Source organism: Haemaphysalis longicornis, unplaced genomic scaffold (genome assembly GCF_048455015.1).
Source record: "Haemaphysalis longicornis isolate Haplotype H1 unplaced genomic scaffold, Haemaphysalis longicornis Haplotype H1 scaffold_4, whole genome shotgun sequence".
In the NCBI taxonomy this organism is placed as follows: domain Eukaryota; kingdom Metazoa; phylum Arthropoda; class Arachnida; order Ixodida; family Ixodidae; genus Haemaphysalis; species Haemaphysalis longicornis.
The window spans coordinates 185,114,762-185,258,940 of NW_027526361.1; the positions used below are offsets into that span (position 1 = coordinate 185,114,762).

The 144,179-nt window shown below is 47.2% G+C and overlaps 1 protein-coding gene across 1 annotated transcript; it reads left to right on the plus strand.

Moving 5' to 3' along the window:
- The first annotated feature begins 16,331 nt into the window (after nt 1-16,331).
- Nucleotides 16,332-94,700, plus strand: LOC144179567 (glycerophosphocholine cholinephosphodiesterase ENPP6-like). Its single transcript, XM_077707970.1, has 8 exons — nt 16,332-17,094; nt 68,953-69,140; nt 75,479-75,647; nt 76,729-76,838; nt 77,707-77,868; nt 85,354-85,497; nt 90,871-90,985; nt 93,643-94,700. The coding sequence occupies exons 1-8, from the start codon at nt 16,815-16,817 to the stop codon at nt 93,861-93,863; spliced, it is 1,389 nt and encodes a 462-aa protein (XP_077564096.1). The 5' UTR covers nt 16,332-16,814; the 3' UTR covers nt 93,864-94,700.
- Nucleotides 94,701-144,179: the final 49,479 nt, after the last annotated feature.

A 144,179-nucleotide genomic window follows, 5' to 3' on the forward strand; every position in this document is an offset into this window, starting at 1 on the left:
ATAAAACCGGGAGTATTTGATTGCCGTTTCTAAAGGTTAGTATTTCGTAGGCATCCGTGGTCGTAGTAGAGTTACAAATGCGCTCACGTTTTTATCGTTCCTAGCATACATTCCAACCCCACCACCACGTTTACTTAATCGACGCATAAAAAAAAGACTAAAATAGTCAATGTCCACCAAGGTATAGTTTTCCTGGTACCTTGTTTCAGACACGAATATAAAACTAATCTTGAAAGAAAATTCGCTCAAGAAACAGGGAATTAAATCACTTTTTCTGACCGCAGAGCGTGCATTAAAATGAAGAAAAGAAAGATTCGATTTGTTAGGGAGGCTTACGTTATTTGGCAATACGAACTCAGCATAAAGCATGTTCGAGAACCGGGAACGCGAAGCTTAGCGGTGTAGTTTTTCTTCAACACATTTTTGCAAGATCACCGTCGTGTTCAATTAGAATGCTGAGCTCACCATCCGAACTTGTAGCACAAATGTTTTCTTTGAAACACCACACCAACGTCCAGTGACATTAGCGCTTCCTGCTGATTGCTTTGCCCAGAAACTGCGTTAGTGCAGGGCAAATGTGCTCGTTTATACAGATCAGCGCAGGGTCGTCAATTACGATATCAGTGTTGCACAGTCGCACTTTCTTTACCATTTTCAGCGTGACATCATGCTTCAATCGGGATTTGAACTGGATAACAGTATTGCTTTTGTGTGCATCTCGCGTCGGTACACGGTGGCAAGACTGGATGTCAGTACTGGAAATACTTTCTAGAATTCTAGAATGACCGAGTCAATCTTGCCACTGACGCCAACACCGCGTTCTCATCAGGCTGCTGAAAAATACTGCGAATGCGAAATTCATGTTACAAGAATACTGTTCTGAGCGCGTAAGTCTGACTTCAAGCTCAACATTCCTCTTTTTCCAGTCCCTGGCGTTTTACTACAAGGGCAACATTGTCCCTTGCAAGCTTTTTGTTCGCCGTACTTCACTTTTCAGCGCTTCTTTGAGTTGCTTTATGTGTACGTGAGCAAACTCGATGCTCTTTGCAGGGTTTTGTTGCTCTACTTTGAGATCCCGAGTTTGGTTCTGTCAGTCACGTTCTATGCCTTCCCAATGCGGCTTCATCTCCTGCTTGAGGTCTTCCTTCGACTTAGCAATTTCAGCCTCCATCTCCTCCTTAACCTTCTCGACATCCTTACCCATGCCTAAAGTAAAGAACAAAGGCAGGCTATGCAGACAAACGTAAGACAAGAAAAATGAACTTGCAGCAGCGACGACTACTAGAAAAAAATTGGCGCTCGCCAAGACACTGACCTGCAGTGAAATGGCAGAAAAAATACGTTCAGTCGTTTTGAGCGCCTGCTGTCGCCGCTGCCAAGTGACCCTGGCGGTGAAAGGGATTGTCCTTTTACAGTCACAACCACGTGTCGCAGGTCGAGCTGATGGCTGCGAAATGACGATTACGCCGCCTGGTGTCTTCTGACTGTCATCCGCTTTCGCTCGGGTTGAAGCGGGCAGATTCCACTCGACGATCGCGGTATCTTATCGCTGCAGTGAAAGAACAGAAAAAATACGTTCAGTCGTGTTGAACGCCTGTCGCCGCCGCTGCCAAGTCCTTCGGTGCTGAGTCCCTCTCAATCCTTCGGTTCACACTATATAAAAATCTTTCGCAAACCAGCATTTCCTTCCACTAATGACGTCAATTGCCACAATGACGTCCATAGCGACTGCGAAAAAAAAAACGCTCAGAATGCAAAACACCGTAGCTGGCGACACTGGACATTTTTATGAGTTTTTGCCAACAACAGCCGCCCAACTGAGGCAAGTTCACGCACAAAACAGCAGAGAAGAAGCGATGTTGTCGAAGTCACTGGTGCTGCCCAATATTCAGGGGAGCTTCGGCGCGGGCCTAAATGTACTAAGGACGCCAGAACTCTCACATCTGTTGTAACAATGCGGTAAAACCACGCGGTAAGATCGCGTTGTGTGAGTTCTCACAGTGAGCTTACACAGACGACGTTGCTTTACGCGCATGCCGCTGGTGCATTCGAACAACTTTGCTCCGGACAGTCATTGGTGAAGCCGCGTGAAGTCTACGACCCTGCGAAGTTACGAGTTCTGCCAGCAGTTTGCCTATATGTGATTTGTTCCCTTTAGGTCCTTGTGCAAATGCGCCACCTGCAACTTACCGCAAAACTTTGCAAGTAGAGTTTATACCTAAAGGAAGGGTATACTGACCATACTGGGCCTGACATACTGGGAAAAGTGTACGCATTAGTTTAAGTTTTTCTCATGACATTTACCATTTCAATGTTAGGGAAGAAAGAGGAGAAAATGCGCCTGAGTAGAGGCCAAGCCCCCGTTCGCAGATTACGTGTCCTATTCCCTACCGATAAGGCTATCTACGTGATGGTGTTTTTCGCTACTTGATGTGGTATTTCATGTAATATAACGGTGTTTCATGCTTCAAAGCGATAGCTAGTGCTGCTTCAACAACTCAAGCCGAAGGAGTCCTTCTTCCTAAACCCAAGGCTGTGACTCGTGTGTGTACAGCATGTGAAGGGTAGTGGGCTGATGGGGAAACCCTGTATGGTACGTTTGCTATCGAGACTGCCAGTACATGGGCCCTCGTTATGCCAGTAGCTTAACATTATTTAGAACGAGAGGCTGCTTGATTGCATATAAAAAGGACAGCTAGTAATCCTGAACACTGTTTTACTTTTCCTTTGGAATTAGGTGGTTTGCCACTTTTTAATGCCAAGAAAGAAATTTGAGCAAGAGACGCACGTGCGCAGACTGGGGACACATTGCTCTTAAATTTCAGGGGTCCGCAAAGCTCACCCTACAACTCGCATCACCCTCCTCCTGCCCTACATTCATTTATCTCTTGCCTTTTTGCCAAATCTTGCTGGTAACGCAAATAGGTGGCTTCACCGCACGACTATTACGTTTAATTTCTTCATTTTCTCTGTGAGACATGTCATAAAGGGGGCTTTTTGCACAACACGCTGGTTAGTTGGGAAAGCCAGACACACACACACAAGGAAGCACACAAGTGTTTCAGTTAGTGTGAGCTGCAAGGGCAAATTGTGTGACGGTATGACACGCATCAGTAAAAAAGTCAGGCATGAAGGCGAAAATTGAAGAAGGACCACTATATCTGCAACTGCTGCTTGTTTCACGTTATCACACGGATCAACACTGTTTATTTGGGCCCCGTCACTTTTGCAAGCCCGAAGGCGGTCCCCGGCACACTCATTGTTGAGAACCACGGCTGTAGACAATCGAGGCACGGCACAGGTGACTACAAAATAATTAGGATTTCTTCACCCCAGGTTGTCAAAGGCTGCCACTGTCAAGCGTGAAATACATATATATGTTGAATTCAGTACCCCGGGAAGTCGCCGGTAACCCAGTTGTCCAGCATAATAGTCGGTCCTCGGATGCGGAGTCCAAAAACGTGGGTTGTTTTCCCCAATTTCGTTCCTTCCAGTAACCAGTGGTGAACTGCCATCGTAAACTGCTAAACTGCTGTCTTTTCTTTCTGTATTCATCCATCAAACCCCCTCATATCAAGTGTTATTTAGCGATGTGTATATGTCCTAGGTGACATATACACGGTGGCTCGAATGAACAAGTCCAAGTATGCGAACATATCTATTGCAGCTGGAAGAAAGCAATCAGAAGAACCCGAGAAGCGTGCACAGATTCCAGACGCAAACCAAATCCGACAGAAGGGAGGACAATTGCGCGTGCTAAATTACACGCTGTCTTTTAATAATCACAAATCTTTATCGCTTTTCGTTGCCCTAGCAGGTCTTGTTTACAGCCGCGGGCGAAGTAGGGGGAAGTTGAGCCGTGGGTCGGGTGAAGTTGATTTCCAGAACAATGCTGGAATAAGGACAGGGCACTTTTTAGAGATTGTAGAAGTGTACCTCAAGTCCACCATCATGTGTTTTAGATATACGTTCTACGTCCAAAACGATGGTATTTGCATTGGTTCTCCCGGTTTTGTGTGATATCTACCTTGCATACGTTGACAAGAGCACTGACGCAAAAATCGCCAATTTTAATGTGGTTAGAATCTTTAGATATGTTGAAGACTACCTTGTGCTTTAAAATTTGACTGATTCTAACCTTGACGTTGCAGGGGCAGATGTGACTAACACCTTTTAATCTGAATCTGGCGGACTAGACTTCACCTGGGTGGTGCCTTAGGGAAATACGATTCAATTTTGGACCTCAAACTCAGCTTCGCAAAGGACCACACGTGTTAGACCATAGCCTCCTTTATAACGGCTTGTTCCTGCTCAGTGACAGACATTACGCCGTTCTCTCTGGTGGCGCCCTAATCCCAGTGTCTCCTGTGTTGGCGAGGGCATGGTCAACATTTGTCTTCACACCTGGCAACAATGAGTGGTTTAAAAAAAAGTTGTCAAGGCCCTTTGCAAGCAAAAAATATATGTTGTATACAGGCGACTCTGGCTCAAGCACTGACGGGCAACTCCTGTTTGAACAAAAAGGTATAGAAATTCACGAGGCCATAAATAAAATCATCTAGCTACGGTGACGCTAGAACTTAACAGTGCAATTATAAAAGGAATGGTCTTTTTCGGGCTACCTTGTTCGTTCGTAAATAATTTAACACAAAGGATTTTTTTCTGTGTTTCCATCGTTTCCGCCAGAAATGTTACGGATGAGTTTACTAGTGGGTTTGTGACCCACTAGTGGGAATTCATCGGGTATTCGGTATGTGATTGGTGAGGGAAGAATGAATGTACCGGGGAGAAGTAGCGAGAGAAACAAGCTAACTGCATACTGAATGTTTATCCTAAGCGTATATAGGGGTTCTCAAAAACTGAGCATCGCCTTGAGCTACAGCTCGAAGTCGTCATTCTTTGCGCAGCAGCCAGGCATTGCCGACTACCGCGTCGCCAATATATCTACTACATGCGCTATGGAAACAGTTCGTGGAGCAGCGGCGACAGAAAAATAGGGAAGGAATGGAGGACGATGGGCGCGTACCCTTTCGGGGACCGTAAAAAATATTAGCCGCGGAACAACACCTAATGGACTCGCAAGTAAAAAGAGGGGAGCTCAACTGCCTGGACTTCTTGAAACAAAATTTAATTAGTATTACTCAATTACCACTGAAAACCAAATCAAGAACCTATATTTCTGACTTAGCAACTTATCAACTTTTCACTTTGCAGCGGGAGAAAAGTTAAATGGCTCTTATCGGAGTGAAACTGCCGTAGCGAACCCACAAGACCGAGCGTGCAGGCGGAAACAGTACACTGAACGCAGTTTAGTAGTTCTGCGACGCACGTGGAGGAAGCAGCCCTACTCGTCACGGCACACATACTCGACGCCGCCGAAAAGTCCATGCCCCAGGCCTCCAGTGCGTCCCGCAACCCAAGGAGGCCCTGGTGGAACGAGGACTGTAGGCGGGCGCGAGAGGCCCAGAACAAGGCGTGGGGTGTCCTTCGCCGGTACCCCACGCCAGATAATGTCATTTTTGTTAAACGGGCAAAGGCGCTTGGGAAGCGTGTGCGTCGTGAGGCGAAAAGGGAGAGTTGGCGCACCTTCCTCACTTCCATCAACTCATACACCGACACTCACAAAGTCTGGACACGAATACGTAACCTTAAAGGAGGACAGACACACAGCCTGCCCCTGGTCAGTACAACAGGGGACACACTAGAAGACCAGGCTAACACACTTGCACAACACTTTCAACACGTTTCCAGCTCGGCACACTACACAAACACTTTCCTAAAACATAAAAATACTTGTGAAAAGAAGTCCCTACATGACACTAACAGGTCAAAATCTGGTTACAATTCTGAATTTACACTCTATGAGTTGAGGGTTGCCCTGAGCACATGTAAACCTTCAGCTCCAGGGGCAGATAAGATTACATACACCATGATACAACACCTACACCCAGACACTCTTGAAACACTCCTACACCTATACAATAAAATATGGCTTTCGGGGCAGATTCCACACTCTTGGAGGGAGGCCATAGTAGTGGCGTTCCTGAAGGAAGGGAAGGACCCTTCCTCTCCCTCCAGTTATCGTACCATCGCCCTGACAAGCTGCCTGTGCAAGCTGCTCGAGAAGATGATAAATCGCAGGCTCGTGTACTTCCTTGAGTACAACGGTCTTCTCGAGAGCTGCCAGGCAGGCTTTAGGGTGGGGCGATCCACGAACGATCATCTTGTTGCGTTGGAATCCTTCATAAAAGATGCATTTGCTCATAAGCAGTTCTGCCTTACGGTATTCTTTGATCTTGAAAAGGCTTACGACACAGCCTGGCGATACGGCATCCTTAGTGACCTGAAGTCCTTTGGTGTGTCAGGTAACATGTTAAATACCATTTCTAGCTACATGTCCACGAGGACATTTCGTGTTAAGGTTGGGTCATCCCTGTCCGGGATACATGTGCAGGAAAATGGTGTGCCGCAAGGTGGAGTTTTAAGCTGCACATTGTTTATAGTTAAGATGAACTCCCTCCGAAAGGCATTGCCACCAACCATTTCTTGTTCCATCTATGTAGACGATGTTCAAATATCTTTTAAATCCTGTAACCTGTCAATTTGCGAACGTCAAGTACAGCTCGGTGTTAAGAAGCTTGCTGGATGGGCGGACCTTAACGGTTTTAAACTGAACCCGGGCAAAAGTACTTGTGTTCTGTTCTCCCGCAAGCGCGGGCTTAGTGCGGACCCTGAGATTGCTCTTGGCCGTGCATCTATTCCTGTTAAAAGGGAGCACAAGTTTTTAGGTGTCATATTTGATAACAAGCTCACGTTCATACCTCACGTCAAAGAACTGAAACATAAATGCCTAAAAACACTAAACATTCTCAAGGTGCTTTCCCACCAATCCTATGGTGCAGACTAGGAGCTACTTCTCCGGCTCTTTACCGCCTTAGTCGGGTCCCGGTTAGACTACGGCAGCGTCGTGTATGGGTCGGCATCAAAAACCGCACTAAAAATGCTTGACCCAGTACTCCACTTGGGCCTCCGCCTTGCGTCGGGTGCGTTCCGCACTAGCCCGGCAAAGAGTCTATACGTTGAATGTAACAAATGGTGCCTTGAGGACCAACGAACGTACATGGACTTGCTCTACGCTTTCAAAATTTCATCGATGAATAACCATCCTCTTAAACCTGTTTTTAATGATGCATCCACATCACTAGTGTTTGTAAATCGCCCGTCCGTTCCTTTGCCATTCTCACTTAGAGTGAGACAGGAAGCTTCGGATTTCAACATCTCCTTTTCAGACATTTACACATCTTCCTTTACTGATGTTTTACCACCCTGGCAGCTTCAACCTGTGTGTTGTGACTTGTCTTTCATAAATATTGATAAAACCAAGGTACCACAAACTGCAATTTTGCAGCACTTCTTTTCCCTGCAGTACAAGTATCAATGTGCAGAGTTTTATAGTGACGCATCAAAAACTGGAACCATAGTGTCTTGCGCTGCTCATGGACCAAACTTTGATGCATGCAGAACCATGAGCACATACCCCACAATTTACTCAGCTGAAGCATATGGCATCTTATACCCCTGTCACACGGCAGATCTAATGACATTTACAGCAAATGTCATTCGCTCTAAATGTCATTAATTCGGCGCTACACGAGAATACCGAATGACATTCAAGGCGAATGACATTTACCGGCTAACTGAGGTCCCGGACCTCAGTTACACCTCAGTTGGCGGCTGAATGAGTAGCCTCGACAGCAGTAGCGCGTCCCTAGACAGGAAAATTCAGTAACAAACCAAAGAATACTGTTTCTAAAAACTGTCAGTAAACTTATATTTTCTTATTTGTGTTGTTGTTCTAATAAAGAAAGACCAGCAAGTTCTAACAAAAAAGAAAATCTCGTCCCCAGTGCGCGCGCTACCGGCGCTACCCTAATCCGGATTTTTTGCAGACTTGTCTCAGCGTGTGATGTCTACTGATGTCACCTAAATCGGTGGTTTTCATGTTTTTATTTAAAAATATTTCTTTGTTACGTTTTTCTTAAAAAATAGTACGCGTGAAAACATTCCAGATGCACTTGAAATGTAATTTTGCGGTTTTGCGAGCTCGCTCATCGTCACCGCTATCACAATCAAATGACATTTGTTCCGCCGTGTAGACCCGCACGGCCGAGCCGAATGTAATTTACAGCTAATGTTATTCAGTTTGAATGACATTGGGTTTGCCGTGTGACAGGGGTATTACTCATTGCACAACACATTCTTGAACACAAAATCTCTAAGTCCATCATATATACAGATTCCTTGAGCGTTGTGCGCGCATTGGCGTCATACAAGCCATGCAAAAACAGAATTGTCCATATGGTTTTCAACACTATCATGTCTATATATGCCCAAAAACTTGTTCTGGTGTTGTGCTGGGTTCCAGGCCATGCTGGAATTGCTGGCAATGAGGTTGCGGATCAGAAGGCCGCATTTGCTGCACTCAGGAACACAGTAGATATAACCATACTACCACAGAGTGACCTTAAGCCACAAATTCGACAATACCTTCGTAGGAAATGGCAAACACACTGGGACGAACAGACAGACAACAAACTACATGTAATAAAGCCACACTTGGGACGGTACACATCTGACTCACACAACAGACACACGGAAGTCGCCTTGGGTAGGCTGCGGATAGGGCACACCCATGCGACGCACTCGTATCTGCTGACGGGGTCTTCTAGACCCCAGTGCAGCAGGTGCGGAGAGGCCCTATCCGTAGTGCACATACTAATCACATGCAATGCACTTCACACAACGCGACACAAACACTTCAGAGAACTCTACAGACAACATATTCCGCTACATCCATTGTTTTTTCTAGGTGACGAAGCCATTGTTTCCGTGAAACGTGTGTTTGAGTATTTGTCAGAAGTCAAGTTTTTAAACCTCATTTCTTATCACGCATTATGAAATCTCGCCCTATACACCAGCCATGCTCATTGTCGTTTTGTGATTTTACTTTTGTTTTTGATGATTTTACTTAGTGTTTAAGGTATCACCTCTCATATATGACTATTGTTTTGGCGCTCTTTGCCCCAGTTGGCCTTGCGCCATAAACATCAAACCATCATCATCAGTTCTGCGACGCCACGCATAAAGCTTCTGTCTTTAATACTGGCTCATGAAGTTCAAGCTTGCCGCTTTGTGGACTTTTGTAGCTGGAAGACACCTTCGTGTAGCAAACGACGCCGAGGTGCGTTTCAGTTCACTTCCGCCTGAAACAGCAGTTCGCATCGGCATGGCCATCGAAATACTTGGGAACTTGGCGCCCCCACGGTGAACGGGCTGCTCCAATGGGTTTCGGGGCAATACAGCAGGCACAGTATGTTATATAGGAGGCTATGGTTAGACGTACAGCCCAAGAACAAAAAAACAAAAAATGCCTCCTTCCGTATGACAGTTCGCATTCCAAGCTGATAAAGAGGGGAATAGCCACCACATGCCTTAATTCGGCATTAACGAAATCCTGCGAGCACAATTTGATTGCAAGTTTTAGCATTCACATTAGCCGCTTGCTAGCCGCCCGATTTCCTCGCACCGTTATCACAAGTATGTGCAAAAGCACATACTTGAAACACGGTAAAAGAGTGCAAGAGACGAAAGAACAAAAATGACAACGCATGTAATACTGTACATCCACAGGCTTTCGCACAATGTCAAGAAGGTCGCAGCCAGGTACAGTCGGCCGGAAAAGTAACCGGACCACCGCTCACGCAGCCGGAGCGGCTGCTGCGGCGCACCGCGGCGCTGTTATCTCGCTGTGCTCGCTTACGACGAGAGTGGCACGCTTGACGCCAAACTTCCCCTCGCCCTCGTGCGGGTGCTTGCCACGCTTGATAAACTTCTAGTGCAGCGTTCGCCTTTAATCCAGCACATGGCGCAGTCGCGCTGCAGCGCACGGCCGCAGGGCCACAAACCGCGGCGCTAGGAAGGAATGAAAACCCGCTCTGCTTTTTGTACGCGGTTTATGTTCGCCTCATGCTGCCTATCAGTGCCTGTAGGATGCGTCCACCGCCGCTGGATTTTGGATAAGACGGCACAATGCACCGTACCGAAGGCTACCGTGACGTTCGTTTTTCCACGCCGGAGCGATGTTATAGTGTCGAAATTGCCTTTTCGGCATCATGTCCGGACGTGGGTTTATTACTACTTACAGGGAGACCTCTGAAGACCGATTTAATTAGCTTGTAGGATATTCTTTCGGTGACGAATTTTCTTTACAGGCGTACCGCCAGGATGAATGATTTCGAAGACGAATCGCAAAACATCAGATATTCCTGAAACTTTATTCATGAAATCTGACAGTACTGGCATTCAGCGGTCCTCAGTGGGGCGAAAAGTTGCCGGCTACAGCGACGACTTGGCCAACTCGCCTGGGCATGGAGTCGTACAGTGCCGCCACAATCTCGGGACGCCCGCGCAGCGCTTCCCACTCTTCCTTCACGGCGAGCCACAGCTGCTCCGCTGTGCCACCGCAAAGGCGTCGTGAGGCAAGCGTCTTCTTCAGCAGTCCCCATATGTTTTCGATGGGGTTGAGAGCAGCCCCGTTAGGGGGCCATGGCAGCTGAGGCACGCCACAGCGCTCCAGGAGTGCGCTCACACTGCGTGCTTTGTGCACGGGGCTCCTATCATGCTGGAGCAGGTAGCAGCCATCCTGGAACGGCCCGTCCAGGACGCACGGGATCAGGTGCTCGGTGAAGACTTCACAGTACCTCGCCCCGGTGAAGGAGCCCTCGATCCGCACGAGTGGGCCCAGGCCGTCCCGACTGATGGCACCCCAGACACTGACCTAGCAGCGGCCGCTGCTGAGCACGCTGTGGGTGTAGGCGGGGTTATACCTGAGAGTATGGGAGAGCAAGCATTAACATCTGTCGGGTCCAAAAGCGTGGAGCGTCCTCATTCCGTTGCGGAAATGAAATAAAGATGGAGGCTTAAATTACACAAAATTTAACATTTTACCCACACTGATATGGAATACGCGCGAATGAAACACTTAAATGGTAGTCAATGCTGTACCCATGTCAAGTCAGGTGGTAAGGGGAAAATGAGGTTGCATTCTCCAGACTACGACGCGTTGCAAACCATCCATATAGGTTATTGACAGGTTAATCTAACTTAACCCGCGATTCCTGTGAGCCGCAAGGGTGCCAGTTCATACCTGCTGTTCAACGGACGCCACACACGCTGCTGTTGGTCCCAGCGTGTGCAGAAGGTAGACTCGTCCGTTAAAATCACCTCCCGCCACTCCTCTGCCGACCACTGCTCGAAAGCTCGGGCGAAGTTCAGTCGCTCCTCCCGCTGCTTCGTTGACAGGTGCGGTTTCTGAGCGGCAATGCAGTTCACGAGACCCGCCTCTCGCAATCTGCTCCTGATTGTGTCGCAGCAGCAACTGAGATCCAGAGCATCGCGGATCTCCCTGGAGTTGAGAAATGGGTCGACAACAGCGGCAGCAACAATCCATTCATCCTCTGCCAACGTGGTCACCCTCGGCCGCCCACTGCGCTGAGCATCACAAATTCTCCCATCTTCATCTCTATACGCTGTAAGAATGCGGCTCACCGATGTTCGGCTCCTACCGGTGCGGCGGCAGATTTCACGCTGAGGGACACCTTCGTGGTGAAGCCGGACGATCAGCCTTCTCTCCTCTATCGGCACTCGGGGTGGCATTCTGGCGAAGTAAAAAGCCCGATGCGACCGTTCGAGCTTTTAAAGGTTTTTTACACTGCAACTGGCCAATGAGCAGTCCTGGTTCAATTTTTACATTTTATTTATTAGAATGGTGTAGGCCAGGCGCTTTACGGTGGGTTCTGCTTTAAAGATATGGGTGCGCTCTGCTACACAGATATGGTGATGTCCTTCCATTGGCCATATCAGTGTGGGTAAAATGTTAAATTTTGTGTAATTTAAGCCTCCATCTTTATTTCATTTCCGCAACGGAATGAGGACGCTCCACGCTTTTGGACCCGACAGATGTTAATGCTTGCTCTCCCATACTCTCAGGTATAACCCCGCCTACACCCACAGCGTGCTCAGCAGCGGCCGCTGCTCGGTCAGTGTCTGGGGTGCCATCAGTTGGGACGGCCTGGGCCCACTCGTGCGGATCGAGGGCTCCTTCACCGGGGCGAGGTACTGTGAAGTCCTCACCGAGCACCTGATCCCGTACGTCCTGGACGGGCCGTTCCAGGATGGCTGCTACCTGCTCCAGCATGATAGGAGCCCCGTGCACAAAGCACGCAGTGTGAGCGCACTCCTGGAGCGCTGTGGCGTGCCTCAGCTGCCATGGCCCCCTAACGGGGCTGATCTCAACCCCATCGAAAACATATGGGGACTGCTGAAGAAGACGCTTGCCTCACGACGCCTTTGCGGTGGCACAGCGGAGCAGCTGTGGCTCGCCGTGAAGGAAGAGTGGGAAGCGCTGCGCGGGCGTCCCGAGATAGTGGCGGCGCTGTACGACTCCATGCCCAGGCGAGTCGGCCAAGTCGTCGCTGTAGCCGGCAACTTTTCGCCCCACTGAGGACCGCTGAATGCCAGTACTGTCAGATTTCATGAATAAAGTTTCAGGAATATCTGATGTTTTGCGATTCGTCTTCGAAATCATTCATCCTGGCGGTACGCCTGTAAAGAAAATTCGTCACCGAAAGAATATCCTACTAGCTAATTAAATCGGTCTTCAGAGGTCTCCCTGTAAGCAGTATTAAACCCACGTCCGGACATGATGCCGAAAAGGCATTTTCGACACTATAACATCGCTCCGGCGTGGAAAAACGAACGTCACGGTAGCCTTCGGTACGGTGCATTGTGCCGTCTTATCCAAAATCCAGCGGCGGTGGACGCATCCTACAGGCACTGATAGGCAGCATGAGGCGAACATAAACCGCGTACAAAAAGCAGAGCGGGTTTTCGTTCCTTCCTAGCGCCGCGGTTTGTGGCCCTGCGGCCGTGCGGTGCAGCGCGACTGCGCCATGTGCTGGATTAAAGGCGAACGCTGCACTAGAAGTTTATCAAGCGTGGCAAGCACCCACACGAGGGCGAGGGGAAGTTTGGCGTCAAGCGTGCCACTCTCGTCGTAAGCGAGCACAGCGAGATAACAGCGCCGCGGTGCGCCGCAGCAGCCGCTCCGGCTGCGTGAGCGGTGGCCCGGTTACTTTTCCGGCCGACTGTACAATGTGCGTATTGAGTGTTCCGCCCCGTGCAAGCTGGATAAAGTTTGCCCTCTAATGGCTAATAAGCTACCGGAGACATTCTCAAAGAAGCACGCTACACTCTACACTGAGTGGGTTAAAAACGTCATTTACAGTATACCCTTAAAGTGAAAGCGCGTGTATATCGGTCAAACTGGACGTTGCTTCACCCGCCGTGGTGGCTCAGTGGCTAAGGCGGTGCGCTGCGGAGCACGAGGTCGCGGGTTCGATTCCCGGCCGCGGCGGCCGCTTTTCTGATGGAGGCGAAAAGCAAAAACGCCTGTGTGTACGAGATTTCGGCGCACGATAAAGATCCCCAGGTGGTCAAAATTAATCCGGAGCCCTCCACTACGGCGCGCCTCATCGCCTGCGTTGCGTCGGCGCGTTAAACCCTACAATCATCATCATGAACGTTGCTTCAAAAACGTGCTAGAGAGCACCGTTTGGCAGCCAGCAGCAACATGGGCGGGCTCCTAGGAGACCACCGCAAGTGCTGTGGGCATAAGCAAACTTCTGGATGAGCCGACGTTTGTGAGGAGAGCAAAAAACAAACCGAAAAGGGAGATAATTGAGGCCGTTTTTAGAAAGAGCAGGCGACACGTGCGTCAGCACGCCGTCCCTAGCGTTAAGTGATAAAGAATTGTCATTCTTAAAAGAAAGCGTGTATAGCACGTGCAGCTGTCCTCCCCTTTTTAAGTGCAATGCACTTCTTAAGCGACCCTGAACCTGCGTTCACCGGCGATGTCCGCGCACGTGGAGATGGGCGCGCGCAGCCTGGCCGCTGACATGGCACATACCCACGTGGGGGATTGGCCAGGAATCTCCTTGTCTCACTTGGCAACGGGGGTAGATGGGCGCGCGCTGCCTGGCCGCTGACAGGGCACATACCCACGGGGGAGGTTGGCCAAGAATCGGGCGTGAGAAGGGCTAATGCACCTGCTTAAAGGAGTACTAACTCGAAATTTTAAAGCTGAGATCCGCTCTAGCAATCAAGTACAACGACAACACAAATAGGTGTCTGTGAATAAATGCATCTTCCTTTCTTTGTAGTTGTGTGTGTGTGTGGGATCTCTGTTTCGCGAACATTACCGAACCGCGCAAATTCAACTCGTGCATTCGCACTTTCACATTCTTCCCCTCGGGGAAATGCGGAGAATTTTTTGGGTTTGGTTAGCGCCTGGAATGCGGGCACGCTTCTTAGGACAACCGTGATTGCTCTCTTCAGGCCCGAGTAGATATGTTGTCATACCATCAGCAGTGTTGTACTTGCTATTAAAGCCATCGTCCGCCCCCTATACACTTGTCAGCACGATTATACCTTGGTTGTTTAAAGACGATAGTCCTTCTTGGGCTACTTAAACCCAGAACTTTTGGTCTGTCTGTATGTCTGTCTGTCTGTGACTCGATTCAGCCACCCGGCCAAAGTAAATTGTCTTATATAGTCACAGCTAACTCTACCCGTCTAAGCCCGGTGTAATGTTCATACTTGTCAACATTGCTAAAGAAGAACAAGACATTACGCAAATATGAGACAACAAATTAATACAGAAGTAATATTTGCAGTGTTACCTTATAAAAAGTCATACATGCTTGATTTTTGCGAAATTAAATACTTCATCCACTGCACACAAAAAAATTCACTCCGCCTTCACCTGCTGTCACCCGCGCCACAATAGCTTCTGGCGCCAGTTTAGGAAATCAACCGGCAACAGTTATGAAAGTTTCCACTAGGTAAGCGACGCGTTCTGCTTGGAACGCACGTGTAGTATGGCAACGTGGTTCTATCAACGTTGAAGTATGGCGCCTCGATTCACGCGCGTGTCCGCCGTACGGCAGCTTTGGCATCGAGACACCCGGCTTGGAGCAGTGGAACGCGGTAAATTTAAAATGATTTAAGCAAACCTTTGGCGTCTTTACCTTGGGGGGAGTGCGACGCAAGAGGAACAACATGAGAGGTGAGCGGGAAAGCGAAGGGAGGCATTTACTTGGCAAAAGTCGATAAAGACTATCGTCGTTTGTCGACATTTGCAACGAAAGCAGCAGATACTTGGCCATTTTTTTCCGTTCTTTTGTTGTTGTTGTTTCTGTACAGATAAGTCATATATAAATTAGTGTGGTTAACTTTGAATAAACAGTTGGAAGTTGGTGCCTGTATGTGTTATATCTTCTCTTCTTTGTCCTAGTCTAGTTTGCGCCACGTTTTCGTCTTTATTGAAGTGTTCCAGTACGTGAAGAAGTTAGCCTGGGAAAACGTTCGTTTTAGTTTCGGTTCTGAAATATTTACCTTTTAGGCAATCACCTAGAGGCCATTACAGCTGCCACTGCAGGAATAAATCCACGCATGTTTTAATCATTAAGAGCAGTTTTTTCTTTTGTGAACACTTTTTTTTAGCACTTGTGCCGCGTTCCCAAAAATGCCAGTTCGTTGCATAATTGTGGTTATAATACCAAGTTAGCCTTCCTTAGCTCTTATAAATAAATAAGAATACTGAAGTGGCACTTTTATTACTTCAAAAATAAAAAAGAATGGTATTGTAAAGCCAAGAAATAACTTTTGCACCTAACCTCGGAATTATCGCTTTAGTCGTGTGTGACTTGAGTGCCTACTTTCCACCTAAATCCACCTCAACGGGATGTTTCCAACGCTTCTTGATAACTGGGCAGTTGTAAATTCTCCTTGATAATGAACCTGTATAGAAGGTATGGTATCCTTTAACAGGTAGAGTCTATTAAGGAGGTCAAACGTGATGTGCGATCAGTTTCGCATGACCGGCTTCTAATCTGGTATTGTACTACGCAGATGACTTCTCTTATCTTGTCTGAAACAAGAGTAGTACAGGATACGACACGATTCGAAGAGCATACGACACAGCACTTCACCGATTCTGTGTTCCAAGGCCCAGAGGCTCCGCCTCGGAGCCTCTTGTGGGACTAAATAACACACGCGCCGCTTCACCGGTTCGAGCGGCGGCACGTCGTCAAGCCGGATGAGGCAGCCGCGTTGCCCGTCAGGCAAGGTTGTTACGGAGCGACCAGGCAAGCAGCAAAAATGCAGCGGATGCCGCCGCGTGGCACACGCCGGCACAGGCCACGAAGCAACTGCCGCTGCTGCTGCCGGCAGACCCGTCTAGTCTCAGCGGGCGGCGTTATTAGAGAACTCGCTGGCGCAGCAACTAAGTCAGATAGCGTCAGGGAGGTACTGTTGACTCGCTGCGTGAACGACGGAACGACTGCCTGGGTGATACGTGCCACTACTAGTGCTGTCAGGAGGCGTAATCGTAAGTGGCCAGGAGTGGCTTCCCCTCTCCGCTCCAGGCGTGTGCCCTTCTCGCGTTCCCTCCCCTCTTTCTTCACTCTCTCCACGTGCGAACTCACCTGGCTGCGCGGAACGCAACAGGCGACGCATTTAAGCGCACATCACCTGCGAAGCCCGTTGTCATCTGCGGTCGCTTTCCGGCACTCTCGTTTACCGCCTGCCATACAGTCGTCCTCCGACTGCACGCCGCTGGCTCTTGCCACAAAGCTGTTCGCTGCGGCCTCCTCTGCAGCTGCCTAGTGCGTGCGGTTGTGTCTAGGATAGCAGAAATGAAACCCCGGGTCGGGTCATCGTCCGGCCGCACGTGGTTCGGGTGTGCTAAGTGGACGCTGCTGTTTGCATTCGCCTTGCGCGGATCTCTGGGGGCGACCTTGGCTCCGGCTTCACCAAAAGTGGTGCTCATCCTCGTCGATGGGGTGCGATGGGACTACCTGTCCGAGCAAAACCTTCCGGGCTTCTCGGAGTTGGCGAGCACGGGAGTGAAGGCAGAGTACGTGGTGCCCATCATGCCGGCAAACTCCTACCCCAACTGGTACAGCATCGTCACTGGTAAGAAAGGTTCATTTCTTGCGCTCGAATCAGGGGCACGTAGTGGGTATAATTACGGACACATCAAATGAGAACGTTAAAGCATGAAGCGCAAAACACTAATAGCTCATTGTTTTTCATGAATGTATCTTGCCACATAATGCCACAACAGTAACAAAGTTTGTAAATGTGACTTTCAAAATTTCTAATATACCACAACCGTGTCATTATATCACATGAGCACACCATGCTCTTTGATTTGCATATTCCGGTTCATATTTTTCTGGTCAAATTCCATTTGCCTATGACTGTGCGTGGGATTTTTACCAGACGCAGGCTCACATTTCCTAGTAGAGAAACGTTGTCTATAAGCATGCAAAACTTCCGTAGCGCAAAGTCATTACAAGGCCGAGGTATTTCCGTCTAAACGGAGGTATTGTGTGCTTACGGCTCAGCTTAATGACTGCTTTGACTTTTTACTGTACTTATCGAACGCTCAATGAAACAAAGCCACTTCATTTGAACCATAACTTTTTAAAAAATTTTTTTTCGTGGTCTTCCAAGGACGGCTTCCTTTTGAGCGTGAGCAAAGTGAGTTGAAGGAGCACAGACGACTGCGTCATTTTTTAGGTCCGCGCGCCACCAGTTCAGCCGTGCTGCGAATCTGAGATCACCGCGCTGTGGCTGCCTCTTTCGCTTTGTTCCTCGCAGAGACTTCCGGGACCCGCACGGGGTTCCACATTGCGTGCGCGCAAGCTTGGTTGTATGCCACTCTGTAGTGAAATTCCATGCCTCCATGCTTCTTCCCTAGTCTGACGGCTGCGACACCGCTTCATTTTGAAACCGCTCCCGTTCTACGAAAACATCCGCTTAGGCGCTTGGTAAAAGTAATCTTATTTTTGTTTCCTATTATTATATTTCATTGACAATACCAAGCATGCCTTTGCGCCTAAATAACTCCTTTCGAAAGCGCCCTACGTTAATTGGGCGGCACACGCTTTCCATGAATCGTTTTTATTTTGTAGCGACAGTTTTCAAGGAGCGACGAAGACAAATAGAAGTTTGGTTCGTCGAAAAGACTGATTAGGCCCGATAACAATGGTATCAGTTTTATCGCAAACTTCTAAGAAATAATAGAAATATTGAATAAATCACGTGCAACAGTGGGCTGCATCCTTAAAAACAAACGTGTTGTAAATTTAGCCGCTATCCCTTTGGCATTACGTCCTATATACTGTAGCTTACACCGCTTTTAGCACTTTCTGTACCAGATACGCTATCAATCCCGTTTAAGTAGCTCTATTATGCGTACCTTTCTACAGTAGGTGGACCTGCTTCTAAAAAGCTCTCCACTTTCGCACCCAGACCAACCTATAACCAATAATAGCGTCTATCCTGCTAACACATTACACTTTACGGCTGGGGGCTAGAGGGATTTCATGTGAAAATATTACCTGAACAGTATTTATTGCAGTTGTAGCTCAAACCGAACGGTATAGAACAAGTATGAAAATTTCGGCATTGATGTCATAAATATGCTACAACAAAGCCGAACCTGCCGTCTTGTGTGCTTGTGCACACAAGACGGCAACCGTCTCCAGCTTGTGCTGGAGACTGTTCTTTTCTGCCCGGTGAAATGCAGGGTGTTGTGTGGCACAGAACAGCTATCAGTGTTAGTGCGCCTGCCTGAATGTGGGCGCATGTTTTGTTATTTGTCAAGGCTTGATCCTGCTTTCTAACCTCTGGATAAAATTAGGGGATGCACCTTGAGAAACAAGCGCAGCTGACGCGGCGCTTGCGTGCTTGCATAAAAGGTTCCGTGTCAGCTGTGCCTGTGTTTGGGGTTGTAGCAAATAAATACTCCCGGGGATCCAGGACGGCCAATACACACATACCGCATGGTTTTGTGATGTTTGAAACCACGATTGAGGGGAAGTATTTTATATGAACGCAGGGTCCTGCACATGCGCTGCTCTGTGCCACAAAACATCGGCTTAACCTGTAAACGTTCATGCATGGTGAACCTTCAGAAAGCGCAACACTGAAAACTTAAAACAGCCAGAAGAGCGCTTAGTTGTGGTCGTCCTGTTCTCTCTGTCTACGTTTTTCAGCGTTGCACTTTTTGAAGGTTCATCACGCATTTAAACCAACTAGTTCAGCTCGCCCTTGTGGTGAAACGTCCATGCACCGCACACGTTCCGAAGTTTTTGGGCGATAGCATACAACGGAAACGGCATCGTAGAAAAGGGGGAGGGGCAGATAGGTTGACGGATGTTACCGCACAGGTATCCGCTCCCTAGATAACAGAAACACGCGTTCCTGAGAATATGATGAATGGTTCAAGTTCCCGTGGCAGCTATTGTGGTCCCACGGGCACGTGTTGTAATGTGGGTTTTACGGGTACTCATGTCCCAGGCTTTCCAACAAATCTCGGCCATCGCTAATGGCGATATGGCGCTCTGTCCGTGATGACGTCGTTTGACGCCGTCAGGTGTGATCTCGCGGACGGGGGAAAAATCGCTGAAGAATGGACAAAAATTGCAGGTCTCAACCTTTACAATGTTATCAGAGCATTACACACCCGAGCTCCGTTTTTCTTGTTCCTAGAGACGGGAGATGCGCAGTGCGACTCTAAGTACTTTTCGTGAAAAGACGGGTGCAGAGGCGAGTTTTAAGTAGCAACATGTGTGTCAGTGACAATCAGGCAAATCGTGCTGCTCCCGTGTTGTGCGCGTGTTTTGCTGATGACTCTGGCCCGTTACTTCGAGTTTGTGAAGCTTATGCATCCATGCGAATTACTGTACCATTTAGTCGAGGCGAATAGTAACCATAGCGAATACTATTTGCTTTATAATTCCTTGCAATTTGTTGAATTGGGTTAGTGTTATTGCTGAATATTTTTTTTCTATCGACTTATTACACCAGCTTTTTAATTTTAATAGCAAAACCACTAAGATAACATTACTTCTCAACTTTCTGGAACGCGCGATAAGAGGAGGACAAACATTTTATTGAGCCTTTAAAGGCCCCTTAGGGATGCGTGGTGACCGGCGTCCCGGTGACCGCAGCAGCCCTCGCCGTGACCACCTGTTGGGTAGACAGGTCGGAGCTGCCCAGCGCTTCAGCCCAGTGACCACCGTCTGGTAAGAGGGGATAAGGGGTTGTGGGGACAGTTCCAAAGGAGATGGTCCAGGGTTTCCACTGCTCCGCAGGCCGGGCAGTTGGGGGAGGGGTATACGGAAAGATAAATACGGTGCAGGTGTTAGCGTTAGGGGAGGGTATGGGTTTTTACCAGTCGCCATAGCCGTTCTTCCCTGTTGGATAAATCCGGGTGCGCGGGAGTTGCTGGAGTTCCGAAGTAAGTATAGTACTAATCATTATTTCCAAGCAAAACTAACAACTGCAGCTCCCTGAGCACTGTGAAAGCATTCGAGCCATGCGAATTGGGACAGGAAAAACACGTGCTTCGCAGGGTCAAACATAACGTGTCGTTGACCGGAAAATAACGAAATAATCGATGTCGATCAGCGCTGCCGAGTGTTCATCACAAAACAGCTCTGCGCCCTGCACGTTTCCGCCGCTCCTCTTGCGTGAGCTGCCAATGGCGCAGCCTTCTGACCGCGCGAGGGCTCCAAGAAAAGTGCCCTGCGACCACTATTAAAAATCACCCGCATAGCTAATTGTTTTCCTTCTCTTAAAGATTCCCAAGCGGCACTGCTGCCCGCCCCGTGACGCAAATGGGCCGGCCAACAAACCGCGCTACCTATCCAATGCTTCCGTCGTCAGTGGCGGCTCCGAGAACACCTGCTTGAAGCCCCCCGCAAACAAAAAAGGAAGAAAAACTGCAAAGAAAAGCAAAAAGAATTCTCCCGGCAGCAGTACGCAAAAGCATATAGGACATCTCGTTCTACTATTTCTCGTTTAATTACTGTTCGTTTTACGACTTTACAGTCCAGGTCTTCTCGTAGTTCGAGTTTTCGGTGCACGGATTTATGCGCTTGCTTGTCTGAAACTATTCGTACATTTCGACTTTTTCGAATCGAAACGTAGGTTATCGACAGGTATTTACTGCAGTAATTCAAGGTACCCTTAAAGGCCCTCACGCAGGCGGGAATTACATATGGGGCGGTCAATACAGCAAACCAAACACACAAATATATACACTGGTACAAATAGAACACGAAAAGAACAGCGCATGCACGAACACAAATACCACAAGGTAATATTAGCTCCAAATAATGAGTAAAAATAAACATAGCCGAAGCAACAACAAACACATCTCTGTAGAAGCTAAACAATAAAAAAGCAATAGTTTTGTTTTCAATTCACATATTCCGTATTAGTTTATTAAATTTTACAGCATTACTGACCGTGGCTATGTGTGATGGCAATGCGTTCGAGTCAACGATTGCACTTTCAACAAATGACTGAATAGTTCATTGTAATGCATGCTAAACGCTTCACTTTGAAAGAATGGTGGCAGGATGGCAGCTGGTGAAGAACAAAAATCGTCATGAAGCAATGGGCAATGACAAAGTTTGTGGAAAAGTGATAACCTTGAAGCTGTGCGTCGTTGCGACAGGTAGATCAGTTCTGAACAAATTTTCAAGGTTGTGACACTGGAATGAAGGGAGTAGTCGGAAAAGACGAAGCGAACTGCACGGTTCTGAAGTGATCCGATGTTGTTGATTATGTAAGCTTGGTAAGGGTCCCAAATGGCTGGTGCACATTCGATTTTTGGCGTTTACGTAGGTTCGATGGGACATGCTTCAAGTTATGTTTTAAGACATAGTGAGCGGTTAGCCGATGCAAGTACAACGTTAACGTGATGATTCAACGATAAGTCCGGACTAAAAAAAACACCAAGGTACTTGCAAGTAGAACAAAGCTCACCTGCACTATTTTTTAACATTAAAGTGTTTTGCCGGGGTACACAAACCTCACCGACGCCATATCCGTCACGGAAATGACATCACCAGAAAAAGTTCCCCTGACGTGGCGGCGCTAGGATTTGAGCCCATGATCATTCTGGCCGCAACGGGAGGTGTAAAACGCTCTGCCTACTGGGCCATGAAGCTGGACCCGCATGGCTGTACGAACGCGCCTTATGCCCTTCCCTCTAATTTCTCCATTCATATGCTGCTGCCGTCTAGGACAGGAGACGTGAAGTATTCCGTCATGACGCCAATGAGCGCCGATAGTTGGCGCCTCGATAGGGCAGCATGTAGCAGTGCCCACGCCACCCGCCAGCAGGCCGTCGCTCGCCAAACACACCCACAAGACTGCTGCCGACCCGCAAATCTTGCTCCTTTCGCTGTGCGGCCCGTGACTTCACTAAACTATCCGCTCACAACCCGTTCGGGTCGTTAGCCTGGTTTGCAAGCTCAAGGGGGTTCAATCAGATTTACGCAATGCTCCGGCGCATGTAATCCAGTGTCTAATCTTGATGCGTCTAACTGTGCCATACCGAAGAAACATAAATAGCGATGTGCAAGTTCATATCGATGCACAATAAACATTCAACAGCTTCTGTGAAAGCACATTTCACTTTCCTGTTTTACCGATTCCTATGAAAGAAGGATCAACCACAATTTTTTAAAGAGTACGATGTTGAAAGGCGAGATGTGCGTTTAGTAAAGGACATAAGCGTTGTTTTAGAATTATTAAGGCACATTCACAATTTAGAACACCCGGAGGTTATACAGTCCAGGTGAGGGGAGTTGGGGACTGTTCGTCATCGTTGCACAAAACTTTGCGATAGATCAAGCAAACGTCCGCGAAGAGCCTGATTTGAGATGAAACCGTGTTAGGCAAATAACTAATCAAAATTAAGAAAAGCAAGGGGCCTAGCACGCTGCCCTGGGAAATGCCTGATTACACTTCCCCAAAATAATATAAATGGTTATCGATGGATGTGAACTGAAGTCTTCGTGCAAGAACATCTTAACATCCACTCGCTTGTACTCGCATAGATTAACTATGTGTTAATTTGATTAGAAACCTGTGATGAGAGACCCGGTCAAATCCTTTAAAAAATAAAAAAAAACTGTGTCAGTTCGTATACCAGTGTCAATATAAGAATGTAAATCGTGAATGAACCCGGCAAGTTGAAAGTCGCATGAGTAAGCCTTTCGAAAGGCGTGCGGGTACTTGAAAATGATGTTAAGCTCTTCTAGGTAGTTAATTACCTGCGAGTTAATGACATGTTCGAGAAGTTTGCAAGCGGTGCTCATTAACGATATTGGTCTATAATAAAGTCGGTATGAGCGATCGCCAGATTTAAGGATGGGTATTACTTTAGCAATTCGCCAGTCCTCGGAGCCTAAACCAGATGACAAGCTTAAAAGATCTTGCTGGGATAATTGGTGAATAGCGCCGGTCTCGTCTACTCTGTTTCATCGTCCGTTTTTTTTTGTGGCGCTTCAAATCATGACAGATGACAACCATTGAATGAAAAGGCTGATAAGATACGATGAATGCCTTGAGAAACATTTTTTAGTATCTTGTTATTGAATCCAAGGTGATCAGATTCTGAAGTAGTTTGAAGTTTACTGTGTAAAGAAAGTATACCGGCCTCGTTAATGACTATTTGGGCATTGAACTAACGGAAGAAGCGTTAACTGCTGGTGATGATGTGACGTCCTCTCGGGTAAACACGAAAGAAAAGATATTATACTGCGTGCATTCGTCATTGGGAATTGCATCACTGGCAGCATTTGAAAGGGTGATGTCGGGATGATTACAAAGGCTTTTTTATTGCGCGCCAGAACGTTTGTGGGCTGTCGGTTAACATTGACGGCAGATCGCGGGCGAAAAAATACGGCGGGTTGATTTTTGCAGAGATTGGTATTGACGGTCACATAATTTTGATTCTTTACGCTTATTAGCTTGCCTGTAAAGGCGTTTCTTTTCGTTATTTAGTCGCCGGAGCTGATTATTAAACCGAAGCACTGTGTCAGTGGAAGAAATTGTTATGACTGATACATATTTATTTATGAGCTAGGAAATAGGAATTGAGATCGGAATACTGATCGGGTTGAAAAATCGTCGAGAAACGGCTCTGCGAAGGTAGACAATTCCTCGTTAATACGATTAAATTTTGCTCTACCGTAACACATTATTTGCTTTTTAGTGGCGTTCTTTTTAATTGGTGAACATTTCATGTTTCCCGTAATAATTTAGTGATATTTCCGACGGTTATTTTCGTCTTTCCGAAGTTCAGCTCAGAACTTTGGTAATTTTAGTGCGTGTGTGTTCAGATAATACCTGTTCACCTTGTTCAGATAATACCTGTTATTTTTTTGGCCACCTGATTTGCTTTCTGTGAGTCTGTTCTTCAATCACTTTGGGCAGGGAAAAGAGCTTATTCCAGATTCGCTATTCTTTGTGAATTTGGGTAAAAGAGAAAGGGGGAAAGGCTTATAAAACGCTAAAAATAGCGGCTTCTTGTCGCGTTGTGTGAAGCACAATGATTACTCGACAAAGGTACCGTGAAACTCTACTCTCGTGAGGGTGGCATTTCCAGCGCCACATTAGCATAAATGCAGAGAGAGAGAGAGAGAGAGAGAGAGAGAGAGAGAGAGAGAGAGAGAGAGAGAGAGAGAGAGAGAGAGAGAGAGAGAGAGAGAGAGAGACCTTTATATATATTTTTTAGGATCGCTGTAGTGGAGGTGGCAGCTGCTGAAGTGCGGGCGAGTGAGAGTGCATGCGCACAGGCGTTCATGGCTTTGCAAAGCATGCTTTTTCGATAATCAAGAGAGACTGTGCATAATCGGGTGCTTATACAGGGCACAGACCAGAATAAATGACTCGGGGGTACCACAAAATTTTCGAAAAAGATTTATTCAATGCATGTTATATACTCATATAAGCAGACTTATAATACAATTTATACTGCCTCTGTACGTACAATAGAATCTTGTACCGTCAGCACTGCTTAAATATAGAAAGCGGGCAACAAAAGCTAAACAAATATGGTTTCCCCAATAACTCACACGTGTGCTCGCGTTGCCCGTCATCGTATATAATCACTGGCTAAGCACTGTACTTTAGAGCACGAGGCTAAGCGTTCATTTACAGGCGGTCGCGACCTTTCATTTTGCATGGAAGTCGGGAATAAACACGGTGATGCTTACGAAGCTCACATCATCAAAATCAATCGAATCAGTTTATTCGCAACAACGTTCGGGTCCCTCAGACTAAAAGCAGGTAGGGCCCATGCTCCCTGGTGAGTGTTAATTGATCAGCCGTGTTTTACGACACCATTGGTCATACGAATAATTGAACACCGACTTTCTTCTCTTTGGATAGGCCGCCAATGTGCAAACTTGGTAAGAGTCAGGTGATGTCCTTATCGAACGGACGTCTACGAGACGTTCATGTCCCTGTAATGCTTGTAGTTCGAAGCGCGAAACACATAACCTCCATCAAAAGAATGCAGATAACCTGCCACGTATCACAAGTAGCTCGGAGGTACTTGAGTTGGGGCCGCCACGCCTTGTGCAGGCGCTTTGATAGCGCGAAAGTGCTAGCGCAAGGGCCGTTCCTGCGCCACGTAAAATTTCACTTTGGAATGGTCGTATGGGGCAGGTAAATTTTGTCTAGTCGGCTATCCAAAAAGCTAAAATGAAAATGTGGTCTCGGAAGAGCAAACACATTGTCCCCCCCCCCGTGCGGAGGTATGGGCATGCAGACGTTTTTGTTTGAGGAGGCCGTGTGATAGATAAAGATATAAAAAAAATTCCGACAAGTGGAGTGGCCTGTTGCGGCAATTCAACAATGGTGACAGCTGCAGTGCCCATCTGGGCAACGTATTCAAACCGAATCGGAGACCTGTGGCGTGCGTTGGAGTCTGCCGTTGACATATGGAGCCCGCCGGTTGCTATGGAGGATCCTATGGCAACTCGTATGTATGCAAGCCCCCCCGTCAGCAGTACTGACAATGTGTGATTTTAGTAAAGGCGTCTTTCTCTCTCTCTCTCTATGTATATATATATATATATATATATAATTCAGAATAGGAAATGAGGGGCTCTTTGAAATATGACAGAAATAGGGGTTAGCACTCAAGAAAACCTCGGAAAGCAAAGGGGAGGATGTGGTAGGTCATTGAAACAGATAAAGAATTTGAAAGAAAGTGGAGAAAAAATGGAGAAAAAATTCCCGCCGGATGGGTGGGACCCCGGGTGGGTGGATCCTACCCGGCGGGTATTTTTTCCCATTTTTCCCGGCGGGTATTTTTTCCCATGCGCCCATTTAGAGTATCTTGTTGGACACTGCAAATGACGCGCTATGCCCCGAGTGGGTATGCTTTGAGCGCTACTATCCAACGATTACAAACGTGTGTAACAGGGTTCGTTGGATAGTAGCGCTCAAAGCATACCCACTCGGGGCATAGCGCGTCATTCGCAGTGTCCAACAAGATACCCTAAATGGGCGCATATTTCGCACTGCAATTACCACCCGCGGACAAAAGGAGTCATCCTGGCGACCTAAGGGCGAGGTAAAACCATCGGTTCGTAGTAAGCCTTGAGGCAGTCAGCGTGCACAGTTTCGCGACCGCGACAACGAAAGTCCTTGGACAGCATGAGCGGCTCAACTGCGTAGTTCAGTGGGGACGTATGCTTGATTTCTTGGTAAGGACTTCATACTTGGTAACTATTGAACAAGCCGAGGAAGGGTTGAGGGTATCGACAGCCACGCAAGGGAACCGGCAGCGAACACAACTGGTGGTGTTCCAGCGTCGCGACGCTGTAGCTGGCGTGATTGTTCCTCGGAAATCAGGGCACGGGAGAGCTGGCGACACTTTTCGGCGTGCCGAGATGCCTACGACACGGGGGTACATTCAGATGTATCTGTTCGGTAATGCAGGATGGTGTGGGGCCGACATGATGGCTCGACGAAGTGTACGGGGTGTACGGCGTGCCGTACGCACCGTATTCGCTTAAGGAGGGTGTTGTACGCGCATGTAACGTACGGAATAATCTGGTCCCAGTCGGTGTGGTCCGCCGAAACTTAAGTTGCCAACATGTCGGCCAGTTTCCAGTTAAATCGTCCCATAAGTCAATCGGTCTGTGGATGGCAAGAAGTATTGGGCGGCGAATAACGTTGCATTTTGCGAGCAAGGGCCCTATTCTCGACTGCAAAAATTGCCGGCATTTCGCCCATGTTTTTTTGCGTAAACACGACGTAAGCAATTAGTGACGTGCTGCACCTATAGCTATGACGACATCCAGTGTAATTTGACGAGTCACTCATAAAGAACTCGACCAAGGTATCAAATATTGTGCAAAAAAGATATAAAAACACTTGGCATGTACTATAAAAATTAAGAGGGTAGCTGAGGCTGACAAGAAAAACACATTTCTGGAGGTCAGAATTGGCGTCAACGCCACAAGGCGATCGAGTAACGTTGATCCAAAATCGAGCGAAAGGCGGATGTCGAGCTAAAGAACATCACACAATTTTTTTACCGTATCTATTTATTTATTTCAATCGCTTTTAGTAACATAGCTGGGCTCTCTGCTTCAATGCAAGCTTTGTTGCGTTATCACCTTCCCTGCCGCCACCGCCGCCACGCCATCGTCTGCTGCTATGTTACATTTTCATGGCGTGATCACAGAAAAAGACGGCCGCGACCATCGCTTCTATGACACATAAGAGCAGCGAAGCGCTACGCCTGATAACCGCGGAGCGCACCGATGTCGCCGATTCACTCATTCGTCAAGCTCGACTCCAATCAGCGCTGTAATGAACCAAATTGTCACTTTTCTTCGTTATTTTTCTCTTGAGTTCGATCATGTGACCCAACAGCTTACTAGGACAAGTATGGACAAATGCCAAGCATTGGGTTCTTTTTGTCATGGAGAGGCTTATACTGCCTTCCCTCTTATGTTGCGGTTGCGCCAAACAAATAATTTTTATTTTATTGCCAAACATAAAAGTAAAATACTGCATGTTATTTGTATGTTCCATGATCGCTGACTTGGAAGCAGTTGAAACTGTAATTTGTTACGGTAGGAAACATGCTTTAAACAGCGCGCATGCTAAACCGCGCCTGCTGCAAATTGCCGCACATTTCGTGGCGCCGTAAGCCGGGGCAATTTTTTGCCCTATTTTGCTTGTATTTTGCGACAAAAACAGGCGCCATTTTTAAGCTGTTACGTACAATTACGTCACTTTCACGCAAGCTGAAGTTGCCAATGCGTGACGTAATCGTTCCCGCCAACTGTTTAAATTACGTCACGCCTTCTCAGCCAATCACAGACGGGGTGTGTATTACAAGCAGTATTGTTGTTGAATAGCAAAGACAGGCTTACGTTGTCATGTCCGCTGCATTTAGTCTCGTTTTTCATTGCCGGCCAAGAATTATGCGCCTTTAGTAACGAGAAATAAGGCAAACTTCAGAACTGGTGTCCGTAAATGACATGAAACGTCAAAATGACGACAGCACACACAACCGCTTTGTCGACCAGAAGCACGTGACCAAAATTGAAAGCCAATCAGAAAAGACTTCCGGAAAATTGCCTGAATTGCCGGCAATTTGTGCAGTCGAGAATAGGGCCGCAAGGCTACATTACTTCAGAAAGAAACACACACCCTCTGTCGCTGAACAACTATCTAGGAGCACCGTGACGAAGTATAAAACGTCGTACAGTCAAATCCCGTTATTGCGAACCTCAGATTAACGATTTTTTGAGATTAACGAACATTCTGAAAATCCCCTACCAAATCCCCATTTATTTATTTATTTATTTATTTATTTATTTATTTATTTATTTATTTATTTATTTATTTATTTATTTATTTATTTATTTATTTATTTATTTATTTATTTATTTATTTATTTATTGATTTATTTATTTATTTATTTATTTATTTATTTATTTATTTATTTATTTATTTATTTATTTATTTATTTATTTATTATCATACTCTCAAGGCCCGGAGGCATTACAGAGAGGAGTGGGTATTGTTACAAACAAATCCATTGACAACATTTTTAAAGTTAGTGGCGTCGGTGATAGCAGCGATGGAGGCAGGGAGATGGTTCCAGTTATTCGTTGTTCGTGGTAAAAACGAATCAAAATGAACATTGGTGCGAGAGGCAGGAACTTCAACATTGAAACGATTATCTGTACGCGATGAAATGTATGATGGCGGGGACATTGGCTCGTTCCCGAGGGTCTCATTTCAATGTAAAAAGATTTTCGTACTGCGAATTTCAGAACACCGATTATTTCCGAATAACGTATCGAATTTTATCATTGTCATATAAAACAACACTTTACATTAACGAATTCCGAGTGTACGAAATTCCTTGTGTTGGTGTGAACGAAGACTAATGGTGGGCATGTACAACTATCATCATCAACATACTAAATGCGGGTTAGCTCTATCGCCATCACCTACGTTTGGGGTGTCTCGCTTCCTGACACAACCATGCATTTTAAGGGAAGCAGCTGCAAAGCGGCAAGAAGCGAAAGTCCGAGTTTCTGTGCTGCTGTGCTGGAAAGCCACAGGCACTAAAAAGCTCACGCCTTGGTCATCGGAAAATACAAGAAGCCTCGCTGCATGAAAAATTTGGTCTCGTTGCCGGGAGATTAATGAGCGAATTCGCGCCTGTAAATGACGCGAGAGCTGTTTTCCGAATGGCTGCTCAAGGAGGACAATGAGATGAGGAGGGCGCGCAGAAGATCCTCATTATCGTGGCGCAGAGACAGGGCCCGCAAGCCAAGGCGAAGAAGCCATGTCCAACGCCGATGTTTTGCAGTGCGTAGCAAGAACGCCCACTTTTCTTAGCAGGTGCACCAATGCCACCGAGGCAGTGCACAAGAATCGTTCGTCTTGCAGCAGTTGAGTGGTACACGTCAGGCAAAGATCACCGATTTCTTAAAATAAACGTGCATCCCGACCCGCGTTAGAGGCTAACGTGATTGTGCACGTGTTGCGAGTAAAGCTAGGTGGATGCTTTTCCTACGTTCACAATTTTTACCGCGCATTTTTATTTCTTCACTATAACGATTATTCAAAATAACGAACTATTTTTAGCGGTCCCTTGAAATTCGTTGTATCGAGATTTGACTAGGAGAAACGAGGCGACCTCACAGGCGTTGGCGGCTGGTGGTGCGGCGGTTTCAGCGTATCTGGTTAGATGGTATGCCTTGACGACGGCCTAACGTTTTCCAGAAGCCGTGTAGGGGAGCAGCCCATACAAATCTATTCCTACGCGGTCGAAAGATCGTGCTGGACATGGCAGAAACTACAATGGAGCCGCCGGTTTGTTTGGCGGGGACTTGTGGCGTTGACATTTTTCGCAGGAACGGACAAACTTGGTGATAAAAGTGTACGTGCCACGCCATTAGTATCGCATACGGCGTCGTCGGTATGTCTTCAGTACACAGCATGACCACACGGCGCATTCGAAATATACACAAAAGCCTGAACGTAGATGGCAGGGAATGACGAGAAGCCATTGCCGGCCGTCTGCGGTGTAATTTAGGCGGAAGCTCGTTGCGAATAGAGAAGTGCGGTGCTTGTCGTCGCATAGCTGGAAGGGCGTATAACGTAGCAGTGTTTGTAAGAAAGTCGAAAGGAGAAGGGAGCCAGGGATTCATGCGCTGCTCGCGAGGCATGTCGTCAAGGGTCAGGGATGCGAAAGCTCCGTCTATGCGTGACAAAAGGGCGCTGTCGGCGGTCACAGGCGAGCCTGAAAATGTATCGGCGTCGCTGTGTTTGCGGCCACATCGGTAGAACACCCGAATATTGTACTCTTGTAAGCGAAGGGGCCTTCGGATCCTTCAAAGAAGATAGCCGGCAAAGAGTGGGGTGGTCGGTAGCTATGCCGAAGGACCTGCCATACAAGTAGGAACGAAATTTGCTTATGGCCCACACAATAGCCAGATACTCCTTCTGCGTGACAAAGGACTTTTCCTTCGCTTTAGTGAGGGTCTGGCTCCCATAGGCGACTATCAGTCGAAGCCAGATTTTCGTTGGGTAGCACAGCGCCGAGGACAACACCACTGGCGTCAATATGAAGCTCGGTAGGGGCCGACGGGTCAAAATGGCGAAGGATCGGTGGACATGTGGGCACAGAACGGAGATTTTTGAAAGCCTGGTCGTACTTTAAAGACCAACCAGAGGTGTCATTGGATCCGTTCATAACCTTCGTTAAAGGTGCAGTTATCGACGCAAAGTTCCGCACCAATCGTCAGATGTACGAACAGAGCCCGATGAAACTTCGGAATTGCTCGTGATTGTGGGCTTAGGAGACTCGGCGACAACACGAAGTTTGGCAGGATCAGGACTGACGCCATCTTTGGATACAGCGTGACTTAAAATGGTGGGTTGGCAGACTGGAAGCTGCACTTCCTGAAGTGAAGCTGGAGTCTGGCATCAGTGAGATAGTTCTACGACGTGTATAATCGAAACTAAGCCGCAGTTATTGTACCCGTTGCAAGCCAAAACCAACCTCTTCACTGTCCCACAATCACGTCTGAACGAGGCGACAATATAGAGTTCATTTGTGCCAGACGTGTCTGGAGGGGACAGTGGTGATATGCTGCTGCCGTCACTGACGCCCGTAAGTGACTGTCAATAAGCTCTCGGAGACTGATTGATTGATTGATTGTGGGGTTTAACGCGCCGACGCAACGCAGGCGATGAGGCGCGCCGTAGTGGAGGGCTCCGGATTAATTTAGACCACCTGGGGATCTTTAACGTGCGCCGAAATCTCGCACACACGGGCGTTTTTGCTTTTCGCCTCCATCAGAAAAGCGGCCGCCGCGGCCGGGAATCGAACCCGCGACCTCGTGCTCAGCAGCGCAACGCCTTGGCCACTGAGCCACCGCGGCGGGTAAGCTCTCGGAGCCACGCACTCGGATAGCTTTTGTTGGCCTTCGAGCACTCTACCATGCCGCAGCTGTATTGAGAAGTGCTCCAAATGTACTATTTGCTTACAGACGTCACCATAACAAGTTGTTAAGGGAGCGGAAAGGCAAACTTAAGCAAAAGAGAACTGAAACACTGCATGAGTTCCTATCAGCCACGCAACGCTCATCCCGTGGAAACCTCGGAGATAGCGGTGGCCGGTGGCGCAGCGCAGCCATCGCGAAGCTCGAGGCGTATCGTCTTCGGACGAAATTTGAAGCGGGAGGAAACGATACGCGGCCAGTTTTGCAGGACGCATGGAGAGGGGAAGCTCGCATTTTTGGAGTATGCAATAAACGCGGGTTTGTCTATTCTGTTGTCTTAGTGGCAGCGCTCGACTGCTACGCCGGACGGCGATCCGTGTTGCACTCCGTGTTCAGCTGAGCCACCTTGGCGGCTTTAGTCTCGAGTGCAACTAAGTCGTCGGAAGACCACCCGAACCCCAGAACCTTCCCCTTGCCTAATGGCACAAATGTAGGTCGTCTTGCAGGCACTTGAAGTGTCTTAACGCTGCACAATACTCGCTGAATGCAACTTATTAAAGATATGCATGCGTAAAAAATTAAACAACAGCGTGCCTCTAGTACACCGTGGATTTCATTAGAATGTGCTAAATACGGGTCCCAGTTGCCGAAAAGTGCGCTTCAGAATTCGTCTCGATACAAGCGGTTGCCACTGATGTTGCCTGTATTCTGGTACGACGGGATAGTCATTTGTAGCATTTTCCAACCAGTTCTGGGTTAAACGACGGTAGTTTGCCGACGGAAGCAAGCAGAAGAGATCACTCCGCAGGGAGCGCCTGGAGAACTCTGCTGTGTAGTAAAGTGTGTGCCTGCTTGGAGCTATTTTACGTTCTTTGCCGCTTTATTTGCCGGTTTTCAAAACTCTTGCCTAGCCCTACAGGCCGCAAAAGCAGTGACCAGGCCGTTTGTCAATTTATGGAGCTGTTCCTATTGTAGCAACCAATCACGCAGGTAGACGGGATGTGGCTGCCTCAGGCGGTCTCGTAAAATACGCATCCAGGAGTTCATCGCATCCCCCGCACGGGGCACCTTGAGCAATCTTGGTGACGGTACTGGCGACACCGCGGACCCCGAGCCCCCAACATAAACTGTAACCTACCGTGGTGATGTATTTAAAGGTGAAGGGTAGAAGCCTCAAACGGTGGCCGTCGGAGCCCAGGTCAAGCTCCGGCGGATGGGCTCCCTGTCTGTCTACCAGGCAGGGAGCTCCGGGACCTCTCAGGCTATCAGGGTAAGGTTTGAGAAGAAAGTACCCCCGTCCCCTGTTTCTATTACATGCCATATGGTAATCGTAAACCCCCCCCCCCCCCCCCAAACATGATCGGACCTTGAAAAGAGTCCGCACCGAAGAATCTTTTCCACCTCTTCCTGCCATCAACTCACCGAAACCTGACAACTACCCACGTTTTTTGATAGTTGAATCGGTTGACAAATCCAAGCCTCTTTCCTCACAATCTGTATTCCTTGTATCCAAGTTTCTTGAATCTATCCTTGGCAACACATACAATGCTAAAAAACTAAGAACTGGCGAGGTCCTAGTTGAGGTTAACTCACAGAAGCAAGCCACAACTCTCATGAGCCAAACCCGCATGGCAGACCTGGATATCAGAGTCACACCCCAACGCAGCCTCAACAGCTCCCAGGGTGTGATATCTGAGCCAGACCTCCTAACCGAGACAGAGACCGATCTGCTCGAAGGCCTAAAAGATCAAGGCGTGACAGCAGTAAGGCGCATCGTCATTAGGAGAGATAACAAAGAAATAGCCACCAAACATCTGATTCTGACTTTTGACCGCTGCACGCGGCCCGAGCATATCAACGCAGGTTTCATCCGTTGTTCTGTCCGGCCATACATCCCGAACCCGCGGCGCTGTTTCAAGTGCCAGAGGTTCGGGCATGGTACCAACTGCTGTCGTGGCAGAACAACATGTGCCAAATGTGGCCAGCATGATCATCTATCCGACAACTGCACTGCAACCAACCTTACCCGCCCGAATTGCCAGGGTCCACATGCAGCATACTCTCGCGCCTGTGAAAAGTTTCAACCAGAGAAAAAAATCATTAACATAAAGGTAACAGAAAACATCACCTTCCCCGAGGCGCGAAAGAGGTTCGCCTCTTTTCCCCTGGGGAGGTACGCCGACGCAGCTCGCCGGGGGGCGGAGCGGCGTCTGGTTTCAGCGGGGACCCAGTACCGCGAGTCGGACTTGGTCCAGCCCCCGCCCCCCCCAGGGTGGCCTCTGGCAGCCCAACCCGCCTCGGCACCGTTCGCTGAGCCAGCAGCGGCTGTGGTGGCATCCACGTCTGGTGGGGATGCTGCTGCACCCACCGTTTCCCCCTCTCCACCGGCCCGAAGCACACGCGAGGGCCCGGACGAGATGGAGACGGAGGCAGTCGCAGTGACCCCCTCCCCCGCCTTACTGCCAGTGCCATCTGTGGTGCTCCCCAAGCCTTCGGCACTGGCAGCGCAGGCAAAGAACACCCGAAAGGGTACCACGTCAAGGGGGCCCAGTCCGCTGGGCACCCCCTTGCCTTCAGATGACGACATGGACGTCGAGCCCTTCCGGCTTTCATCGCAGCGGAAGGAACGGGCTGCGACGTCCAGGTCAGTAGAGAAGGCCAGAAAACCCCTCCCAAGAGTGCAAGCCCCGAAAGACCCTACATAAATAGTCACACTCCAGTAGCTCTGAACACATAATAATGGGAAGAGAAAATATTGTTCAATGGAACTGCAGAGGCCTTCTGAATAATCTTGACGACGTGTATGAGATTCTGCATGCCAATCAGCCAAGTATAATGTGTGTCCAGGAAACACATCTGAATTCCAAACACACAAATTTCTTGAATAGTTACCTGGTATACAGGAAAGACAGGGATGGCTGCACACACTCTTCTGGCGGTGTTGCCATAATCGCCCGCAAATCCTTAGCATGCCACCCTGTCACCTTGAACACCGTCCTTGAGACTGTAGCCGTTCGCTAAATAATATTTAATAGGTTGATAACGGTATGCTCCATATACATTCCTCCTGATGTTGCGCTTATGAGCTCCGACTTCGAGGCGCTGGTTGACCAGCTGCCTGAACCATACATCCTTACAGGCGACCTTAATGCTCACAACTCTCTTTGGGGCTCTACCAGAACGGATGCCCGAGGTCGCCTGATAGCGAAATTCGTGACATCTTCTGGAGCATGCCTTTTCAACAATAAACAGCCTACATATCATAACATAGGACACAACACATACTCATGTCTTGACTTGGCTATTGCCTCCGCAGTTCTCTTTCCTCTTCTGGAGTGGGGTGTGGGAACTGACCCATATGGTAGTGACCACTTCCCCACCTCACTTAGATAATAGGTAAAGGCCCAAGCAGTTCATCTTCCCATAATAGGTTCAATGAAGCACGAGCTAACTGGAACACATTTACAGAGACATCGAAACTACACCACACATCCATAGCACACTTACACGTAGATGAAGCCGCACAACTCCTCACGGCGCACATCCTCGACGCCGCCGAAAAGTCCATTCCCCACGCCTCTGGTGCCCCGCGCAACCAGCGGAGGCCGTGGTGGAATGAGGACTGTAGGAGGGCGCGAGAGGCACAGAACAAGGCGTGGGGTGTCCTTCGTCGGTACCCCACGTCGGGTAACCTCATTTTGTTCAAACGGGCCAAGGCGTTAGGAAAACGTGTGCGTCGTGAGGCAAAACGAGAGAGTTGGCGTTCCTTCATAACATCAATAAACTCCTACACAGACACACTCAAGGTATGGACACGTATACGCAAACTCAAAGGACAACATACACACAGCCTGCCCCTGGTCAGTACAACAGGGGACACACTGGAAGACCAGGCTGACACACTCGCCCAACACTTCCAACACGTGTCCAGTTCAGCACGCTACACGAACACTTTCCTGAAGTATAAAGCCTCTTGTGAAAAGAAGTCCCTACACGACAACAACAAATCACAGAATTCTTACAACTCCCTGTTTTCACTACATGAGCTGAGGGCTGCTCTGAGCACGTGTAAACCCTCAGCTCCAGGCCCAGACAACATTACATACACAATGATACAACACCTACACGCAGACACACTTGAAGCACTTCTGCATCTATATAATAAAATATGGCTTTCGGGGCACATTCCACACTCTTGGAGGGAGGCCATTGTAGTGGCTTTCTTGAAGGAGGGAAAGGACCCGTCGTCCCCCTCAAGTTACCGTCCAATAGCCCTGACGAGCTGCCTGTGCAAGCTCTTCGAGAAGATGATCAATCGGAGGCTCGTGTACTTCCTCGAGTACAATGGTCTTCTCGCGAGCTGCCAGGCAGGCTTTAGGGTGGGGCGATCGACGAACGATCAACTGGTTGCACTTGACTCATACATCAAGGATGCCTTCGTGCATACGCAGTACTGCTTAACTGTATTTTTCGACCTCGAGAAGGCCTACGACACCGCTTGGCGTTATGGGATCCTTAGTGACCTCAGGTCATTCGGTGTTTCGGGTAATATGTTGAACACCCTTGTTAGTTATTTGTCGGAGAGAGCGTTCAGAGTAAGAGTTGGTTGTGCACTTTCAAAGGTTCACGTCCAAGAAAATGGCGTGCCGCAAGGTGGCGTGTTGAGTTGCACTCTCTTTATCGTAAAGATGAACTCTCTTGGAAAGGCACTGCCACCAACAATCTCTTATTCTATGTATGTAGACGACGTGCAAATATCTTTTAAATCATGTAATATGTCAATATGCGAACGTCAAGTCCAGCTTGGTGTCAAGAAGCTTGCCGGCTGAGCAGACAAGAATGGGTTTAAATTGAATCCTGCAAAAAGCTCCTGCGTTGTGTTCTCCAGGAAGCGCGGGGTCCATCCGGACCCAGACATTACTCTGAATGGCGTGTCGCTTCCTGTGAACAAGGAGCACAAGTTCTTAGGTGTTGTGTTTGACCAGAAACTCACATTCATTCCACACATCAAGAAACTTAAACATAAATGTCTGAAAACAATGAATATACTTAAGGTTCTCTCCCATCAATCGTATGGTTCCGACAAAGAACTCCTACTACGGCTCTATACTGCTTTGGTTGGGTCTCGTTTAGACTATGGCAGTGTGGTATATGGGTCGGCGAGTAAAACAGCGTTGCGAATGCTTGACCCAGTGCTACACTTGGGGCTACGGCTTGCGTCGGGTGCTTTTCGCACTAGCCCTGTCGAGAGTCTGTATGCCGAGTGTAATAAGTGGAGCCTTGAGAACCAACGGACATACATGGACTTACTTTATGCTTTTAAAATTTCATCGCTGAATAACCATCCTTTTTATCCTGTCTTTAACGACACATCCACATCTGTGCTTTTTGTAAATCGCCCATCCGTTCCTCTGCCCTTTTCACTTAGAGTGAGAGAGCGAGCCTCGGATCTGAGCGCTTCGTTTTTAGATGTGTACAGATCATCCTTTTCAGACATTTTACCTCCTTGGAAAGTTCGTCCTGTGTCCTCCGACCTTTCTTTTATGAAACTTGACAAAAATCGGGTACCGCGAGCTGCAATACTGCAGCACTTTCTGTCTCTGCAGTTTAAATACCCACTTGCAGAATTTTACAGTGACGCGTCTAAAACCTCCACTATGGTCTCCTGCGCTGCTCATGGTCCGAATTTCAGTGCAGCCAGAACCATGAGCGTCCATACGACAATTTTTTCAGCAGAAGCGTATGGGATTTTGCTGATTGTACGTCACATACTTGAAAATCAAATTCCGAATTCTATCATCTACACAGATTCCTTGAATGTTGTTCACGCACTGCCATCGCATACACCCCCCAAAAACCACATAGTTAATCTTGTATTCAACACTATCATGTCTGTGCATGCAAAGAAGCATCAGCTGCTCCTCTGTTGGGTTCCAAGACACGCTGGGATCGCTGGGAATGAGTTGGCAGACGAGAGGGCTGCTGCTGCTGCACTCAGGAACACTGTAGACATAACAACCGTACCCTACACAGACCTCAAGCCACACATAAAACAACACCTGCGCAGAACATGGCAAACACACTGGGACGAACAGACAGACAACAAACTACATGTAATAAAGCCACACTTGGGACGGTACACAGCTGACTCACGCAACAGACACACGGAAGTCGCCTTGGGTAGGCTGCGGATAGGGCACACCCATGCGACGCACTCGTATCTGCTGACGGGATCTTCTAGACCCCAGTGCAGCAGGTGCGGAGAGGCCCTATCCGTAGTGCACATACTAATCACATGCAAGGCACTTCACACAACACGACACAAACACTTCAGAGAACTCTACAGACAACATATTCCCCTACATCCATTGTTTTTTCTAGGTGACGATGCCATTGTTTCTGTGAAACGTGTGTTTGAGTATTTGTCAGAGGTCAAGTTTTTTAACCTCATTTCCTATCACGCATCATGAAATCTGGCCCTATACACCAGCCATGCTCATTGTCGTCTTGTGATTTTACTTTGTTTTTGCTGACTTAGTTATTGTTTAAGGTTTCACCCCTCATATATGACTATTGTTTTGGCGCTCTTTGCCCCAGTTGGCCTTGCGCCATAAACATCCAACCATCATCATCATCAGTTCATCGCATCATTAAGGGTAGGAGGTTTCATGCCATGCTTGATACTTATATTTACCGCTGCCATACCTATCTGCTAATCAAACGGAGACAGGTACGACATGTACTCGTGAAGTAGGTGGAACCGTTTCTGGGAATAGTGTCCAGCAATACAGATCTCTCCCTTTTTGGCCTCAAAAAGCAAAAACAACACGCTGAAATTTCCACATTCATCATCCAAATTTAGTTACAAAGCTCGTCAAAAAATTGATAAATGCTAAACCAGCTCTTTGCAAAATTACTTGTCTGTTTTCGAAGAAAAACGAACAGTAACACCCGTAAAAAAATTTACGCATCTCCACAAAGTGAATCATGACGAGTGGGCGGAGCACTGGGATTGTTCTTACCGTACATCACCCGTGACATCGCCCACTCGCGCATGTAAATAAGTGACAACGCGTGTGTACAGTATATACTCCGGGGTAGCTTATCCGCGTTGCAGTTGAGCCGCTTCTTCCCGAGCACTGAACTCCGGGTCCGCATTGCGTGTTTGCCGTTTTGCCGCCGCTTCCAGAGCTCTTGCATCCGGGATAGCTTGTTGTCTGCGTAGACGTTGAGCCGCCGCATGCCGCGCCTTACGTTTGTTTTCCTGCATGGCAGAAAGAGAATGTGTGGTCTGGAACGCGATTATGTTCACAGGTTTTTCGATTTACACGATGCTGTGCGTCTCTCCCTCCCTCCCTCCCTCCCTCCCTCCCTCCCTCCCTCCCTCCCTCCCTCCCTCCCTCCCTGCCTCTCTCTCTCTCTCTCCGCTGTCTTTCACTCTCTTGCACTCTCTCTCTCTCTCTGTCTCTCTCTCCCTCTAACCTTTTGGGAACCTTTTATTTTGTTCTTGTTAACCTTTTGTGAACCTTTTGTTCACACATGTTTCGATTTACGCGGTTCTGTGCCGTGAGCACGGACGTCGGACAAGCCTCGGCCTTAAAGGGGCCCTGAAAGGCATTTTGAGCACACTAAATGAACTAGCGCAATCGCTAGATTGGGTCGCCAACGTCACCTGTGCCAAGTATTACTCTTTTACGCGCAGCGGAAAGCTCACACTTTTGTTGCAAAGTTTGTCGCTTTTTTCTCACCCTTTCCTTCGTGTTTTTGGACGCCGCCATCTTCACATGTCTACATCATCGATTCCCAGATGTTCGTCATGAGCTAGACATCCTGCTATTGGGCGGCTTTTTCACGCACTTCCGGCAAAGAGATGAGTCGTCTGCTCAGCGTCGGCTCGCCCGCTGATCTGCCAGCGGAGTGCCGGAGTGCTTTGACATTTTACGACAAACGAAACAAGTGTAAACAAACGCTTAACCGTTTGTATTGAATGCAACACGGCCATAACACGACGTGGATTTTATCTTACGTGAGTACGTACCATAAAGAAAGTCCCGTGGCACTTCTTTGGTGCAATCGCAGAGAACGCCCTGAGCCGAATGCCCGGGTTTGACGCGTACATTTTATTCAACTTCAAAACAATCCAGAGATGCGTTTCGAACGAACGCAACGTCACAACATGCGTTGCAAGTCTGAACCGCGATTGACAGACGATGAGTTGCCTCCTCCTGCCCGTCGTAAATACGGCACTCACCTCACACCCGGTTTGCGGGGACGAGCAGCAAGTCACAACTCTGGCGCGCAAGCGAGAAGGCTTTTAGCCAGGCACACTGCACATACCCCATGCGAGGTTGAGTGGTACGTCGTTCGAGAAAGATAATCCAGACCATGGGAAGCACTATCCACCCGCAGAAGTACAATGTCGCATTTCATCGCGAAACGAACGCGTCCACAACACACAGGAGGCGATGCACACACACACACACACAGCTTCGGTCGCTGCATTGGCTTAGCTGCAAGCTTCGTTCGGACAATCAGCGATGCTACGACGATACAGAGCTGCGTGAGGACGACGTGCTAACCACTTCACGTATTTAAAAACACAGGGGCAAAGAACTAGGTTCATCGGAAGCAAAAAATCTTTCCTCCATTACAGTGCCTGAAATATACTGGCTAGTGTGCCGAGGGGCTCCAGGCGGGCGCCGGGAGCGATGTACGCGGCCGTCTGCCGCTTGGGGCGCTGCCGTGCGGGAGTGTGCGCGTTCATCCGGCCCGAGCAGATCGCGCGGTTACCTCCGAGCTGCGTAGCAGACGGCAGCGGCAGAACTTTCCATTCCCGCTTGCGACGAAAGCGAGCGAAAGCGACGGGAATTCTGTCGCGCAACCAAAATTTGTCCCGACCATTCGACAAAAACGATCGTCGCGCGACAAAGCGACGGAATTCCTGCCGCTCTCACTCGCTTTCGTCGCAAGTGCGAACGAGCCTTTATGCGCAATCTCCGCCCCACATAAAACAAGCTCTTGCTTGTCGCCTGAGCATACGGCTGATATCTGACTACGTTACACTGTGCTTGCCAGTGTATTTAAACGATGTCACTAGGTTTGAAACGTACGCGCTCGGCGTGCAGCTTTGTAAACGCAAGCGGTTTCACATACGCACGCTATTTTGCTGCTAATAGAGTTTTAGTACAGCGTTTGTGGCCTTTGCATACGCTAAACGCTAAATTTTTGCGTCCCGCTACGTGACACCGCGATGGGAGTTTTAGTAGAGTGTCTCATCAGTTTTGCGTAGCGACACACTAATGCATACGGCGCCATCTGTCAAATATTTTCCGAAATGTCTCGCCGCGGGGCAGATCTGCTAGCGGAGTGCCGGAGTGTTTGGACATTTTACGACTATCCAAACAAGTGCAAACAAACGCTTTCCCGTTAGTGTTGAATGCAACACATGGGTGCAGCTTGTCAGAACACGGGTTCTCGCTGATCGAGTGCAGCGTTGGTTTGCTCTTCGCCTTCACGTTCATCGCCGCTGATAAAGCGATCCGATCCGGCGCGTTTTGTGCACGGGTTCTGTGTCGGTTGAAAATGTCTTTTTCACATGCCGCCGGTAGTAGGAATTACAACCACCGCAAAATAACACCCGGCACCAGCGGGGCCACATCTGAGACCGCGCTTTTTGGATAAACAGTGCTCGGTGCACCAAAGGGAACGAGCGGACGATTCTCCCCACGCGGCTGCGAGTTCGCCGCCGATACCAACTGCAGCCCTGCAGCTACGTGCACCGCGAAAGGGCAAGGCCAGGCCGCACACATGCGGCCAGGTCATTCGTTCGCTTTTCCAGCCTGTGTCCATGGTGTCTACAGAGATGAAAAAGCCGAAAGAGCTGGCCCGTAGCAGACGGCAGTCTGTGGGAGCGCAATAGCGGAAGTACGTCACCGCTGAGGAGCGGAGCACCATGGGAGGGGAGGCCAACAGCGAAGAAACAGTTGAAAGGAGGAGGAAATACGGCGCGACGATAATTCGCAGTTTTTGATTTACGATTTCTCAGCTAATACTCATCGCTTTAACAAAATTCTTGCAGGAGGAGATTGCTAATACATTGCTTTATTTGGTTAGATGTACATCCATGCATCGGCGGAAGGCATTTCAGGACCCCTTTAAGGTGCTTCGCCCCTTAAAGCTACATTTGACGACTAGTGACGTTTTAATATTCCCGCGCATTTGAATCAAAGGACGTGTATCTTTCTCAAGCCTGCTTCATGCACGTCGTCGTTCCATTTCACCCTCCGAAGCGGCTCAGTAGCCAGGGTTCTTGTCCCTAAGCCGAGGAGGCGAACGCAAGTAACATCCGCTAATGCTCTGTTTTCCGGTGAGAGGGAAACGGCCATGTGCACACGATTTTGAGGCCTGTTAAGGATCACCACGTCGTCTAAATGACTGCGCAGCCTTGATCTGTGGTATATATTATGCTCCAGGTTCAGCGTAAGGCGTACTAAATACTGATTTATTAGGGCGTACCGGGTTTTCACGCGTTCAGCTCACTTCGATGGCGCCACCTGTGAATGCTTGAAAGCTTGAATGCTGGCGTTAGTGCGCTGATGCTATATTGGAACGAATCGATATCCAGAAAGGCTAGGAAGTCAGTCTTCTCGAAAAAAGATCTACAGCTTGCGGACAAGCTGTTCTTTCCTTGCGAAGGGGAACCAGCTGTGGAGGTGCCGTGTAAAAGCAGTCCTCATGGTTCCGCGCTCTAGGGTCGGGAAGCAGCGATTGTAAGCAGCACGCGGCGTTAATTCGGTGATTGATCAACGTCCTACGGTCTTTTAAGTGCAGATAACTTCAGGCGCTCACCTTGTCGTCCTAGCTCAGTCGCTCGACCCAAGTATATAGAGCACCAAGGTGGCGCCCCGGGGCCCGGTAACGCTGTTGTTCGCGGCGTACCCCAGATGTTTCGAAAGCCAAGCGGTTTATATAGTCATAAGCGTTCATAACTCGTGAAACACTAGCGCTTGTCATACATCTTCTCGTTGTTAGGTTAGGTACATTTCAGAAAAAAATATACGTAATTAACCGGCAGCGCGCGCGTTCCTTTAGTTAAGGGCGCCCGTTGGTTTGGTTTTTTAAACGCGAAATCTAGCAGTGCAACGCCGGCACTGCAGGGAGAAAAGCACAAAAGCACAAAAAAAACACAACTCCGGCTGGCGCAGTTTCAGGCAGGGGGCGCGTGAGCACTGCGAAGGTGGGAAATTTGGATTGCATGGGATGGTAGCAGTAAGCGGATAATGGCGGTACAGCCCACTATGGCGAATCACTGCTCTGCACTTCCGGCAGCTTTCACATTGAGTGGAACGGCTTTAATTTTTTGTTGCCGAGCACTACTGCGCGTGTGGGAACTTGTTCCTCACGTCCCCGCGCCACTCGTGTTTTTGTGCCGATTGCTTGTTCTTGTCTACGAACGATTCCATTGAGACCTCAATCTCTTTAGATAAAGCTGTTGAAGGGCGCACTCCAAATGTAGAGGCCTTTCACAATTACACTGTGCCGATAAGCGATCACCAACCAACGCAATATTCGCCTCGCTTCAGGAAAGGTCCGGGTGCAATAACTATCATGCATGTGCCACGTGGCCAATCCTTGCCGCTGTGGCGATAACAGGGTCCGCGGTGAACGAATCAGGAGGCTTACTTTGTGAATACCGTGGTTAGTGCATGCTTCTCAACAATAGGTGATTCTTTTGATCCAAAACAGGTTTTCACAGAGACATAGAGAGAGAATATACTTTATCGAGTTTGCCAACTGTGATGCTAGTCAGTCCGCCGCGAGTCCTTGGGCCCTGGCAACGCCCTCAACAACAAAAAGAATGGTCGCCATTCCACCCTGCATAAGTGGATGCCCACCAAAGGTGGTGTAAACTACAGCAAATGCTGATGATAAACTATCACGATCCCGCTTACCAAATAGTTTCTAAACATACCATATGATGGTTAGCTACTGGTAGTAACGTCTTTGCCAGAAGTATAATGGACAATCATGGAGGTTCAGGGAATCGAACCTGGGACTTACGCCGTGGAACCGGCCACCTATTCACTGGGCCACACCAAAGGCCCGAGAGGCACGGGGTTAGTAGCGGCTGAGAAGAATAACACATGCAGCCAGTTGGAAAGAAAAAAAATTGCCCGCGTATCTGCACCTTTCGTTGCAAATGTCGTCAAGAGACTACAGTATTTGTCGACATTTGCCAAGTAAATGCCTTCCTTCACTTTCCCGCTCACCTCTCTTGTTGCTCTTGCTTCGCGCTCCTCCCAAGGGAAACACGCTAAAGGTTTGCTCAAGCCTATTTAAATTTACCGCGTTCCACTGTTCCAGGCCGGGTGTCTCGATGCCAACGCTGCCGTACGGCGGAGACGCGCGTGAATTGTGGCGCCCTAATTCAAAGTTTATAGTACCGCGTTTCCTTAGTCCACGTGCGTTCCAAGCAGAACGTGGAACCTATCTAGTGGAACCTTTCGTAACTGTTGCCACTTCATTTCTTAAAATGCCGCCAGAAGCTATAGTGGCGCGGGCGACAGCAGGCGACGGTGGAGTGAAGTTTTTTTCTGCAGTTAATGAAGTATTTAATCTCGCACAAATCAAACGTATAATTTTTTATAAAGGAACGCTGCAAATATCACTTCGGTATTAATTTGTTTTCTTATGTTTGCGGAATGTCTTGTTGTTTTTCAACAATATTGACAAGGATGAACATTACACCGGACCTAGACGGGCACATTTTGCTGTGACTATATAAGACTATTGCGCGGGTCTTCTTTCACTTTGGCCGGGTGGTTGAATCGAGTCACAGACAGACAGATAGACACACATACATAGAGACAGATCAAAATTTCTAGGTTTACGTAGCCCAAGAAAGACTATCGTTTTTTAAAAAAAACATCGCTGGTCATATCCACTATTGTTAAACCTGGGGAGGGGCGACGCATGCAGTGTATAAGTGTATTCTTCGCGCCTTGGTGTTTTTGCCCATGGAGATGAAACCGGTGGGGTATAGGGGTATACAGCTATAGTCTAAAAGTCTCTTGTCTATGAAGCACAAAGCTCTCTAGCGCAAGGCGTAAACGAGTGTCCCGGTGCTTTTAAAGATGGTAGTCTTTTTTTTGGCTACTTAACCACAGAAATTTTCGTCTGTCTGTCTGTCTGTCTGTCTGTCTGTCTGTCTGTCTGTCTGTCTGTCTGTCTGTCTGTCTGTCTGTCTGTCTGTCTGGGGCTCGATCCGGCCACCCGGCTGAAGTGAAACAAGGTCTACGCAATCTATACCTATAAAGAGAAGTGCCCGACTGACTGACTGACTGACAACGCCCAGCCAAAACTGTTAGACCTAGAGACTTGAAATTTCACGAGCTTATTTGCGTCATTGAATAGGTGCTCACTAAGGCGGGTTTTTCAGATATTGCCTTCCTAACCGAAGAAAAGGGCGGAATTGTGTTTTCGCGAATTCGCGATTTTCTCGGTCACCCATTCACATATCAAAGCGCTTTTTTCTGATATAAGTAGCCCTTAAGAATACCTAAAAAGTAGTTTTTGGATTTCACCCTAACCTACACCAGCGAGGTGATTCCGCATTCCGGAACTAAAACGGTGTTCCTAAAGATTCAGTAATCCAACTGATTTTTGCTAGAATATGTTATACAAACACACAGAACCGTTTTGAAGGATGTCGCTCTGCGACGCCGCTAAAAGGGTGAAATTGTTTTTTACAAATGACACGGCTGATGAGCCAAAAAGGCCTGACAGGTTATGTACACGTCTAGCCAAACTGCTCTTTCAAACGGCTACACATTGCAAGGGTACATTCTGATTACGGTGTTGGAGGTCAACATTTCTTAAATTTTTAAAAATTCCACCATGGAGAGAGTGAAAAGCGGTAAAATAGTTTTTCAGATATTAATTTTTTTACCGCCCGCCATCTAGATATCGAACTGATTTTTGTTGGGATAGGCAACTTACTCACGTATCTCAACAATGTTATACAAGACTTTTCAATGACACCTTCCCAATAGAGGCAAGCGGGATTTCGGGAAAACACTGTGTTTTTACACTTTCGTAAATAACCACCCAGCCAGATGATATCTCCCATTCGTTTTTTCTTTAGAATGCTTCCCATTTAATTGTCCAAAAACCACTTTCAGGATTTTGTCCTAACATGCGGATAAGAAGGCCAGCGAGATTTTTTAATCTGCATTCTTTTGGACGTAAAATTCAGTTGAGGTTTCCCGCGTTCGCTTTGCAGTCGCCATCTGTTGACACTTTCAGCAACTATGCGACTCCCGTAGGAGCAGGTGTCATCTATACCTATAAAGAGAAGTGCCCGACTGACTGACTGACTGACTCATCAACGCCCAGCCAAAACTGTTAGACCTAGAGACTTGAAATTTCACGAGTTTATTTGCGCCATTGAATAGGTGCTCACTAAGGCGGGTTTTTCAGAAATTGCCTTCCTAACCGAAGAAAAGGGCGGAATTGTGGTTCCGCGAATTCGCGATTTTCTCGGTCACCCATTCACATATCAAAGCGCTTTTTGCTGATATAAGTAGCCCTAAAGAATACCTAAAAAGTAGTTTTTGGATTTCACCCTAACCTACACCAGCGAGGTGATTCCGCATTCCGGAACTAAAACGGTGTTCCTAAAGATTCACAAATAAATTTTTCACCGATTCATTAATCCAACTGATTTTTGCTAGAATATGTTACTCATACAAATACACAGAACCGTTTTTAAGGATGTCGCTCGGCGACGCCGCTAAAAGGGTGAAATTGTTTTTTACAAAGATACGGCTGATGAGCCAAAAAGGCCTGACAGGTTATGTACACGTCTAGCCAAACTGCTCTTTCAAACGGCTACACATTGCAAGGGCACATTCTGATTGCGGTGTTGGAGGTCAACATTTCTTAAATTTTTAAAAATTCCACCATGGAGAGAGTGAAGAGCGGTAAAATAGTTTTTCAGATATTAATTTTTTTACCACCCGCCATCTGAGATATCGAACTGATTTTTGTTGGGATAGGCAACTTACTCACGTATCTCAACAATGTTATACAAGACTTTTCAATGACACCCTCCCAATAGAGGCCAGCGGGATTTCGGGAAAACACTGTGTTTTTACACTTTCGTAAATAACCACCCAGCCAGATGATATCTCCCATTCGTTTTTTCTTTAAAATGCTTCCCATTTAATTGTCCCAAAACCACTTTCAGGATTTTGTCCTAACATGCGGATAAGAAGGCCAGCGAGATTTTTTAATCTGCATTCTTTTGGACGTAGAATTCAGTTGAGGTTTCCCGCGTTCGCTTAGCAGCCGCCATCTGTTGACACTTTCAGCAACTATGCGACTCCCGTAGGAGCAGGTGTCATCTATACCTATAAAGAGAAGTGCCCGACTGACTGACTGACCGACTCATCAACGCCCAGCCAAAACTGTTAGACCTAGAGACTTGAAATTTCACGAGCTTATTTGCGTCATTGAATAGGTGCTCACTAAGGCGGGTTTTTCAGATATTGCCTTCCTAACAGAAGAAAAGGGCGGAATTGTGTTTTCGCGAATTCGCGATTTTCTCGGTCACCCATTCACATATCAAAGCGCTTTTTGCTGATATAAGTAGCCCTTAAGAATACCTAAAAAGTAGTTTTTGGATTTCACCCTAACCTACACCAGCGAGGTGATTCCGCATTCCGGAACTAAAACGGTGTTCCTAAAGATTCAGTAATCCAACTGATTTTTGCTAGAATATGTTATACAAACACACAGAACCGTTTTGAAGGATGTCGCTCTGCGACGCCGCTAAAAGGGTGAAATTGTTTTTTACAAATGACACGGCTGATGAGCCAAAAAGGCCTGACAGGTTATGTACACGTCTAGCCAAACTGCTCTTTCAAACGGCTACACATTGCAAGGGCACATTCTGATTGCGGTGTTGGAGGTCAACATTTCTTAAATTTTTAAAAATTCCACCATGGAGAGAGTGAAAAGCGGTAAAATAGTTTTTCAGATATTAATTTTTTTACCGCCCGCCATCTAGATATCGAACTGATTTTTGTTGGGATAGGCAACTTACTCACGTATCTCAACAATGTTATACAAGACTTTTCAATGACACCCTCCCAATAGAGGCAAGCGGGATTTCGGAAAAACACTGTGTTTTTACACTTTCGTAAATAACCACCCAGCCAGATGATATCTCCCATTCGTTTTTTCTTTAGAATGCTTCCCATTTAATTGTCCAAAAACCACTTTCAGGATTTTGTCCTAACATGCGGATAAGAAGGCCAGCGAGATTTTTTAATCTGCATTCTTTTGGACGTAAAATTCAGTTGAGGTTTCCCGCGTTCGCTTAGCAGTCGCCATCTGTTGACACTTTCAGCAACTATGCGACTCCCGTAGGAGCAGGTGTCATATATCATAAATGTAAAAGAGAAGATGTACCAGTAAAAAGCGAGAGGTTAGCCCTCGGCATCTGCTGGGACTTCCTGCAACCTCGCGCCTCCCGTAGGGAGCCCATGTTACTTATGATAAAACTGTACCGATGAGCATAATTCATATCTTCTGAGATAGCACTTCCTACGAGGAAGAATACCCCTCACCCAGCCGGCCTCCATCATGTGTTCCCAGCGCAGTCTCCTTCGGAATTAAAGTTGTGGTGGCAACCTGGCAATCTTCTTCATATCTTATTAAGAGTGCAAGCAAACCAAGCTCCTCCTTCTTCCGTCCACTTTTCCAAACCTTGAGCTGTGGGAGAACCTGGTGACTAACAGCGATCTGGATGCCCAGACTATACTTCCTCCAGAGCGAAGGCTGCCCACTCATCACATGGCTTTCTGAAATTGGGAACCACTCCCACTTCGCCGACTCAATAAAACCTTTTTCACTCACTGACTCGTTCGCTAAAAAGCGCCATCTTGGTGCAGTTTGTTTAGCGAGAGTGGGAGTAAAACACGAGCACCAGTCGTTTCACATTACCACGTCGCGCCTTCAGTGCGAGTCCATGTACTGACAGCAGGCAGGCACTCCCGAGTGTTTACCACTTCCCAATGAAGTAGCCTGATATGGCGACTAACAAATGCCAATTGCTGTCCTTTATATAATGGCCCACCCGGGCACCGCCGGGTACTACCGCTAGTAGTCTTATATACTCACAGCCACAACGTTTAAGGCCGGTTTATATGTTCATACTTATCAACATTGTTGAACAAGAACTCACGCAAACATAAGACAAAAATTAATACCCGGGGGATATTAACAGTGTTCCTGTGTTGAAAAATTCATAGTTTCTTGATTTTTGCGAAATGCAATGCTACATCTACGGAATGAATGAATGACTTTTTTCAGGGAGGAGGCTATAAAGCCCTGTGGGTAGGGAATGGAAAATAGGATTGGGAAAGTTGTAGTACGACTAAGTAATGTTCAAGCTTCACTGTAGCGGTCACTGTAGCTGTCTCTCGAGGTTCCGTTGGAGCGACACACACACACTGGCCTTCCCCTGAGGGGAGGCGGTGTCCGGCATAGTTATTGATGGCACATTACGGTTGGTGGGGCAAGACGGATGCGCACCGGTGTTCATTTGTGACTGGTGAACTTGAACAGGTAGTCGGTCAGCCATTAAACGAAAAAAAATTAACACTGTCACCCGCACCACTAAAGCTTCTGCTGGCATTTTAAGAAATCAAGCGGCAAAAGCTACGAAAGGTTCCACTATGTAGTTTCCACGTTCTGCTTGGAAAACACGTGGACTAGTGCAACGTGTTTCCGTAAACATTGAAGTAGAATGCCTCGATTCACGCGCGTCTCCGCCGTACGGCAGCGCTGGCATCGAGGCACCAGCATGAAGCAGTGGAACACGGTAAATTTAAATCAACTTGAGCAATCCCTTACTTAGCGTGTTTACCTTTGGAGGAGCGCGACGCAAGAGGAACAACATAAGGGGTGAGCGGGAAAACGAAGGGAGGCATTTACTTGGCAAAAGTCGGCAAAGGCTGTCGTTTTTTGCCGGCATTCGCAGCGAAAGAAGCAGATACGCGGCCAATTTTTTATTACGCGTTACGAAGCGCTCCAGCGCGAGGCGTAACAAGTGTACCGGTGTTTTTTACCGTGCGTTACGTTCAAGCGCGAGGCGTAAACGAGTTTCCCGGTGATTTACCACCGTGACTGCATGAAACGACGATTATGACGGCGACAGGAGACGCCAACAGCCTCATCCCCTAAACAGCTTCGCCCATAAAAAATTACATTCACGATGTTCTCAAGAACGAAGAACAAAATCGACGCACACATTACGCGGGCTTACAAACAAACTATCGGGATCCCGCTTACCGCATCGACCGAACTCTTCGAGGAAAATACCCAAAGCGAACTCATAGAAGCTCAACGCTTAGCTCAACGAAGACGATTAACCTAAAGCAATCTCCCTTTGCACACCCCATCCGCCTCAACCAAACTAACTTGCACTACCTCAAGACACAAGAGAAAGCATACACATTCCACCTATCCCACAAAACATGCCACCCGTGTGAAATCCAGAACGAAGAGAGGCGCTGGTCAAAGCCCTACACAAAAAGTACAAAAAATCGTAGAACGTGGTATATGTGGACGCAGCGGATTACAAGGGCCGCTACGCAATGGCGTTTGTTGTAGCCGATAGACAGGGAAATTCCATGGCTTCCGGTTGGATTCGCACGAACGAACCGGATGTGTGTGAAGCGGCGGCCATGGATAGCAGTGGACATGACGGCATCCGCAATAATAGTAGTCAGCGATTGAAAACCTGGCACTATAAATTTTTCGAGAGGGCAAATCTCACCAGAAGAATCTGCAATCCTTAAACCCGGCATCGCGGGCAAAATCTTCCTGATATAGGCACCTGCCCACTCCTGCCTGGGCGGGAATGAGAGCGCGCACTATATTGCTCGAGGATTCAGCGACCGAGCAGACATCTCCCCTAACACCACAGTCGCTGATATTCGCCCATTCACTCCGATGGTCGGGCACTGATCGGCTTGTGTCCCGCAGGGACGTTACATATCACTACCGTCTAGAACAGACTCCTCCTCACCGCCCCCCCCCCCCCCCTTCATCCGCCACTCAATAAGAAGCAAAGCGCCGTATGGCGACTTGTTCCGACGAATTCGTATCCAAACCAGGTTACGAACAGCTACTGCTACCCAGGGCAATATTCACAGCGATTTAGCAAATCGTTAGAGTTTCGTGTCCTCAGGTAAAAATACCAAGAAAATTCCGGGCGAATTTTAACGCGTGCATCGCGGCGACCGCCCGGCAGATAAAAAAACAAATGCCGAGCGTTCGTTTGTTTGTGGATCCCTGCGGCTGCCGAGCGTCCTCGGCGCATGTTTTTCAAGCCAAGCTTACCAACTTGGGGACATTAGCCAAGATTGTCTAAAAAAATTCCAGTGTTCGCCGTAATTGTGGCAACACTTGCTCGGAACGAGAAAGACACGTCATGGCGTACGGCCCTGCAAGGTGCTGTCCGATTATTATCACTTTCAAAAGTGCGAAGGAAGCTCACACTTATGGCAATACTGGTGAAGTAAACATCGTTGCGGTAGGGAACAAGAAGCAAATCGGCTGCAATCGGGGACGTAAACCGTCGTGATGGTCGTGAAGGTTGCGTACAGCTTCGCTACCTTCAAGTCTCACGCGATAGTGTGAGCCTCCTTCATTTTTTTCTAACAAAGGCCACAAATGTGAGGACAGGGCAGATGCCCATAGGCGGCTACGCCCGCGCGCAGAATCACTCAGGCGGAGTGATGGAAGTTCATGTTGCTCAGCTCAGACCTTGCGGATCAAGTCTTGGCGATGGAGCTGGCCGAGGACGCTGCTAGAACCCAAGGATTTTCGGCCGACGCCTAGGTTCACCCCCTTCCCCAATATAGTTATTTCCCTCCCTTCCTCCCTCCCTCCCTCCATCTCTCTCTCTCTCTCTCTCGCTCTCTCTGTGAGGTTTGTTAAAAAACAAGGTGTAGGCACGTTGCACCGCACAGAGGCCGCTGTGAGCGCAGCACTTTTCCTACTAAAATTATCTGCAGCGCAAGCTATAGGGCATCGATAAAGGAGCGTCAATTTCTCGGTCAGTAATCACCCACTGCCTGCACCATGCCGTGCCAACGATCTATGGGGTTGGCAATGAGACACGGTGTAAAGAAAGACGGCCTTGATGAGTGCAACGCTTCCTCCCAGCCATTTGTATTATCTGCAGTCTGAGTTGTCGTCTACAATAGCAGCGACTTACGTATTTCCGCCTGCGACACTTAAGATGTTCGTTCTTCTCAGCGTTGTTATCACGACGTTACCCTAGATTCCTTCTTTGTGTGGGCTCTCGTGCTTGCTTGACTAGTGATAATCCCGACTGTTGGTGTCTTGGACAGAGAGCCTATACTTACGTAATATGAATGCTACGAAGCAAGCCCGTGATGCGCGTGGCATCTTTCCTACAAGAAATCACCCCCCGAACTACCAGGATACAGCAAACGCGCTGCTGCTTGCAAAGCAAGCATCAGCGCAACGTGCTTATACTACGCATTCGTTTTCTCGGTCGGGTAAGAGTGCTTTGTGGTGTGCCGACGTCCGTGATATACCGTTCCTATGTGTTGTTCAAAATAAAGTAATACTTCACAGTTCATCTCGGAGAAGAACCGCTGCAGCAGCTCTAGGAGACGCAGTTTTATTACTCCGTCATGAAGATTTATCTCACATCTGGTTTAATGAACGTTCGTTTACTTTTACTGTGCGCTTATTTTTCGCATTAAACACGCATAATTTCCCCTTCGCGATAAAAAAAATGATGGCGTGTCCGATGTATTTTTGTGATGCGGGTGTGTCAGGGCAGTTCTTTAAAGCTATTTCACTCTTCTTATCTTCAGACACAGTGGTCGTTGAGACTTTTGCAGTCGCATTGCTGCCTAAAGTCGCAGTAAGCTTGAAGATAACCACAGTAGCACTTAGGCGATAGAGAATCTACCTAAATGTGTTGTAGGCGTTGTTCTGTGGGCGTTGTTCTGGTACTCTTTGTCGTTTATAACTTTTCTCGGGAGCGAAAGTTTTAGACCGACTAGAACTAGCTAGACCCCGCCACATGGTGCCTGGTATTGTTCTGTCTTAGGACATCTGCTTACCTCAGCCCCTGAGCGTATCAGATCACGCTGTGAACGCACGTGGAGGCCTCACTGCGTTCGTTTCGGCATGTGCTGTCGTTGCTTATCGCTTTCGGGAGCTCCGTTTGCCCTAGTTATCAGCTTAGAGTGCCGACCCTCAGCAGTTTGTGCTACTTAGGCAGCCTCCATATCCGCCTACCCGCGACGAAGGAGGCCGTACAACACCAACACAACGATGTTTGACGAACTGCTGAGTGCGCTCTGCAATAAACTGCTGCATGGAATATCACTTTATTGAATTCTGCGCTGTTCCACGAATTCAGCTCGCATACCTACCCGATCATCCGCAGGCTTGGTTTCGCTAAAAGGAAAACGAAAAAGAAACGCGAGGCTTCACCCATTCTGGTTTTTAATAGTGCAGAAGGATGTTCTTTACTTACTCCGATCCTCGCTTCCTTATCCGGCAGCTGCTTGGAAATAAAAATTCACGCATCTCCACGAAGTGAATCATGACGAGTGGGCGAAGCACTGGGGATCGTTATTACCCTAAATCACCCGTGGCAATGCCTACTCGCGCATTTAATTGAGCGACAATGCGTGTGTACAGTATATACAATTCAATACAATATAACCCGACACATTTGAATTTAATCCAATCCAAATCCAATGCAATATAATCCAATGTACCTCCCGCAGGCGCAACACCGTGCACACGAACGCCAAGCCCCGGAAAAAGCGAGTTCCCAAGGTGCCTCCAAACCCCCCAAAAAAGTTAAACGCACTGCTGTTTTAAAATGTTCATTGAACATTGAACGTACTCCTCAGTGCTCCCGAGAACGTGGAAAATGCATGCGCGCCCACAAGAAAAGAAAACCCGCCGAAACACCGGCAGCTTTACGCTGCCCCTTTTCCTTGTCGGGCCATTGCGGTTAGATTTCTGTGCCGAATTGCATATCTCTGGTGCAAGAGAAGCCGCGGTCTTCTTTTAGTTATCTTTTCGTTCCGTCGCGGCTCATTTTCCCGCTTTGCTTCATTCCTTCCCGCTTCTCTTGACGCTCGCAACAGCGCATGTGCCAGCGCCCGCCCCAACATTGGAGAAACCAGTTTCCGGACTCGCTTCAGCGCGTGCGTTCGCCTTGCGCGCTGAATGTACACAAGCGTCTGCTGTTGCACCCACACGGTCCCACATTTGCGCGTGGCCTGCAAATAAGAACCTCATCAGCTATGCTTGCAAGAAATGCATGTAAGCATTGCTGAGGAAGATGTGCCGGGGAATTCAGTTAAGGGAGCTCTTCAGCTGAACGCGTGAAAAAAACTGCGCATAAACATTATCTGTAAAAGGTTGCGAGGTCAGAACTGGTTGACCCAAAAATATTCGTGAGATGTAGATTTTTCGTGGACAAGAAAAAGCACATGCAGCCTCAATTAAGGACAAATCGTTGGGCGCCTTTCCCGCCGACACTGATACGCTTTGTTAAAATAAGGCCCTTGTTCTACCCAAGATATAACAGAAAATACCGGAAAGAGAAAATATTTAAAAGGCGAACTTCAGTTGAAACCCTTTTTCAGAATAAATGTTTACAAAAAGGCGTCATCGTTCTAATAGTCATATAAGCAAGGTAAAACTAAGCTAACGCAAGTGATTAAATCTGGAATGTACGGGTTTGGAGGCACGAGGTTCAATTGCGGCACTAAAGTTGGTTATTATTTAAGTTTGGACGTTCCAGGAAAAAGTATGTGATTTAATACAGGTGCTGGTCGCCTCCGCCATGCCTTCCCCTCGGTAGCTTCTTTCGTTATTTTTTGTTTCTAGGTCCTTATTGCAGTGGAGGATCCAGAGAGTGGTACCTTTAATGATGAAGAAAAGTCCGCCTGGCAGAGAGCTTGGCTTGCTACTCCATATGAACATGCGTGAGGTGACAATGAGCGAGGGAAGCCAACGCACAAAAACGCACACTAACAAACACAAATAAGCACACAGAAACCGACAAACGCAGAAACACATACACACGCACACGCACGCGCGCACGCACGCGCGCACACACGCGCGCACACGCGCACACACGCGCACCCACACACACGCACACGCACACACACACACACACAGACAGACAGACAGAGGGACCAGACAAACAGTAGTAAAGTTAAAGCAAACTTTCACAAAGTTTTGTTCAGGCCGGAGTCACGGAGAAATGTCTCCAAGGCGCCGCGGCAGTGGAGTGACATGGACCGCTGACGTTGTAAATTTTTAACGGTGCTTCGGCACGCAGTCCCAAAGTTTTTTTTTTCAAGGTTTGCCGTGGGGTGTCATAGCGGGGACACACACACAGTACATGTTTTATGTCCTCACGAACATTGCAAGCGTGACAGTGAGCGGAGGAGGCAACTCGGCGCGTCTTGTGCAACTAGTGGCCGGCAGACGCGGCGTTGAGGCGAATCTGGTGAACAACTGCTTCGTCGCGTTTTTCCAGGCCACACGGCATTCGGAAAGCGCAGGAAGGATCAATTCTGTACAATGGGTGATCATTTTTTGATCCTTCCGTCCATATTGAAAATCGTGAGCGTAGCGGCATCACGTCGAGAAAAAGGAATCTGGATGGTAACGCTAGATTGGCTGCGAGCCGTGCAAGCTGTTTCGTCAGCCACCGCATTCTTCTTCACCCAACAACGTCCAGGTAGCCACTGTAGCACGACGTCGTGAAGCAAGCTGGCAGCGTGTGTATTGAGAGTGTGTACTTCATGGGCCAGTTGTTCCCGCAAAAATGAGGTTAGCTGTTGAAGCGCCGCCCGTAAATCCGTGAAAATCACCCTTACAGATGCTTCTTGCCCAAGAACATATACTGCAAAGCAGAGCGCAAAGCATCAAGATCCGAGGTTGTCAACGTTGTTCTGTTGCTTAACCTGGCTACAATTGTGGTCCGCGTCGATGGAACCCAGATTCCGACTGTAGACGAGGTGGCAGTCCCCGAGGCATCGGTGTATACATTGCTATGGTTAGGGTAGCAATTCCAAATGTGCTCTAGAGTAAAGTACTTTTGGGCTGGAATTGGCAACTTGGATTAACTACTGATGCCAGGCATTGTGGTTGCAATTCGCCAGAGGAGTACATTCAGGGCAGGAGATGAAGCGTCGCAGGGCGGTTCTGACACAAGGGAGGTAGAGTGTCTTGTACCTCTAAGGTGGAGCTCGAATTCAACGGGTGACCAGAAGCCCGTGTCGCCAGCCGCAGATGTGGGCGGAGCTGCTCCTCTTTGACCAGTGCACTAGGCCAGAAGCGCCTAGACTCTCCTATGGTCCTCTGTGTAGAAGTTGTCTCGTAAGTCCAAGACACAACCGCAGAGCTCGGGCCTGCATACTTTCTAACAGTCTTGTTGTTGGTATTAGAAGGGGCCCCGAGTGCTAGGGAGGCTGTATCGGAGCAGTACTTCGGAGAGAGTTGTGTAGAGACGTAGGAGGGGCCCAACAGAACACCCTCCTGAGCCGCTGGTTAGCATGCGTAGCACCTGAGCAAAGGAACCAAGCTTCTCCTTCATTTACATGTTATTGTAATTAAATTTAATTACCTTCTGATACTTTCTCCCAGTAAGTTCCATGACACCTGATGCTCATTTAAACCACGCCTGCTTTTTGCTCGCAATAGGCCAATATTCCATAAAACCAGTATATTCCCTAAAAAACGCCAATATTCCCTCAAAAATCACAATATTCCCACAAAAAAAAAACAATCATACCCCTAAAAACATAACGTGCTTTGTATTATGGGCGTTTTCAAGGTATCTTTGGTGTTTCCAAGTCTTCAACGTGGTGTACCTGAAGAGATTCCTGGTAGTACCTAGCATAGTTTAAAGTCACTAGTAGTGTTCATCCAAGGCTATTACAAACAATCACTGGAACAAATTATCTGGATATTCAAAAATATATTTGATGCTCATAATTTCTTAAAGGTGGAAGAAAAAGAAAACATGTGCCTGAAATGAAGAACTTATTACGGTAGTACAGACCCGCACTGTGAACCTAAAATTCAGAGAAGATAATAGTCAGAGCCGTAGATGATAAACTGAGTCGTCAAGTACATTCATTCTTTTGCCACCTTCCCTGTGCTGGTCTAGATATTTAAAGGGACACTGAAGTGATTTGTAAACAATGCGGGATTACGAGCGCAAATTGTAGTCCGGAGTCTATAGGCCCTGTTTCGACCACTCTGAGCGCGTTTACGCGAATTTATTTAGTAGAAAAATCAATTAGAAAATGCTGTCCTCCTCTCTGCGCTCTCGTCCATTTTCTTTGGCGTTTTGGTGTGACGTCAGCAGGAGAGGAGCTGGCAATTGGCTGCGCTACTGCACGGCTCGCCGACCTTCCGCGAAAGAGTCAGTCGGCCCAACGTTTAGTCCGCCGGCTGCCGACGGGTCATGGCAATTCGCTCGATCAGTTGAAACTGATCGAGCGAATTTGTTTTGCCCGTGTTCGGGGCAAAACAAATGTGACGGACAAAACGCAAGTGTTTTGCCCGTCACAAGTTCGAATCCCCGCGGGTACATGCTTTTTTTTTTTATGAGTTAACTTTTTCGTTTTTCGCCGATGTTTTCTATACTGAGTTCACCTTTTTTTGGGCCGCAACGTTCACTGCTCCACGAACTAGTCCGCAGAACTCGTGCAGCCTGGCACTGGCACGCTAGCGAGTTCTCGTTGGCGTGCTGTTGCCATAAGCACCGACTGCTTGCGGGCAGTGGGCACAAGCTAGAATCAACAGACCCTTGGCCTGGTGCGAACACGCTTTTTACGATACGGGCATTAGTGAGGCCAGCTCCAAATATGGGCGAAAAGCGCATGCATTTGTGCGTCTGCCGGGACGCGGAGGGCGTTCATGCACTGCGTAGGCCTCGGCTAGTGAATGCTACGATTCCAAGCCGTCCTGGGAGGCTTATCTTATGCATTTTATAGCCGACAACATGGCAGAAGCGCGGTACTACGATTACTGGAATATTGAGAATGCCCATCCAACGACGCCATCGGATGTCGAACATGTTGTTTTACAGAACCGAAACCGAAACTTGTTTGATTGCTAACCTTCAGCATCGTCCAATCACGGTGCCCCCTCCTCCCAAAGTCACAGCTTAGTTGTGGTGCTGCCGCCACAAACCGCGCATGGTAGTTTTTCTTCTTTCGCGCTTTGGAAAATAATTACCGATGTGTCAACCGTATAAACGATGAAAAGTGAGCTAATTTGAGCCAGTCTACGCAGTGCAAGCAAAAACGGGAGCTTGACAAATTCACTTCAGTGTCCCTTTAAGAGCATGGCATGCAGGCTCTTGTTCATCACTGGCAAAAATGCATAGAGTGGGTTACAACTAATCTATTCTATAATGATCAGAAGATTTTTTTCACCACAAGATCCCGCACCTTGTTATCCACCATGCCATCAGACGGTGCCATATCACTCCCAGCCCTTGATCTTCTCCTGTAATCTCTCCAGTTCCTTTATGACTGTCATCTGTGGGGCATACACTTTCCGGGTTGTCAGGTCCCAGTCTAGGCGAGCAAGGACTATTTTTTCCACGAAGCTCAAAAGTTCCATTGGCCGATAAGACTCAATGTCAGTAGGGATTTTGCCGGGTTTGAGTACAGGAACAAGGCGACCGTGCTTCTAGCCCGGCTCGAGGCGGCCCATATCCCAGCTGCCGGTAACGAAGCTCTTAGCGCATTATCTCCAAGGTTTCACAGAGCTGCATAGCTGATGCCATCTGGACCAGGTGCGGAAGCCTTGTTAACGAAATACAAGCCAGCAAGTAGTTCTGTCACTGTGAATGGCTTGTTTATGGCGGTCACATTTGCCGAGGGCAAAGAGACAGCTGTCAGGATGGCAGGTAAAACTGGAGCCGACGAGGCTGCGACTTTGACGCAGAAATCTTCAGTGACGTCTAGGTCACAGCGGTTCTGTCGCAGAGCAATGGTGTATGAAAGGTGGAACGCGTAGGCGGTGCCCCTAAGCTACGTACTACGGTCAAATCCTCATGAGAGGTTTTCGCGGGGCTAATTTTGCGCAGAACGACTGCCATTCTCCCTGGGCCAATTTCTGCATATATCGGTCTACGTGCCAATTAATTTCTCGCACGTGCCAGAAGGTCACAAACAAAAATGTAAAGAATGTCATTGTGGAGCACAGAAGTTATATATATATATATATATATATATATATATATATATATATATATATATATATATATATATATATATATATAATATTGTTTCGTAAAACATATCAGTTATTCAGCGGCGCGTCCAGCTAGCTTTTTCGGTTCTCCGTTGTTTGCAAAGTTTGACTTGCTTTATAGGAAAAAATGTACCAACTGGCCCCAGATTATACCCATTTTTCTCCAATTAGTTTCGGGATAGTTCTCGTAACACACCCGTTCTTGCCCTATTCCGTGACCGCATGCCTCTGGCAGGAGTCCATGTTTTAATGGCAGGCGGAAATTCTCGATTGTAATGTAATTATGACAAGTAAAATATGCGTCAATATGTTACACCTATTATAAATCGGCAATCCCGGGGACCGCCAATACTACAAGCTGGCGACATGTGAGGATATGTTTATCGCACTTTAGGCTGCTGTACTAATATCAAAGCATTGCTGCCACTTAAAAGGTTTCATCCGGAAACTAAAATCGAAGAAGCGTCCTGTCTAAGACACGTCCAAAGTGATGCCACCGCAAGCATATTTAGATGGTTTTCTCGCAGCCGATGGATGACGATCGCCTCGCCGCGCTGGCGGCTGTCCAGGGCGCGCGTTGGTTAATCTGTGGATGGTTGCACGCAAGCAAACTATCCTAGTAACATACTTTTCTGTGTGAGTAGCCTCATTCCTTCATGTTTTTATAACTTTTCACACACCGGCTTTACGTCCAGGAGCTCATTTTTAAAGAAAGTGGTCTTTTTTTAGGTTACGTAAATTCGAAAATTTTGTTTTGCGTACCTGTATGTTTGTCCGCCTGTCACTCGATTCAGGCGTCTGGTGAAAAGCTATAAGAAATACTGGAGGGAGGCTTTTATAAGCAAAACTGTTCCAAAGCACAAAATATAAAAAAAACACTTTTATTTGTGAATATCTTTCAGAAAAACGAAACGTTAGGCATTTTTGAAGCAAAATATTAATACATAAGTGTAATTTGTGGAGTTATTATATTGAAATATGCTTGGCCGCGTGAGTTTCCGGATAAAAACAAAAAAAAATACGCTTTGAAAACAATCTTCCAAGTAAAATATAGAAATGGCGCTGGCGCCCGAGCTTAGAGCTCGTGACTGCATACATTCTAAATTATCCCGCAGTAATGAAAGCTTTCTGTAGGGGGCGCGCGCGAAGTGGGCGCAGGAAAATGAAATTGTCTTTGGGCGAACCCCACCAGGCTTATAGTTCTGGGGCGAAACGGGAGGGTAAGAGCGGGAGAGATGGGCAGGGGAGAGAAGAGAGAGTGAGAGAGAGTGCCGGCATAAGACTATCGCCGTTCGACGCCATTTGCAGCGAAGGAAGCAGATAAGCGGCCAATTTTGTAGCGTGAGCTACACTGGACGAGGTAAAGCTGTTTCGCGTGGCTCCTGGAGAGCCGTGCTGCGCATGCGCGAGGAGCAGTGACGTCTCACGGCGCAAAGCTGACGCGCCGGAGCCGCCGCTGTGATTGGATGGGATTGGATTGGAAATCGTTTTAGCAGCAGTAAGCGTGATAATCACCTAATGCTAGACAAACCTAGGAATAACGAGCTGAACCTTAGCTCACGCTACGTATATCCTGTTGTAGCCGAGCTAAGCCACTGCTAATTTTTTGTTACGTGACGCTTCGTGAGGCCGAATACTAAATGGGGCAGTAAGGACCTGATTTTGTGTGCAGCCAGCTTTATCAATGTCATTTGTGCGTGGCGGTGCCATTATTTTTACAGCAAAGCGGATTTTTGTCAGCGAAGGGTCAACTAGAGAAAGGATGGTCTTCAACGGCTGCCGCTCCGTCACAAGAATGGGAGACATGCTGTTCCTCCCTCGATGTGGTCTACAAGCCCAACAGAAGGCAAAGCTGCGCATGACAGCATGCGACCTGTTCATGAGTGCGACAATATTCGTTCTTATATCCGGAATATCATTTTCAGCGACTGAAGCGACCGCAAAGTCGTGACAGGGTAGTGTCTGCCGTGTGGTTGCTGGTGTTGCACAGCTGTAGGCAAAAAGTAAATCATTGCGTGCTCGGCGGAAGTACGGCGCAAAAAAGAAAGCTCCCTATTTGAACACACAGCCGAGCCCGAAGCAGGTGTGCGCACCCGAACGGCTAAACAGGCAGAGGCCGGGTGCAACGAACCGAGATAAAGTATGAAAGAACGGCAGAAGACCGAGCACGTTCGCATGTAGAGGACGAATGCGAATAGCCGACGATACAGAGCGGGATACAGGGCGGCATACTAAATGCAGCGCAAGCTGTTTCAGTGGGGTCGGAAAGAACTATACAAAGCAAAACAAGGAAACCAAGTTTTTGCGCGTGGGATCGTCGAACATTTGCAGTCAGTTCGTGAAACAGCGCTATCGTTCATCTTGAGAAACTTCATCCGATTTTCCCGTACAAGACAGAAGACTTCAGGACTTCGTAACAGAATGACTTTAATCTGTGCTAGTTGGTACATTTCCAGAGAAAAGCAGCTCTAACTTTGACAGAAATGGGTAGACAAGAAAAAACAAGTCAGACCACCGGACACAGCGGCCTTTCGTGTTTTTTTTTTTTCTCGTGTCGTTCGTTTTGCATCAAAGTTTGAGGTGCTTTCTGTCAGCGTTTCATGTTATATAGGCTCCAGTGCTACGACGCGAATACATTGTACCTAGATGCATCAAAGCCAGCATATGACTTACAGCCTCATTGTGTGTGTAATACTGAAGTGACAATAAAGTCAACGAAGCATGACTCGCAATTCATCGGCGCTACCTCGCTCCGTTGGACTTCTTAGCATGGTCTCCCGGTATCATCGCATGCTTAAATGATCATGACCCCTTTCGCTACCAATTATTGAATCATTTGTCCCCCAGGCAATGTAATGACGCGTAATGTTTTGCAGTCTCTTGTTTTTACCTAGTCATTATTATTGTTGTCCTTTTTGTTTTTTCCTTCACGCCATTTCTTGGTGATTTGTGAGTTGAGATTGCAACGTGGCACAGTACCTCCGATATGCTTTTTTTTAGTTCTCGCTTGCTGTTTTTGAAGCATATGGTGTATTTATATGCCCACCATTTTTCAGCAGTTTAAAGTAATTGCAAGTAATTCGAAGAAAATTTAAAATAATTCCGAAAAGTTTTATGCAGCTTAAATAAATACTGGCTAATTCAAATATTTTAAAGGCAGTGTAAGTAGTAATTCCAAGTAACGCCATGCAGTTTTCATATAGAACATGCTTTAGTAAACACCACCTCATTTGTTATCCTTGCTTTTATTCGGCTTCCCAACATCAATGGGAGCTGTCTAGTATAGTAAGCCCTGCACATATGCCCACACGTGCGCGCTTCTGAGTAGTTATAGCAACGCATTTACGCACAGTGTAACGTAGTCGCCGCGAATTGATTTTTTCTTCAAATATTCTCACGGCCGTGGGGCACTACAGAAATAAAACAGTAATAAGGTCGCAAGTAATACACAATTAACAAATGGGGTCTTGAAAGGCAGCCGTTACAAGCGAAGGCTCCGAAAAGCAGCAGTCCAGGCGGGAGGATGGTTGCACTAAGTCCTAAGTATAGGCTGTGCGGGAAGAAATAAATTCTGGCCGGAAGCCTAGTTGTTCCGTCAGGTGGCGACATCGTAAAGAAACGACCGACGTTTCGAAATTTTTCTTTTGCGCAAGCGTTCTCCTGCCTCTTCTGCATTTCACGAACCTGACATTTCCTTGGGTGCATGAAAGGAAGACTAGGTTCTTTAGCTCATCGCTCGAGGGCACTGTATTAGACAGAGTTTTAAAATCTTATAAGTTCGTTATAAGTTTTTTTTTCTTTTTTTATTTTCTGGGGCGATGTATTGTCGCCGATGATTGTGCCAGTTTGGCTATGAAAGACAAATAGGCAAATAGGAGAGCGGAGTGGGCCAGGGAGCAAACTGGTGTTAAAGACATATTAGTAGAAATTAGGAAGAAGAAATGGACGTGGGCAGGGCATGTAATGCGAAGGCAAGATAACCGCTGGTCATTAAGGGTAACAGAGTGGATCCCTAGAGAACGCAAGCGTTGCAGGGGGCGGCAGAAAGTTAGATGGGCGGATGAGATCAAGAAGTTTGCGGGGATAAATTGGTCACAGTTGGCACAGGACCGAGGTAATTGGAGAATAATGGGAGAGGCCTTTGCCCTGCAGTGGGCGTACATAGGCTGGTGATGATGATGATGATGAGACAAATAGGCAGACGTGTCGTTTTTTGATATCTCGTTCTTAATTTTCTCTTACAAGTATGTATGTTTACACCATCATATCGACTAAATGTCTTAAATGCACCCGTCAGTCAGTTTTGTACAGATTTAAGGGAAACACAGTTCGCATTGAAGTAATGAAGCATTTTAAGGAAGACACAATGACGATGTCGTTCGAGGCATAAAGCACAAGTCAGGCAAGCGAAGAAACACTTTGTCATATGCCGCTGGCATGGTGATTGTAGCGCGACCGCCCGAAGCGAGTGTCTCAGGTCTTGACGGCTTCCGTGGATCAGGTGAGCATAATTTTCAGGCGAACGACAGAGCGCTTGCGTTTCGAATGACTGAATGATTTTGAAGTGCTACTTTAATGGCTGGCGCGGGAACTAACATCATAGGCTAGAATTGTGAGCTACGCTGTCGACATGCGTATACGCCAAGTAAGATTTTTCTAATATGGAGCCCAAGGTATTTTAATAGCGAGCCGATAAACGGGGAGTGGTATTTTTAAAATACGTGTGAGTGTTCTTAAGGCTAAGATAAATTCGCACGATTTTTCACATATTAAATTCGATCAGATACGCCAATTTTCAGTATATTTTAACTAAAGCGACCTTTGGGAGATGTATCTTGCTTATCAAGAGCCCTATTAAAGTTGCGTATTGTCCTAGGGTGCATGTTCTTGAAGGTGTTAGTGTCATATGACGGCAGCGTAGTTCCAAACATTTCAGTGCCCTTCCGCCCACTGCGAAGAATGGCGACAACCAAAGCTGCGGTGCAGAATGCCACAGTCGCCCAAGCGGCAAATAATCATATAGCTTGTTTCCGCATAGTTCTGGTAAAACAACCGTTACAGGAGTATTCTGTAGCCATACTCTCTCCGTAGATGGCCATGTAGTGACAGCAGACAATAATTCTGTAGCGTTTACGCTTTCTCCGCAAACTAACTAAAGGTAACAAGCAAATGGGACTCCGCGTAATGGTAGAGTCTTAGCAGCTATACTCGGTTACAACTTAAGAACGGCACCACCTCATGTAGTGTATCACTCCGCCACAGCGCCGGACCCGTGACGTCAGTGCGCGCGCGTTTTGAAAGGGGTTTGCTATGAATGCGTGATATCGTCTGCCTTGTATCACGCAGTTTGTCGTTGCTGGAGTCGTTTATAAGCATATTAAGTCCAAAAAATCACGGGAACGGCTCACGCCATGTTCAAAATATTCCCAGTAACGCCCTACTTGCGCCGCGCGGAGAAACATCCGGCTACGGTGATAAGGCACAGCGGCAACTTCTGGTGCCGTTCCTAATTTAAGTTGTCATCGAGTATAGTTGTCATTTTATTTGTTTCGGGATACGTTCGATAGCACACGAGTTAGAGCTGTTTTCTGTAATCACACTGCCTCCGTAAATCGTCGTGCTTCACAGTAGAACACAGCGTGAAAAAGCCAGTATACAAAAACCAAGTTTACACTGACCTTCTTGAAGTCGGCTTGACCTCTAAACTCAAATGCATTGCTGTGGACGTGGTATTTCAGGGAAAATATAGGCCGGCATATATAAAACGATCAAGGCCGTAAAGCCTTTTATTTGTTTATGACTTTTCTTAATTGCGTACCAGTTATAGCGGAGCGAAGAAACCTGCTCCAGAGGGAGCTTGACACGATAGCAGGACCGACTTTCGTCAAGCCGAGCCCTAGAACAGCTCGGCATTTAGAAAAACATTAGTAAATAATATCTCTAGGCATAGTCATGCTCGTCAGCGCTGGGTGATCACTCGCTTCACACTTGTTTAGAGCCGTATACGGGATCACGATACCCGGCGTGATCACCTCCGTCCTCACGCATGTACAGCGAGGTACCCCTATTGAAAAATACTGTTCAAAATCAAACGGGATCGTACCGGGCCTGTCTGACGGCCGTACAGATTAAACGGCTTCAAACCAGACCCATTTGAGAATTTTACAGGAACAAACAGTCGATCATACAGGTCTAACCGGGCCCTGTGCGACGATCATACCGGCGTAACGGGGCCCTGTTTGGCCCCGTGTACCGGTGCAAACCCGACCTGTTGGGCCGGGAACGGGTCTGGTACGGCAGACGGATCTGGATCGGCCGCGGATACAGGGGTTAGAGCAGACCCCTATGAGCTCATACAGGGCCGCTATTGGGCGCTTCCGTGCTATGTCGGAGTGCACTGGGGACTGCACACTGTCGGACTGCACACAAGTGCAGGTGGCGCTTCATTGTGAAACTCGGGGGCAGCTGAATAGATGGGAGATTACGAGCGACTGGCTTGCATCAATCAAAGCAGGCAATGAGATACTGCCTCTGCACAGGAAGGCCAATCGCCCTTCGCCAGTCGCGAGAACGCTGGTTGACGTGCGGGTAACCAATCATGCCAGTGTTCATATCGAGCAGCAGGAAAATCAGGGCACCTCTCGTAAAAAGGAAAAACGGAGCATTGTTCCTCGTTTTAGGAGAAACAGCGCCACCCACTCCGCCTAAATATGATGACTACAAAACGAATCATTCTTTTTTCTCTCACCCATTCATTCCAAGTAGAACTTCACTTTATATCTTTCTCTGTCTTGTTTGATACACGATTAGTCAAGACAGTTTTCAGCTCATGCCTTGTGGTGAAGCGTGTTTCGAAAGGGAGTTTGGGAAGAGGCTCATTCCTTGTAGTTTCTTTGACTGAATGCTACGCATGCGTGGTGGCCTCGTCCTAACATTATCTTTGTTGTAACCCTTTCATCGTTTGGGTGGCGCCAAGCGATGCCTTAATGGCTTCAAAATTTTACCATCGGATGACATTTTCTTCTAAGTGACTCAAAGTTTAAAAGAATAGGCTTTAGTCACTTGTATAGCACCGTATGTGTTTTACGTTGGTGTGCAATGGGAGCATGGTTTCTGCACCACACAGAGTGCTTTGCATTAAAGGTTTCATTATATTTTGAGATATGGCTGAAACAGAGCACGGAATCAGATACAACCGAGCACGACATCAATTCGGGACCTGAAGGTATTGCTAAAATACGTGCACGTGCGCACGCAACTTCTTGCTCTGAGGAAACAGCGATAGACAGAAGAAAACAATCAACCGAATTTATTGTTAAACAATGCGTAATCCTAAGAGGAGACTGCAGAATTCTTTCAAGCCAGACATTAGGCTGATGAGTTGCAGAAGCGACGACACGTGGTAAAATGGCAGCTAATACGCGCGGTTTCTTTTTTCCGAAAAAGAGAGCGCCGGTATAAATTTTTTACGGACTCATTTCTGGGGGCAGGGCGGAGGTTTAGTTTTTGCGAGGCTTTGAAAGAGCGACAGAAGGGTGCGGCCTCCTTTTCTTTAGGTAAATGAAATGACAATATTGACACATCTGCCCAACTCACCATTTACGCAGACGATACCAGCTCATTTATAGCAGCCGATCCACCTTCTGATGTAGCTAAAAACGCTAATTCCACTTTAGCCTTAATTAATAAGCGGACCTCAGATAATATCGCAAAGGTAAACGTCTCAAAACAACAGCGATATTCTTTAACCCGCGTAAATCTCTACCTATGTTGCATTGCGCTCTCCTCAATGGCACAAAAATGGAGAATCGCAAGTTTGAAATCTGTAGGAGTATAGCTTTCCCAACACATGCCGTGGGATAGCGATGTAAACAATCTTATTTCCACACTGTCTCCTGTGATCAGGGTAATGCGCCGTGCATGCCTCACTTTCCCTAGAGAAGTTAATCTTCTGCTCTATATTTCTATATTATCTTCCGCGCTAAAATATATTGCCCGAAAATAAACACTATAACAATACACAAAGGAATCTTTTGTCTTCAGGAAAGAGTTGTAAGGATATTAAGTAAAGCTCCGCGACTTTTCCATTGAAAACAACTGTTCAGAGCTCGCAACATAATTCGGGTACATTATTTATACACGTTCAGAGTTTGCCGCTCTTATACGTTACAAAGCGAAAAACGATAGATTATCATAACTGGCCTGTCTTCCGAGAATTACACTTTTAAGACTCACAGACCGGAAGAATGAAAAGTCAAGAAACGTAAAATTAACTACGGAAAACAAATGCTAAGGTACAAGCCCACCACAATACTGAATGAATCAGTAAAAAACACCAACCCGGGCACAATGAATGTTACCCAACCGATTGTCGCCAAATAGATTTTCCCCGAATATATTTTCCCCAAATTGATTTTCGCCAAATAGATTTTCAATAGATTTTTGCCAATAGATTTTCGCCGTTTGCCGAAACGGACTTGTAACCTATTTTCCCCAATCGTTTTATTAAATTATGGTTTACCTTTGACTGCATGTACACGCTTTTTGTCCTTGCTGTCATGGTTTAGGCCCGAGTGTTGGTACCAACATTGTCAGTGCTTCGCTGTCACTGCTTGCTTGCTTGCCAAACGCACTAGGTGTTCTGTACTAGTGAAGCAAATTTAAGCTCTTATTCTTAATACTATTGCATAATTTTATGCAATATCAAGTGGACGTATATCGAAATAATATTTTTTTCAATTTGTGTGGTCTTACGCGCTGCGTAGTGGAGGGCTCTGAATAATTAGTCCACCCTGGTGATTTTTAATATGCGCCGAAATCTCAAAACACGTTTTAGTTTTCCGAAAAACGGTTGCGAGGCTGATATGCCCCGGTGTCCTTAGGCCTGGCAGCGCAACGCCTCAGCCACTGAGCCCCAGAGGCGGGTCGCGCTCCATATTTAGTAAATGTACATTCAGTACAGCGTAACAAACACTGCTGCTTAATGTGCCCGGGTCGCCTTAGTGAGCATCATATGCAAACAGCTACGCGGAATGAGTACTTCACCAGATAACTATATTTAATGACGGTGAGAAACAATAAATGTTGAGACAAAATAAAAGGTGCAGTTTTTTAGTCTTGGAGCAATAGGTGTGAAAAGCCAACTAGTGGAGTAATCACAATTACCAAACCATAAAAGACAGTCGTAATTGTCGCCACTTGTGGAATTTTTAGAACGGCTGAATGGGGAAGAGAAGAGGGTGTATCGGAAAGTTATGGTGAATAATTGTTGCCTCACACTTTGCACGTCACGGGTGTACAATGCGCCCAATTACCAACGACATCCAAAGTATTCGAAATTGCCTTGCAGAAAGAAGTTCATGTTTGCTATATCGCCGATAAACAAGACGCGATTGATAGCCTTTTCAATTTCCCGGCAGTACGACCCATAAATGCACCCCTTCTTCTTTTCATAATTATTGCCGGTGGGCTGGACATTGCTACTTGGCTAAAGTGCCTATTCTGTGCGTACTGTGCTTATTATAATTTTTTTGGAACAAGAACGGTTGATTAATTTGCTGTTGCCTCGGTACCACTGAGTGCTTTCTTTGATTGCCTTGTGCAGGTCTTTACGGGGAGAAGCACGGCTTCACGCAGAACTATATGTATGACGAGAAGTACGACGACTACTTCATGATGTCGCCCCACCCAAATTCGTCGCACGAGCACTGGTGGAACCACGCCGAACCCGTTTGGATCACTGCCGAGAAGAACCGGCTCCGCACCGGCATGTACTGGTGGGACGGGTGTCAGGTGGGTGCCCGTTTCCTGACGTCATCGTTTCTTCGTTGGCTTATGCCAACTTGGTGTCGCGGTTTTGCGAGGCCTCGTCATGATGGACGATCGCACGGGCACGTTGGTGCCCGTTTGTTTCTTCTTTATGCTATCACACGAGAACTGCACAACAAGGTTGTCAGCTCTGGCATTTTAAACATTGTCGGAAGTTTGCAAAAAGAAGGAAGACTGGTGAAATTACATTTAGGGAAACTGCCATGACGGTGACAGAACAAATGAGATGACACGGTCCACTGTGTGTCATCCCTTCATGTTTTTATTCTGTTTTATATGTATTTTGTTTCACCAACTCCATGCGGTGCTGTTGTAGCTACGACGGGTTAGGAACAGCCGTGCGCAAAACAAAGAAGACCTGAGGCACGTTATCTACCTCCCGCATTGTTTTACAAGCATCCAATCTTCAAGCAGATGTAAAGGCGCACACCCGTTACTGCCATGTACCCCGCATGGCTAATGAGACTTGTAGCTTTTCCAGTGCAGCTGAAACCCAATGAAATATTACGGAAGCAGCCTATCTCAAAATCACTGCCTCCATTCTGGACAAGCCAGGTTTGTGGAGAAAAATGAACAAGAAACGACAAGATTGAATCATCTCTTTTTGTGACCTGAAGGAAAGTCACGACGTTACTTTCAGCTTTACTAGTGCGCATGCGTGCTGTGCCATTTTCTGGTGTTTCTGTCGCCCTTGGATGAAGATTGTTTGACCCTTTCGGCTTGTTTTTGACCGAACAAGAAAAAATTGCGGAATTTCCTTTTATGGTATTTGGCTTGAAGTCCAAAAATTTAGCAAACAAGTGGAGGCCAGATTACAAAAAAAAACCACAACTGGGAAGCCAAAAAATAAAATCCAAGCAATTCAATTTCGGCACAAAAAAGACGTAAGCAAAAGCGTGTCCTGCGGATTCTTTTACATTGCCTGGTACTGTTTAAAGGCCACCCAAAATTGTTTCAGCGACAATTGATTTAAGTTTCCATAAAAATACATCTGCAATAACAGCGCAGTGGCATCATGTTTCTAGGCAAAGTTGATTGGTTCATTAGATGTCGTTAAGAAACAGGTAAGGAGGGAAGGTTTGGGGGAATCATAACTAGAACGGAATCTTTATAGGTGGGCTTTTTGGCGAGCTGTGGCCTGTCAAAAGCTCACGCAAGGTTTCTGTCCACCCTGCCGCTGAGGATCCAGATTTAATAAGCACACGCACACGCACACATACCCAAACACCCATAAACCTACCGACAACAGCCAGTAGGAAAGTGTGCCATTATTAAAGCAGTCAGCTACGCTGTTTGGAAGCCCCTGCTGCCAGTTTTATTGCTGGAAAATTGCAGGTGTATATTCTACACGTGTCAGATGGAAGTAGCTCATCAGGAAGTAGTTTTGTCAGATATGGCCTACAGGGACGGTGCTTGTCAGCTGACTTCGCCCGGGTGCCGAAGTACTGCAGACACTCGATAAACGGAACTTCAAGGGATCGAAAAAATTAGTTCCGTTTAACAGGAGTTCCATTTAAGAAGATAGATGTGTGAAAGTCCACATTTATGTGCGCACACACTCTTAATACCATTTCATGGAACTCTAAGCAATAGCAGGTTAACGTAGCTGATAGTTTTTCAGAGAGCAAGAAAAGTACAAAAGGTATAGGCACAGCATTCACAAAGTTGATTCGGCAACAGTGAGTCGCTGTGCACTACAAAATGCATCAAATACTTTTGTTTGAGTCCTTGCAACTGCATCTTCACCGAGGCTAGAGGCGGCAACTTGGCGAGTTCTCGAGCCATCGAATTTAGAAGACGGCAACGCGGTAATGACGCGCGAACAGCACCACGATGGCACGAACGAGGCGGCTGGAGCTGAACTTGTAACCTCAGCGTCTTGAATCGAGACCGAACGACTGGAACAAGAACTGTGATGTTGAATTAGTTGGGCTAACACGGCAGGCCACGAACGAGAGGAGGCTTACGAGGCCAACGAGGCTAAAAAAAACAGAGAGGAAGAAAAAAACAAAAAAGAAACAGCCGGAACCGTAAAAAGGTTATTCTCAAGCCAATCCGTTTCACAAGAATTTCTATTTCTAGTTTTGCTTACACAATGAGGCAGAAATTTTAGTTCCGATTATCGAGAGTTTTTCAGATTATCTGAATACAAAACCAACCAACTTACAGGCTGCTGTTTTGTGTAGGCGCCAGTTCTCTTTCGCTACCGCCGGAAAATTGACCAATTTTTAGGTGTCCAAGAAAATATTTTTTCCTGCTAAAAAAATTGACTAGGCACTAATGCAGAATATTTAACGACTAGGAACACAATTTAAAGACTAGGAACACAAAATGCAGAATATTTAACGGCATTTCCAATAACACCGTTTTTTTAAATGTTTTTGCACACCACAGTTGTGAAAAAAAATATCAAAATTAAAATTTTTGGCAAGTTTTCGAAAAAATGATAAAAAAGGAGTTGTGTATATTAAACCACCGGTAGTATAAAAAATTAGAATATACATTTTGTAGGGAAACATTTCAAAAACACGCCCTAGAAAAAATGTCGACTTGGGCGGAACAGTTTGTCAGATATAAAAGAAAATCTTAGCACGGACGGTGCTCATTTCATGCGCTGAACCCCACCTTCAATTCAAAATGCGCAATTTCTGGTGGTTCCCTGGAATAAATCTGGCGGTTTGACATTATCAGAGGCACCAATGTGTCCCCACATAACGTAAAAACATCTTGTCCATGACTGACTTTGCATTTACAGCGAGCACAATATTTGGGACAAGCACGCGATGCGGAAAAAAACATGCATGAAGTTGAAAACGGAACGCCGTGGTTGATGCTTGTTGACGTTCACGGTCAGTTATCTCTCAAAACATAAAGCTGAGCTTTATTATCTTCTTCATGCTCACAATTGTAGCCTTGCTGGCAAAAAATGAGGTACGATGCGCTAGAATCGTGCCCTGCGATCTTTGGCCGAGTAGGAGTTGCGCGATAAAAAAGATCAGCACAACGAGCCTCCTCTATTGCAGCGTCACCTAACAGTTTTCAAATGAAACAGTACAAAAGCTTATCGGAGACTCCGTCCGAATAGGCAGTTCAACTAAGCAGCAACATTAGACACTCAGATATACCCTCCCATGGAAACAAAACTGGAAGGCGAACAGCTGGCAGTGTAAGGCCGGTTTGAAGCGCTGTCCTCGGCGGAACAGATATCTGGCGACTGGGTGTGATCTTTTGACTTGCATCTGAAGTTCTTATCCCAGAAATCGGGTTAGAGTGGGGGGAAATCAGGAGCGGCGTGCTTTGTTCGAGGATCAGTCGCGGACGCTCCAGGCGCCATGGCAGGTAGCTTTGAAGTGGGTAACTGCGTAGTAGCGCTAAATATGAATTTCGCGATGCAGAAACGAAACCGAAACTGTTGTAAACTGTTCGCGAATGGTCCTGGGGCACGGAATACTTCTTTCTCCGTGTCCTGGGGTAAGTAGAACTACCACAGAACTTAGAACAAGTGCGCAAAGGCAATAAAACTGCCTAAAATTATAAAGTAGCTTTGCCACCAGGCACTGCTTGACATTTTCAGCCGATTTCTGGGATTATTACTGTCAGAGCAGGAACATGACGATTGAAAATCGTTTGCTAGTTCACCATTCACGCCCTGATAGCAGAAAACAAATGCTGGTGCAGAGAAATTACGAGTGGCACGCATTCTATGTTGCAAGCAGTGACGCGCGATGACCACGCCCCTTTTCCACACCCAGGTGATTCAAAAGCGTGTCAAAAACCACGTTTCCTTTGCAAAAATGAAAACAAAACTAATTTGAAAGGCCATTTTCTGATCTAACTCCGAACAGCTTTACTTGTTCGAGCAACACCTGCAACGCTATGAAAAGGCGCTCCCAAAATATCGATCAAATTGATTGATTTTGAATAGGTGCGGCAGCGAAAGAGTTAAGCGACTTCCTTTTTTAGAGATTCCACTGTAATACGATGCCGTATGGCACAGGCAAGCAGAATAAACCTAGCTATCATCAGCGACAAGGTGACCCTTTAAAAGCCATACTCGCGTTATCGCGTTGCTCTTGCGATCGTTTGATGAGTTGAACCAGCTCGCTAGGCGCATTTTTGGTAATGTTACAGCCAAAAGCCGAAATATAAACCAACCATATTGTCCGTATCCATAGTCGGGATAGCCGCCAGTGCAAATCACAGAATAAGCAAGTAATCAACCCGGTGGGACGTTTAAAAAATTGGAACAGGTTCATAAACACTTTCGCTACATCGGACAGGCATTTCCAAGCAAGGAAACGCTGAATAATAACAGCGCTCATTGAAACGCGACATGAACAAACTGAAGCAACCCCACGCCTAACCGGCCCAGCAGGGGGGGGGGGGGGGGGGTTAATTTCGAAATAAGCCACTTTTGTTTTAAGAAATGCCAGTGAAAAATGGTGATTGATTTTTGCCAATATTTTTTTTACGGTCGGTCAGCACAAATATTTGTCCTGTCGGAAAGTGTTGTGATAGTTTGTTGTTCAACAGTGTGACAAATATTGTGAGTGGACCACGCGACGCGCTGACATATGGCACTGCAGATGCGGCAGGAGTTCAGGCGTATAACGGACATATAGCTGCAATTTCGCGACCACGCAATTTTACTACCAATGATGAATTGCGAACAAGCGTCGCACCTCGGGTTTGCACGTACTCGCTAGGATGTTCTCAAGCACGATCGTCCACTGCTAGGTGGCGCTCGTCATTCCTTCGTGGCACACAATGCTAATCCGTTCTGGTCAGTTTGTGAGTGCTTTTTTGTGCGCGCTCCTGTGCGCTTGTTGCTTTACTTCCTTTTCGGTCGCGTGGTTTTTTAAATAAATCCCATGAAATCACTTTATTTTCTTGAAGAACTCTCGGAGAAGGAGAAGGCATTACATCAGGGGCGGGTCAGAAAATCAAGATTTTTTTATAGCCAGGAGTATAACCTGCCTATTTGCCTGCCTATTGCGGCAGGCAAATAGGCAGGTGATGCGAAAGTGTTGGTGAACAGGAAAGGGCAGTGACGTCACGACGAAAATCATTCTAGTTTTTTGCGGCCCCTATAAAGAAGGACATAGATAAAGTGGTCGTTTTAATTCGTAGACGCCCAACTTGAAGCGGATGACTAGCACGGTGAGATTTGCGGGCTGGAAGAATAATGTCAGGAAACGTGATCAGGCTGTGAATTAAATATGTCAAATAAACGAAGGCTTGAAATCCGTCGGCAGCCGTCAGTGTTTATATGAGGGGATTTCTAGGGATGATACTCTAGATACACTGGTATTATAGGAATATGAAGAATAAACAAAATAAATATATGAATAAAAAAACGTCAAATAAAAAAAATAAATGAAAAGAATTGCTGGCAAGATCTACCGAAAAATGAAACTAAGAGCACTGTTTGTTTGGCGTAGCTTCCAAACGGAAAACGCATATTCTAATTTAGGGCAGATAATGTACTTGTAGGCCTGCAGGTTTACATTTTCTGTTTGTGGCAAAGATGATGTTTCGGAACACCTAGATACCTGTTTGTAGATGATGTAATGTTGGTAACATACATGCGTCAATTGAAGAGCGCCATAGCATCTCAATTACATTAGCATGTTACCAACACAGCATGTAATGTTGGTAAAATGTATGCGCCATAGGGTGACAACGAGAAACTTCTATGACTGCATCTGTTCGATAGCAATATCAACAATTACGTAAAAGAGCGCAAACGGATTGTGGAGGTGGTGGAGTGAGACTATTTTGCATTTGTTAGCATCAGGATTTATAAGCCAGCACTCGCAATATTTTTGCACGTGGTTAAGGTAATGCTAAATAGCGGTTTGATCACTGGTGTCAGTGAATGTGCGATAGATTACATAGCCGTTGGCAAAAAAAAAATGGTATTTTAAAATAATAAGGATACCTTGAAGAGTACTTGCGTACTGTCATTGAACCAGTATTGTAACATGCATTACGTTTAGCGTAGAATAATGATCATTCTGCATAACCTGCCTTGTAATTTTACAAAATGTAAGAACCACGTCGCTGGTCTCTTCCCCTAAGCGCGATTTTTCGCGGAGATTGTAAAACGGATGAATGTTAGCATTTTAGTCTCAGGCAGGCTGTTTTTAACCTATGCAAAAAGCCTCGCCATTCGTCATAGAATTGGGCTGATTTATAATAAAAACGTCGTAGTAACGTAAAATGGCCCACACACACAAAAAAATGCTTATTTCTGTCATTGTTTTATGCTGCACTAAACCTTACTTTTATTCCTCTCGCAGGTAAAAATTTCAGGCACGCGGCCGTCACACTGCATCGACTACAAGGGTTACTGGCAGTGGCCGACCGTTGAAAATGACACTAAAGAACAGTTGACGAATATAGTAAACGATTTTAAACAGGACAAGCTGAACTTCGCCCTCGTTTACTACGAAGCTGTCGACGCCGTCGGTAGGTGCACTGTTTTTACCAACTAAGACAGTTGTGGTTCAACATCGTCTACACAGACAGTTCGTTCTGTTTAGACGAGTAGACCAAATGTGCTTTGCGGCCATTTATAGTGACTTCGATAACGCTCCTGCCGTTGCGACTGTCGGGCAGCCCATTCGTGACGCGTGTGTGGCGAACTCTTAATCGCAATTACTTTATATATTGACCGCCTTCCACTTATCCTTCCCCTGTTCGCGTGGTCATAATTTTCTCCGCAAATATTTTCAATGCAAAAGCGTTAAAAAGCCTATTTGAGCCAAAAATGTGTCATATTTCCAAACAAGCACGACAGTACACCAGCAAAAGAGGAGAACTGCACAGGACGCCCTGTTCTTGACTCGTGTAGTTCTCCACATTGTCTTGTGTACTTTCACGCTTCTTTCTCCGTATGTCCACATACGATACTGACACATGACATAGTTTGCAACGATCAACCGTCGCTTCTGAGAAAGTCCGCCATCCGGCGACACCGTCTGTAGCCGCGATGCGGCTCCTAAAACTGCTGGTGACGAAGTGAAAGTAAAACATAGTCTTTGCATTGAATTCATATAAAAATGAAAAAAAAGAACATTAGGACTATGTAGGGATGAAACTCGGGAGCTCAGAATACGAATCGAGTAAGCGAAAATTAGGGCTGAAAATAGGCTTAACATCTACGCTCAGCTGGATTGTTTAGTGGAGATGACAGCTGCCGTCGACATGTGCATTCAAGGACCATTCTGCGGCGCTTAATTGGGCTCCAATGGTTTTACGTTCAGAACTCGCAGTTCTGTGGCATTCTCGGTCTTTTTTTCTTGACTGTTTACACAGTTTATTTCCTTTGCTTCTCATCCCGGTTCTTAGTATGGATTTTCTTGCTTGTATAAGGTTTTGTTCAAGGCAGTAGTAAAAGCGTATTGCAAATATTAAAAAAAAATCACTTTCCATTCAAATGGACTAATCTCAAAGAGGATACCAAGTGTACTTTTTAGGCACCAGAAGAAGTGCATTGGACCGATAGAAGCTACATTGTTATTACTAGAAATGACCTTTTTTTCTTCAGGCCATGCAAGCGGCCCGGACTCCTTGGAACGAAGAGAAGCCCTCAAGAGCGCTGACAACGTCATCAAACACTTGCTTGACGAGGCTAGGAAGCAGAACATGCGAGATCAGGTAAACACGAAGAATACAAGCAAGCGAGTTTGAAAACTTTTTGGAAGCTTCCGCCAGTGTATTCAATGAAAACATATACCGGATGTTATATCAATAAATGGGACACTTTAAAAATATTTTCTTAAAGAACCGCTGCTCCCTTCCCCCTTAAGCTTCACATGATGGCCGCATTTGGTGGCCGTTTTTGTTTGTTACGTGAACAACGACGGTACTTACATGTTTATTCAGGAAACAAATAAAAACGATTTTTATGGCAAAATGGCGGCAATTTGGACACAGAAGCTGATCTTGGAACGACGGCGCCACCTGGGACATGTAAAGCGAGATGCGTGATGGCGGGTCACGCTAGGAAGGACCAAACGAGCTAGCAGACGATCAGAAAACTTCTTTTTTGGATAGTTTGCCAGCCACAAATAGTTACATGAAATCTGATAAAAATCAGGTGGTTCAGCGTTCTCAATAGCAGTAATCTGATTTCAGATCGTCTCTCCTCTGCTGTGCCAGCTTGCCTCCGCTTTCCGAAATAAGGCTCCCGATTCTCTTCTCGAGTTTGTTGCTTTGTTCTCGTGTTACATCTATTATTGTGTGCGTGCGTGTCTGTTCTTGTAACACGGCGTCGTGAGATCATTCACTTCAGGCGAACAGGCTGCCTTTTCGTCTGCAGTGAATGATCTCATGAGACCGTTTAGTTTAGCTTAGTTTAGCCCGACAGTACCACTTGAGCCCGAAGAAACTTCACCAAAGTGATCACAATGAATACTTAAGTAAACTTTGATAGCTTCCATGTACCGGCGTGGCCACGCGAGCTTTTGTATTCTCCCAAAAGTCAATTGTTTTCCTTATCTTAAGAAATCGTCGTCTCTTTCAGATCAGCGTTGTCGTGGTTTCTGACCATGGAATGACCGATACACGCATGGGAAGGTATCAGCTAATAGACATCGAGCCACTCATTAACGCCGACGACATCCAGACCATGCTCGACGGTGGCTCCTTTGCTATGCTTCGGCCGAACCCCGACAAGATTGAAAAGGTACGATTAGGATGAATGCATACTGGAGCTTGAAGGAACCTCCCTCATGGGTGAGCGGTGGGCGAGCTTGATCCCGCCCGACGAAGTGACGGCGACACGCAAGAAACAGAAATGATTAACCTGAAGTAAAAAAAAAACTGCGAAATTTGAGACGGCCACAAAAAAGGAGAGTGTTCCCTTTTTTACTGTTGAGCAGTACATGTGTAACCCGCCTAGTTTTTATTCCGGTGTCACCCATTCACTCGGCGCCGCTCCGGGGTTCCTCCTCGCGACCGCTGACACCTCTTTCACAACTATTGTTTCCCCTCGCCTCCACCGATGCCCCTTTGGTAAGTTGGTAAGTCGGCATCTAACAGCCGTAGTGTGGTCATCGGGTGATTGCGAAAAATAAACAGAAGCACGGATAGGCGAAAAAAAATGCTCTGACGATTACTATACTCCCTAATAAGGAATTTTTGCGCAGAGCGAGCTCCAATCTTCTCGGTCACGGCGCATTTCTGCTGCGGTTCACGAAGTGTTCGCGTGTTCAGGGAACGCACGGCTGCGTCCGCTACTGTGCTGCTGCCTAGCAGCGCGCCGCCGCTGCCACCGACCAGCATGTTACAAACCGTGTTTGAAACTCCCGCGGAAATGTCACGCGGTTTGGATTAGCGGAGAACAGAACAGCGCCTGAAGAGTGAGTGAGTGAAGGTCTTTTATTAACACAAGGAGGGCCCAGGGGCCGGAAGGGGGAGAAGGGGGAAAGGGGAGGGAAGAGGTGGTCACGAGGTGATGTTCATTTGAAGATCCTGGAGAGGAATATTCAGTTCCTGAATGCACACATAGGGGTGGTAGACCCCAGCTAAACTACTCTAGCGAGGCCACTCTCGAGAGCGAAGCCCCCAAGGGCAGCAAGCAAATCGGGGTCGCTGAGTGTCGTGGGAGGTATCTCGCTTGGATTGGGTAGGGCATTCAACAGGATGGGGCGGAAGGATTGGTACGCAGAGCAGTGCCAAATAAGGTGGGTCAGGTTTGCTATTTTAGCTTTCTTGCAATATGGGCAGTAGGGCGGAGGATCGCCGTTCGGGTGGTGCCATTTGCGTGTTATGTGGGGAGTCAATGCAGCGTTCGCGCGAAATTTGTTAATAAAAACTTCGGCAGGACGAGTTAGGGATGGGGCGTTATGCAGGAAACCTACAGGAGTGGCAGCGGCAAGGCGGTTGTGCCTAGCCTGCCGAGCGTGATCCAGCTGTTGCCTGAGGGAGAGCGGGGGAGCAGGGCTGTCAACCAGTGGAGGAGTTACTCGAATACTCTCCTGCGCTGCCTCATGGGCAGCCTGGTTGCCAGAACCCTGAGCCATGTGTCCCGGTATCCACGCAACACGTACAGAGGTACCATTGCGAGCAAGCAGACTAATCATATGTTGTATCTGATGAACCAAAGGGTGATCGGAGAAGGGTTTCCGGAGCTCACGTAGCGCCATTTGGGAGTCAGTCAGGAACCGAATGCGGGGTGGTAATGGGGCAGACGTCTCGTATGTCAAGTGGTCGAGGGCTGCGAGGATGGCATGTAGCTCAGCGTCCATAATAGAAGTAGTGGATGTTTGTCGAGTTCAAGCGCCGTCTAAACTAGGTATACCTGGACATCGCCAAGCCAGTCCCATGCGACTAGCAGACACGCTCGCGTCTGTGTAAATGTCTTGTTCATCAGGGAGTTTAGCCTCCAGAGTGCGAGAAACAGCATGATGGCGAACTCTGGATCGGGATCTTGGGACGCCTATGCGTTGCACGTTGTCAACCCCTAAGGCCCGTTTCCATGGGAAAGTGTCAGGGGAGCGGCGCTCCTTGTTGGCGACGCATGAGACATGTGCGAGGGAGAGGCAGTGAGAGAGATTGCGCCGTAGCCGCACGTGTGGTACTCCACCTCACCTTTCTGTAGACGCTCCTCTCCGTTTTTTTTTCTTTCGTCGCTGCTACGTTCACTCACTCAGTTACGTGGACATAAACAGACGCCGCTCCCACGAAGCCCAGGTAATGGCTGTTATAGAGATGCCCTCTAAAACGACCGAAACCCACCGTGGCCGTTTCCGCTCAAATTCCACTTCGCCACGTCGCTGCAAATCCCTCAAGGTTGAAGGGAAACTTTTCCAGTTGGAAATCCGGCCTGAGCCATATTTCTTTTAAATGCAGAGCATTTCAGTAACTCACGATGTCACCCGCGTTGACGTCCGTAGTCGTAGTCCGCATCGCTCAAGGAGGTTAAAAAAAATTGCATCGCTCCCCGTCGGTCTGGCATTGGATTGGATTCGATTGGATTGGCTTGGCTTGGCTTGGCTTGGATTGGTTGGGATTTGGATTGGATTGGATTAAAGTGGATTGTGTTGGATTGTGTTGCGTCATAGCCGCGCCACGTTGCGTCATAGCCGCGGCAGGGGGTTCACGGCACGTTTCACGTTTCACCATCGACTTCATCGACAATGCCTACGCGGGAAGAGAAGGCGGCGCGGCGGCGTGCTGCGGATGCTGAGCGCAAGCGCCGCAAGCGAGCCGCCGACGCCGAACTTCGCCAGCGAGAAGCCGCAGCCATTCGTGAACGTCGGGCGGCGATGCGGGAGGGAAAACAAGCACAAAAAGAACAGAACTCCTGCTGGCGCAGTTTCAGGCAGGGGGCGCGCCAGCACTGCGAAGGCGGGAAATTTGAAATGCGTCGGGTGGTAGCAGTGAGCGGATAACGGCGCTACAGCCCATTATGGCGAATCAGTGCTCTGCATTTCCGAAAGTTTTCACGTAGAGTGGAACGGCTGTAACTTTTTCAGCTTGGAAGGCCTTCCGAGCGACGTTTTCGCTGATGTCTCACGCCTAAGCATGCGCCATCGCCGGTTGCCAGTTTATGCGTGCACGATGTTAGGGTGAAATAAGGGGGCGTGCACGCACAGCTATAGGCTTCATGCCGCTGCCGATGTAATTCCGGTTGTGCTGGTGGGAGATTTAATGCTGAAATTACATGGGTCAATGCGTTTAGTCGGCTGTCCTCCTTAATCGAGTGGCTCGGGTGTGGGTTGATGTGTTACACAGACATCTTACAGAGACAGTAAGATTGCCTACGAGGGGGAAGGGAAACAGACAACCACATGTTTGTACGCGAGAATAGAGCTCAATGAGTTCCAGGTTTTAAATCGTTAAGGGACGGACGCATGCCGTTCGTTGGGAGGAAGTAGAGCAAGATTTCAAGCGCTGGCCCGAACACAAGCGCGAACTGGCGCAAAAACAACGGAAAGCTGCTGGAGCCACCGGTACCGCCTCAAGTTCAGCTCGTCGAGAAGCGGCGAATCCCTCCCGGATGAACAGCAACTTGCCCGCTTGGATCGCCGGCGTGAGCCAATATCACTTCTTCAGAGGGCTTTCAGGATATATTTTCGACCGCGTCTGGCACTTCTAAGCAGGCGCACATGATCAGTTGGCGTTTTATGCGTGCGCAAATTTGTAGCGGAGAATAGTGGGGGTGAGGTGGGGGGGGGGGGCGTGCACGCTCACAGGTAGTTTTCATGCCCGTACTGATAGATGGTATGTCCGTTGTATTGGTGCGAGGTTTAAACGAGAACATTAAATGGCCCAATGGGACCTGTCCGGAGTCCCTAGTGGTAGAGCGGGTTGGGTTTGTGTGTTACACGATGCTTACGATGCGAGAGGGACACAGGCAGGTCCATGTTTGTCTGCAAGAACAAAGTTTAATCCTACTTAAACACTTACTTTCTGTCTCTGCTTTTAGTGTGAACAAGGCTTCCGTTCGGGGGGCCGAAACGTCATAGTTTTATTTTCTTTTATGGTCGGCGTCTTCCTTATTATGTATTTCAATGTCATTCCCGACTAGACGGGCGTCCGTCGAAGCCGCGATTTAATTTCAAAGCTTTGATCGTTCGGAGGTTCATTCAACTAATTGGCTAGGAAGCATGCTCCATCGCAAATTACAACAATCGTGTTTTGTTTCGTATACCCCGTGGACCGCGTCCAGCTTTGCAGGTCACCCTTCTTCACAGAGCGCAAGGGCACTACTTTTTTTTTGTGGCCCTCTCAACTTGCGCAGTTAGTTATTTCACATTAAAGCTGTACCAACTCGCCCACCAAGAAGTCCTTCTAAACAGAAGTCACCGGTTCATTCCTGGACAACGAAACAAAAATGACATGCGTACAAACAGTTCATTTAAATACATACCGATCATGGCAACAACGTGACACTAAATAGCGTACTTCACCGATTGTGCAGAAAAATGATGCGGCGCTTCGCTCGACACTCACCACAACGCTCGCGTCCTTTTACGAAGCTACACCGTGCGCGCCCACTGCATATGCTGGTTAGTCCGAGGTGGCCAAGGGTCGTCGTTCCGGTTTTCTGCCCCTTGCTGCTTACATCCAGGCCCTCCGCTGCGGCGGGCCTGTTCCGTACAACTCCCCCTTACCGCACACGTGGGAGCAGCCATCATACCAGACGGGGTAGTTGTGATGGTAGTAGCACGTCTCCCAATGTCGCAATTCCCCAGTTGCAGTTTTCCCGCCCAGCTTCCCCGTTGTCTCAAAATCCCACTGTCCGTAATCCCTGTCTTTCTTCCCACGTGTTGCGCCTTCCCCTGCCCCGAAAGCCATCTCTCCGAGGTGGAGAGGGGAGCGCCCCTTTTAGTGGGAACGAGCAGAGGAGCCCCGCCTGGCATTGCGCGAGCTCGGTTCGCCTGGGGCCAAAGATGGTCGTGCCTCCCTGCCTGCAAGTAAATAAAAAAGAACTGCACCAGAGGAATAAAGTGTCTGTCCTTTGTTGCGAAATTTAAATGCTTCGGCCCAGCCGGGTCGTCAGTGTTAGGCCAGGTAAACAGAAGGGATAGTTAGGTTTTCTATAGTAGCATGGAGGCCGCAGCGGCCGCTTTTCTGATAGAGGCGAAAACCAAAACGTTCGTGTGTGCGAAATTTCAGCGCACGTTAAAGATCCCCAGGCGGTCAAAACTAATCCGGAGCCGTCCACTACAGGCACGTCTCATCGCCCACGCTGCGTCGGCGCGTTAAACCCTACAATCCATCTATTATAGCATGGAACTTACACGTTGACGACGCGGCCTAAATACGGGCTAATTGCCCTGAGGGGATCCCGCCCCCAACACACACACACACACACGCACACGCACACGCGCACGCACACACACGCGCACACGCGCACACGCGCACGCACACACACGCGCACACGCGCACACGCGCACGCACACGCGCACGCACACACGCACACGCACACACACACACGCACACACACACACACACACACACACACGCACACACGCACACACGCACACACGCACGCACACACGCACACACACGCACACACGCACACACGCACACACACACGCACACGCACACACACACACGCGCACACGCGCACACGCACACGCGCACACGCGCACACGCGCACGCGCACAGCAGTTATAGAAGGGGAAAACTGATTGTACGTCACCGCGCACACATTGTACGCTGTGCGCCACACGGCAGCCTCTGGCCCTTTGTTCGTCTTGGGGGCAACAAAAGCCGACCCAACCTTCGTTTTCGCTGAGTAGAGGGAGGAGATCGAGAGGGGGCAATTGCTAACATGCGCATATGAGAGGAGGGATTTTGAAGACGAGTGGAAATAGCCAGTTTATTTTGAGAGTGGAATTTTGAGACAGCAAAACGCGTTGGGGTTGATTCGTGGTCCACCCGTTGTGAGCCTGTTCCAGGCTTTATGCGCATCACAGATGCTTTTCTTGTCCGCTCACTGCTTATCACACGTACACGCACAGGGCACATAACACATAGGCGGCTGACGTCCCTATCTGTGTTTGTCGCGCCCTCACTGCACTGTCATCACTGCGTGCGGGGTACACAATACGTTTTAGCTGCGTCCTTACCCTCATTACGGGCTACAGGTGACCCATTTTAATGACTTGTTCTGCAGGGTAGAGCTACGGATAAGTGTAGACCAACTTGCAATGCTAATAGGTAGTGAGATGGTTTGAGTTTATGCCTTCAGATAAAAGCTATAACAAATCAGGGCAGAAACAGACAGTGTACTTATGTTTGCTATTTAGTGGTACCGAGAAACACGCCGAGGCCTTTTAAAGCAACAGATTGTAATAAAAAATATAGTTTCCGATATGGGTATTTTGTGAATGTCAGAGAAAATGCAGATATACTGAGGCAGAATACATAAGCACAGAAATATAATCAAATTGCCGGTTATGACATTTTTTTTATGAAATATGACGGAATTACTTGAAGCATGGCATCGATTTCCAGATGGGAATGGAGGACGTGATTAGGAGTGATGGGCATTGTTGTTTTAAAAGTCCAGCAAGCGACATATTAATTAAACCTATGGTTGGCACATTGTGTTTCATCTATAAACGGTGCTATTTTACTGCTCAGAACAACAAAAACTTCGGGTCCTTTCTTGAATATCGTCGCCTGAGGGTGAAGCTGCAAGTTCGCTGCAACGAACTGCACAGCGATTGCAAAACACAGATGTGGCCGACGAAAAGAGGCGAGATATTAGCTTTATGCAGTGTTTCAGACCGCTAATGAGATCATTGGACAGCCGTTGTAACGTCTACATTTATTCTGCGTTATGGCTTCTGTGACTAAAACACATTCATTTGCGCTAACAGTGGTGTGTTTTTTTGTGTATGTGTGTTGTTCGCCATGGCCGTAGCTTTTCAGGTAACTTCCTGAGGTGGCACAGGTTACACGTTTTGCGCTAGGACACAATGGCTTACTTAACTTTTTATGTCTCAAATACACTGTTCATGGTTACGTTGATTCGTAGCTATAAAAGATAAAATCATGAATATTAAGTTGTCAGCGTTGCTGTGTCTGCAAAGGGGGAATTCGACATACAAAGCCGTACGGCTACAAAGGAAAGCTTACAACTTTCTCACAAGCTTCGCTAATAAAGGAATATGCGCCTTGGTCGAGTATTTGGCAGCTGCGAAAATTCCGATAAAGCTATAGAAATCTCCCTTGTAGCTGTAAGGCTCAATGCAAATAAGGCGCGTGTTTAGTTTTCCGTTTCCAGGTTCTTACGCATCCTTGGCGATTTACTTTAAACTGTTCGATTAATATTACATTGATGTTAGCAGTTAGGCATAGCTTTTGGCACAGCGAAGTGTCTGCTTTGAAGCAGCTAAGCATAAAATAGTGCTTTAATATAATTTGATTGGTTTTCCTAAAAATGTCGTTGAAAAAATTATCATTTAAAACACCGTAACAAGACTTTTCACCCTAGTAAATCATACTTCTCAGCTGTAAAACAGTCTCAAATTGCTAACGTTTGAGTTGTGCGTCAGGACTCGTATTGCATGCGAGTGTCTCAAGTATTATTTTTCGCCTTCTGGGAACTTATTTGTGATCTCATTGCTGGTCCAGGTTTGTTGTCATGGCATTTATGATCGATGTTTATTGCAGTTCATAATTTTTCCCATATTTACTCATTGCGCAGGTTTACAGCACGCTCAAAGGCGCAAACATCAAGGGCCTCAACGTGTTCAAGAGAGAAGAGCTGCCGGAATTGTATCACCTCAAGAACACCTACTTGACACAGCCCATTGTGCTGACAGCTGACCCAGGCTACCAGATCAAGAAGGTGAGTTTCATTGGACAAAGCTATGGCAGTACTCCACAGGAAAACTGCATCTATAGCACGGTGGAGCATATTCCTCCACCGTGATCTATAGTTCGCACTCGGACAGTAGAATTACTAACTCATGATTTCAAGCATCACTTCAATGATGACAGCGACATAGTCCCCGTCGGGACGATGACGCCCGTCCCTTTTCGTGGCTTTGTTGTGTCCCCCTCCATCGGCGGGAGTGTTGTGGCCGCCACCGGCGGCGTCTCTGGCGAGGCGCAGCTAGAGTTCCTGTATATCGCGTAGCGCAAGAGTTGCGCGTCTGATTGCCACATGCCACGGGTTCCAGTTCGACAGAAAGCCCGCTTTCAGTGCTGCGCAGAAGACTCCGTATTCAGTCAGTTCTGCTCAGTTGTGCATCGGCGGTTGTGAAAGCGGCGGCAGCGGCGGCCGCTCATCTGATAAGCGGCCGAATGTTTTCGACCGGCCGCTCCTCGCCACTCCTCCTCACCACTGCCGCTGGTGCGGCGCCCCGGCGGCAGCTCCTATGTGTGGGACGGGTGGCTTTCCCGCACGACCTGGAACTCAAGATGACGGATGGACGCGCAACTCTGCTCCCCAAGGGGAGCTATATACAGGAACTCTAGGCGCAGCCCTTGCCGGCGACCTTCGTCTCGGCTGTGGGGTAGGTTTTCTTTTCCTCCTGACCTTCGGGGGCGGACTAGGGAGGGAGCGGGGTGAAAACCCGAATTGCATGTGCGCGGCGACGGGGACGCGGCTTCGTTTGCAACCACTCGCGCATCCTGCAATGAGTTTGTCGAGAGCTGCGACTGCGAGCGGTCGCACGAAGACTCACTCCCGTGGTGGTTTCTGGGCGCCAGAACCCCACCTATCTTTCCAGCCAACCCTGCGGCGGTTTGGCACCTTTTTGGCCTCAGTGCCTCCACCAGGGGTCGTGCCGTGATACGCCCCTTGTGCACTGCGGCGATTTTAAGCTGTGATCCAGATTTCATTATTTTGTGTTGTCTTTGTGCCTTGTATAAGTCCTTGTAAATATCGTTGTAAATAGAGGTTTCTTCATCATCTACCTCCTTCGTCATCGTAATCGGGTACTTGCACCCCGCCACGAAGACACGATCCACCCCTTCAACGAACCTAACTTTACTATCACTTTAACAGTTTCTGAGCAACCTCTACACCAGCGCAATGATCTGCGTAGAAACATTCTTGCTGTTTTTTTTCTTACCTAGGTGACACGGTGAGAGGGGTAATGTCCGCTAAGGGAGGTATATTCAATGCTGTTTACATGTAACATTTCTACAGAAATGTTACCTCTATTCCATTCCTTACCACGATAGAAATCGCTCCACCCTAAGCTACAAATAACAGGCCTTTCCACATTGCTTGTATGGCTGAGACACAACGCCGATTTACCATTGCTACAAAAAAAATACAGAGAGAGAGAGAGAGAGAGAGAGAGAGAGAGAGAGAGAGAGAGAGAGAGAGAGAAAGTCAATCAAGGAGCCAAGGAAATCAGACCATGGTATTTTATACTGCGTACAACTGAACCTCTTATACGAAAAACGAGCAAAAAAGTCACTCTATAATAGTCAGTTAAATCAGTATGAGAACCACTTTGATTCCAAACAAAGGCGTGGTGTTAACAAGAAGAAACACGGATCCTGGATTTAAAATATAGTTACGATAAATTTTCTGGTTCTGGGCATAATTAAAAAGGCAGGAACGAAAAATACGCCAGATTTTATTGTGTGGAAAAATACTGCGTGTGGATAAACAGCAGGTGCTGAGAAGTAAGCACGCCAGTTTTAGTCCCCGTACCCTGTTGCAACCACGACATCATGGAACGTCTCAACTTATAGCTGGAGGTCAAATCCGACACCAAGCTCACTAGCCGGATTTGCGCTTTCACTTACTATGTTTCACAAATTCATCGCAGTGAACCCTCACTGGGCTTTATGGTTCACATTATATTAATCGGCAGAATTATAAGAAATATTTTGTAAGCACAAGGGTTGTGTTATTAGTGCCGAACTGACCATTGAATTTCTATACCGAACTGTGATATACTGCAAGCACTTACCCAAAGTTCTGCAGTACTGAAAGCAGCTGTCAATGCATTTATTGAGATTAAATAGTGCAAAAAATATTTGGGGTTGTTTGTTGAAATGGTCATGCGCAAGATTCGTGTCACTGACGTTACCTTAAATTTTAGGCCGGCTGAACGAGTATTGACACGGAGTTCCTTGGTTTGATTTTTCTAATTGGCAGGTATGGTGTAATGTCATGCGCGCTTGTTTCAAAAAGAGGTGGTCCGTTTTTAGCTTTCTGCCGTGTATAAAGATTGAAGTTGACATAAACTTGTGTTTTATGGTGCAGTACAGTTCGAACTTTCCGGAAGATATTTTTGTATACGCGGAGAACTACTGAGATCAAATCAAATCACATAGCTTACTTTTTCTTCTTTTTCAAAGAGAGGGCACAAACGCAAAAAGCCTCTGCTGAAGTGGCTTGGCGCGGTCGCTGCCCCGGTTCCTGAACACAGCAACATCCAGACCGTATGCGAGCCTAATAGAATTAGACATCTTGTGGACAAAACGGAGAAAACAAAAACACAAAAATGGAGGGAAGACATCAATTTAAAGCACAGTGCTACCGATCGTGAAATAGTTATCTCAGCTTGTAAATTTCGTGTCAGTATATATGTATTTAACAATAAAGATTTCATAACTTGCCGACCTAATAGAAAACTTCCAAATTAAACTCCTGCTGATAATAAGGCCATGCATTCGCTCTTATGTAATAAGAGTTCTTCGTGTCGAGTCACAGCTTGCTCTCACAGGTGCTCAAGCGTGCATGGGCTCGAAAATGTACTAGCTGTATTCTACACAAAATAAAAATAACATAGAATGCACCATATTTGAAGGTGTTCGGATATTCTAACTATGAATAATTTGCGAATCGGTTTTGCTATTCTATTGTACTTGCCGCACCATTTTACCTTCAGAAGTTCTGCAATGTTCGAAATTTACGTTTAAGACAGCAATACTAGTCGGCTCTGCCGCGCTATATGCCAGCTCTAGGGCTTTCGGGCCAGCTGAACCCTACTGTCTATTTTTCTGGGTTAGGCTTTCCCCGGAGTATTGCGAGTAGTGTACCGCGGAAGCGTTTGTACAAAGGTATGATTGATGTATGCTTACCTGTTCCCGTTTATCGTCAGTTGTATGCAGTAGGTGCAGGAAAAGGTGTTCTAAAAAGAGTGAAACGAATGCCAGTACATTCATCCGTTAAATGTTTTTTCTTCAAACCTCATAGCCGCAGACTACTGGTAAAACCCTGGCTGCAGGAAAAAAAATTCACAGCATATCCACGGGGTGAATGATGATGAGTGGGCGAAGCTCCTGAGGGGAAATCATCGGTAAAACCGTGACTCTTCAGTGAAAGTTCGTCCACTACATCTGTGTCCGAACGTAACGTCTAGAAAGTCTCGCTTAAACCGCGCGTCGGCACCTTGGGGCTGAGCTCGCCTGATGCGTTTTGCAGACGCCTCACGAGCTCTCACTGCATCGGGGTCTGCCTGCGGATACGCGCGCTTTCTCGCCGCTTCCCGTTCTCTGACGTTTTGGAGATCCTCTTCGCGCCGCAGCCGTGCCGCTTCGCGTACGGCAGGGTCCTCGCGCCGTTGCCGTGACGCTTGGGCCTCTCGATCTCGAACGCTGGGATCTTGGCGGCGTCGTCCCGCAGCCAGACGACACGCTTCGGCCTCCCGCTCTCGTACGGCAGGATCTTGGCGGCGGCGTCGCGCAGCTTCACGGAGCGCTTCTGCCTCGCGGGCTCGCACATCTGCAGCCTTATCCATCGGGCGACTCCGAGCGCGCGCCAACAGCGAACGGATTTTATTAGAACGCTCCCCGCCATCTAGTAAACAATCCAAGAACTAAACTAGAGGTAGCCACGCCATCTAGTAAACAATCCAAGAACTAAACTAGAGGTGGCTACATACATACGTCGAGGATGGACAGACCCACGCCCTAAGGAGCTTCGCCCCTAAAAGGGCTATATGTGCACCCATGGATACTTGACTGTCGATTATGCAGAATGCTTGAAACAATTGAGCACATCTTTCTAGACTGTTGGAATGCAGTGTTCCACTGGGACATCCTCGAACGAACCTTGAAGAAAGACCTACTATTAACGCCTAACGGCATTCGCTTCTTGCCCGTAAACAATGATGGAGGCGTGCCCAATGATTATTTCATGGCACTTAGCATTCTGTGTGGAAAACTTACATGACAGTTCAAAATGCCGAAGAAGATGCTGGTACAGTGGGAGAGTACTTCATTGAAAGCGTTGTTTATATAAGAGAAGTGTATGGAGTCATGCCGGAAGCACCTGAGTGGTTACCCATTATGGATGTTCAAGCGCCGTTGAAGATATTTTAAGCCACTCCCTTCTGCCGACTGGTGGCTGAAGCTACTAATTTGTGTACAGTGCGGTGAGTTTTGGGTTGTCACCAAGCAGGCAATGGAGAAAAAATTTCTGGGTTGGTTTTTTTATACGGGAACCATGCAAAAAAGCCTAACACCTGCAAGCCTTGCACAAAACAAGCGTAAACTAACTCTTCAATGTTTAGCTCAACGCTACCCGTGTAAAATGTATAGGCCGAAGAGTGATTTCCTAGCGACGTTGTGGAGTGAGAAAGGAATTAGGAATTAGTAATGGTTGGCATTGCGTGCAGAACGGTCATACCAGACATCACGCTGCAGGCACTGCAGTCAGACTGATATACTTACAGTATTCTCAATATGTTGAAGAACCTGCACTTCCATATGTCAATATGTGCCAATTTTCTACCACTCTGCTCTGAAATCTTGTCTAAATTTTTGCTAGTCTGAATATTTTATAATTTGTACCCCTTTCTTATCAAGCACTGGTACGAAACACTCGGGAATGTTGAAACCTGACTGCCTAAGCTATTTTTGTAGCTTTGGTTTGGCACGTCTTCACACATTAAGCGACGGACACTCATGTATCAAAAGAATTCATTTATCCACTTTTATTTTATTCACGCTCAGTATTATACTATTTGATTTGATAGGCAGTCTTAGATAAATATCCCCACACCTCTGGCCACCCCTTCACCAGGACGATTGATTTCCCTGAAGGAAACGCAGCTGGAGGCTAAGCTGCACAATTTAAATAGTGGTTCTTTCACTTTAAGGCATCATTGTGTGGTGAAAAATCTAGCGATGCCCAAAAATTTTGAATGTTGTGGCTGCGTGGCATATTTCCCTGCTAAAGCACTTCGCGTTCGTCAGTGTAGTCTAATGATAGGACCTAATCCTCGTATCGATTCTGTTCTCTTTTTAGCTGAATAATACAGACAAGCAGGTACCGAAGGCTGGAAAAATATACAATGGGAACCATGGATATGACCCCATGAAGTTGGAGGACATGAGAGCCATCTTCCTAGCCACGGGGCCAGGTTTGTATGTCTTTTTCAAAGGATATTCATGCCATTTGTTAGGTCATATGCAGGCCGAGAAACAGGCTTCGGTACGTGAACAAAATGTAAGTTCTAGCGTTCTAGCGTAGGCTAGTCTACCGGCCTTGTAATTACAACTTAGATTTGGTCGTGACGCTGGTTTGCCTTTCAGAAAACTTCAGCTTTGAGCTTTGACATTGTTGGAATAAAAACCACCGGGAGAAAAGCCCGACGTCCGCCTGCAGTGACCTCTAATTGTACATACCATGTTCGCTGTTGACACATTTTATGATGAAATAATGCTATTTGTTCCAGCTCGCGCGTTGTGAGCTACAGCGAATAGTTCATTCAACCACGTAACTCATAGAAATAAAACCACAGAAGTAATTTGATACGATGGTCCGCGTTGCATATTTTCTACGACACATATATTTTTGGCATTTGTCTTACTGCCAAAAAAGTTGCGTATGACTGCACCTGCGGCATCATCATCCAACTGAAGACTACGTTTTGCCAGCTCTATCTCCTTCCGTCATTTCCATTGAATGTTTTTCTTGCTAGTGATTGTAGGCACCACTCCAAGCGAGTGTGCAAACTAATGCGAACGCAAATGGCAAAGAACTGGCTCTCCTCAACGAAATTCACAACCATTGGACGACAAGACGACGGAGTGCTTAGCGTAAGAAAGTCCAGGCAGAATAACAATTTGCTTATAGCGCCGATTCCTCATCCCAGTCTGCTTCTGTACTGATCGTGACCGGCTTTGTTGGTAATTTATGTGTGAAGGTTGGCTAATTCACCAACTCTGACAAACATTTGTGTAGTGACTCCCGGCTAACATATCAGAATTATTCGCAGACGTCATGTTGTTTTTGAGCACGAAATGAACGAATGCACTTTATCATTAGCCTGCCCCACAATTCCAATAACCGCGTAAGGGTGGACATGGTATTGGTTAGTGGAAGTTGAACTGTTGCATCGAGGCACGCGGTTTCGAGTTCAAGTGAGAACGCAGTTGCTTTGGCGCGCTGCATTGGGATGCTGTGGGATCATGTACATTTCTCTTTAATTCTCCACTTTAATTCGCCAAATCCCAGTACCTAGCTTATTCCTTGGTTTTCTGTTGTTTTTTTACTTGCACACAGGCAGAGGCCAAAGCGTGCAACTTATCCAAATAGACTCAATTTAGACTCACTTTACGGGTGTCACTGGGCAATAAATGCATGAGGTGGAGGAAAGCCGGCATCTCTCATCTATTAGGCTTCTTGTGTAATAGCTACCTGTGGTCACTGTGAGGAAACTAAGGCTTTCGGAAATTGGCGAGGCAGTGTAGGTAACGAGTTCACTTGCTGAAAATGATTTTTGTTCTTATAGCAACACTCAGCGCAAGCGGTGAAAGGAGTCTAATTGCAGTTAAACTCGCAGAACCGACAGTGGCAAGCCACAACAGAGCCTGGCTAATGCTTCGTGCACTAGGAGGCTCGAACTTGGCGCGCACTCCAGGTTATAAAGGGTCATCCTTAATAAAACAGCTAAATATGCCCCTGAATGCTTGTTCACAACAGTACTTTAACGCGTCCAGTGATGATAGAGCATAGTGACTGATATAACATTGCAAACAGGAAGACTGACTGCATACGTTGAGGTGGCACCAAGACCACTAACAATGAAACCCTTTAGGGCGGGCCACTTTCCGCCATGTCAGCACCTTACCTTAAAATCTATTTTTTCTGTATTTTATGTTGTTTCGGTTCCGTGTTATTCTTCTGCTGAAAAGTGACATATAATGATCACTATCCAATAGGATCACTTTATTTTACCATTTTGAAAGGTTAATCTATATTGAGTTCTAAGTTACCTTTTAATGCCGCATACTGACATCTATTGCTGTCATTCAAAAGAACACATGGTATGATGGCTGAACAGATGAGGCGTTCCAAATCTTAATACCAGGTGGTGGATGAGTTCCAGGCCGCAGTTGCAGTTTTTACCGTAACCTGAAAGCAATAACACGCCCCTGTGCCTAAGTTTGTGGTGCACGTAAAAATATACATGTGGGTCAGCTGATGTGGCAAGTAAAATATTATTTCACTACAGCATGCACGATATCCTAAGTGGAGCTTTCGGCGTGTAAAACCGATTTTAACATTAGTGGAGTGTAGAGGTGCGAAGAAACACGTGTGTTATGATTTACAACGTGTAATAAAGTAGTTAGTCATTCAACCCAGAATTTTGGACTAGTTGGTAAAACGACCTCGGCATTGTAAAAAGCGTGACAAGACAGGGGAACAAGGGAACGTTACACAGGTCGAGCGCTAGACATAACTGGGCCTTTATTGACCAGAAAGGCAACATACATATTAATCCGCCGGAACGCTATGAAATAGACGGATGACGCACCTTTCACAGAGAAAGTGATTGCTACTGCACATAGGCTTGCCATCTCGTCGCGCTTTTTACCATGTTGAATAATGTAGTGTTAAGTATATCTGTTTGCGCCTTCTATAAGCGTCCAATTTCGTTCATTAAAGCGTACAGCAAACACTTTGGCAAGAATTCGAGCTTTCGCTGAATAAATGCGTCCCAATTTTTTGCAACGCCCTGTAGATGGTACGTTATCTATTGATTGGCGCATTAACAATGAGTTTACCATTCAGGTTTGAAGAGCGGTTTCCTGAATGGGCCAGTACGAATGGTGGACCATTACAACGTCATCTGCCGGCTGCTTGGAATCGATCCACGTGAGAACAGCGGAAGCCTGGAGAGCGTCCAGTCCATGTTTGTTGGCGGCGGGGAGAGCAGCAGTGCATCGGCCTCACTTTCCCTTTTCCTCCTCCCCAATGTCTTCCTCGCCATGCGCGGCTACTTATACCACTGATTACGCGAGCCCAAAAAGCGCCAAAGAAAACCAGCGCAAGAACTCCAGGAATAATTCGTCCTTGGAGCTTTTTGTTTGTTTTTTATCTTAATTCTCCTTGCGGCGATCTCGCAGTGCCATTTCTTACGCAGATTATCTCACCGTCGCTCCTTCTCTGTGGACTTCTCGATAGATTTGTTAAGCGTGAACTGTTTGATATCCACTGATCGGGAAGTGAGCACTGGCACAAATACTGTTCAAATGCAGACATTGTCATTTGGACGAAACTATGAGGACTGCCCTCTCGCTCACTTGAATATGAAGTTTACGGCTTTTATGCATTAAGAAGACAAAATCATACCATTTTTTTAAATATTCAACTTTTTAGCCATTTTATACTTCGGACTTAAGTAAGCTTGACGGTGTCGGTTATTGCCGGCTGGATTACGTGTAGATATTTTTTATACCACACAGGGTCGACAGCAGCAGCAACTCGAATGCTGAAGGAACGCCTCACAAGAAGCTAAGAACATCAGTAGCCAATATATTTGCTTTGGTTGGTGTACGGACAATGTGTTAGTGGGAGAACAAGTGTTGTCTGTAAGGGCCTTCTTACGTCTGTGTGAAGTTCGAAGCTGTTCTGGGTGTCACTCGTACATGTGTGGCTGTTTCATGTAGTTTTAAACTGTTTAAAGGAACTGTACGTGTGGTCTCACTTGGATTTTCAATGGAATTTATTCGATTGTTTAGTATATCAAAGAATTTTAATATGTTGCTGTGATTCTTGATGTTGGGCATTGTGACAATTCGCTTGTGAATAATGTTGAGTAGGCAATAAATGCGGTTTTGATTCTTCCACAGCTGATCCGCATCAATTTACACTGCAGTGCTCAAGGCTAACGGGAGTTTCTGAGAACTTCCTCTTCTGACTCCTTATTCCTGTTTAGAGATCATCTAATTTTAGATACAGGTCGGAAACATTCAAGGAGGTCATGGCTAAGAATGCCTTGTTTTTCAGGGCCACCACAATGTTTCTCTTATGTTTGATGTATTTCGTAAGCAGTATCGTGATGCTAAATACCTGTCAGGCTTCTACACCTCAGTTGTCTTTATTTCGTCTTTGGGAAAAGTCATTCAGAAGTGCACTATAGGTTTAACCGGAAGCCGCATTGTTTTATGCGGTCGACGGCCATTTATTGGAAGGTAGTTGAGTAGTTCCTGGTTGCTGTTAACAGATTTCTGAATAGCGACCCGAATGTAACATTGCGTTGAGAAGGCGGTCCTGTTCATAGTGACGCCTGTTAAAACACAAGACATCAGTGTGGGATTACCTGCTTGAAGACGGGATCATGTGCACATATCCTCGCTGCTTTGCATTATATCCTCATGTCTGTGCAGCGCATCACTTCTGTCTCCTTTATTATATCTGAATAGCTAAAAGAGGGGCGACCAGATTACTTCGACCAATATCATTATCAAGCTCAACAATTACCCGCGTAAATGATTTCAAGCTCCACGCATGCTGGTTGAATCCGAAGTGGTGGGTAAAAAAACAAAAAAAAAATGCGGATATGACAAAGAATAACCAAGCAGCGCTACATACAATCGTGTGCTTACACTTGTGTTCGCCTTAAGAAAACAACTTTTTCTTTTGCACCTTTGATGGTTAGAAAACGCCTAGTTACAGCCCACATTTTATTTACTATTGACGTTATTCGCATTGATTTATTGACGCCCTAACACAGTTAAACATTGTCAGATGGTGCTAACATTTGAATGTTATTGTGCAATGCACCTCGTAACTAAGGTTGCCACGAGTCTGCCGTCATTTTTTCACGCGTATTTTGTCGACCATGTTGAGGTAAGGCATTCCGCTAAAATGTAATTTGTCTCCACCATATACCAGTTGCTTGTGGTTGGATTTGGTGCACTCATTCTCTTAATTGTCACCAATGCGGCTGTGTCCACAGTTTTTTACGGTAGTTGGAACGCATCAGCAGAGTGAATAAACATAAACATTCTGCAACGTGTAGTGGTGCCCTACCGGCAATGACGTAGCACTGTTGAGAACGAGGTGACGGGTTTGATTTCCGGCTGTGAGAACTGCTATTCTGAAAGCTGAAAGATACGGAGAGCAGGTGGGCGAGTGTATTCAATTTCGACGCAGGTTAATGAACGAGATCTGCTCATCAGGCTGTGAGGTTCCCTAAAAGGTAAGATGGTAGTGTACTGGAAGACAGCATTATGAAATACATATATCGAATGATGTGTGACTATCTAATTCCACGTAAATGCGTAGTTAAATTAGGAAATGTCGTTTTTTGGTAAACGTAATTAAAACCAAAGGAGCCAAACACAAGTAAATAAACAGCGTTAACGATTTGTTCGCATCTATTTCCACACGATGTATACGCAGAAACAACAGCACGGCTTACTTTTTGGGCACAGTGGAAACACTGTTCTCAAAACTTTGAACACATACAAAAAGCGAGAAAAATTCCGGGAACATTTGGTAATTTCGTAAAATGTTTCGTGCCAAACAAACGTCCGCACTAAAACGTCCTTCAGCAATGTTCGGACACTTGATGAAGCTTATATGCAAGGTATGACACGGAGGGCAAAGCCGATGTCGAGAGTGTATTATGCTGCAGGCGTCTTTTAGGCGGTGGTGGTGGTAGCAGGTGTATCTCCACGCTCATGGTCCCGCTCGGAAAGAGTCATTTTTTATCAACCAAGGCTCAGCATTAAAATCTGCCGGTTTGTATGGTGCAGGCTACTTCGGTGTGGCCGTGGTGGTAAAAATATCCCCTGGGTTGGGGTCCCGAATGAACAGTTTTATTTCCTTTTTCAAACATGGTAAATCATTAAAATCCTTACTGGCTGTGCTTCTCACAAAGTTGCTGTCAATTTTAGCTTCAAGCGTCCATGCACAAACTTGCCTAAAACAGATCCGCCATACTCACAAACTTGCGCTCGATTTGGCGCAGAAAGTCTTCGAGGTGTCCTAGCCAGATTGTCTTGTTTTCTGGTTCCTCTGGTAGGCACATATTTTGGCCAAAACCGGCCTGAGTGAGAAAGGTGGTCGACTAAGTTTCGCTTTCGAAAATTTTGGAGCTCGGGCTACGATCAGTGATTCGCTCTAATTACGTGTAGCTTTTTCTGCCTTTTTACCCTTTCACAGTAGCGACGTGCGTGCTCATAACCAAGACCACATCTTTTGGGAGTGCCCCCAATACCCCGAAATTAGAAGACAATGCACTGGAGGTATCGACTCACCTAAAAGTGAAGCGAAGCAACGCGACTTGATGAACTTCATTTAAAGGGTCTGTGCAAGACTTCCAAAAAACGTTTCCACTTTTTCCTTCGGTTCTGGAAGAACTGCGAAAGCTGTAGTTATCGCCACTACTGAGGCACACTGCGTGATTTGCTCGTCCTCGCAGATACGTCTTACGTTTCTGCTTCATTTTTGTGGCATTTTGTCTAATTTGGCTATCGAACGCGTGCATTCCTGCAACTGAAGAAAAATCGGCCAATAGCTGCTACACCACCATAATTACCTTTTTCCAGCGGTCGAAGAACACCAAGACCGAAAAAGAGAGAAAAATCTTTTCAGCAAGTTTCTCAGTTACCAAAAGCGCATAGAGCAGTAATTTTAGGCTCAGGTACTTCGCGACCCCTAATGTAATTACAGATTATGTTGGTTGACTACGTCCTGAAAGCATTTAATATTTCTGAGAAAGTTGAAAAAACGGTTGCAGGGTATCTTTAAGAAGCCGTCAGCAGGTGTCTGGACAAAGGCTTCGGAATCTCCCAACGCTACATGCAATTCCTCCCCCTCCTATACCCGAATAAAATATTGTCCCTCTTTTGACTAAGCGCACAGTGGAGGCCGTGAGCGACAAAGCATCGCACGAGAAAAAAGAGGGAAAACATAAGGGCTAAAAGTACCCCACAAATATCCCTGTCAACCCTGTGGCTTTTTCTCTGCGCTTTTATATGCACTCACGCATGATAGACGAAGCTAAAGAACGCAAAATCCCAAAATTTCGTACGTGCTCAGGACACAGGACACAAATTTGGCTTGTTGATAAGACCAGGCTTGTCTGAATTAAAATTATGCTAATTTTAGCGAAAACTTTCGAAAACTAATATGCTAACTAAAACAGATAAAGTTGTGGCGGCTCACGGGCCACTTCCTTTCCTGGTGCTTGTGGCGCCGCAAGTCTTCATTAGTTCGATTGGTGGCCGCCGACCAAAGCCACCGCAATGAAACATGACTGTGTCGTTTCACTGAGGCCTCTCGTTTTGCTTCTTTGCAGCACTAGAAGGCTAACGTGTAGTTAACAAAATGATAATTGCGTTTCCATGATGACATCTATTCCATCAGAGGCGACGTCATGTAGCGCCAAATTCAATAGTTTTGTGGTGACGTTTATTGCCAGAACCGCCTGCAAACAGTCACGTCGTCCAGCTAGGCCAGAGTTCGAGCGAGCGTAGCAAACAGAGTTACTACCTAGTGATGGCCCGAAAAATGGCGCATACACAACTTGGGGGATTGGCCAAGAAGAGTTATGTTTCCATTGTAATCAATCATGCGATGCAAAATAATAAAGAAGAAGGAAGAATTTAGTCTAAGTTCGAGAGAGAGAGAGAGAGAGAGAGAGAAAGAGAGAGAGAGATAGAGAGAGAGAGAGAGATGGAGAGAGGGAGAGAGATGGAGAGAGAGAGAGAGAGAGAGAGAGAGATAGAGAGAGATAGAGAGAGAGAGAGAGAGAGAGAGAGAGAGAGAGAGAGAGAGAGAGAGAGAGAGAGAGAGAGAGAGAGAGAGAAAATACGAAAAAACAACAGAGAGAAGAGTAGGAAAATTAGGTAGTAGTCAGCCTAATCGCAATATTCTTAACACAGCAGACGAGCTGTCTCCGAAATGAAGGAGTGGATGGCGTTGCACACGTCTCTATGGCCACGGCCCAGCCTAGTGCCCCCAAACGACGAAAGCAACGGTACTGTCATAGCAAGTACAAGGCGCGGCTGAGGCCCGAGCTGAGCGAGCACATACTTCGTCTTCTTCAGAAAGCACCGCATGAGACATGAGACATAACATTCTACGCAGACTGTACAGTAACTGCTATCCTATGTTAAGACATAGCCACTGCGAAAGTGTCCACCTATTGGTGTTCATATAGTTAGCTACAGTTTGTTTATTATTGCTTGTGTTTTTAGGTCAAAACCCTCCTTCGAGGGTGCAATCGAGTTGAGTGCGTTCCCTTAGTTTTATCAACACAAATAACTTTTCATTTATTCTTATGGTCCCTTCAAAGAACTCTGCGCTGCATCTGCTAGACTATGCGGCAACCGGCGACTTCCCCGCAGCTAGACCGGGAATTCAGCTTCTGAGGCTATTAAAGACGATAGTCTTTCTTGGGCTACTTAAACTCAGAAATTTTGGTCTGTCTGTATGTCTGCCTGTGTGTCAATCTGTCTGTCTGTAGCTCGATTCAGCCACCCGGCCAAAGTAAAATGGTTCCTGCGCAATGAGACACAGCCAAATGTTAACGTCTAAGCCCGGTTTATATGTTCATACTTGCCAACTTTGTTGAACAAGAACAAAAAATTACGCAAATATAAGACAGGAAATCAGTACACAAGGGATATTTACAGCGTCCCTTGATTAAAAAATCCATGGATGCTTGGTTTTTTGGTAGTAAATGATATTCTACATCTACTGCAGGAAACCTCCGCCTGCTGTTGCCCGCGCCACCTCCTGGCGGCATATGAGAAATCACGCGGCAACAGCAACGAAAGCTTCCACTAGCTAGGTTTCACGTTCTGCTTGGAACGCACGTGGGGCACGGCAATGCGGTTCTATAAACCTTTAAGTCGGCCGCCTCAATTCACGCGCGTCGCCGGTGTACTGCAGCGCTGGCATCGAGGAACCCCACCTGTAGCAGGGGAACGCAGTAAATTCAAATCACCTTGAGCAAACGTTTAGTGTGTTTACCTTGAGATCAGCGTGACGGAACAGGAACAGCACGGGAGGTGAGCGAGAGAGCAAAGGGGGGCATTTCCTTGGCAACTCTCTATAAAGGCTATCGTCTTTCGACGACATTTGCAACGAAAGGAGCAGATACGCGGCCATCTTTCTAAGTGAACGTCGTGCTGGCAATTTCACCTGCCACTGCAACCTTATACAGAAGAGAGGGAGCGGATGCATCAATTCTTATCTCTTCGTACGGAAGCCGCAAGTACGACTTTAAGGCGACGCAGTCAGGTGAAAAAAATGGCTGGCAATTACGATACTCTCTAATAAATTTTTGGGCACAGATGTTTGGGTGTTTTAACTGTGCAAAATGTGTTGAGGCAAATAATTTATACGGGACTTATCAGTATGGCTAGAGAAAACTGCTATTTGCAGTGGATGACGAAGCACATGCAGTGGTTGCCTCGCTCACTGTTCAGCGCTGACTCGAGTTCTGGCGTCGGTGCTGCTGAGCCTCCTCTCTGGCAGCTCTTATAGCTCCAGCGGCCAAAGAGTTTCATACAATAACAACTAGAGAAGAATCTGGCGCTGCGATCGTCCGCCGCGATGGGCGTGATGGGTAGTTCAAAATTCGGATTGGTGATTGATGGCTTACGGACGTTATTATGGATTGAATAGTGCAGCCAGTTTCGTTTTTGTTTTGGACTTGCATGAACGCATTTGCCTAAGTAGGAAGAAGCGTGCAAAAATACGTTTCTCCTTGAACTGAATGCCGCACGCGCACTAACGCCGACCTGAGTGGAAATGTTTTGTCTCTATAGTTGCGAATAGGGTGGGTTATGAATCCACTGCCGGCAGAGCGAGCACAGAAACACAAATGACGGCGCTGGGGGAAGTTGCCCGCGGATTATAAGTTGCGGCGCGGCTTATTCGGGAGAGCAATGTATTTTCGTAGCCGACGAGGGTTGCGAACTGCATGGAATAGCCAAACGTTTCGTCTGAACGCCGGCTCTTATGGCGTAGACAGGCAGTACCGGCGGCTGATGCGAACGCAGATTGATGATTGCCCCTAATTCAGGCTAGAATAACTGCTCCAAAGGTGCTTGGTTTATTTTTTGAGCAGCAAAAAAGTTTTCTTAGTAATAAAAACTAGTTTTTAAAGAAGTCCGGGTCCTGCTGTAGTTGGCGGCAAATGGAAAACCTATTCCACAAACTCCTCGAATCCCCGTCTGCTTTTTATTTAAACGCGCCGTTTTATTTCGTACGAAACCAGTTTTCGGTAACTAACTTTCTTGTTCACCATGCGATTTGTGAACGGGGAATCGGAAAATTAGAGTTTCTTTGTCAAGAAACCAAATTTGTGCAGCCATAAGCTCGTTTCGATCCTACGCGATCCGGTTCCAGAACAACCCACACTCTTAAGAAGAAAAAAAAAACGTCGTAAAAGGGTAGTAACGGACGTATTAACCGGTTTCTTACAGACCTTACTACCCCGCGGTAGGGTACGTAGGCTCTGTCACTAGCAGCCGCATGGTTAGGAAATTAACTGAGGGTAGGAAGCAATACGAAATAGGTTAAAGTCGTGCTTATGAATACAGATTATGCATGGCCATTTAGTAAACGCATGTAGCTCGGAATAGTGTCAGCGCTAGGACTTTACTAGTGGAGGTAGAGGAGCTTACTGCCTGCTTCAGTTAGTAACCCTGACTAGTGTTACATTTACTACCTCCAGTTACTAAGTACAGTCTCTTCTTAGTATTCAATTAGTGAATGCCCCGACCATTTTTTTAAGAGTTAATCATTCCCATCGAAGCGTAAGCGCCGCCTCGGTGTGCGCGTTGACACTAGCGCCGGTTTCTGCTTTAGTTATTGTATGAAACTCAATGACAGTGACCTACGAAGCGCGCTACCGGTTGTCTCACTCGCATTTTAGCATTTACTCCTGATGGCTGCAGTGCGCTGAGGGAGCGCTCACTCGTCGGTTCTCTCGAAGGCAGCTATCATGAGCATCTGCGTCGGCGGCGCGAAGTGCGTCTCAGGAAGGGATCGCGAACTGCGTCTTAGGAAGCTGGCGCACATCATCATCACGCGCACGCTCCGCTCACGTTTTCGCCAAGCGTCGCGCCGTCGAGCGCCTCGTGCGGGCACAGCATTCTGGCCCCTCACTTTCCCACCGCACACTTTCGGAGAGCGCTGGCTGGCGCCACCACGGCGAACCGCCCCCCCCCCCCCCTCCAAATTGCTCGACAGTCTCCTTCCCTGCTGTCTTTCACTCTTCGGACTTGCCGTCGTTCGCTCGAGGACACCCGGCAGGCCACGACCGGACGCCAAAGGGCTGCGCTCTAAAAGTTACAGATTCGAGCTATGGTCAATAAACGCGCATAGTTCAGTTCAGCATAATTTTGCGTAGGGTACTTTCAGACTAATTCCCCAGGTGTCACTACTCGCGTTAGCCAGCGGGTAAACCGAGATGCTGAAACCGCATACGGTGTGCTAAAACGTGTCGCACGGTTTTAAGTGGTAACTGGAATCTGCGGCTTCCGCTAACGCCGTAGACGGGAACGTAAACACAGTAGCGATGTGCTAAAACTGGTTATTCTTGTTAGAAACTATCGGCATCTCTGGATTGAAGGAAGGGAATGACCATTTACTGGACTGATTGAATTTTCTTGGTCAGTTCCATTTTTTTAAAATTCGTCTTGAAAATTTCAGCATTTGGGTGATTTGTGTATTACCTGCATGTCATTGTGAGCGGAGTCATTGTCACTCAATTGCAAGCCAACTAGTTCCATTTTTTGCACATCATCTTCAGTTCATGCGGGGACATGGCCATGGAAATTCAAAGTATTTGTCTTTTTTGTTGTTGTTTTGTCTTTTTTGTTGTTTTTTATTCACCCAGCAGTATGGTTTTAGCGTTTAGAGATTTGTCTTGGCTATGGAGCTTGCGAACAAAAGATGTACGGGGGCAAGTTTTCGGCGTGTAAAAGCTCGTTAAAGAATACATTGAAAAATAATTGAGGGAAAACACAGGAAATTCTCTCATAACAATGCCACGTTTCATGGTAACAGCCTTGGTCGGCGGCTGCCAGTTGCCGGCACAAGTTTCTATGACATCATGGGGACGAGGCGCGAAATGTAGCTCGTCAAGTGCCACAGCCGAATCTGTTTTCTCTAATATCAATCCAAGTTGTCCTCCGCCTAGCTAAAATGGGCATAACTGTTCATCATCATCATCACCATTGTCATCATCATCATCACCACCAGCCTATCTACGCCCACTGCAGTGCAAATGCCTCTACCATTATTCTCCTATTACCCGGGTCCTGTGGCAATGGTGACCAATTTATCCCTGCAAATTTCTTGATCTCATCTGTCCATCTAACTTTCTGCCGCCCCTGCTACGCTTGCCTTCTCTAGGGATCCACTATGTTACCCTTAATGACCAACGGTTATCTTGCCATCGCATTACATGCCCTGCCCACGTCCATTTCGTCTTCTTAATTTCTGCTAGTATGTCCTTAACACGCGTTTGTTCCCTCACCCACTCCGCCCTCTTCTTGTCCCGTAATGTTACACCTATCATTATCCGCTCCTTTGCACTCTGAGTCGTTCTCAGCTTAAGTTGAACCCTGTTAGTGAGCCTCCAAGTTTCTGCCCCGTAGGTGAGTACCGGTAAGATGCAGCTGTCATACACTTTCTTCTTCAGGGACAATGGTAGGCTACTATTCATTATCTGAGAATGTCTGCCGTATGCACTCCACCCCATTCTGATCCTTCTAAGTATCTCTGCCTCACGGTTGGTATCCGGGGTCACAACTTGGCCGAAGTAGCTATATTATTTAACTGACTTTCTAATGGGACAAGAAGTGCAAATGTGTTTTCGATGACTATTTATTTTCATAATTTTTTTCTTTTCGCATTCTCCCCCATCCGCTTCAGGGTCTTATGACCTCCTCCGATAAACAGCCAATCAATCAATCAATCAATCAATCAATCAATCAATCAATCAATCAATCAATCAATCAATCAATCAATCAATTTTACCACTTCCACTACCTCGCCCCCTATCCCAAACCGGTGTGCTGTTCCGAGGTTATTGATCATTACTTTAGTTTTCTGCATATTAATTTTCAGGCCCACGGTTCTACTCTGTCCAGTGCAGAAAGCATGCTTTGCAATTCGTCCCCCGAGTTACTTAGCAAGGCATCACTTAGCATCAGTTACTTAGTATCACTTACTTAGCATCAGCAAATCTGAGGTTACTGAGGAGGTATTCTTCATTAACCCTCACTCCCACCTGTTCCCAATCCAACGTTCTGAATACTTCTTGTAAACATGCTGTGAATAACATTGGAGAGATTGTGTCTCCTTGTCTGACGCCCTTCCTTATAGGTATTTTACTGCTCTCCTTATGGAGGATGATGGTAGCTGTGGACCCATTGTAGATATTCTCTAGTGTTTTTACATAATGCTCATATACCCCGTGGTTCCGTAATGCCTAAATGACTACTAGGGTTTCGACCGAGTCAAATGCTTTCTCATAATCTATGAAGGCTATATTTAGGGGTTCAGTATACTCAGCGCACTTCTCTATCACCTGATTGATCGTGTGAATATGGTCCATTCTTGAAACACCTTTACGGAACCCTGTTTGTTCTTTAGGTTGACTGAAATCTAAGGTTGCAGAAATTCTGTTAGCGATTACCTTGGTAAGTACCTTGTAGACGACTGACAGTAACTGATCGGCCTGTAATTTATCAAGTCCTTTATGTCACCTTTCTTATGGATTAGGATGATGTTCGCGTTCTTCAAAGATTCCGGTACACTTGTGGTGATTAGGCATTGCGTATACAGGTTTGCAGTTTTTCAAGTACAATTTCTCCGCCATCCTTGAAGAGGTCTGCTGTTATCTGATCCTCACCAGGTGCTTTGCCCCCTTTCATTTCTTTCAAAGCTTGGGTGTAAGGAACAAACCTTTATGAGTTGAGCAGTTGACGGACCACAAGACAATTGTTGTAAACAATAATCACGGAATCGATGCTTACGCACCTCCAATTTTTAACAGTGTGAAGACCTAGTTTGGCTATTCGTAACGGTTTATAGTTTGGCGCAAGAAGAGAAACACACACAGCCAAGAATAACAACGTTGGGTATCAAGTGGTAGTTGCCTCCGACAGGACTGCCGCCGTTAGCAGTGCTCTTTGTTGTAAAACTTCATCCTCGTACCATTTTCAGTAGTTTTGTAGAAACGATCCATCACATTGGGTACTATTAAATTGTGAGCAGGAATAGGAGGTGTACGCTTCCTTCAAGTTGCAAAGGTATGGAAGTGCGCTCCAGAAACATACAAAATAAACCAACACAAAAGGTCGAAAATATTTTGGAAAACTTTTGTTGATTCCTTTGTCATAGGAATCAGTCAAACAGGAAAGTGAAATGTGAAGCGAAATCTGCAGCTGAGCATGAGTTGCGGGTCGCCGGCTGTCTTGTGGGTTTGCTTGGCGAGTGACGTACTGCTCGCGGGTCGCTTCGGCCAAGGTGTACTGGAGTCATTTCCGTGACGAATATGACGCCAGTGAAATCTTGGTGTATCCAGGCGTAAAACACTACCGTGTTAAAATATAAAACCCGAAAACGCACCCCTGCACACAGGGTCTTCTTGCGGGGAATAAACCTTTAGTAGTAAAGAGTACGTTATGCTTAGGGTTGTTCGTTTTCGGGTTTTATGTTTTAACACGGAAGTGTTTTATGCCCGGATACATCAAGATTTCACTGGCATCATATCCGTCACGGAAATGACGCCAGTACACCTTTGCCTGAGCGACCCCCCAGCAGGACGTCACTCGCCAAGCAAACCCGACAAGACGGTCGCTGACCCACAAATCATGCTAAGCTGCAGATTTTGCTGCACATTTAATTTTCGTGTTTTAGCGATTCCAATGACAGAGAAATCAACCAAAATTTCTTTCAAGAATCTTTCCTCTGGCTGGATATTTATTACCATCCTTTCAAGCTCCCTATCCATACGAAGCGTACCGGACTTTGGAACCATTCCGTGCTTGACAGGTGCTCTTTTGCACACGGAAGAACATGTAATATGTGTTAAACTGGGCATAAGGCAAGGATTTGTAGCAGGTATGAATACCACCTTAGTCTTATTTGCTTGCCAGGTCGCTTCTCTGCTCGACATGTCGGTAGCAAAATTTGTGTGTTCACGCTTTTAGTTTCACACCAATTACAGAAAACTTACAGGCAATAAAAATGAAAGTTACAGCAGCGTATATCAGAACCAGACTTCATTGATTTAATATACATTGAGACTGGTCAAAAACCTGTTGTTTGCTTGCCGGCGTGTTTCCATTACGTGCGTAATAAAGCAAAGATACCAGACGAATCAACAAAGCACTCTCTTTGAAACGTAATAGAGGCCTAACACGAGGCCTCTCGGGGACAAGTGCGGCGTAGCCCAGATCCTTGACATTCATCCCCCTTCACTCTCCTCAACGAGCAACATTGTTTCGTTCGGTCGTGACACGTTGGCTGTAGTTTGCGAGGTGAGCTGGGTACCTGAAAATAATTTTGATTCATTGTAGCGAGGTACAATGCTTGCATAGACACAAAAGTCACTCCTGTTCAAGCATTCAAGCATTCGCTTCAGGATAAGTCCCCTCCCCCAGTTTCGGGCTACTACTGTTCCCCATTTCAGCTAAAAACGCTTCTTAATTAATGAATCCAAAAGATAATGCGCACAGACCAACTACAGCACTGGTAACACCGATTTAGAATACCGCTCGAAAGACGCTGCGAAAACTTTGCTTCCGAGTAGCAGGCGTTTGCCGTGCGAACGCAGAAGCAACGATGCACCGTCTGCTCCGCAGAATAGTCTAGCCCAATCTCCATGCAACATGAAGCCAATGAAGCGGTGAACGCCGCCGACAAGAGGGTTGCCATCATGTTTGACACATGTAAAATCGGAAACATCATGTGCGTAAATATAGCTATTTTTATGAGTTGTCTTCAACAAGCTGTAACTATTGATTAATAAAACTTGGTATAAATGACCTAATGGCAACAATGAGTGAAACAGTTCGGGCTGTGTGTTTGCTTGCGAGCTTTGAAGCGACTTTCCAGTTTTGTGCGCTGAACTTCGCTGCAATGAGCATTAATTTTCGCGTTTCGGCTGCACATTTACCACCACGGTACTGTGGCATTTTTTTAGCATTTTTCTAGGCGTGGTGTTCATGAGAAAAGAGCCATACACGTGAAAACAGGCGCGAAAGGAGCGTCTGCTTTATGGATACTCAGTGCGCAGGCGCTCTGCGCCGAGGGCAACCACACTGCTGTGATTGGATGCCGCTTCACAATACGCTTTCCTGCTTCGGGTCGCGTTCGCAGCGGCGCGTGAGGAAGCGAGTAAACTATATTAAGGCGAGCCTTAGGTACTGATGTCTCGGCACCTGCGTCCTAGGGGGGGGGGGGGGTTACTCTGAGGAAAAAAAAGATTGCGTGATCTGTTGCCGACCTGTTAAAAGCCCGTGAGCAGAGATATGCCTCTTATGTCCAATGCGCCAGAACCGTGACCATCGCTCGCAAAGTAGAAATTCGGATGGTAGGTATTGTACCGTGAGCTACACTGGCCGAAGTTGAGCAGTTTCGCATGGCTCCTGGAGAGCCGTGCTGCGCATGCGCGAGGAGCAGTGACGTCACACAGAGCACAGAATGTTGCTCGCTGCCCGGCGTCTCTCACACACCCCGCGCGCCAAGGACTTCGCCGAACTCCGTTCCGCACGTGGCGACCCGGTCCACTTGATAGTCATGCGAGGGGTGGCCGGGTGTCGAACCGATGGCTCGTGCGCCGCAGCAACACCGGCGTGTGCCTGTGGAACCAGCTTATAACTCTGGGGTTTTTGGTGACGCTGCGCCGGAGCCGCTTGATAAATTCACATGTCTCACATAATGCGTATATCGTGTGTGTGTCATTGAAGCAGCAGTAAGCATGATAATCAAGCTAATCCTAGACAACCAGTAAAGCTAATAATAACCAGATGAACCTTAGCTCACACTACATATATCCTGGCATAGCCGAGCTAAGCCACTGCTAATTTTATTTCGAAATAATTGCGTAGGTGACGCAATGTACCAGACAAAGAAGGACCACAACGTCCTTTAAAATCGCCCAGTCCTAGTGTCCTTTGTCGCGTCGATTGCGCTCTTTCCGCTGATTTTTTTTTTATATAAATCTCTCGTGGCTCCACGCGAGCACGCCCGCCCTAGCGACGGCCTCCGCGGTCCGATCTGCCATCACGCCATTGATGATCCCGGCACTATGCAACTACAACAAGGCAGATATTCATGGAGGAAAAAAACTGTAAAGCTGTAGGAGGGAGCATCACGCGACAATCCTACAGCCTACTGATAACAAAAATTCAGGCATCTCCCCGAAGTGAATCATGACCAGTGGGCGAAGCACTGGGGATCGTTCTTACCGTAAATCTACCGTTGGAGTGCTTACTGCTGCTAAAACTGTTTTCAATTCAATCCAATCGAATCCAATTCAATGTAATTCAATCCAGTCCAGTCCAATCCAATCCAAATCCAATTCAATTCAATGCAAACCAATGCTCCTCGCGCATGTGCAGCACGGCTCTCCAGGTGCACTCTCTATCTCTCTCTCTCTCTATCCTTTTGTAAACCTTTTATTCTTTTATTGTTAACCTTTTGTGAACCAGGGTTCACAGATGTTTTGATTTACACGGTGCTGTGCCGCGAGCACAGATGCCAGACGGACAAGCCTCGGCCTTAAGGGGCCTTAAATAGGCTTCTGAAGGTCGCCATTTTAATCGCGCAATCGCTAGAGTACCCCTTCACGACAATGTATACCAAATATTACGCCTCTGAGTAAAGCAGGGGCCGCACAAACACGCAACAAAGATCCTTTCTTTCTTTCCTTGCTCACCTACCGCTTCCTTGCCGCCACACTGCCGCGCTCTGACGTGCGACAGACTGCTTGTGACGCACCCTGTGACTTACGAAGCTCTGAATAGTACGGCTGCGGTATTGGTAAGCCCCGTTAAATGCTGTAGCCAATCAGCGTTCCCGGCTCTGGGGGAAACGCGGTTGCGGGCGGCGTTCCTGCACCGGTGGAGCGGCGTATTCGTCCTGCACTGGTTGCACGGACGAGTGTACATCGTCGCCATCCATTACACGAGCATAGCTGAGCTTGTAGATATAGCGCGTCGTTTACAAGGTATGAATAACGCTGAAAACACGGAGCGTCTCTGCGGGCACAAACGCCCGCTGCACGTGCGACCGCGGCAAGGAGCCTACAAAAAAAAAAAAAAAGCGTAACGTTCCGCTGAGCGGAGCCAATGGCTGCGCGCATCTCTAACCAACCCTGTTTCTCTAGTTGGTCTTGCGCCTGGTCGGTGACGTCACCGCTTCCACAGTTCTTTGCAGGCGCGGTGAAAGAGGAAATGCGCCAGGACTTGTTGCAGGCCCTTTTTAATGAACAATAACTCGGCTAATACTGAACACTTTTAAACCATTTTTGCGGCAGGACGTTCTTTGAATAGTACTCTAAAGATTGCGCACGTAAAATCGCTACCTTTAGAAACCTGTTAGGGCCCCTTTAAGGTGCTTCGCCCCTAAAATGAAAAGAAACATCCAAGGAATGTCGAAACATCCCCCGTCACGTGACAGACCAGCGGCAATTCCTTGCACTTCGCGTGGCCGCCCACACACACTATGTGCGTGCCTGGGTGGATCGGCGCCAGCACGGCCGGGCGTCGCGCCCTGCATTGGCTGCAGTCATAACCTTGGACGGGCACGGAGCCGATCGGAAGGACGAAGTGGGTGGAAAGAGCGGCCGAGGCATACCCTGCCGCGCCAGTGCCCAAGTCTTGTGTGCCGCCTTGAAAAAGTGGACTTGATAGAGGAGGACATCCGCACCTTTTATTTCACAAAACACACCAAAGTTGTCTCGGTTGTCCAACTGCATGGCTAACTGGGCATAGGAACAATGTTTTAACTATGCTGCTCAAGCCCTAAGTAATTAGCTGTTTATTGCCAAGCTGTTTATTGCCAACTCACGACAGTCTCTCGAAGACGTAATCTAATATTTGGTTTTCCCAGCATATTTCTGTGGCAAGGATCGAGCAGTCCTCCGACAACCAGCCCGCGTACAACCTAAGACTATAGCCCGGGATAATGTTTTTCTCCTGTGAAGCCCCCAAAATTGGCAACTGGTCACCTTTTGTTTTCCAAATGCACTAAAGAAAATTACGCACCAGAAACTTCATCGCGAAAACGGGGCCCCGCGCAGCAACACCAATAAAGTAAAGCTGTGCCAGTGGGCACGCAAGCGAAACTAAATGTACGCGCTTCAAGACAACTCTCAGCTGCGTATTGTTGCGGCGCTATTACGCGAAAAGAAAGATGGGGCGACAGCTCCCATAAATATTCAAATTGCTATTGTCAAACAACCCTGGCAAACACCACGCTCAGTGCGCATGAAATTTGGTGAGAAATTCGGTTCGGGTAGTCGCTATTGAGCATGCGATCCACCTCTGTCGTCGATTTGGGCAAGCGGCACTTGCAGAATCCCCGGCTGAGCTGGCGAAAATTCTCGTTCGGTGTCTTGGGTGATGGCGCGAACTCCACCGGCAGCCAAAGGGAAGCACTAAATGTGCACTAAATGTTAACACGAGCCTTCTGTGGGTGCACGAAGTCTCGCGATGCAGTGCGCCAGAGGAGTCCTAGGGGAGGGGAATGAGGCGGCAGAAGAGGAGGTTGGCGTGCCAAAGCTGACCGCCTGACGTCATACTCTCTCCTACAGTTGTCTTACCCCTAGGAAAATGCTTTTGTGCAGAGCGACGAGGGAGAGCTCGGCCTCGCTGCTCCACTGTGCAGGTACGGCGCGTGCTGTGTCCTTTTTTAGGGGCGAAGCACCTTAGGACCTCGCTTTGTCCGGGGCTTGGCGTCTGTGTACAGTGTTGCGCATGCGCGAGTAGCATTGGATTGGATTGGATTGGATTGAAATGGATTGGATTGGATTAAATTGAATTGTATCGGATTGGATTGGAATTGTACATACTGTACACACGCGTTGTCCCTCATTTACATGCGTGAGTGGGCAATGCCACTGGTGATTTACGGTAAGAATGATCCCCAGTGCTTCGCCCACTCGTCATGATTCACCTCGTGGAGATGTGTGAATTTTTCCCTCCGTGCCATCTTTCGTTCTCTCCGTCAGCGCTCAGCTCACTGAAGCATCAGGCAATTTTTATGTAAGCCTCTTACGCTTATACGCAAAAACGCGTCCCACGTAAAACGATCTGTACATACAGAATCATGCGAATACGGAAATATTTTCTACGTTAACACAGCGCCGCAATAAAAATGGGGATATTTTCAAGCAAAACTTCTAGATACTGCAGCTGACTCGTGTCACCGTCGATGTTGCTGTTGGCGTAAAAATGTCCACCTAACAACCGCTTGTTTCCCTACTTATCCACAAGCGGCGCCCGGAAAATCTCGGGCTCCTACGAGTGGTGCGCCGGAGCACGCTATACGCCTCGAGCGCGGCTTGTAGGGGCGCCACTGAAATCCCCCTAGCGGGTCGTTTCGAAAGCAGCCGCGGGAGTCCGCGCCCCGCTCCCCAGTGCCGCCGCTGCTTTTGCGGCACGTTCACGACTGAGATTTGCCGTTTCCGGGCGTTCGAAATCCATGTTTATGTGGAGCAGTCACTCTGTTCGCAAATGGGGTGTGTTTCCGAGAGTGTAAATGTTTCCGACGCGAGCTTAGTGTGGTATATTCGGTCTGTATAACTGCCAGGTGTGTGCCACAGGCCAGCGTCGCGGAACCGGCGTATGATGGAGCCGATTGTAGTTACACTGACCTGAATTTACTAGCCGTGTCTCCGTAACCGCCGGTTCCTCAGATGTTCATGCTACGGCTATACACTACGTTTTAAATCGGTTTTGTGCGCTTACATAATCAGTGGAGCACTGATACCTGACAGCACGCCAGTTACGTTTGCCAATATTATTGTTCACCACCATTTACAAGCCAGTCTGTGTTAATTTCGGGAATATTCAACAAAAGTACGATGGACAATACATAATTATACTCGGGGATCAGCACACGACAGAGTCGTCTTGTCGTGAGGTGCGCGCCCGCAGACTTTCATCTGCTACATATATCCTCTGCGAGCAGCGCGGAGACCGGCTTACAATATAATCCGCGTCCGCGACTACTAAATGCGTCTTTGAAATATCGTCATATGGCACAGGGAGCCTGCAGAATAAACCAGAAACTGAAAGCAGAGGGCCTTATCACATACAGTCAAACGCGGCTATAAAAAACCCGGATAGAGCGAATTATGCAATATATCGAACAAAAATAATTCAGTTACGGATATACATGGGAAACTGATTCCTTATAACGAAGTTCACATACGATATATCGAACTCCGCGCGCCTAGAATGGCCGCCGAAATGCATGGTCTCGGAGCGGCGATTGAGATGTGGATTTTTCCCCTCTTCCCCAACTAGGCTACCAAGCCCCCCGTATCGTTAATAAAGTTTCATTCATTCATTCAAATGTGGATTGGCCGCAACCACGGAGCAAGAGCCGGGACTGGGACATTGCGCCTTGCCCGGACCGACGAGACGGCCGACACTTTCCGTAACTATTTCCGACGCGTGGGACTTACGACGGAACCCGCCCAGTCAGCGAGTCCAGACTAAGACAGCAGCATCGGTGAACTGTGGGAAGAGTTCGCCAACGTTGCCGATGCTGTCGCGAGTGAAAGCCGTCCGATGCTTAGAGCAAAGCGATTTCGGTTATCGATGTGCTCCGCCAATGCTTCTTCGACTTTGCAAATAATGTTTCGTGTAGAGAAGGCTATGCTAGTTGTAGCCGCCAAAACCAAAGTGAAAACAAAAATCACCGCTTTTTTTTTTTTTTTTTTTGCAAAGTAGGCAGTTAGGGCAGAAAGAAGCTTTAATAACTGCAATAAATGGATTATTTTGGGTATGGTTAATAGCTACTTTACTGTGTTCGTTTCTCTATGCGGGGATGGTGGAGTTGAGCAGGTTGGCGGGGGGGGGGGGCTACCGCGCAATGCGAACTCGTAAAAATAAGCTCGTTATTCGCGGGTTCGGCTATATCGAACTATTGGATATATCGAACAAATCGCGGTGCATATTGCAGTTCGCTATAAACGGGTTCGACTGTACCACACTCTTCCAACTACACATTTCATCGCTTGTTGAACAGCCTACCCTGTATACTTCCAAAAATGCGTCCGCCGTACGATCAGCTCTTCGTTGAAGTAGAAAAACAAAAGGAAAGTGAACGCGAGATTTATGTGTGGGATTACTAAAACGTTCATTGCTTGATTCCGCTCCGCATTTGTACACGGCGTCCCCCTCCCTGACCCCCCCCCCCCCCGATTTCTCGCGAAATACAGTGCATTTCGCGTATACTTGGTCTAGTGAAACCTACCTGACTTAAGTTTAGACGAACGTCTTTAGCATGCCAGAAGCAGCAGTTTTTTTTTTATTTCCGTTAGAGCTATTATGTTTCTAAATTCCGCATTGGCACAGCATTTATTTTTCTGTGGTTTTATTTCCTTGGTTCTTGCTATATGGGGTGTGTGGGCACATATTTAGCGACGCATAGGCTTGGAATATACTTTAGATTTTCGCATGGTTTATATTCTTATAAAAGGCATAAGTTATTGTCCGGGATTGGGTAATCACATCCCCGAAACATATTTTCTGTGGCGTATATATGCGAAACGAAGCCGCATTCGTTGTCCACGCTGCAAAATGAAACCAACCCTCATTCTGCCAGTATCAGGTCTAAACGAGGCGTCAGTAGAATTCATTTGTGCCTGATGTTTTGGAGGTGACATGGGTGATATGCTGCTGCCGTCGCCGACGCCCGGAAGAGCGGCGACGAAGCGCGCCGAACCGCGTCCCCGGGTAGCTCTTGCAGGCGATCGCGTACTCTGCGAAGACGCAGCTGCTTTTTAAGTGACCTAAACGTTCTCTTTGCCTATAGTTGTCACCATAACAAGTTTTTTTAGGCGCGGAAAGGCGAAACAAAGCGAAATAGAACCAAAACACTGCACGAGCCACTATCAGTTACGCAGCGCAAATCCCGTCAACGCCGCGCAGAAGTGGCGGCAGGCGGCGCAGCGATCGCGAAGCTCGAGGCGTATACGCCTCGAGCGCGGCCTGTAGGGGCGCCACTGAAATCCCCTTAGCGGCCCGTTTCGAAAGCAGGCGCGGGAGTCCGCGGCCCGCTCCCCCCTGTCGCCGTTGCTTTTGGGGCTCGTTCAAGACAGCGATTTACCGTTTCTCCGTGTTCGAAATACCGATTAAAGTGGAGCAGGCACTCTGTTTGCAAGCGTGGTGTGTTTACGAGAGAATAAACGTTTATGACGCGCTCTTAGTGATATCTATATGAGCGCCGGGCGTGTGTCACAGGCCGGCGTCCCGAAGCCAGCATTCCCATGCAGCTGATTGCAATTCCGCTGCCCTTAAATTTAGTGGCAGTGTCTCCGTAAGCAGTGTTTCCTCCGATGGACATGTTGCGGCCATACACACTGTGATGTAAATCGACTTTGTGCACTTACAAAATTCAGCGGAGCACTCATACCTGACAGCACGCAAGTTACGCCTGCCAATATCACATATCAGATATTGATCAGTACCATGAACACGCCAATGCGGCATAAATTTCACAAAGATTGTACCAAAGAAGTATGATGGATAATGCAAAATTACACTCCGGAGTCAGCACACGACGACAAATTTAATGCTGGGTCGTCTTGTCCCGAGGAGAGCGCTCGCAAAGATTCATCTGTTACATTTATCTTCCACGACAAGCGCGAAGATGGGCTTATAGAGTAATCCGCGTCCGCGACCAAACTCTTCTTCGAAACATCGCCATATGACACAGGGAGACTGCAGAATCTAGCATAAACCGAAATCAGAGACCCTTATCAGATACGACACTCTTCCAACAAGCCCGTGTGTACAAGATTTCGGCGCATGTTAAGGATCTCCAGGTGGTCAAAATTAATCCGGAGCCCTCCACTACGGCGTGCCTCATCGTTTCCGTTGCGTCGGCGCGTTAAACCCTGCAATCAATCAATCAACTCTTCCAACAACACCTCGTATCGCTTGTGAACGGCCTACCCTGTGTTCTTCAAAAAATGCGTCCCTCGAGTTATCAGCCGTTCGTTGAAGGCGAAAAACAAACGAAAAGTGAACACGCAGCGTGTGTGTGTGATTACTAAAACGTTCATTCGTTGATTTCGCTCCGCATTTGTAAACAACGATAGTTGAGCGTCCTCCTCCTCCTCTCCCCCCCCACCCCCCCCCCATGCCTAGCGAAATAACGGTGCATTTCGCATCTAGTTGGTCTGGTGGATACTACCTTGCTCAAACAAACGTTTTTAGCATTTCAGAAGCTGCACTCGGTTTTTTTTTTCATTCATGTACGACTATTCTATTTATTCCTGACTTGCAGACCTTTCATTTTCCCGTGGTTTCATTAACATATACCTTGGTTCTTACTATAAGGCATGAGTGGGCACATATCTGACAATGCACAGCCCTTGAGTGTACTTAACACTTTCGCGTGGCTTATATTCCCATAAAAGGCACAAGTTTTTGTCAGCGATTGGGTTATCACGTCCCCGAGACATATTTTTCTACGACGTACATATTCGAAGCAAAGCCGCATTTGTTGTCTGTGCTGCAAAACGAACCAACCTCTTACAGTGCCAATATCAGGTCTAATCGAGGCGACAATAAATAGAATTCACTTGTGCTGACGTGTTCAAAGGTGACAGTGGTGATATGCTGCTGCCGTCGCCGACGCCCGCAAGAGCGGCCAAAAAGCGCGCAGAACCGCCTCCCCGGGTAGCTCTTGTTGGCAGTAGAGCGCTCTACCAAGACGCAGCTGTTTTTTTAAGTGCCCTAAACGTGCAGTTAGCTTACAGACGTCACCATAACAAGTTGTTTAGTGCGCGGAAAGGCAAAGAGAAGCGAAAGAGAACCAAAACACTGCATGACCACCTATCAGCCACGCAGCGCTAATCCCGCAAACGCCGCGGAGAAGCGGCGGCAGGCGGCGCAGCGATCGCGAATCTCGAGGCGTGTACTCCCAGCCAATCACAGGCGCTCCTCCCTAGAGGAGAAGAGAAATAGAGGTTAGCTCGCTCCGCGCACGCCTTTGCTCGCCAGTTCAAGACTAGCAGTGCAATAGGCAGGCCGCACATGGTCCCCTCCGCCGAAGAGTAGGCACCCCTGAAAGAACTACCCCGGGAGCGGGCCGGTGAACGTGCGCGTGCTCGGAGAGCTAGTGCTGAGTTTCGACGATTGGAAAGCCAGGTGAAGGTGAAATGACCAGGGCGGGCCGCTGAAGGGGTTCGGGAAGCAGGGTTTGTAAATTTCGTTCGACAGGAACTTTACAAGGGACAGGTTTACGGTTTCACAGGGTTGGACAAGTTTCGCGTGCACCCTGTTCCCAGTAAGGAAGGGGGCAGCTTTTTTTTAATGCTGATGCTGTTTAAGCTGGTGGTGGGACCGGCGAACGTGCGCAGAAAAACCTCGCCGAGCGACGACGTTGTTGCGCGAGCCGGCAACGCAGCTTTAGTGTAGCTTTGTCTCGCCGTGCTTGAGCGGGACGGGTGTCGCCACCTGTTGGAGGCGCAATACAACTGGTACAAGCAGGGCACCTCAATGCCAGTGCCGCTGGCGGACGCTCGGGAATTGAGGCACCCTACGTACAAGCAAGGATGCCTCGATGCCAGCACCACCGTACAGGGTGGCGGCACCATTTGAGCGGTCTCGTGCCGCCCCGGGCGACATTTCGGGTCAAGCGCGTAGAGTTAGTAGAGAGTTATAGCAGATCGGAAAAACGGCTCCGGTACGGTAACGTCTACCGTCTGGACGCCACCGCGCATGCGTAGAACCCACCGTAAACCGGAGCGACTGGGCTGGACGGTACCGAGACGTACCGTGTCCGTCGTTCCAAAGCGGACGGCCGCTTTGGAAGAGTTTGGTGACGTACGCTTTGCTCACGCCTAGTCGAACGGATTGTAAATATGAGATCGTTTAAGAAAACTCCCACCTCCCCTCGCGGGAACCCCTGTGTAGATGCGACGCATAAGCGGAGCGGCGAAGGGACCGCGTTTTATAGCGCGCATAACGTTGAGGGGACTGCGTAAGCCGGTCCCAGTCGATGACGACGATGGCGTACTTGTAAAGCGGCGTGGACTCTAGGTGTTTGAGCCAAGCGTGGATGTTGCTTCGCCGGAGAAGGGCACACCGGTTATATGCGCAGCGCGCCCGAAGGAGAGGAAACCGCGGAAGCGAGAGTACTGCACATGCGCCGGCCCCAGCGCGTCTGCCGCGGCTATGACGCAACGTGCCGCGCCTATGACGCAACGCAATCCAACACAATCCACTTTAATCCAATCCAAATCCAAGCCAATCCAATCCTGTGCCCCTCGCGAGAGAGTGTTCGCTATCGGAGAGGAGAGGGGGTGAGCGGCGGAGAGCGCAGCTGGCGCGGCGAGGAGAATGGGGGAGGGGTGGACAACGCCGACGACAACGACGACGACGCCGGAGGGACAAGGCGAGTGAATCAGATGCTCTGCATCTAAAAATGAAGTTGCAACAAGTGAAATCCGCGCGATTATGACAGCTCAAGCAGCAAGCGAAACACGGTCCTGACCCAACTGCCGTGGCTTGTGTCGTCGAGCGACGCATGTACGATAGCTTCTTTTAGGTTAAATAAAGGCGATCCGGCTACATCACTAGTATTAACAGCAACGTGGGGCCCGTCTACAAATCGTCGAGTGAGGAACAGTATCAGTGCGAGGAACTCTCAAATACAACGAAAAAGTAGAAGCAGCCAGCCGGATGTACTGAGAGCCCACCCACCTTGACCTGCTGGCGCCATCTATTGAGGTGGAGTAGAGGTAAAATGCCCGCTTCTTGTTGGTTCGAATCTCCGTAGGGGCGTTGGAATATTTTCTAATACTGCCTGTAGCGCTTTTGAGAACTCAAAACTAACATTTCAGCGCAGGAAACGCCACAGACTCACGAAGAATTGCCAAACGACGTACAACCCAAGTCGCTCCCAGTCACGGTAGCAAGTCCGGTAGTTACGGTTTGCTATAACTCTTAAAACGAGCCTTCCCGGTACGGTCCGGTAACGGGTGCCGCGTATCGTACCGGAACCGTTTTTTCGATATGCTATAACTCTCTAATGCTACGCTAAACGGCGTCGGGCGCGTGTTGTACTGGGCGAGGTCGCTTCTGGTGTGGTGTTCTCCCGTGTGCGGTACCTTCAAGGTGTACTACGTTGCCAGTGAGAAGTTCCGCATCAGCAGTAACAACTAGATATGACGACCTGCCATTGCATTCCGCTGTGCAGCGTCTCGACAACCAAACAGGTGAGTTGTTTTCGTTTTCTGCAAGACCCAGCAACACGAAATAAATAGGAAGGCCGAAACTGTCGTGACACGGCATGCCAGCGCCAAGCGTATGCGTGCCGAAGGAAGCGATTCGTCGAACCGCGCCGGAGGTGACGAAACAACGCTTCTTTATTTCGCTAGCCGATGACCTACGCTTCCGAACATCACGCGTCTGGTAGCTTCGCGGACGCATATTTGGCGCCCGGGGCCCTATTCTCGACTGCACAAATTGCCGGCATTTCGCCCATGTTTTTTTGCGTAAGCACGACGTAAGCAATCAGTGACGTGCTGCACCTATAGCTATGACGACATGCACTGTAATTTGACGAGTCACTCATGAAGATCGCTACCAAGCTATAAAATATTGTGCAAGAAAGATATAAAACACTTGGCATGTACTATAAAAATTAAGACGGTAGCTGAGGCTGGCAAGAAAAACACATTTCTGGAGGTCAAATTTGGCGCCAACACCACAAGGCGATCGAGTAACGTTGATCCAAAAGCGAGCGAACGGCGGATGTCGAGCTGAGGAACATCACACAATTTTTTTTACCCTATCTATTTATTTCTTTCAATCGCTTTTATTAACATAGCTGGGCTCTCTGCTTCAATGCAAGCTTTGTTGCGTTATCACCTTCCCTGCCGCCACCGCCGCCACGCCATCGTCTGCTGCTATGTTACAAGCTTATGGCGTGATCACAGAAAAAGACGGCCGCGACCATCGCTTCTATGACACATAAAAGCAGCGAAGCGCTACGCCTAATAACCGCGGGCGCACCGATGTCGCCGATTCACTCATTCGTCAAGCTCGACTCCAATCAGCGCTGTAATGAACCAAATACAGTCGAACACGGATATATCGAACTCCAAGGGGATCACGAAATAGTTCGATATATGAAAAATTCGATATAAAAAATATGAGCTCTGAGACCTCACTTATGGCGGACGATCACGTACCGATCATCGCATTCAAGAATGACAACTAATTGCGCACTCACGACGCAACAGGACGCTTTAATTCCGGGAAAAAAAATTATCGCTGATCTTGGCCTGCTTCTTCGTCCTGGAAATGAAATTAAAGACGCTGGTCTCGATCGTTTCGAGGCTGCACAACTAGAAAATTCCAGCAGTGCGCTGCGCCTTCGCACACCATGCACAACACGCACGCAAAAGAAGAACAGCGCGCACGTACCACAAGAACTTAGAAGGTGACAATTACAAGGCTCTCTGAACAGACTTCAACAAAGCGCTCGCGATGGTCATCTCAGAGAGAAACAGTGATCTCCGAAAGGTGCGGGACAACTCGCCAAACAGCAGCAACAGCAGCAAAATGAAAAAGAAGGAGGAGGCCGTCAGCGCTTTCGTTCCCTCTTCCCTTTCCCGAAACGACATCGGGGGAAGACAGACCCAGAGAGAGAGAGAAAAAAAAAACTTTCTCGGCAAGCCGGGGAACGTACGCAGCTGAAAAAAAAGAACGTGCGCTGTCGGGGCATCATTACCGCACACTGTCACATTTTCCGAGCGTTCGGGCTTGTGTGCCTAGAGAGATCTAGCATACCGGGCTGCGTTCACTAACGCTACGGCGGCCGGTAGCGGGGCCCGACTAGGCAAGCGCAAATTCGTTCCCGAAGGGGGGATTAGTTCCGCGAGCCAGTCTTCGCCATGCCCGCGCATTCCTCTACATCCTCCTCACCCTCAATCGGGGGTGCAGCGACCGCCGAAGAGCACCTTCCAGCTCGCGCGGCGTTCGATATACCCAATGTCGGGAAAAATACAGTTCGATATAAACGTACGAATTCCTATACTTTTACACAGAATTTTCAAGGGGATAACTTATGAGTTCGACATAGACAATAATTCGATATACCCGTGTTCGATATATCCGTGTTCGACTGTAGTCACTTTTCTTTGTTATTTTTCTATTGAGTTCGATCATGTGACCCAACAGCTTACTAGGACAAGTATGGACAAATGCCATGCATTGGGTTCTCTTTGTCATGCAGAGGCTTGTACGGCCCTCTTATGTTGCGGTTACGCCAAACAAATAATTTTTTTTATTGCCAAACATAAAAGCAAAATACTGCACGTTATTTGTATGCTCCATGATCGCTGACTTGGAAGCAGTTGAAACTATAATTTGTTTCGATGGGAAACATGCTTTAAACAGCGCGCATGCGAAAGTGCGCCTGCTGCAAATTGCCGAACATTTCGCGGCGCCGTAAGCCGGGGCAATTTTTTGCCCTATTTTGCTTGTATTTTGCGACAAAAACAGCCGCCATTTTCAAGCTGTTAGGTAGCCTTACGTCACTTTTACGCAGGCTGAAGTTGTCAATGCATGACGTGATCGTTCCCGCCAATTGTTTAAATTACGTCATGCCTTCTGAACGAATCACAGAGAGGGCGTGTATTACAGGCAATAGTGTTGTTGCATAGCAAAGACATGCCTACGTTGTCATGTCTAGAGCTTTTAGTCTGGTTTTTCATTGCCGGACAAGAACTATGCGCTTTCAGTAAGGAGAAATAAGGTAAACTTTAGAACTGGTGCCCGTTCACGTCATAAAACGCCAAAATGACGACAGCACACACAACCGCTTTGTCAACCGGAAGCACGTGACCATAATTGAAAGCCAACCAGAAAAGACTTCCGGGAAATTGCCTGAATTGCCGGCAATTTGTGCAGTCGAGAATAGGGCCCCCGGTTTCTGAGGTAAAAGCGGGACACCGGTAAGCGATAACAGCGCAGGAGCTTCGCGAGGGAAGCGCACTGCAGCGGAAATTATAACCCATGGTCTTGCTTCGGCGGTGAGCGAGTGACCCAAAATGGTGGTGCCAACGTATTGGTTTTTACACCCTGTATGGCGGAGATGCTCTTGCATTGAGGTAACGTAAGTACAACCACGACTTTGGAAATGCTTCGCGAGGTGGCTCGCTCTATCGCTTGTTGCGACGAGTGAGGCCGTTTTGACGGTTAAAAGGGGAGAATTAGGCCCCTATTCTCGACTGCACAAATTGCCGGCAATTCGCCATGTTTTTTTTTTTTTTTTGCGTAAGCACGACGTAAGCAATCAGTGACGTGCTGCAGTGTAATTTGACGGTTTACTCATAAAGATAGCAACCAAGGTATCAAATATTGTGCAAGAAAGATATAAAAACACTTGGCATGCACTATAAAAATTAAGACAGTAGCTGAGGCTGACAAGAAAAACACATTTCCGGGGGTCCTAATTGGCGTCAACGCCACAAGGCGATCGAGTAACGTTGATCCAAAAGCGAGCGAAAAGCGGATGTCGAGCTGAAGAACATCACACAATTTTTTTTACCGTATCTATTTATTTCTTTCAATCGCTTTTAGTAACATAGCTTGGCTCTATACTTCAACGCAAGCTTTGTTGCATTATCACCTTCCCTGCCGCCACCGCCGCCACGCCATCGTCTGCTGCTATGTTACATTTTCATGGCGTGATCACAGAAAAAGACGGCCGCGAACATCGCTTCCATGACACATAAGAGCAGCGAAGCGCTACGCCTGATAACCGCGGAGCGCACCGATGTCGCCGATTCACTCATTCGTCAATCTCGACTTCAATAAGCGCTGTAATGAACCAAAGAGTCACTTTTCTTTGTTAGTTTTCTCTTGAGTTCGATCATGGGACCCAACAGCGTACTAGGACGAGTATGGACAAATGCCATGCATTGGGTTCTCTTTGTCATGGAGAGGCTTGTACTGCCCTCTTACATTGTGGTTACGCCAAACAAATAATTTTTATTTTATTGCCAAACACGAAAGCAAAATACTTCACGTTATTTGTATGCTCCATGATCGCTGACTTGGAAGCAGTTGAACCTATCATTTGTTTTGGTAGGAAACATACTTTAAAGCGTGCATGCGAAACTGCGCCTGCTGCAAATTGGCGGACATTTCGCGGCGCCGAAAGCAGGGGTAATTGTTTGCCCTATTTTGCTTGTATTTTGCGACAAAAACATCCGCCATTTTCAAGCTGTTACGTATCATTACGTCACTTTTATGCAGGCTGAGGTTGCCAATGCATGACGTAATCGTTCCCGCCAACTGTTTAAACTACGTCATGCCTTCTCAGCCAGTCACAGAGAGGGCGTGTATTACAGGCATTATTGTTGTTGAATAGCAAAGACAGGCCTAGCTTGTCATGCCTAGTGCTTTTAGTCTGGCTGTTCATTGCTGGCCAAGAATTATGCACTTTCAGTAAAGAGAAATAAGGCAAACTTAGGAACTGGTGCCCGTAAACGTCAGAAAACGACAAAATGACGAACACACACCCGCTTTGTCAACCGGAACCAAGCCGTTCACGGCCGAGCGCGCCACGCATGCAAAATGGCGCCCCGCTTTCTATCGGAGGGGAGCTCACCGTGAAAAACGGCCGGTTAGCTAGAACTTGCCAATAATCAGCTTCTTATTCAGCGTCCCACATGTCAGACCACACAAACCGAACAGTGGCCACCGAGCGAGTTCAGACATTTTGAGCAGATGTTCGTCCCGCTGCGCCCTCTGCTACTCTTAGAGCTTTACCGCAAAGCCAGTGGGCACGCGTCGGTCTTTGTTAAAAGTTTCTAGGCCAACCTGGAAGTGCACATACCGGAAAAACTTCAATGTACAAGCTTACGTCTTCAACGAGGCTCAAACGTTTTATGCCGAAAAGCTAAAAAAAAAAACAGCTTTTTTTCTGAGTCATAAGGTAATTTTGCCACAGGTAAAGGTTAAGCTTCTTCTTTCAATTCTTTGTCGTCCAGAAGGCTTACGTTTAGCCTAGAAAATTTTGACAAAGACTGTGAATTGTATACACAATTTAATGACAGAATGTTTATTGCTCTTTGGTGGGCTTACGAAGGCACCATGCAGAAAACCTGACCGTGTTTTCAAACATAACCACGCACAAACTTAGCTGAACCAAGAATAAGCTTAATAGGGCCGCCAGTTTTGCTGCTTACAAAATCTTCGCGCCACTACTGTGAAGCTGCCCAATTTTTTTAGGAGCAAGTGACAACCTTTAAAAAATGGCACCGTTTTTATCATGAATGCCCCTACGCCAAACCCATATTTGCATGTATGCACGAAGTACACACAAAACTAATGAAGTCTTACTTCTAGTGAACGTGACACTGGACGAAGGAAGTAAAATACGGAACACACACGCAGTGCTGCCTTTCCTTGTTACAGTGTAACGTTTGTTTGAAGTATGGGTTCATTACTTAGTAGCCAACTTGCCCAAACTTCCGCTTTATACCCAAACATACAGAGCGAAATTCCATTTGGCTTTATTGACCACTGAAACAGAAGACCTCCGTCAGACACTCGTATACTTAGGAAAAATTTGAACCCCCTGCTTTTGGACAGGATATCTGCTTTAACTGAAGTTTGGGTTTTGGCTAGTTGGTCTTCGTTTAAGCGCTGTTTCACAGTTTGATATCTGCTTTAGTTACGCCGCGGCGCACGTACTCCATATGAATTCCCTGCTCCAGTACTTCCCAATATACGGTGCGTTTCGCTACGGTGATGGCTCTTGTTATTGTAAGAAAAGGGCCAACGCGAAAAATGGAGCCCTGGCGGCTAACCAGGGAAACACATTCCTTCCACACCCTTCCACGGAGGCGTCCGAGCGCTTTATAAAGGCACAGTGTAGGGTATCTGGTTGGCATAGGCATCGTGAAAAGGCTGTTTGTGTATATGTACTTTCCTTGCAAACTAATACTTTCCGTTGCAACTACGAGCGGCTGTAAATGTCCAACGTTCAAAATACCTTTCTGAGGAACCAAAGAGAGAGCCAGCTTTCGTTGGGGACTTTTTGAAGCACTGGTTTCTAATTGATTTCTGAGAAATAAATTTTGATGAAATTTTCAGTTATCTAAAAAAATAGCAATGCCTTCTTCAATATTTCTTTTTTCCTTCCTCTGAGAAAGGTATTGATTTTCACATAATCGCTGGTCTTATGTAAATTATGAGCACACCCTGAAAAGGGTGTGTTCATAATAAATGACATGAAAATTTGGCGATAACGTACTTGTCGCTTTTTCGGAAACCGTGCTTGTCTCGTGAGGCGTAAAAGGCTTGGTTGGCGCATCTGTCCGTCTTGTAATGCTCGTAGGTGCGCCTGGAGAATCTTCTTTCTCCTCTGCAACGGTCAGCAGGGAGATGCTGCAGAGGTCAACTCAGTGGATGCATGGAAATATTGCACGCGGCGCGCTCCTCATAAATCCTTTCACATGCGAAAAAACGAACGAAAAGCGGGGCTACATTAAAAACGAAATATTCCTCGTTCTTTCATGTCGGCGCAAAGGGTGAGGTCAGCGCAAAGATTTGTGTACTCCTACACCGAAGAAGCAAACTACGAATAATGGTTCTGCATTTATAGGTTTCACTTCAGCTGTCAGAACTGCGTACACAGGAGGTGGTATTTTGCTCGTGTCGAGCGGGACTTCGCTCCCTGCACTTCCTCCGCTCATCACTAAGGGGAACGCCGAGATGTTGGGGAATATGTTTCCCGTTAAGATAGTAGCAAATCATGATTGGTGATGATACGGTGATGATGGATATGGTGCGATCCATGTGCGTACGTACAAAAGCACAAATTTTTGCCTTTGATTCAGGTAAATTTTTATTTATTTTATTTTATCGGAATATTCCTGTAGTGCCGACACATTTATGTACTCTTTTCCCCGTTGCAATACGCGAGTGGAATAAACTGGATTCGGTGATAACAAGCACTTACTCGTTATCTAAATTCTGCCAAATGTTAGTTCCTTCAGTGCCGGAATAACATTTATTGTATACGAACTGAACACGGCACACGTGTAGCATTTCTAGCTGTAAGACCTGCTAGTTTCTTGTGTATTTTTTATTGCTGTAGCTTTGTAGTAGCACCATTCTTACCTGTTTGATGTACTTGTTTTGTTGTTTTATTCCTTTTTTTTCTTGTCACTACAGCTTGTAACATACGCGTGTGTATGTGCAAAGATGTGTAATTATTTGTGCCTTTGTGTGCATATGTGCTTTTCCTTCTTTCTCATGAAGCAAGCCTGCTGATTCACACGGTTCTTGTACGCAAAATATGTACGCCCTTCTGCTATGCTCTCGAATGAGAGTGGCAGTATTGTAAATAAATAAATAAATTTACGCGGTAGCCACAGCGCCACTACGGCATTCCAGGGGGGGGGGACACAGCGCGATTATAAAAGAGAGCACACGCTATCAACAAATTTAATACATCCACTAAACTTGTTCGAAGTGTGAAAGAGAAATTGGCCAGTCATTATACCTTTAAAAAAGACCCAATGCGTACAGATAGATAACGACATCAAATTTAACAAGGAAGGAATGACTCCCTTTTTGTGGGAAGCGGGCAAAGTCTCAACTCAACCTCCCCTAAACTAAAACAGATGTACAATCACGAGGTGGATGAAGTGTCTCCGTTACGCCAGTATTGAAATAATCATCACCATCATCATCATCACCAGTCTATCTACGCCCACTGCAGGGCAGCCTCTGCCATTATTCTCCAATTACCCCGGTCCTGTGCCAACTGTGACCAATTTATTCCCCGAAACTTCTTGACCTCATCTGCCCATCTAACTTTCTGCCGCCCGCTGCAACGCTTGCCTTCTCTAGGGATCCACTCTGTTACGGTTATCTTGCCTTCGGATTACATGCCCTGCCCACGACCATTTCTTCAGCTAAGTTTCAGCTAATATGTCCTTAACACGCGTTTGTTCCCTGACCCACTCCGCTTTCTTCTTGTCCCTTAATGTTACACCTATCATTTTCCACTCCATTGCCCACTGAGTCGTTCTCAATTTAAGTTGAACCCTCTTAGTGAGCTTGAAATATTAACACCTGGCTTCAGACGCATGCTACTTTGCACTCACCCCGAATTCGCATTACTGTAGAAAAGGTTGTATATTATTTTTCCACCGCCAAGCCTAAATAAAACGTTCACCCGGGTAATTTATCACGAAAACATCGCCTTATTAAAACAAGCTCTAATCACTAATAAGTGGTAAATGGTGAAGTGGTCGTACAAGAATTGAGCTTTGGTGCGACCTAGTTTTCTCATAATTTCAAAGCAAACATACGCCGCTGGCGACGTGGCATGAAGTCTGCCGACATGAGAAAGCAACTTCGTTCTTTGTTTTCGTTCTTCTTAGCATTTAGTCTTGTGTTTTTAGCGTTGCACTGCTTCCTCAAAATTTACACGTGCCCTTGTGCAACTTGTATTGAAGAGCTTGTGAGCGTCATATGTGTAGAATGCCTGCTATACCTGACGCAGATAAAAAATTTCCCGTTGTTCCTTGTCAGTCACAAAACATAAGATATATTTAAGCAACCCTAAAACCTGGCCATGAGATAAAGGTACAAAATAGGAAAAAATGCATGCCGCGATATTGCAATCTGTTCTCATCACAACGTATGCGCTGAGTTACACATGTGAGTCGGGGATTGCTTAGCCCGGTGAAGCGATGGTTGTAGTCGTAGAACTTTTATTGTGGGAAGAAGGGGGGAAGGGTATAGGGGTGAAAAGTTGAGAGGGAGTTCATGGGTGGGGCCCGACGTCCAGGGCTCCAGATGAAACGGCTCCCATCTTGGCTGTCTGGATCAGACGTGGCTGATCTTCGAGAGATGAGCTGGTGAGGGCTGCCTCCCACGTCTCGATAGGATTAATCTGGGTACTATTGTTTTACTGGGCCCAGATGCGAGGGCACGCCCAGGTTGCTTGAAATAGCGTGGCTATCTCTCAGAATTTTGTGCACTTTTCGTGCAAGGAATTGGGGAACATTTTTGCCAGTCGTGATTTGTGTGGTACGTGTTTGTTTGTATTTGCCTCAGGATTTGATATTCTGAGGGCGCACCGAGAAAAGGGGGACGGATGAACAAGTAGGCAAGTCAATGGCTTTCATGCGAGCAACGCCTTCTTGCGCCAAAAACGCACAGTTTTATACGTTGCTTATGCGCTCTTGAAGTGTTCAGGACCCCTTAGCGACGAACAGCCGGCGCAGTGGGCGGCGACGGTTTTTAGAGAACAATCGGCGCCCACTGCAACCCCGGGATCGTAAGGTGTTGCCCCGCCTTGCGCAGCTCGAGAGACGCGCAGGAAATGCGGTCGCTTTCGGGAACACTACATCATTTTCAAGATCATATATACATCTTTTTCGCATGGCTTCATTGTTGTCAGAAGAAGGTAACTTTACGCTAGTGCTTATGCACTTCGTACTGACGGTTCACCAGTAAAGCTGCGACGGGCGGCTCGTTTTTTACGTACGACGCGTGGCCCATTCATTTCAAAGTGAACTTGCTGCCGATGTTTGACGCACAACGTTGACGCTGCTCCGCCCGACCGCCAACGTTAGCGCTTGAGCTGTCAATTACGCATTACCTCGCTGCTCGCGCTATCCTGGGATAAACGCAATGAATTTCTCTCCTTTTACTTCTAACTCCTCGCCAGCCTGTCTTTGCTCACGCAGGCGCATAAGGTTTGGCTAGGGGAGTATGCGTAGATAATTACGCTGGATGTCCTTTTCGTCTATCTATAAAGCTAAAGCGCACGTGTGGATTATCCACGCGACAGGCCTAAAAAGCTTATGCGGGAGGACAGCTTTTATCGCTGGCAGGACCTAGAAATCTTGGCTGGTCGACAGCATCATGATGAATGGGAAGGATGTGGAAGAGCGGAAAATTTTCATCCATCGCGCAGTCCACTGAGTGGCGCGGCTATCTTGACGCCGTCGTTCTTTTGGGCAGAATGCGGTGTCGCCAGCAGGAGAGAAGGCATGTGCAGTGGATCCGGTGCCGTCCAGCAGTGCCGGGCACCCTGCTTAGTTTTCTTCTGACAGCAGATGTTGTATCGACATCCTTTCCTGCTCGGATTTCACGTTTCACTCCTAAGGCAAAGCTCAGCTCAAAGTTTCCGCTTCGCTACTTGTGCTGGTGGACAAAAAATTGAATTTACGCGAGAAAACTTCAAATACACGAGAAGTGCATGCAAAAATGTCCCCTAAAATACACTTTCACCAATTCCGCAAACCAGTATTTGAAAACCGTTGATGTGCGACGAAAACAACAGGTTAAAAAAAATCACGCCATATCCACGGAATGAATGATGATAAGTGGGGCGAAGCTCGAGAGGGGGAGATCATCGGTAACCGTAACTCTCCCGTGAAAGTTCGCCCATTACATCATTAAGAAAGACGTAAGACTGTGTGCGTACATTGTACAAATCAACTTTTATTTTCGGAGTCAATGCTCCCAGGCCCAGACCTGGTGAAAGACCCCGCGCCATCGAGGACTACCCCGCACCTCCACCACAATTTGTCACGTAGGATGGGACACAACGGTAAAGTTATTTAGGGCGAACGTGTGCCCGAACAAGACGAGAGGAAACGAGCAAAGGTCCGTGCGTCTCGTTCGATCTCCGAGAACGACGGCCTGCGTTCGTGGCGTGATCTCTTGCGTGATCTCCCCCTCGCAGTGCACGTGCGCTCGCGCCTCCGTTGGCGAACACAGACAAGCTCGCGCTCCCGGTGCCGTGTTTGCGCTGCCGGTTGCAGCCGGTTCTTGCGCGTGGAACGCGGCCCACTTTGCGCCATCTCCGAAAGCATGCGGCGGTCACGTACCACGAGACACAAGGGATGGACAGACCCATGGCTTTAGGAGCTTCGCCCCTAAAAAAACCCCGGGCCACCTCCACTAACGTGAAACCTGCGGACGGGCAAAGCATGCAGTGTATAAGTGTGCTCTCAGCACCTTGGCCTTTTTTCCGACGGAGTTAAAACCGTTGGGGGGTTAGAAGTATACAGCTTTGCTGTAAAAGTCTCGTATCTTTGAAGCACCAACCAATCGCTCTAGCGCGAGGCCCCGGAAAACGAGTTTACCGGTGTTTTAGTACCTTTACTATAAATGAAATGACGACGAAGAGAGGAGACGCCAACAGCCCGAGCCATAAGGGGCTTCGCAACTAATGCGTGTTAAGTGACTTGGAAGCACCAGCTTCGGGCATTGTGAGATATATAAACTCGCCATATTTCGGTTTTCGCTGATACAGGAATGACAGATACAAAATGAGCTCTACATTGCAAGCTCTGCACAGAAAACAAACGCTGCGAGGAAAGCAGCCGAAGATGTTGTCAGCGCAGTGGTGGCACCGTCAGCTTTTCGTGATTCTTATCCAGCCTGTATATGTAGATTGATGAATTAGAAGCGTTGGCGTTTGTAATAACTTTGGACGTAGTCTTTTTTCTTGCAATATTAAACACCGCCAAAGCGCAATGCAAAATGAGTATTGTAAGCGCCTGAAACAGCATAGGTAGAAAAACATAGTTTGATATTTTCGGTAAACGATTGAGGCCTACGTGTCGGCAAATAAGGCGCTATTCGTCATCACCAGTGGCGTCCAGCATTCGGCAGCCTTTCGAGGCTTAGGGCCAAGTTGCATGCAGCCGACACCGCAAGGGCATATCGGGGAGGGTGTTGCAAAGACAGAAAGACATTGGCAAAGAGAGAAATTTCGAAAAATCGAAAGTAGTTTACAAAGCTGAAATAGAAATCATGTTTATTTTCACCACGATTGTCACGAGTTTTGACCTCACTGCCTATCAAAACTGCCATGCCAGCCACGTCAGATTGGAAGCGAGAAGAGGAGGGGTCTGACGTTGTGCGGGGCCATGCGGCCCGCGCGCCGCAGGTTGCTGACCCGAGACGTTGCCGACACACTCTGCCTCAATGTTGTTCATTTTCGGTCTTGCTGCACGCACACACGCACACTCGTTCACGCGCATACGCACACACACAAATTTACATTGGCCCAAAACGCTGTACTGGGACCTTGTGTCCAATACCCTACCCAAAGCATTTGCACTCGGTGCAATGTATACGTAATATTCATTGAAAAGTTCAGCGGGCGATATCTTCACTTGGCAACACTGAAAACCGCAATGTTCGTGGCCACTGTGCCGGCGCATGCGCTTTGCGCCCGCATCTCGCAGAAGAAAAAAAATCACCAGGGTCCATCGTCTGCACCGTTTCAACACGATTATAGATAGTAGCGTCCACAGATATATTATTAATCGCACCAAGAGGACGTGGTTGCGCTTTACCTGCCCTCGAGCACTTCGCATCACCGGAGGATGAAACCGTGGCTGTGAACGGCGCTAAGTCCGGCCAAAGTCCTTCAATGCAATTGAAGGACTCTGGTCCGACGCTGAGTTGGCTGCCGCAGCGGATGTCGACAGAAGCGCACCCGCACCGCATCCACGACTTTGTCTGGTAAGTGCCCTCTAATACGTGGTTTAGTAAAAATATTCGAGGTCTGAGAAACATTCATTTTGCCCTCCATTCGGTCGCAAAGGGCATTCCAGTGCTGGTTGGTGCTTAGCCAGGCGGCGACGGAGAGAGCGGTTGTGCTTCTGCCTCTGGAGTAGACGTGCAAAGCCCTCCTTGGCTTCCCATAAGTGGAGGAGACGGGAACCAACCACATCAAGGTGAGCTTGTTCAGGGACTGTTTTGGTTGCACCATCACGTTGTTAAGGAGTTTGGCAGTCCAGTCATCCAAATCTTCAAAGTGGCCAGAAAAGTTTGCATCACAGAGGGATCGGAAGCCGTCCCAGTCAACCAGCTTGTGGGAACGGGTGCTCGGCAGTGGGGGTCCGTCCTGAACGAGGGTTTCAACAACATAGTGGTGACTTCCCAAATCATGACCAGTGTTGCGCCAGACTGAGTTGGCAATGTTGTGTGCAATGGTCAGATCAGGAGTGGTGTCTCTCTGGACGCTGTTGCCTTGCCGCGTAGGGTGTGCTGGGTCTGTGATGAGGCGGATCTGATGTGATAGGATCGTAGAGAGCACCCAACGGCCTTTGCGTGACATATGGGGATACCCCCATTCAGGGTGCGGGGCTTTGAAAAAATGGGCCCATCTCCCCGCGAGGGGGACTCGAGTAAATGCGTCGCATAGGGGGTGGTGTATTGCGTTAACGTTTAGTGTTTGGGGAGTTGGTGGTAGTGAATGCGTTGTATCAGCAGCTTCTTGACGTAGTTTGAATGAGTCAAGGATATAAGGCGCGTTCGTAGCCTCCCATTCTGTGTCGGCTTTGTGGCGCAGTGGGTAGAGCACCATGTACATTGCGTTCCGCCCGCAGGGTCGAGGGATCGAAACCAGGCGCCGGATAGTATTTTTTTATATAGTGTAGGGGGAGGGGTGCGGACTACGACTACGGTCGTCAACGCGGGTGACATCGTGAGTTACTGAAATGCTCTGCATTTAAAACTAAGTAATTTCTCTGGAAAAATATTTCACCAGTACGCCGACTTAGTGCTGGCCACTGCGCTGGCTTTCTCGAGCGCTACATGCTTCACACTCAGGAAAGCAACGCACCCTGACATCAGAGCACGGCGACTGGAAATCGGCTGATCTGCGGCGGCGACTTAATACTTGTCTGACGATAGGTAGATCGCACTGTAGATCGTACGGTAGATCGTACTTTGCGTTCAGTGGGCAAGAGTTTGGAAATGATGCAGTTCCCGCTGTCACACGGACGACTGCGATCACGTTGCAACCTTTGTGCCACGAACGACTCGCACTCGCTCGTAGGTGTGCGCAGAGGCTGGGGTTGAACTGCAGGTAAGGTTGTCGCACTCATGAGCGGAACCACAACTTTTCGCGTAACCAACGCTATCGCGGTACAACTGACTATCCAGTCACTCGCACACGCCTTCCACGAAAATACAAGGTCAGGTCGTTTCCGCGGCCTGCCTGCCCGCCATTAAGGTATGGAGGAGAAGAGGGGTGCCTGATCTAGGAGCCGAGCGGGCCGTGCGCACAACGTCGCCTTAGCAACATACGCTTGGTCAGGGATATGACGGCGCCCAAACATGGTTGGCTGCATGCATACGCCAATGAATACCTCCTAAACCCGCAATGCGGCAACGTAATACCACTTTTTCTTGAAGTGGTTGCCGTTCTCTATCTCAGTGCGGTTGAAAAGATAGAGCTGAGGTTGGGTTGCGGGGGAGCGCTCATAGGACCCCGCAACGACGAAAGAATAGTGCAAGCTTCACCGCTTCTTGCCAAATCCGGGGGTAAAGAAATGCCGTGAGCGTTAAATGGATAGAATATGATACATCTTTGATTACGTCGGTTGAGGGATCAATCACACTGCCTTTTTTCAGCGGTTTCGTCGTCGAGTTATCGCATACTACTAAACGCCGTAAAGCGCTCGTTCTCCGCCCCATAGAGTACAAAACGCACGGTACCCACCTAACTTGATGTAGAGGACGACCCCTCCAAGACACAGAAATAGGGCGAGCGAGACTGTGATGGTGGCCGTAAAAAGGTCCTTGGAACACGCCTGTGTTGATTTGACGTCCCTACTGGGACAAGGCAACAATAAAAACATTTAATATGAACAGGCATGTACTCAAAGAAGCATTTGTAACGTTTGGCCTTTATGACGTGTAACAAGGGGCTTACTGAAAAAAGTTAACTATACAGGGTGTCCCAGCTATCATGCACCAAGATTTAAAAAAAGAGTAAAGGCGTAACTCGAAAGAAACCAGGTGCATAATGTTTGCAGTACTGTGAAGAAGCGGAGAGTAATTTTTTCGTTAATGAGACTTAATTAACTAATTGTAATTAATTATCTAACTCGAGAAATGCTGTCCTAATCACTAAAGTGTCAATGGGGCACTTGTAGGTAACCACGAGGGGCATCTAACTGCGCTATTTTCAGCGACGAACTAATTGCGTACTCATTTATTCTGACTGATAAAGGAAACCCGCGAAATATGAAAAATACCACGTGACGACGCTTACGCGCGCATTGTAAAGCAGCGTCCCCAAACAAAGCTGATTGAAAGCAACTGCTTCGCGTGTTACCCGCCCGAAGAGACAGCGCATCACCTTGATAATAGCATGCATGGAAGGAGCAGCAGCAGCAAGATTCGCGGGACGCGTGTGCAGATAAGGAACAAACTCGGTTGCGATTTCTTCTTTGTTTCTTTTGTCTATTTCATTCTGGCTAACTCAGAGGCAGCCTGTTTGAGGGCGTTGCTTTACGGTGCGCGCGGAGGCGCCGTCACGTGGTATTTTTCATATTTCGCGGGTTTCCTTTATCAGTCAGAATAAATGAGTACGCAATTAGTTCGTCACTGAAAATAGCGCAGTTAGATGCCCCTCGTGGTTACCTACAAGTGCCCCATTGACACTTTAGTGATTAGGACAGTATTTCTCGAGTTAGATAATTAATTACAATTAGTTAATTAAGTCTCATTAACGAAAAAATTACTCTCCGCTTCTTCACAGTACTGCAAACATTATGCACCTGGTTTCTTTCGAGTTACGCCTTTACTCTTTTTTTAAATCTTGGTGCATGATAGCTGGGACACCCTGTATATGGACCATATTGTGCAGAGTACACGCCATGAGCGACATCAATCTGTACCCTTTCAAATGGCGCATTTTCGCACTAGAATTTTAAGGGGCCAGTATTTAAGGGCGCAGGCGTTGGCCCTTTTAATCTCAACGGGAGAAATCGAAGACTTTTCCAGGCACCCGGGAACCCCAGTTGTTTGGAAGCGGAAATCGCAACCGCTGGGCCGCAACTACTTTCTGGTCAATGTCAAATTTCGACACGTTTTCTGGGTTACTTTTATTTGATAAACTTCAGGAGTGCGATAAATAGAGCGGTAGATGAACCTTTATTTCGAGTTGTGGTCCAGTGGCCAAAAAGGACGTTAAGAAGTGAGAGGAAGGTGTCAGACTTCACCCGGACGAAGGCCATTCCCAGCTAGTGAATTAATACTAACAGTACCCTTGGCATTTAATCATGTCACACGTTATTGACCTGTAGGCAAACAGATGGATGGATAGACGATGACCGACTTTATAGATAGCGACCGGCGACAATGGCAGCCAGCGTGCCGAAAAGTTGCCATGTGCGGACGTCGCGCTCAGCCAGGTGGTGCTAAATTTAAACCCCAACCTCGCCAGCTTCGCTTTGCTTGATGTGGGACCAGTGACTTCTTGCACAAAATGTATTGGCCGTGCAATCAATACCAGTGGTACTGATCAGTACTTCTGATACCTGCCAGCACCAAGAATTTACGGTGCAGTCTGATTGATTGATGATCGATCGTAGAGTTTAACGCGCCGACGCAACGCAGGCGATGAGGCGTGCCGTAGTGAAGGGCTCCAGATTAATTTTGACCACCCGGGGATTTTTAACGTGCGCCGACATCTCGTACACACGGGCGTTTTTGCTTTTCGCTTCCATCAGAAAAGCGGCCGCGTCCTAGTGCTCAGCAGCACAACGCCTTAGCCACTGAACCACCGCGGCGGCTACGGTTCAGTCTAGACACGCTTCTTCGCTATGCAAACTTCAACGTAAGCCACACTGCTATCATATCCACCTGCTCGACTAACATTCCTTATTTTTCAGCATTGCCGTTCATTTAAACCTTAAAAAGCTTTGAATTTACCTTAGCGCCGCGATGGTTTCTTTTTGCGTGCCGGCCATCTATGCTCGCGCAAAAATTCACGGTGAAGGCTCGAATTTGTGTAAAGCAGCTCCTACAGGGCCGTTCAGTGCGTGGAAGCGCCGTCATTTTTGCGCAATAACTGCATGTTCTTTTCACAGAAGGAGGCACTAATCGACGGCCCGCTCTTCGCCGGCTGGCTCACATGTCTAAAATTTGGTATAGGGTCCAGGCGGCCGTTGTATGGCACCACCGTCGCTTTAGCGAACAGCGCCGCCCGTGGCGAACCACTCGTCAGTGGAATACCGGTGGCGGTCAGCGCAGCTTTGCTGTGCTTGGCTTTCTGTCGTTCTGCTGCTGTTCGGCTTGCAAAGCGTGGATAACCACAAGGACCTTTTTCAGATCAGTAAATCTTGAGCGTGGAAGGGACCTTTACGAGGCATGCCATTTGTGTGATGTACGCCCACACTCAGTAATTACAAATACCAGGCGACGCGCAATGCGCTAAGCTGGAAGTCAAGCTGGAAGTGCAAGTACGTTCCATCGTGCAGATTTTTCATGCCTGCATGCAGTTTGGTGTATTGAGGAATATATTACAGTAAATCTCCCTACAAAGCCGGTGTGGAAAGCCAATCCAGTAATGCTGCGCCGCTGGCCTTTGGCTGTTGATGACGAAACGGCGTCGTGCACAAGCGAAAGCAAGTTGGGGGGCGCCTACAAAGAAGTACCTCAAAACAGAAATTGGGATTTACGAAGCTTCTGTAACTTCTATAACTACGATAGAAACGTGTTTAATTTCACAGAAATGTGCTTACTACGGTAATCGGGAATCGTTTAGAGAATAAATACCGCATCATAGTAGAACGTTATTGCTTGTCGCGGAAAAGAATCGGTTTACAAGAATTGCAATGGTTGCAGGCTAATTGGTTATTGATTTTTGAAAAAAAAAATCCTGCACGGCCGAAGGACTCGAGACAGGAGGGTGCCGGAAACCTGTACTCAGTTTCACAACTGAATGCTGCGGTCGTTTTACAAGCTGCCATCTACGCTTAAAAAATCATGCACTCCTCCGTCTAACGACGGTGATGGTTTATCGCCACGCTTTCTCGTGTGGGTTTCCTTGGTTGCCTTCTGGATTTAAACATTGGCTAGTTGAGATTTGAATTTGACCAGCACGCAGTTTGGTCTTTTTATCGCAGCGCCTTTGTTTGTGACCCTTCCCCATTTTGAACAAAGAAAGCTTCGCGTTCAGCCATCGTCGTCGTTAAACGGAGGGCTGGATGATTTTTCTGTTTAATTTTGCACTTCCATGCACCCCTCTGCAAATCCTAACTACTTACAGCGTGTTGGAAATGCGTCTGTGCTGGAGGACCCGGGCTGATGCACCCGTACTTGAGGCAACTAGTGGCACGTTTTTAGTTTCCTCACTAGGCATTGCACGATTTTTGACGTTAACACCACCACGTTTTTAACTTTCAGTGCCAGCCTTTATTTCACGCAGGTGGTCATATGGAAAGGGGAGTGGGGATGGTTTGTAGCTTGGGCTGTTGGGTGGTTGAATAACTTTGGCTCTTGATAAAATGACCACTACAAACGTGGCAGTTCAGCATCGGCTCTCAGGCTCCCATGTTGTCACAGCGTCGCTCACAAAAACCGAAGGCACAAAGCTCGCGGTCACGGAAAGAAAGTGTAAACTGCCACGATGTTTCCACGACCACACGGTAATCGATCTCGTACGTAAGTGCCTTTCTCTTTAAAGCACACGTATGGAGGTTTCCCAGCGTTAAGGCTGGCGTGGAAACCATAGTCATCAAAACCAGTGAAGATAATTTTAAGTGGTAGAAATGAATACTAATATTAATAGTTTTATTCCAACTCAGATCACGCGGAGCCATGCGCAGAACGCTGCAAGAAGCCCTCATGTCAATGTAGCCCATTCCCAAACATAGAAGCGTCAAAAAAGTTTATGTAGTCGTTAGTGCTTTTAAGAAGAAATGAATACTAATAATAGTAGTTTTACTCGTACTCCGACCGGGTGGAGCCAAGCGCAGATCGCTCCAAAAAGCGCTAATGCCATTGTAGCCCATACCTAACTTTAGAAGCGTAAGACAAGCTTACGTAGCCGTTATTCAATCAATCAATCAATTTTATTCAACAACTGCAAATTCATACAGGTGCCAGGGGACAGGCAAAAAGCCTGCGGTACGCGGCTTGACAAAGGTCTGCGCCCCCTTAATAGTAATACATTGCTGCATCATGTAGCAAGATAGAAAGAGAGAGATGGAAAAAAAGAGTGGTGGATAAGAGAGAGAGGAAACAGAGAAAAACAGAACATAGAGAAGAAAAAAAACAAACAAACAAACAAAAAACAAATAAAAGTAAAGCAAAAGGCAACAAGAATTGTGTCAATCTGGTTATTATACAACGTTTAGAATAAGAGAATGGGGCAATGCACAACTGGAGCATTGCAAAATTGTATGAACACATTTTGTACATAGTGCTAGTCAGGCGAAATATGAAATTATAGTACACTATTACACATCGAAAAATTGCATGATCAGAAATACAGGTGAAGTTCATACAGGTAACGCTGAAAGTTTAACGTTTAAAGTTATAGCGAATTCAGTAACAATGGTAACGCATGGCTCATCTGGGTGCCATAGTTAGTACGTGCATGCGGTATATACCAAGTTTAATTATGGCGTGTCTCATAACGGGGATGGTTTCGAGTTAGATTAGATAGTTTCGTGATGAACGTGTTGTTATATTTTATTCCAAGATTATATCTTTTCGTAAGTATGTAGGTATATAAATCCGGAGCAGCGCGAATACCCAGCTTGTGGAAAAGTGGTTTTGTGTGAGCATCATATGATGAATTGCAGATAGCGCGAACGGCTTTCTTTTGTAACAAGTGTATTTTATTAATATTTGACGCAGTAGTATTTCCCCAGACCAGTAAGCAGTAGTTCAGGTGCGAAAGAAAAAGAGAATTGTAGATAAGTAGCTTTATATTGGTGGGTAGTAGAAAACGCAACTTGGTGAGTGCACCGACAGTTCGCGATAATGTGTTAGCGAGAGAATCTACGTGCTTATTCCACAATAAGTGTTCGTCAAAGATCACGCCAAGACTTCGAAATGTTGTGACGATTTCTACTTCAGACGTTCCAATCGTGAGGCCAACGTTAAAACTCACAGTCTGGTTTTTTGGTTTGAAGAGTACCGCCTTGGTTTTATTAGTGTTAATTGTTAGGGAGTTGAACGTGCTCCACTTGATTAGTTTATTTAATACATCGTTAGCATGAATAAGACTAGTAGCGTCGTTCGAACAGAAGAGTAATGTGGTGTCATCCGCATAGATTACATATTTGGTAGAATGGTCAATTCCCACTAGGTCATTTATATACATATTAAATAGGAGGGGACCGAGAATGCTTCCCTGCGGTACACCACATTGCATACTCATCACGTCAGACATTTGGCCATTTATAATTACCTTTTGGCAACGGAATTTCAGATAGCTACTCAATAGATCTAAAAATATCCCCCTGAAACCATAATGTTCAAGCTTATTTAAGAGAGTGGTGTGATTTAAGCGGTCAAATGCTTTGCTATAATCCACAAAGACACCGAGTGTTAGCAGTTTGTTTTCAATAGCCTGGAGGATTATTTCTTTTTGTGTTAAAAGCGCGCATTCCGTGGAAAGACCCTTTCTAAAACCAAACTGTGATGCTGTTATTAGGTTATGCTTCCCGCAAAACGAAGTCATTCGGTCATTTGTTAGCTTTTCAAGTCCTTTTGAAAAAACCGGAAGTATCGATATTGGCCTATAGTTAGATAAGCAGTTCAAATCGCCGCTCTTGAAGATGACACTTACTTTCGCTAGTTGCATGTTTTTTGGAAATACGCCCTGTGAGAAGCTAAGGTTAAATAAATACACAAGCACAAGGCAAATTATATCTAGTGTGTATTTGACTGGTCGTATCTGTATGTCATCTGCATCACGGGCCTTGCTGTTCCGAAAACTGAAAAAGGTGCGATAGACTTCGTCATTGTTTGTCGGGGCCAAAAATGCGCTGGCGCAGTTTCGGGCCGGCATGTAGTCTAAGGCATGCAAGTCATGAGCACTTTTATCGAGGGACGCAAAAAAATTATTAAAGGCGTTGGCAAGCGGCGCGCCAGATGTTAATGTTCCATTGCATCTAAGAACCCAACACACCCGTCTAGACTTAGTTTCATCGCTTATATTCGCTCACAACTACACCAAAAAACATTCAAAGCACCGAAGTAAACACGGCAAAAACAACGGGAGGCCGCGTAGTAGAATGCACCAGCTCATTCCACTAACGAGGAGAGCGCCGAGTGGTGGCACCACCCGTCCAGCTGCGCGATCCCTATAAAGCCGTCCTGGTGCGTGTATCCAAACGCTTCGCTGCACAGCGCCACACAGGACTTGTGTGATGTCACTGTGCGCGCTATTCTATAAATCCCTTCTGAAAAAAGCCTGCCATTCGGACTCCGTGGCCTCGAAGTAGAGTTCTGGGCGCTGGCACTGACGGCCTGTGTTCGAACTCCAGCGGGTCTAATTTTTAATTTTTATCGCAATTAAAATCAAATTGATGTGTTGTCTTTATTAATAATGGTGATTTGGTATGTTTCAGGTCGCTTTATGTTGGCGGAGTAGCCCATGACCGAGTTAATTTACGTTGTGCTTTTTTTTATGTACCGTCGTCTTTTTTTCCTTTATTACCAGTCTTCAACACACACGTACAACACAAAAACAACCACAGGCTGCATGTGGTACAACACACACCGACATAAAGATCCCAGCCATGCCTCCGGCTAGGGTTTGTCATTTTTGTGCATCGCGCGAAGACACAAGTCGCGTGAGGTGGATGTACAGCAAAGCCTTTGGAGAGAGCGAGAGAGAGAGAGAAATCACTTTATTAAAGACGATAGTCTTTCTTGGGCTACTTAAACGCAGAAATTTTGGTCTGTCTGCATATATGTTTGTCTGTCTGTGTGTGACTCGATTCAGCCACCCGGCCGAAGTGAAACGAAGTGTGCGCACTTGTCTTATATGCTCATAGCCAAAGCTAAACATCTAAGTCCTGTTTATATGTTCATACTTGTCAACACTGTTGAACAAGAACAAGATGTTACGGAAATATAAGACAGAGAATTATTACACCAAAGGTATCTTCAGTGTTCCTTTAAAAAAATTGATCTATGCTTGATTTTTGCGAAATGGAATACTATAAATCGACTGCAGAACAAAAATTAACAGTCTCGCCAGCTGTCGCCCGCGCCACGGCAGCTTCTGGCGGCATTCTAAAAAATCAAGCGGCAACGGTTACGAAAGGTTCCACTAGATAGGTTCCATGTTCTGCTTGGAACGCACGTGGTGTAGGGCAACGCGGTTCAATAAACGCTGAAGTGGGGCGCCTCGATTCACGCGCGTCTCCGCCGTACGGCAGCGCTAGAATCCAGGCACCCGGCCTGGAGCAGGGGAACGCAATAAATTTAAACTGACTTGAGCAAACCTTTGGCGTGTTTACCTTGGGAGGAGCGCGACGCAAGAGGAACAAAATGAGAGGTTAGCGGGAAAGCGAACGAAAGACTATCGTCTTTTGTCTACATTTGCAACGTAAGGAGCAGATACGCGGCCAGTTTTTTTTTTTTTTCGAGCAAGTTGTTTGGAAGCGCGTGGTGGCCGCCGGCCGAAGGCTGGCGCCGACGCTGGCGGCTCGGTCAATCAGAAGTAGCTGCCCCCCCCCCCCCTGTTGCGAGCTGCCCAGCGCGTCCTCCCACTGCTCAAAGCTGGAGTCGGGGGAAGTGGGGTAAGAGGACAGGCCCTCATGGCGTGGGTTAGTGTGTCCGGGAGCCTCAAAGGGGACAGTTTGGTGAAGGGAACTCGGTGGCATAGATCTTGTGGAGGAAGGAACAACTGGTGAGGGAATTGGTCTGAAGGAGTCGCCATAGGCGCTCCTCAGCGTTTGGTTTGGATATACGCGTCCTTGGTCAATGCCTGCGGTGAGAACCTCGGTTATCTTCGGGATACCTTTTTGAGCCACTAGCCCCGTAGCGAAGCCCTTGCCATGTTCCTTCCTCCACAAGATCTATCCCCCTGAGTTCCCTTCACCAAACTGTCCCCTTGAGACTCCCTGGGCACACTAACCCACGCCATGAGGGCCTGGTGAAAAAACGCTGCCTTTGTCGTGCAGTTGCCGGGTTTGCTCAGCCTTACGCAACAAATACAATAGCCTAAGCATTGTTACTGAAAGTAGGATGCAATGAAGTTGCACAGGCTCTTTCAGCATATTCATTTCCGAAAGCATTTGTTTTGGCTGGCTTTGTCACAGAGCCTTCTCCTCATGTCGACTACATCCTACAGCCTCGACATCACCCTCAGTGCAGCTACTTTCTCAGAATCACAATCCATGCTACAGGGACACTGCCTACACAGAAGCTGAAGACCAACAAAGCTGCGGGAGAGATTTCTGATGGGCGCTCTCTTTCTGCGTTTTTGTGTTACTCGTGGTAGGAAAATTGTCGTCATTTAATGAAAATTGACCCTGCTCCGAGTGTTTCCTTCCGTTTTTTTCTGGTGAACAACAGAAAACTGCATGGCAAGGGCTTTCGTGTGCTCAATTTTCCGGTTATTTCTTCGTATGCACGCTATGGAGCGCGTGAAACACTATGGAACACGTTAGCAAATTGTTAGCAGCTTTAAACGCTTTTGCGAACAATATCCGGGTGTTTGCGCGCTCGGAGGACGCCGGCCGCGTGCGTGCTTTCGCAAAGTTACCAAGTAAGAATTTCGCGCTAAAAAAGCTCCTGTTTAACAACACCATCCAGCCGGCACAAGGTTTGTACTTCTCCCAAGGTGAATTGGCCACGACTGAGCAGAACGGATCGAGAAAGAGACGAAATAACGACGATAGCAGCCGTAACAAGCGCCTATACCGCGGAGAAATGGGGATCAAATGAAGCGCAAGCCGGTGCAGTGGCGTCAGAAAGAACTAAAAAAAGTCAAACAAGCAATAACAAATTCGGCACGCTGAATCACCGAGCAAGGGCAGGTCGCTATCCGTAAAGGCGGTAGTGGGACGCACGGAGAGGTTTCCCGGAAGGTAGCCTAAGATAGGTTGCTCATTAGAATCCTTCCAAGCCTAAGGGGGGATAAGTGAAGGGGCTCGCCACGGCCAGTCGGGGAAACTATACACTTTGAATGGTCATCTGGTGCAAAATTGAATTTCCTCTTAACAAGTGATGTTTCCGGAGTTATTCAGCGTATTGTGAAGATAGAAAGAGAGAGAGAGAAAAGAACTTTATTGCGTGCCCGTTATGAGGTTGAGGGAAAAGGACGAGGTTGGAGATCCTTGTCAATGCGTAAATGTGGGCTAGTTGGTTCGAACTGTGAAGCATGGTTAAGTAGCGCGGTAAGAACGGGGCAAAAGTAGAGACCACACAGGACTAGCGCTAGACATCAACTCTGCGCTAGTCCTGTGTGGTCTCTACTTTTGTCCCGTCCTTACCGCGCTACTTAACCATGTTTCACAGTTGGAGGTCCTGTTCGGTTTTCTTCCCTCTTTAGGCGGCAGCGAGGAGTCCTTGAACCCCGGCGGAATCATCAGCCACCCAGACGAGTTGGACTTGCCTTTCAAGTATTTCGCGCACCTAATATTCAGGGCGACATATCACCTATTGCGTAGTTCGAAACGTTGCACGTTTTTCTGCCAGGTGGCAGAGCCATTAATACTATTAACGGATTTCTATGGGCATTAACTCCTCACAAGTGCAGAGAAATTGCTTAGAGTTGTGTGAAGTATATTCACAGTCTTCATATCCAAGTGGACTCGTCCTTCTTTGCCAAATATCGCTCTTGTGTGATGAATTCCCTGCCTCCTGAGCAGGCTACCTTTCGAGCAAGGAAGCTGAGGACAGTAAGGTTGTTTGTTTTTGTTAGTCTGAGAAACTAATACGTGACATTCTAGACAGACACCCGTGAGAGCAGTATAGAAGATCGAAAGAGAGGGATGTGATGAATTTAGGTCATTAGCAGTCAAAAAATAAGTGTCATCGCATGCGTATAGTAAATGAGATTTTACAATATTCTACCGGACCTAATTGGTCGTGAAAAACAAGATGGGAACATAGAATTGGATGGCCACTTTTACATGCTTCATCTAGTACCCGACACCGACGAATGAACTGGGAAGGCACTCGTTCGGAAGGCACTGTAATACTGTCAAAAAATTATTCCTATACACGTAATACACCGAAAAAACATGTTAAAATATGGTGTTGGCCGCGCTTACTCATTTTCAGGAGGTGGTTGGCCCTCCTCGAATGCAACTTGGGCAGGGGGAGACACCTGAATATCGTTCTCGTTCGGCAATCCTAACATCGCTGCGAAATATTTTTGTAGCTCTGTCTTCTTCACTTCTCGCTTCGCCGCACATACCCCCTTAAGGGAACGGCCATGAATAGGAAGCTTTGAGGAGCAACGTCCCCACTCCAAAACATTTTAAAAATTGCGAATTACAAATGTAAAAGTTGTAGGTGAGTGCAGGCCACGTGACACCTGAACGCGATGGCACGCGAGTAGAGGAGACGCACATCAGCCACCCAGAACCCTGATTCTAAGGAAGCTGTGGTGTGTCCCAGTGGTGCTGGCCTACTTCTTGCGATAAAGCGAAAATATTAAAGTGAAGAAAAGGACGCAAACACGGTGTAGCTGAAGAGAAGTTAGGCGAAGAAATTCCCGCCAATTGACAAAGAAAAAAAGCGATCAAAGAGGCGCAAACACTATGTTCCCGCAGAGAAGTAGTGAACATGGCCAGGTTTTCGCAAATACGTAAGCAGACGTAGTCGTTATCCCAAAATATTCCTTGTGGCTATGACAGCCTACTTATTGACGCCACTTAGGATCGTTATCCTGGAATGCTCGGTTACCGAGATAAAATTAATGACGAAGGAATAATAAAACTTCAAAACACTAACAAAGCTAGATGAAATGAAACAAATGTGTCAAACCGATACTTATGAGGGAGGTTTGGACAAATTTGAGAAAAAGAAAGATATATGCCAGACAGTATAAACACATAAGAAATCGGATGGATCATACCAATAAATTCTAGAAAAAAATCTTGCGCTTGTGCCTACCGAGTGCACATTTCACCGAGTGCCCTATCGCATGGGCTATCCTTCAATATGGTCTGTCATTCGCTTGTACCTTTTTAAACAAAGAAGAAAGTTGCATGGGCCTGCGAAATTTGTATAATTGTTGGTGAAACAGCAATCTAAACAGTTTTCTATATGTCGAATCGCGTCCAGTCTGTTCGTATTGAAAATTCATTTAGTGAAACG

Coding starts and splice junctions, on each gene's coding strand:
- LOC144179567 (XM_077707970.1), top strand. CDS start 16,815: ATGAAACCCCGGGTCGGGTCATCGTCCGGCCGCACGTGGTTCGGGTGT. Junction 17,095..68,952: donor CTGGTACAGCATCGTCACTG/GTAAGAAAGGTT, acceptor TGCCTTGTGCAG/GTCTTTACGGGGAGAAGCAC. Junction 85,498..90,870: donor CAGGCTACCAGATCAAGAAG/GTGAGTTTCATT, acceptor TTCTCTTTTTAG/CTGAATAATACAGACAAGCA.